The 144,179-nt window shown below is 37.0% G+C and overlaps 1 non-coding gene and 2 pseudogenes across 1 annotated transcript; all 3 read left to right on the top strand.

Annotated features, from left to right (window-relative positions):
- Positions 1–53,746: 53,746 nt before the first annotated feature.
- Positions 53,747–91,332, top strand: LOC143400386 (platelet-derived growth factor receptor beta-like; annotated as a pseudogene).
- A 7,146-nt stretch (positions 91,333–98,478) lies between these two features.
- Positions 98,479–110,515, top strand: LOC143400384 (platelet-derived growth factor receptor beta-like; annotated as a pseudogene).
- Positions 110,516–122,379: 11,864 nt separating this feature from the next.
- On the top strand, positions 122,380–122,485 carry LOC143400634 (U6 spliceosomal RNA). Its single transcript, XR_013091532.1, has one exon. It is a non-coding gene; the product is annotated as a U6 spliceosomal RNA (small nuclear RNA).
- Positions 122,486–144,179: the final 21,694 nt, after the last annotated feature.

Genomic DNA, 144,179 nt, shown 5'->3' with positions numbered 1-144,179 from the left:
ATTTTCAGAACAGATTTTCTAGAATTTGGTCTAGTATTAGAGTGTTACAACAGGTTTTCTATGTGAGGGAATGAGAAGTATTTATGGAGTTAACATTTAAATTGATAAATCTCAGAATGGTTGTATGTAGGTCTGAGGGTAAAAGGGAGTATCTATGTACTGCTAATAGAGAGTGGGAAGGATGGAGAGAGAAAGAAGAAATGATTGTATGGGAGAATAAGTAAAAGGAAGAAGAAACAGGGTCATGCTTAGTATAAAGGAATAAAACGTTTGTATATGAACTTGATTTGTGCAATCTAAAAAGGAAGCTGTGATCAAATTCTCATATACATCTTGCAGTGTTTACTCTCACCCACAGCTGCCCCAGTGTTCTCATGCAGGTTTGTCCTGAGGGACTTTGTCCTATTTTGAAGGCACACTCCCTATTTTATCTTCCCAAGAGGCCTCAGGTTTGGTTCCTCTGTCCTGAATCTCTTTTCTCTATTCAAAATAATAGTGAAGTTAGTAAGGGTTGGACTAGCAGCTCCGCTGTACCTCCTGCCCAAGCCTGGATATCCATCCTTGTATCTCCCTTACTGTGACATCAATAGGAATGTGTTTGCTAGAGATGAGACACAGGTGAAATATTGTGAGGAAGATGAATTCTTTCCTGCTATCTGAATGCAGGCCACCCTACATTGGGACCTCATTAATGCAACTAATCACCTGCAGTCATGCAGTGTCTGGTTCTTGTTATCTCACTTTACCACTATTTATTTCTTTTGCCTTTACACAGCTATTTTGCCAGCACTTTCAGATACTATCACAAATAGAATGGATGGCTTGTATTTAATTTTTGAGAGGTATAAGGACTTTACATTTCTTCATGATAAGAGAGTTGTGATAATATTCCTAATATTCCTAACAAACTTATTTTTCTTTGATATTCAAGAGATATTAATCCCCACAATATGATATTTTTTCAGCCTGATTCATAATGATATTAATAATCCAAAATTGTCAGATGGAAATTTCAGTTACCATCATTATCAATTCTAGTTATTAGTTGAAAATAAAAGATTTTGTTTTGGCTAATTTGAGTATAAAGTTACATATACTAAGGAATTTGGATAGCTTTTCCAAATTATTGGCAGAGATAAAGCAACAACTTTATTTGCACTGCAAGGAATGAGACTGTCATTCTGCCTAGTCAGGCTACTACAATATCAGCAAGCCATAGAAAATCGGCTAGAACCAAGAGCATTCTGACTCTGCTAAAATACAACCAGAAAAATACACATCCCTTTTTCACAAAACCTATTTTTGAGTTGGAGTGTTGTGTGTGCACATCTAATTAGCTGAATAGTGATCATGTACTAAGCCTTAGCTGCAAAGGAGAGTGAAACCAGTAGTTTTATTATTTCATCTTATGCACTGAGAAGTGTTCAGATGAATATTGAGTGGATCTAAAATGTAGAACACATTTGGTTAAAAATATTCTTTCTCTTAGTAACTAAATTTCTAATCTACTAAAGACCAGAGTAGAAAAATTATGAGACATCCTGCAAGGTCATGATGGTATGTATGAAATTTAGTATGTTCACAAAGGTAAATTCATAATAAGAATCTAACCAGGCAAGATAAAATTTACTCCTGGGGTTGGGGTTGTAGCTCAGTGGTAGAGCACTTGTTTAGTATGCTTGTGAGGCCCTGGGTTCAATCCTCAGCACCTCATAAAGATAAATATATAAAATAAAGGTATTGTGTTCATCTACAACTAAAAAAATACTTAAAAAATTTACTGCTTACTTCAAGATGGAAGGAATGATATTGAATTTTAATATGTGGCAAGCATTTTGCTTTACTATACATTAGCATAAAGGAGTCTCAAGGAAGGTCAAATTGCTGAAAACATGAATTCAGCTGCCAAACAGGATTCCTACAGTAATATTACAATCAGTAAAGACTACATTATTTTTTTGAAGGAAGTTTGTCATTGTGCCCATGCACAATTTACTTCTTTGACACCGTTGCTGCTTTCTTCGGAACCATTGATTGAACTATGCTATGATGATAAAGAAGGATAACTGAAACTCACAAACTAGACCATCTTACTCTTTTCAGTTGTCTTCTTTAGAGGTTCTTTAGTAAGCATTCACAGAAATATGTTCAAGCGCAGGGACAATTCTATAGGTATCTTTACAAATTTTTTCCATATTCTCATTAACTCTCCAACTTTTATCTCAAGCTCTGACCATTCAATTACACTGTTAGCCACTCTGTGGTTTATCTCTTCCTCTAGTTAAAGTGTCCTGCTTAAAAATTCTGACTTTTTCAGGCCAGAGTGATAGAAATTGTAACGCAAGATTCTATTTCTAGAAAGAGTGAACTTATTTTTAGAAACTCTCAGGACCATGAATTTTATTCCATGATACCATCAGATCAGAATTTGATAGCTGAGTTTTTTATTTTATGCTATTTAATGCCAAACATGGTTTCCTTCCAAAATGGACTTCATTCTCTGAATAATTAAAATACGATCTAATGATTCATTTTAAACACTTAGCAGATAACTTTGAAATCTTTTCACTTTGGTTTGGTAACCTTGTCTGAGACTGTCTAAAGTATACAAGGGGAATGAAGGAAGGGATTGTTCAGTTTGTAATTGGCAGGAAAGTTCTACTGCTGAATCAGATCACAAGTTATGGCCCGGATGGTTTGGTAATAGTTTTTTCCACTGTGTAAAGCCAGAAAATCTCAGCCAAGCAACTGAACAAAAATCTATCATGTTAAATGGAAAAAGTAGTAATTATGAAGCTGGGAGATTCTGGCACTGCATTTAGAGTTTCCTTCATGTGCTTTGTTGTAAGGAGGAACCTATGTCCACCAGCACAGCTTGGTCTGCAGCTGCATCACATAAAGAATATGTGACACCTACGTAAATGTCCAAGCTTCCATACTGGATTCAGAATTCTCCATTTAAAATGTTTTGAGAGCCTCTCTCAGTAAAGCCTCTGAGATTCTGGCTTGTGTCATTTCTGTAGTGTTCTTCCAACTTAAAGATAGAAACAATAGCAAACAATTTGTCAGCACTTAGGATATGCTTTAAAAGTGTTAAATATTTTTATGTATTAGCTCACTCAATTCTCTCATTAACCCTATAAAGATAGTACTGGTTTTTACTACTCTTTCTCAGTTCACATCCCATGCTGGTTCTTTGGGGCTCTTGAGGAAGGGGACCTGCTTATTCATTTTTGCCTTCATACAACGGATTCAGTACAATGCTTAATAAGTAATTAATGAATGAAGAGTGAATATTGAACAGACTGATGGCTTCAACTCTTATCCTTTTATTCATATCTAGTTTGAACAATCTGAAGTGCAGTGTTTGGGGAGCATGTTGCCAAAGGCACAAGGCAGCTACGAGAGACTGCACCTACCAGGAGGAGCCATATCTGAATGGAGTACAACTTCACAGGCCACGGGCTCCAAATGCTGTTTGGAACTTAGAATCTTTATAGTGTCACCACACAAGGGACCACTTGCTCTCTGTTTTAACACTTTATCACTCAGACTTAGTATAATCGTTGGTTTCCATGACCTCAGAGTGATGCTTAGTTTGGCTCAGCCCATTGGCACCCCAGACAATGAGCTTCAAATTTTGCACGTTGCTCTCTTGTTTGTTGAAGCTCCTCTATGCATACTTCTTGCGGTGTCTACATAAGTTGCTGTGACATGGTCAACTGCCCCTTATCTTGCTGATTACTGTCCCCACTGTCCTGATTTTGTCCATATGAGTTACTTACTAGGCAGCAATACTTAGCACAGAGTGATAACTCAGTATTCATCTGAAGAAGATTCACAGAGTTTGCTATAGTGTTCTGTTCTCAGAAAACCTGGGTGCCCAGTTGTTGAAGACTTGATTGATTGACTGATCTATGCTTATAGCTCTATTTTTTTAACTCACAATATATGTTATTTTACATATACTTCCTTCACGGACATGTTCATATGGTGATTTTTCTTTTCCCTGCATGTGTAAATAAATTTCCCTCAGGACATTGTATGCTTCATACTGATAACACACCAACCCCATTCCTGATCTGCTGTACCTTGTTCAGTATGTCTGGGAAAGACTAAAGTGAATACACTATTTGAAAATTCTCTATTATTTTTTAAACACAAGTTCCACACCTACCTCCCCATATGATGAAACAGGAAAAAGTGACAACAGGACCAGGAAATGCCTGCTTTTTATAAAACAACTGTACAGTATCGTAGAAAAAAATATTATAAAGGGAGGTCTTGTCACTATTCCCTTAAAAGATTGGAGGTAAAATTGCCACTGTGGTGCCCTCGCTGGTAAACTTAAAGTTTTCCTTTTTGGGTCAGGTCATAATTAACTACGTTGATTTGATATTACCTCAGCCAGAATCAGACCATGAACAGCTTTGTTTTGTCTTTAAATAGCTAATTTGGAATTGGTTCTCTGAGTTTGCAGCTGGGAACCAGCAGAGGGAGCAAAAGATGTTTTGATGGGTCCAATAAATTTGTTAACATTTAAAATAAGGTCAGGGGTATCATTGGAACATACACGAAATATGCTAGTAGGAGCACAGTGGTGATTAATTGTACATTTTTTCCATGTTGAACTTTTGCAATTGTCAGGTTAAGGAAAGAGAAGAAATTCATCCTCATTTTCATTCCCGAGTCTTGTGTCACACCATCATCTTACTTATGATGTTATTACAGTAGTTGTCTTGTTTTGAAGATGTGAAGTTACAAATCACTTAACTAAATTTGGGTGTGCTCCTTTAGAGTCATTCCCTCTTTTTAGCTATCTATTTAAGAGGAAATATGATGTACAATTCAAAGTTCTTTTAAAAATTTATGATTTTTTTTATTTGTGATCATTCATATGTTCAAACTTGAATTAATTTAAGATTAAAGTTTGAATTTCACATGTATATTTTTATTGTAAATTTTATTATGTTTTTACTTTTAAACTCCAAATTTTCACTGTCATCATTCATTCACTCATTCATAAAATTTTCTTTGAGTTTGATTACCCCAGGAGTGTTCGAGACAAAATAAAACACCCTGGCCTCTTGGCGCATATAGTGTCCTTAGGGAAGGGAGGATGTCACTACTATATGATGGAGAGGTTTTGTTTATAGTTTTTCTTTAGTTAAAATTCTATGAAAACAATAATTTTTTTTTAAATTTTTCAAAATCACTGTTCAGCCTACAGGGGAATGTCAGGGATTATGATCAGGGTGCTACTAACATTTCCCCAAAGAGTGAAAAACCAAGGAACATCTGATTTCTTACCAAGTTGTCCAAGATATTCCTGGGAATGAAAAGTTGTCACCAATAAGTACATAGGCTTCCTGACTTCTGAGCTGCTCTTTCATTTTTCAGGTGATCATTGATGTCAACAAATACAAGACTTATGTCTTATCCAAAGGGAGAAATTTGTTAATGTTGGGAGTCGCCCCAGCTCCAAAGTTGGCGCCAACCGCGCTTCTCTTCTGGTACTAACTTCCCCCTGCCCTGAGACAGCGGCGGGAAGAGCCGCCCAATGGTGAACCTGCTGACCCTCATGATCCTTACCCACCAATCAGAAAGTGCCCTGTGCCAATACCCTGCTCTGTTGAACCGCCCCTGGCTCTATAAATGTGCAAAGCTGTTCCTCAATAAACAGGTACTTCTCCGATGATGAGCCTTGTCCGGTTGTTCTTTCAGTTATTATTTACATTAGAATTTTTTCCTATGTCATTTGATACAATCAAATGAGTTTTTATGTATTTTTTATTTATATATGACAGCAGAATGCATTACAATTCTTATTACATATATAGAGCACAATTTTTCATATCTCTGGTTGTATACATAGTATATTCACACCAATTCATGTCTTCATACCTGCAACCCCTCTTCCCTGTAGAGTTCTTCTATTCCTTCCATGCTTCTGCTCCCTATCCCACTATGAATCAGCCTCCTTATATCAAAGAAAACATTCGATGTTTGGTTATTTGGGATTGGCTAACTTTTTTATCTTCTCTAACTTCATCTAAAATAAGTTTTTTTAAAAGATGATCCAGCAACTACAGATCACATTATCTTTTGAACTGGAAACACTAAGTACAGCTTATCAAGACTGTTGGGAAGGCATAGCAATTGAGTCCAATAACATTTACTTCAACATCCTATAGGTAGGATTTAAAAAAAAAATGTCTATTACAGCCCAAATCATCTACAGTTAGTTAGCATTAAAGAACATTTAATAAAGACCACATCATTCTCAAAGAAAGATTTAGATGGTGCATTCCATGTGCTGAAAGCAATTTCTTCTATCTTTCAAAAGATCTGTATCAATCCCAGAGTGCATGCCTCATCCATCTTAAACTTAAGGATTTTCACATAAGGTAATGCCATCATTGACCATGTGACTTAGCCGGTTGTTTTAACTGCCAGAAATCCTGATGTTTGGCCTTAAACTTTCTGAAGTCCAAGCCATTTCTCTGTGTTCTTTTCTTTACATGAGAATATGAACAGTTCAGCATCTTCCATCTAATAAAATGTGAAAACTAGATGTGGGCCTTCTAATTTGAGGATAAAATAGAAATATTTTCTTTTTAAGTATAAAAACTTATACAGTTTAAATAATAATGGCAGATAAAACATGCCATTATTTCTTCATTGTAATTTAATAATTATATTAAATATGTGAGAATTCTATTCTTTAAAATCTCATAAAAACTTCTCAAGAGTCATGTGCTGCTTCTTTCTTGGAATGAGGCATGGGTCCTGGCAGCCAAGAGAAATATATTAGAGAATATATTAATTATAGACAATTATCTGTGCTTAAATGGCAAGTTTAATTTAAGCACAGATAATTCTCTCTTTATGTTTAATATTCTCAGATAAAACAGGGTATAAAGGAGAAGCAAGTCTTTTATCCTAGTGGCAAAATTAAAAGCTAACAGTTTTGATAAATTTTTATTCCTGGGTTGGTGGGGGGAGCGGGTGTCTAGCATGAATCTCTCTTAAGATAAACTTTACGTCACTTGTCATGTGAACACAAATTTGTGAGGCAACAAATTGCTATCCTCTTTGTCTTCTCTGTATGCAACTGACCACTATTTTTGTTGTGTGGGACATTAGACATTACCACAGCATATATGAATTTAGCCACTATGACCTTCCTGATGCCAACACACAAAGGAGAGTGGCTAAAGGTCAAAAAGCAAGTTTTGATCTGAGGACACTTCCTGTGACTATGGCTACCATGTATACTTTGCATGTACTACAAATCAGGAACCCACAGGCTTTAGAGAGTAAACAAATTTGTGTAGCATTATTTTTCCTTTCACCTCTTTTTTATGAATTATTTCATTTATTTTATAAATTATTTACTCTTGTTAAGATGGAAAAGAATTGAGAAAAGGCAAGTGATAATTGATGATCTATATTATTTTAAAGTGTTACCAGCTTTACACGTGGTCCCTAATCATGAACACAGGAGATGAATGTGTATCCATGTTATTAAGTTTACACAATGAAAAGCAGAAGTTTACTCTCTGTAAATATCTTAATAGTCCATAGCATCTGCACTCATTCTATGTCCTTTCATTGATTGTAAACTGTTGAAAATATGCATCGTTGCTCCCTGTAAAGACATTATTTATTCACCTATTATGATTAAAGTAAAATAGTGATTGAGGTTAGCAACTGGAGAGAAAATCAGTTTCTTAGAAAGCACTTTAAACACTGTCTCTTTTAATGATGCAAATAAGAATGCAAGGACACATTTCTTTCTCCACACACATATATTTAAACCTACAGTATAATTGATGTCAGATGTCCTTTGGATAACGTTTGAAAATAGTGCTGAACTAAGAAGTTTGTATGTCTTATACTTGGAAAATATGTGTCAGTTGAAAACCATGTCAGTATTTCCATATGAAACACTAATATATAAAGGGATATTATACTTTTACTCCAGCCCAAATCTTGGCAAGGAGCATTGAATGTGCATAAGCCAGGACTCAAAGGGATCAGCAGCTAGCAACTTGGGAAGCAAATTTCAAGTCTGAGGCAGGAGTGTCCTAAATGTTACCATTACTTCTTTCTTTGAATTTAGACCATCATGGCAACTGGAAGGGGGAGAAGGTTAAATTAGACTTTTGTGTGTGTTCATATAGAGTACTTGTTCTTTAAGCAAAGGGAGATGCAACCTTTCCACATACTTTACTTGTGTCCATATAGAGATTTCCTTTTCATTAGTGATCTTCAAGTCCTACGGCACCTGGTATGCAGGGGACCTGGAGTTTATTCTCCCCATTTAATCTTCTACTTTGGCTGAGCCTAAGTTTCATGGATTTCAGAATTGGGCAAAAAGTATGGAAATATCTGTTGGGACAAGTTCAAAGGGAATATTAAGAGGAAGCTAAGAAGTTTGAATTTCATTGTGAAGGTCATGGGAAATCTTTGAAGTTTATAAGCAAGGGGTGGGATTTGCCTAAAGCAATGTGGTCAGTCTAGTGGGCTATGTGTATATGATTCCCATGCTGGAATTATTGTACTTATTTTCTATTAACTTAATGACATAGCATTCTAAGTTCACTGCTTCTTTTTCATGACAATAAGATATTTGAGAGCATTCTGTTGTTATGTAAAAACCACCTGATAAGTAGATATGTGCCATTAATGTATCTGTCTTTCATTTTATTCATTGAAAACTAAATATATGGAACAAGTGACTCAAAGGTCCCTTTCACTTCCAAAGTACCATGATTAGGGGCTGGGGTTGTGGCTCAGAGGAAGAGCACTTGCCTAGCATGCGTGAGATTCAATCCTCAGCACCACATGAAAATAAAATAAAGGTATTGTGTCCACCTACAACTAAAAACTAAATATTTTAATAATAAAATAAAATACCATGATTAAGTTTTCTCCTCACAGAACTTAATGTTTAGAATTTGATATTTTATGATTTGGATTTAATTGCATTCTTACTTTCTTACATGGGGATCCATGTAAGCATGTTCATACTGAAAAACTTGTTCAATTGTCCTTAGCTCAGTGTATGCCTAAAAATTCATTATTCTATATCCAAAACAATGCTGAAGAAGGACAAATGCAAGATAAAGAGGCACCATGACTCTCTTTCTTGGTAGATGTGCCATTTTGTTCCACGATGAAACAATCATTTCATCTTTATTACTCAGTGCTTCTCCGACTGGTTTCTCAGGGTTTCTGAGAATCTTTAATAAGGTAATATTTTTGGGAAATTTCCATTATAGAGATAAATTTTATTACTTTTCACAGGAGGCAGGAAAAAACAGGATTAGAATGAATGACTTGGAAATGTATATGCATGTATAGTCACAGCTTTACTTTCTGTAGTTTTAGTTCCTGTGGTCCACCATGATTTCAAAATATTAAATGAAAAATTCCAGAGGTAAACAATTCATGTGTTTTAAATTGTATACCATTATAAGTAGCATCATGAAATCTCATGCTTTACTGCTCCTTCCTGATCAGGATGTCCATCAACATTTTGTCAAGCATATCCACACTTTATATGCTACCCTCTTATTAGTCACTGAGTAATTATCTCAGTTATCAGACTATTAAATTGTCACAGTGCTTGTGTTCAGGTAACCTTTATTTTACCTGAAAAATGATCCAGAAGTACAAGAGTAGTGATATTGACAATTTGTATGTGCCAAAGAGAAATCACAAAGTGCCTCCTTTAGGAGAAAACGTGAAAGAAACATTTCTTTTGTAGCATATTGTTGTGATTGTCCTATTTTATTATTAGTCTGTTGTTAAATATCTTATTGTGCCTAAGTTATAAATTAAACTTTATCATAGATGTGTACATATAGAAAAAACAATCATACATAGGAATTGATAATATACAAGATTTTTTGGCATCCACAGGGGATCTTGGAATGTATCTTCCACAGATAAGGAGGATTTAGAGCACTTATAATTTGCTGCCAGCTATTTGTTTGCTGTTTAACTATGGGAAAGATACCAACTTATGAGAGGAAAAAAAACTAGAGCCACAAAACCAAAAACTACAATGACTAAGAATATGCTTATATCTAGGTAGAAACAGAATATTGCTGATTCCGATTTTCTTTTACATACTGAGACAAACCAATCATTCACAACACAAAGGTAAATAATAGGGACAAAAGACAAGTGTAATGACAGAGCCTGATGAGAGAAAACTCCTTTTTAAAAAATGACTCAACTGGGGACAGGAAAGATAGTAGAATGATACTGACATTATTACTGCATGTATATATGTGACTACATGACCAATACGATTCTGTAACATGTACACTCAGAAAAATGAGAAATTATATCTCATCTATGTATAATATATCAAAGTGCATAAATGCATTCTACTGTCATGTATAACCATTAAAACAAATTTTAAAATTTTAAAAAGACTCAAATATTGTTCAATCTTGATTTTACTTTTTTTTTTTACCAACTAATGCATAAATTTTGAGGCTACCAATTTGTAGACAATATAACCAATTAGTTTTTGCAAACTAGTGAGTTACACCATTGCTATATAGAAGACAGTAGAGTCAATCATTTCTTTTTTTATACTGGTGATTGCACTCAGTTGTGCTTTACCTCTGAGCTCCATCTCCAGTACTTCTGCTTTTTAATATTTTTTAGTTGTAGATGGACACAATGCCTTTATTTTGTTTATTTGTTTATTTTTTATGTGGTGCTGAGGGTCAAACCCAATGCCTCACACTAATGAGCAAGTGCTCTACCACTGAATCACAACCCCAGCCTTCCAATAGTTTTTATTTTTTATTTTAAGACAAGATTTCATCAAGTTGCTAAGGGAAATTGATGAAGCTGGTCTTGAACTTGTGATTCTCCTGCCTCAGCCTTCCAAGTCTTCCTAGTTTTTTAAGGAAATTTGTACCCTAATTTCCTTTTGGGAAAATATGTCCCCCATATGGAATTGTTGATTACAGTGTCCAACACCAAGCAATAGGTAGCTCTACTTCCTAAGCTAGATAAACTGAATGATAGTACGTCTAAAGTTTAATTATGCCCAAAGTTAAATAAAAGATTGATAATGATAGAAATGATTAATTGGCAAACATATGAGTTTCTCAAGAATTAGTAGCTAATATTAGTGCTCACTCAAGAATCCTTTATACTCTATATAGGATCCTGGTTGCAAATTTGTCAGTTCTGGGTTTGAGTACTTTGGTTGTTTTCTGGGTATTTTTTAATCTTTCTTGTTTCTCACTTTTACTCAGTTGGACATTTTTCTAACTCAGTTCATATTTATTCAAAGAACATAGATTAAACAAAAACAAAAACCTTAGCCATAAATTGCCTAACAAATTCTTATAGAGATCTTACAGAGCTATTTTTTTTCTGCTTTCAAAATGACAAATAAAACTAGATTTGTACAAAAGGGAGAAAGGGAGAGAAGGAAAGAGAGAAGTTTGAATGGAAAGTCAAACTAGAAAGGGTAGAATGGACAGAAAGAGAAAGGACAAGAACTTAACAGAGGTTCTGGAGGCAGGGTGATTTTCCCTAATTTTTTACTTGTGGATAGCCTGTTGTTCAAAAGTTCTAGTAATCTGAGTCCACCTGATTAATGGAGTAAGGCAACTTGGATAGCTTATATAAAGATGAGGGCACAAACATAATAAAGCAAAACCTTTATTCTTTGACTAAACTGAAACAATAAAATCTGTAGAAAATTCTCCTACAAATGAGACAGTAGTAGAGTTCATGTTAATTTTATTTCTTTCTTTTCAGTTAGCTGTACCTATAGTAGTTATTTTATTTCTAACTGCACTGTTTTCAATTTTCAGAACAATGCTTAGGGAAAATAGTAAGAGTCATCCTTATTATATTTTTCATTTCCAATATTCCCCCTGTTAAACATAATATGTACTATTAGATTAAGTTACCCATTTTAATGTTGAGAAATCATCCTTTTTAAAACTAGGTTTTAAATTATTTGTTTACAAGTGAAAGGATTTTAATAGACATCTCAAAATTTTAATTGAGATTAAAAATTTTATTGGCTTTACTGAAATGTATATTTAACCAAATTCACTTCCTAAAATTTAACTAACCCCAATAGGTATTGCTGGATAACTTTTAATAATGTATAGAATTTGCTTTATTGAATTAATTATCATTTTTACATCTATATTCATAAATGGGTAGTCTCCTCCTATTTCCATAGTTTTTAGGTTTTAGTTCTAGGACTATCTTAGTTTCAGGAAAATATAACTGCTATGATCTGAATGTGTATTCCCCCAAATTCATATATTGAAATCCTATCCTCTAAGGTGGTGGTATTAAGAAGTGGGAACCTTGGGAGGTGATGAGATCATGGAGCCCCATGAATATGACTAGTTCCCTTATAAAAGAGGACCAAAGGAACTTGTTTAACTCTTCTTATCATGTGAGAACTCCACAAGAAAGTACAACTATGAGGAACAGGCCATCATCAGACTTTGAATTTGCTAGTACCTTGATATTATACTACCCAGTCTCCAGTACTGTGAGAAATAAATGTTATTCATATGCTAACTTATCTATGGAATTTTGTTAATGCAGACTGAAAAGGCTAAAACAGTATAATTGTTAACAACATAGCCTGTATAAATTCACATCCTAGCTTTACCAATTACCAGCTGTGTGACCTTTTGTGGAAGTCACCTGATCCACAGAATTTAGGTGATAGAATAAAAGGTAGATGATATAAATATTTATAAGATTGAAATGCAATAATCAACAAATATGACAGAAAGGAAAAGAAAACTTAAATGTACTATTTCTTCTTATTTTTATATCTTGGTTCAAAATACATAAATTAAACATGTAATTATATCTATATGCCTATACATACATTAACCAATACAAAGATGAAAATCTAAAAAGTAATACTACCAACTAATAATCAGTCATGAAGAAAAGGGAATGGAAAAGAAGAAGAAACATGTTAATTTATTCATTACTCAGAAATGACAGTACATAAGTACTGTCTAAAAAAGACGTTGATAAATATGGACCACAAGTCAAATAAGGCCCTTTACCTCTTTCTGTAGATAAAGTTTATTGAAACACAACCACATCCACTTGTTTACATATGTACTGTAGAAAGTTAGAAAATAACACAAGAAATCTGAAGATAAAAATTAATGAAAAAAGAAACTGGTAAACATATGAGTAGATCTATATAAACATTGACTGTATCAGGCCATCATCATAATGTCTAATTGAAAGTTAAAATTAAAAGCAGAATTATAATATCTGAAACAAATGCAAATAAATACAAGATAAAAACATTAATGAATGTATTGTTTGGTAGGCTTATAGATTCACAGAGATTATTTTAGATTTTTAGAAAATATTTTAAAATTTAAAAGGCAATTATCAAATGAAATTAAAAAATAACAGAAAAGGAAAATTGGAAAACATTTGAAGTTCTACTCAAAAATGGTAAGAAAAGAAAAAAATAGCCTAGAAACAACAATGTATTGGAATACATGGGATATGTCTAAAATAGAACATAAAGACAAACTGTATCCCTCACAGCACAAAAACAACCAAATAAGAGTTCAATATATTGCAATAAACTCCTCTCATGGTCTTGTACTTGGCTTTGTTTTAATCAGAATTGATGTCCTGTTGTATGTCTGCCAAGAAGTGATACAAATTGGAAGCTGGGATCATTATGATTAACCTGAGCATGTTGAAAAACAAGGAAAGGCTGAATGTTATTATATACAGCCCATGAACTGGAGGAACCACCCCGAACTGTGCATTGTGAAATATTCAGCAAAGTTTGGGCACTATATGACTCAGCTATCCTAATCCTTGGTAGTAAATGGATAAAACTGGAGAACATCATGCTAAGTAAAATAAGCCAAACTCAAAGTCAATGGTCAAATGTTCTCTTTCTTATGTAGAAGCTAGACCAAATTAAGAAAAAAGATCTGTGGGTTGTGGGGCAGAAGAATCCCATCAAATTAGAAGGGAGATTGCTGAAGTAAAGGAAAGGGATTGAGGGCAAGGGAGGAGGGATGGAAAAAGGCAGGAACTGTGGAATGAAATCGAACAAATTATTCTAGGAACATATGTGAATATACCACAGTGAAAGAAATTCCACCTTTAGGTAGATATATAATGTACCAAATAAATAAAATACTGAGAGTAGAGGAAAGAGAATAGTGAGAGGGAGGAGGAGAGGCAAAGAGAAAGTAATGGGGGTTGAAATGGAGCAAATTATATTCCATGCTTGCATGATTATGCTATATCCAAACCATAAAATTTATGCTGTTTATTTTTCTGTCATATAGTTTATTTCTACCACTTGTTGTAGGTAGTAAACCATTTTTACAAATGGTTTGAGCACAATTAAACTATCTTTCCCTAGTACGGTTTGCTTGATGTTTATCTGATATGAGTGTTGCTACCTCACATTTTGTTGGTAGAAAATGTTTTTCAGAGAGAGAGAGAGAGAGAGAGAGAGAATTTTAATATTTATTTTTTAGTTTTCGGCGGACACAACATCTTTGTATGTGGTGCTGAGGATTGAACCCAGGCCGCAGGCATGCCAGGCGAGCGCCCTACCGCTTGAGCCACATCCCCAGCCCTAGCTGGTTTTAACTATCTTATATATTCTCTATTGTCAAAGCATACAAAAGGGAATGAAAATTTATATAAATTTACTACCAAATGCCATAATTTAATTCTTCTTCATGGCTGAATAAAACTCCATTATATATATATATATATATATATATATATATATATATATATATATATATATATATATTCATATTCCCTAACTTGGCTATCACCAATTGCACTTCGATTAATATTGATGTTCCTGTATCACTACAGTATGCTGATTTTTAGTTCTTTTGCATAAATACCAAGGATTAGGATAGCTGAGTCATATAGTGGTTCCATTTCTAGCCCTTTGAGGAATCTCCATACTGGTATCCAAAGTGGTTGTATTTACGTACAGTCTCACCAACAATGTATGAGTATACTGTTTACTCCATATCCTCACCAGCATTTTTTTATTATTTGTTTTCTTTATGATTGCCATTCTAACTGGGGGGAGATAAAATCTAAAATTATTTTTTTATTTAGTATTTTGATTTGCATTTCTCTGTTTGGGATGTTGAACATGTTTAAAATACATTTGCTGGCCATTTTTATTTCTTCTTTTGAGAAATCTTTATGTTTACTTCATCTGCTTAGTTATTGATTGGGGTATTAGGTATGGGAGTTTTTTTTTTTTTTTTTTTTTTGTGTGTGTGTGTGTGTATGTGTGTGTGTGTGTGTGTTGAGTTCTTTATATAATCTGGATACCAATCCCAGTAGAGGAGTAACTAGCAAAGATTTTTTCCAATTTTTTAGGTTCTCTCTCTCTCTAAGCTATTGTTTCCTTTGCTGTTCAGAAGCTGTTTAATTTGATGCTGTCCCATTTACTGATTCTTAAGTTTTATTTCAAGAACTTTAAGCATCTTGTTAAGGAAGTCAGTATCTATGTCAATACATTGGAGTGTTGAGCCTGTTTTCTACTAGCAGTTGCAGGGTTTGTGGTTTAATTCATGGGTCTTTGAATCACTTTAATTTGATTTTTCTCCAGGATGAGATAAAGGAATCTAGTTTCATTCTTTTACATATGGATATCTAGTTTCCCCAGCACCATTTGTTGAAATGGCTATCTTTTCACCAATATATATTTTAGGCACCTTTGTTAAGAATCAAATGGCTATGTATGTGGGTTTGTTTCTATATCTCCTATTCTATTCCATTGCTCTTTAAGTCTGTTGTGATGCCAATACTATGTTGTTTTCCTACCATACCTCTATAGTATAATTTGAGTTCAGGTGTTGTGATGCCTCCAGCATTGCATTTTGCTCAATATTGCTTTGGCTATTTGGTCTTCTGTGTTTCCAAATGAATTTTAGAACTTTTTATTTCTAGGTTTGTGAAAAAATGTCATTGATATTTTGATGGGGACTGCATAAAATATTTAAAATGCTTTTGGGAATATGGTCATTTTGATACTTTTATATCTGCCTGTCCAAGAACATGGAGGACGACTATTCATCTGTGAAGGTCTTCTTCATTATTTTCCTTCAGTATTTTATAGTTTTTACTGTAGAGTTTTCTCATCTCCTTGGTCAAATTTGTTCCCAAGATTTTTTTTTCTTTTTTGAGACTAAGTTGAATATGAAATTTTTTTAAAAAAATTAGAGCTTGGGCTGGGGTTGTGGCTCAGTGGTAGAGCGCTAGCCTTGCATATGTGAGACCCGGGTTCAATCCTCAGCACCACATAAAAATAAATAAACAAAATAAAGATATTGTGCCCACGTATAACTAAAAAAATATAAAAAATTAGAGCTTAATGGTAATAGTGGTTCATATCAACAAAGTCATATGTGCATTGAAATCAATTTCAGTTTTTGATTCCCTTTTCTCTCCTGTGCTCTGCTCACCTCTCCTTCTCCTTCCCCTTCCTCCACTCTAATAGTTTTGCTTTCCCTTGCTATTAGAATGGGACAATTTTGTTATTTCTTTTTTAGAAGATTTATTGCTGGAGTGTAGTCATTAATTTATGAATGTTGATCTTATGTTCTGTTGCTTTGCTGAATTTATCAGCTTTAAAGTCTTCTGGTAATGATTTTGGGACTTCCAGATATAAGATCATGTCACCAGAACAGAAAATTTGTCTTCTTTTTCTATTTGTAACCCTTTAATTTCCTTCTCTTTCCTGATGATTGTTTTAAATAGAATTTAAAGAACAATATTGAATAGGAGTAGTGACACTGGACATCCTTATCTTGTTTCTGAGTTTAGAGGAAATGCTTTCAGTTTTTCAGTGATCAATATGATATTGGTTTTGGGTTTTGGGTTTGTTTTACAGTGTTGAAGAAAGTTCTTTCTATTTCTAGGTACTCCAGCATTTTAAAGATGAATGGGTCTTGGATTTTGCTATATGCTCTTCCAGTTTCTATTGAGATGATCATGTTTCATATCCTTAACTCTGTTTATAAATCCAATTACTTTATTGATTTGCATATGTTGAATGAACCTTTCTAAGAAACCCGCTTGATCAAAGTATACTATCTTCTTAATGTGTTTTTTAAAATATGATTTGCTAATATTTTACTAAGGATTTTTGCTTCTATGTTCGTCATGGACATTGGTGTGTTTACTTTTATTTTTTTTCACCTTGATGTGTCTTTGTCTGGTTTTGGTATCAGGGTTATGCTGGCTTCATAGAATGCATTCATGAGTGTTCTCTTACTTTGTATTTCATATAATAATTTGAGGAAGATTGATGTTTAGTCTTTAAAAGTCTGGTAGAAATGTGCTGAGAATCCACCTGGTCCTGGCCTTTTCTACATTGGAAGGTTTTCAATTGCTGCTTTAGTCCCCCTGCTTGATATTTGTGTTGTTCTATATCCTCATAGTTCAATATCCTCATGGATCAATGACCTACTCCAAAAACAAAGGGAACACAAACTCTCTCTCCTCAGCATCCCCAGCATCCATTTCCCTTCCTGAGTATTTCATTTGCACTAAACCTCAGGGAGGCATTTGTTGGGATAGGCTGGCAATGCTTTTTATGAACTCTGAGCTTCTGCCACTGAGAGCTGTCTCTTGGCCACTTGCAAATAGCTGCCACCTCAATTCTCCACTTGCCAACTATGATAAGTTTGTCTCTGGGTCAGTTAAGATTAGCTTTACTCTCTGTTCCAGAGGTTGTACCAGGACAAATTTATTTGCAGTGTCTTTCTTTCTGCCTCTTACCCCCTCCTCTGAGCAGTGAACTGGTGGTCCTGGTGTTTCTGGGACCTGCAAAGCTGGCATGTCTCTTACTATTCTTTCTTTTTCTATGTTCAAAACTTCTGAATTTGTGTGTCTACAATTATTTTACTGTCTAGTATTGAACTTCAGTGAATTTCCTCAGTCACCCACCTCATTGAGACGCAATACTCCTGTTGCTTACATCTTGAACAACTGGAAAGTACTCCTGTCCTCTAATTCGCCATCTTCTCCCAGCCTAGGACATATTTTTAAATGAAAAAAGGCAAATTTCACAAAACATTTAGGAATTGTTAATTTTTGTGTATGAAAAAAGGGGAAAATAACAGCCATATACTTGTTCATCTGTGCAAATAAAAAAAATTAGCAGGGAAAAATGAGATTATCTATAGGGGATAGGTGGGAATGAGACGAAAAGAGCAGATAAAAATGAAAATGGGGAGCAGATACTTCTTTGAGTAAACTGTTCTGTAAAAGCTCTGATTTAACAACAATGTTAATGTTGCACATACATACAGAGAATAAATAAAATTACTAAGGATGGAAGAATAAGTTAGTACAATAAAACATGATCAGAGCCATGAACTACCTGGATTTTAAATGAAGCAAGCAAGGGAAAAAATAACATTAACCTAGGTGTCTTTAAAAATTTTTAAATTGAGATGTAATTCACAAACCATAGTATTCACATTTATGGTGACCGGGTCAATGGATTTTGTATAATTACAATGTTGGATAAAGAAGCTCTTCCTTGGTGAGTCATCTCATAAATTCTCTGCTCAGTGATCAGCAGAAATGTTATTCTAATCCTACCTCCTTCTAGAATTTGTTCCTATTAATTATAATCTATATTTGGGAAATAATGGACAAATAACTAAATGTTATACTTTCTTAACTTAATAGAAATATTTATATGATGTAAAACATAAAACCAGTTTTGGCTGTGTTGATACATTGAAACAATTTGCCTAAATAACTGAAATGCATTTAAGAAAACAAAAAAATTATTCTAGAAAATTATTTTTAAAAAGTGAAAGATACATGAAATATTATTTTATAGAAATAGAAAAAGCAATCATGAAATTCATTGGAAAAAATAAGAGGCTCAGAATAGCCAAAGCAATTCTTAGCAAGAAAAGTGAAGTAGGAAGCTTCACTATACCAGACCTTAACTTATACTAGAGAGTTACAATAACAAAAACAACATGTTATTGGTACCAAAACAGACATGAAGAACAAAGGAACAGAAGAGAAGACACAGAGACAAACCCACATAAATACAGTTATCTCATACTAGACAAACGCGCCATAAGTATACATTGGAGAAAAGATAGCCTCTTCAACAAATGGAGCTTGGAATAATGGAAAACCATATGTAGTAGAATGAAATTGAACCCCTATCTTTCACCCTGCACAAAACTCAACTCAAAGTAGATCAAGGACTTAGGCATGAGAACAAAGTCTTTTCCAACTAGAAGGAAATCTTTCTACTATGTTGGATTAGGAACTGACTTCCACAACAAGACTCCTAAAGCACAAGCAGTAAAATCAAAATCAATAACTGGGATGGGGGCTGGAGATATAGTTCAGATGGTAGTATGCTTGTCTTGCATGTACAAGGCCCTGGGCTCAATCTCCAGCAAAACATAAAAAATAAATAAAAATAAAAAATAATAAAAAAACTGGTATGGAATCAAACTAAAAGTCTTCTCACTACAAAGGAAACTATCAATAACATGAACAGAGAGCCTACAGAATGGGAGAAAATATTTGCCAACTGCATCTCAGAGAGAAAACCTCCAGGATATATTAAAAAACAAAACCAAAAATTTAATATAAAAAATCCTCAAATAACCCAATCAATAAATGGGCTAAGGGGCTGAACAGTCACTTCACAGGAAATAATATGAATGGTCAAAAAATATATAAAAAAAGTGTTCAACATCTGTAGCATTCAGAGAAATGCAAATTAAAACTACACTAAGATTCCATCCCACTCCATTCAAATGGCAATTATCAAGAATACAAGTGACAAAAAATGTTGGCAAGGATGTGGAGGAAAAGGTATACTCATACGTTGCTGGCAAGACTGCAAATTGGTGTAACCACTCTTGAAAGCAACATGGAGATTCCTCAGAAAACTTAGAATGGAACCAGTTATCCCACTGCTTGGTCTACTCCCAAAAGACTTAAAATCAGCATACTATAGTGACACAGCCACATCAATGTTTATAGCAGCTCAATTCACAAGAGCTAAGTTATGGAACCAACCTAGGTGCCCTTCAACAGATAACTGGATAAAGAAAATATGGAATATCTACACAATAGAATATTCTTAGCCATAAAAAAGAATGAAATTATGGCATTTTCTGGTAAATGGATGGAACTGGAGACTACCATGCTAAGTGAAATAAGCCAATCTCAGAAAACCAAAGGCTAAATGTTCTATCTGATATATGGATAAAGAGGAGGAAGATAAGAATAGAAGTAATAAAGGGGGAAGGTAAGAATAGAAGTTCAGTGGATAGACAAAGGGGAATGAAGAGAAGAGAGGGGTTGATGGGAATAGGAAAGACAGTAGAATGAATCAGTTATAACTTTCCTATGTTCATATATGAATACACAACCAGTGTAACTCCACATCATGTACAAGCACAAGACTGGAATCCTAATTAGAAGTTATATTCCATGTATGTAAAATATGTCAAATATACTCTAATTTCATGTATATCTAAAAAGAACAAATAAAAATTAAAGAGGAGAAAAAATTTAATTGGCCATAAAAGTATTTTTAGACCCTCAGTTTTTTTTCCATCGATTATCCTCAAACTGCTATCACACTGTCTAGTGTACTGTATTTTACATAAGTTAACATCAAGAAGAATAATTCTCCATCTTGTTTTTTTACAAATTTATTTTGATTTTTCTTATTCTTTGTCATTTCCACATGAAGTTTAGGATTAATGTGGCAAAATAAAAAAATGAATTTAACTATGTACTTGATTTGTGAAAGGTTTAAGTAAACATAACTTGAGCTCAACTGAGAAAAAACAAAAACATCCTACTAATCCTCCAAAGAGATTTATTCCAATTGAAGGTTAAGCAGCAATCTAGTAAAAATAAATAAATAAATAGCTTTTCACTAATTAAATTATCAAATATAATTACATCCCCCCTCAAAAAAATCCCAGCAGTTTTAGATTGCTATTCTTTTCACATCCTGTTTGCTTACCATGAAGGATAAAGAGACAAGTGAAATTGCTGATTTATACTTTCTTCTTTGTGCGTTCTCTTAAAATGGTTAAATCTGAAGTTCATTTCTGGAAAATATGGGAAGAGAAAGCAAAAATAATAAAAACTCATTGTATCTGAATAGCTTGCAGAAGAAATAGATTGCATCTTCTTAATCCAGTTATTAAAGGAAGAAATTATGTTTTGCTTAAAGATAATACTTCACAATTTAGAAAGGAAGTCCAATAGGAAACTATTGGAAATTGAAAATTTACTTTTGAACAGTTAGTTTTGGGGCATATGCTTAAGCAGATGTTTACTCTAAACCTCCTAATGTGCTGTGTTTTTTACAATGATATTAATAAAGAAAACACAGTCTGTTAATGGGGAAGGCCATAACAAACGAACAGGAAAGGACCAGTAAAATTAAAAATTATATTGATTATTATAAGATGTTCTATTTACACTTTTGTGGGTACATAATTCATTCAAGCTAGTAAGCAATTATAATTTTTCATCCTTATGATTTGGAAAAGCAATGCTCATTTGCAATATGGAGGTCAAGCTGTCACTAGTACTCATTTAAGGTTATGTTCTTTGAAGCTCATTCTTTACAATCCCTAAAAAAATAAACACTTTTATGATTGTTAAAAGGTAAATATATCTTTTGATTTTAAGAAGATAACAGCCAGGAATGGTGGTGCATGCCTGTAATCCCAGTGACTTGGGAGGCTGAGTCAAGAGAATTGCAAGTTTGAGGCCAGTCTTAGCAAATTAGTGAGGCTCTAAGCAACTTAGTGAGATCCTATCTTAAAATAAAATATAAAAATGGACTGAGGATGTAGCTCAGTAGTAAAGGGTCCCAATATCCACTTAATACCCAGCCCCCAGAAAAGATAACAAAATATTTGATAAAACTCATTCACAAGACTTAATATTTCCTCATTGATCAATAAAGGAACCTAAATTTTAGTTCCATCAAAGGTTTGTAAGATTCCAGTTACTATTGAGATGAATGAGAGATTTTTCCTATCCCTGCCCCTGTGGGGTCTTCTGTTCTTAAATGAAAAATATTCTATTTTGGTTATCTTGTCTGTGTTTGTATGGTGTATCTAGATAAAGAATTTCAAGGTTTTCTCACAGGGAGAATGAGACATATTTAGCAAAAATTAAGATTTATAGTTTGTGGGAACCGATAGTTATGTGTTATTTTCAAATAAGAAGAAAAAAAAAATAAAAGACTTTTGAGGCAGAATTGGGAGATGAAAGTAAATATTGTAATTGTTTCCAAGGCTCCAAAATCTTTGTGTATCTATCCATACTCTTGCTACTTCAAAAATGTTGACATCACTTCTTTCTCTTCTATTAAAAAATATCTCTGATTTGTAAATACAAAGAAAAAAGTTCACTCAAAATAATACTTACCAAAGAAAATAGCTATTACTGAAGACATTAGCTAACCATGATTGTTACTCTAAAATATGAAGATATACTCTATCAGACTAGAATTATAAATGAGCTTATTGATTTAAACCAGAGTAGCTGTGAGAAGAGATGATGACAACATCACCAAACAAAAATGGCCACTGAAGCCATTGTTGGGGCACGAAGCCCAAGGTACTGCAATGGCACTACACAGTAGAATGACTGACATTTACAAGAGTGGTCCTGGGCTATCAAGAAAGATCAACATATTCTTTTCAGAAAGTTTTGAACAGAGAGGTAAGCGAAACATTTTTGTAAGTTTTTCATTAAAAAAATAACTCAAATTTTCAAACTTTTGATAATTGAAGGAATAAAAATAAGTTAGTAGGTATATTATTTGGCTATAACATCTAATTTTAAGATGAAGCTGGACAAATGTGGCATTGCTATGTGTGTATCTACATGTTATCCCACTATAAAATTGAAGAGGACCAAGTCTAAAATCAGGATGAGTTGTAAAAACTAAAATTATGAAAGGAGATGGTCTCTTCTCTCCTATTGTTATTTCATATTTTTTTAAAGAATAGGACTAATAATTAATTTAGAATGAAAAAATAACCTTACTTTCTAGAACTTTTAGATATAGAGAGGAAAAAATGCTGGTTCCAACTTCCTGGCTTCTATATTTGGCTCGTTTTTGTCACTTCTTATGTTCCAATGTGTTTTCTTGTGTATCTTCTTTGGGTAACACTTGGAGGGACTTTTCTTCTTGAACCAAATAATGGCAACTACTTTCCTTCCTTTTCATCTGCTTGGCTTTCCCCATGAAGAAGTCATCACCACTATCACCATATCAGATATGGAAGATTGTACAACCTTTCTTTTGTGCTGTCATTAAAATATTTCTTTTCTTCATGTTCTTCACTATCCCTGTTACCACCAACCAACCAAAAAACGCTTTCTTTTTTCTGGTTTGACTTATGTTTTCACTTTTGTATCAGCAGGTGTCTGTTCAGGTTCAGAAGGAACTACAGAATCCTTTCACACGTCCACTTCTCTGAGTCCATGTTCCATCTTGTGCCATCTTGTCTACTTTTTCTTTTGAATTGTTTATTGGTTTCTTTGCCATTATTTTGGTTTCTTTCACTTTTTGCTCACTGGTAATAGTTCCTTCATCCTGTAAATTATTTGCATCACCATTTGAACACAAAATATCTTTAATATAATTTTATTCCAAAGTATTCTTTGATGTCTCAATTTTAGCAGTATTTTGTTTTATAGCTTTAAAGATTTAAACACTAGCTTCAAGACAAACGGTTTATGACTTCTTTCAGCATTTGAAACATAAAACTTCACTATTTCAGTACAGTATTTCTTAAATTGTTTGGAAACATTCAAGGGAACAATTGAAATTTGTAAGAAATAGTTAAAATGGGTCTGAATTCTCAAAGAAATCTCTTGCGTTCTTAAAAACTAAACTCATAATAAACTCAGATATATCCATTTTACATTGCCAAATTAAATGAAAATCACTCTTTCCCACTCTTAATTTGCTTCTTAGAGTAATAATGAAAAGCAATAAAAATATTACTGAATACAAATAAGTAAAGTAAAATGGAAATTTTAATTTCTGTGGTACTAATGCATTGAATATTATAAACTCTGCTTTGTAGATATGAAAATAAGCATCCTCTAACCTATGAGAAATTTATCCAATTCTGTATTTTTATATAGTATATATAAATAAAAACTATGTGAAATGGCTAACTCAGAAGTACTTTTTATCAGTACACCAACATGTTCAACTTGACTATGTATGTTACATAAAATAAATTAAATATATAATACATGTTAATATTTAAAAATTTAAGAAAAAGACTTTTTCCTCAGATATCAGACACTTTCCATATTTGAAGGCCTACCTTCCCACATTTATAAATATTTGAAAAAAAATTAAGCTTATAACATAAAATATCCTAAAGAATAAAAAACTTAAAATGAATAGCTATTTATCCCAAATCATATAAAAATGCATTAATCATTTAATTCATAAATTTTAGCACATCTATATATTTTTTTTCTTTTCAGAGGAGGGTATAACTAATCTGGCAACTACTCTTTGAGTTGCAGTAGAATCTGACTGCAAATTGAAAAAAATAAATATATAAAAATAAAAATTTCTTGGCACCACTGAATGTGACTCAATTGACATGTATCATATCAAAGTTAGTTAGAAAACAATTTGTTAATATTCTCAATAGATAAGTTATCTATGCTACAGATAAGGATCATGATGACAAAAATATTGCTACCTTTAAATAATTAAAATAATTATGCAATCAATTAATAAATACTCTTTTATTGATCATAACCAACAAATAAATATTCTTGGAATACCTATAATAGTTCAGATGAATATCTGGAAATTTAATTAATTCTAGAAACATTGTTAGGCACCATGTGTGAGATTTAAAAAAGAAACATATCTTCTGCTTTCCCAAGCTTAAACAATCTAATTAAGAGGACTTAATTATTATGACAATCAAATAACACAGTAGTGCTACACTAGTTTATATAGACAACTCATAACTTCTATAATACCTGAAGTCCCCTCTTAATGAAGATTTAGGAATTATCTAATGTTATGTATTCATAGTTTGAATGTCTACTACCAATGTTATAATATTTAAGACCTAAGAGTGCCTGGCTCAGATCCAACCTTTAATAAATATTTAATGATGATCAATTGGGAAAAGATTTTATATATGTATATATAATATATACACATATATATTATAATTTAATATAATATTTACATATATACTATATATTATATATAATATAATATGTACATATATATTATAAATGTAGACAATTCATAATATAGGCTAATTGCTTTAAATGCTTGGTATAGACTGACAGCTTTCAAATTTCTATCTCCAGCTATAACTTGAGAACAGATTCATATATTCAGCCACCTACTTGATACATCTTCTTGGCATGTCATGACATATCATGAAAGAAACTCTGGTTTCTTTCCCAACTGGCTGCTTCTACAGTTTTTCTCATCTTAATGTAATTCCCACTCTTCTGGTTGTTCATGCATAAAATTCTAAGGATTTGTCTACCCCTATTCTTTTCCCCTCACCTTTCACACAAATTGCTTGTGGCTCTATCTATCTGCAAAATACACACAGAGACAGTCAGTTCTCACCATCTCTACTCTTAGAGCCTTCAACCAAATCACAGGTCTCATGTGTTGGCATATGACTTCCTGTGGTCACTCTATACCAGAGAACACACTTTGTGTCTCTGGGTTATAATCCCAAATCCAGTTTATACTATGTGGTAGTACCCATGTTATCCACACTGGCTAAAATAACACTGTTTCATAAGTAGGAATACGATTTTGTTTAAGAACAATGTGTTGAAAATAAATAGCTTCTGAAGTTTGTATTCATTTAGCTGGGTATCTATATACATACCAGTATGTATGTGCTATATCTACTTTGCACCATAATGGTATTTTTGTATAGACCCTTTAAAAAGTACTTACTGCTTCTAGTTTTTATGAAACAAAAGTTTTGGTTCAGCTGGCTACTATATACCATAGTCAAACATCATAGAGAATGAACTACTCCTGTGACATTGACATACGAACCTTGTCAGCGTTAAGACAACTTAACAACGTATTAAAAATAAAACAATAAACCCCAGCAAAATAAATAGAGCATAAAAATATTGCCGATTGGGAGAAGGTGCATAGAACATCTAACTTTTTGGAAAAATCAATCTAAACACTGAGAAGATGAGTCTGTCATTTTTATCTGATGCAATAATGACTTTGAAGGAGGAGTAAAATGATTACCAGAATGTTTGAACAAGGACTCCTCATGACAGTAATGAGAAAAAACAAGAGCCAGTGATATCAAATAGCATATCTGAAGTCAAAGCTAATGACAAGTCAATACCACTTGAAATGCAAGCTCTTAGAAACTTAAGCCTCTTCCCTTTTCTAAACAGGAATCTTTACGGGGATTAGAATAAAACCATTAATAAGAATATTATCAATCATTTTCTGGAAGTATATCTAAGTTTCCCACCTAGAAGAAAAAGGTCAAATTATTTTCAAGTAATAATTATAATACAATTACTATAATGCTATAATATGTTATTATAAGAACTGAAACTTTCATTGAATTAAATATTATTTAATCAAGGCATTAATAATATTGAGAATTCATTCTAGAGGATTTATATTATACATGTGATATATATGTAAGGATATAGATCTATAGGATATATAAGAGAATATATATGTATGTATAGAGAAATATATGTAGGGAAAATATTTATATACATATACATACATGGTACACACAAACACATACATATACATGGTATACACTTTGGGTACATCTGGTCATTTATAATTCCTTATATTTAGCCTCTAGCTATGTTTATTTAATTCACCTTAGAAAGAAATCCTTCACTTAACTTTTTGAACTCAATTATTTTAAATTTTGTTTTTGGTACTAGGGATTGAATTCAGGGACACTCGACCACTGAGCTACATCCCCAGCCCTATTTTGTATTTTATTTAGAAACAAGGTCTCACTAAGTTGCTTAGCAACTCACTTTTACTGAGGCGAGCTTTGTACTCACTATCCTCCTGCCTCAGCCTCCTGAGCTGCTGGGATTACCGGAGTGTACAACTGCACCCAGATGTTGCACTCAAATTTTAATAAGAGCTAAATGGGATATAAGCCAAACGTTTAATCTATCAACAGATTAATAGTCCAGACATCATTTCAAGATCACTTAGGAAGTTAATAATAAGCTAGAATTCAAAATCAGGCTTCTGAATTCTAATATTCCCAATAATTTTTTCTAAACCACTTTTTATCACTTTCATTTGTAACTCAAATCCAAATTCTTTTTAACATTATAAACTGATTCTAGCACTTGATTCTAGGCAAGAGACCAAGAATTTATAACATTATAAATTGTGTGTAAAGCCCAATTCAAATCTCTCTGGAGAGAAATGAAATATCAACATTAAAAAAATAAAATTAGGACTGTGGCTGTAGCTCAGTGGTAAAGTGCTTGCCTCGTATGTGTGAGGCACTGGGTTCAATCCTCAGCACTACATGAAAATAAATAAAGATACTGTGTGTTCATCTACAACTAAATAAATATTTTTTAAAAAATAAAATAAAATAAAAAATAAATTTATTTTGAATTTTAAAGGACTATTAAGTAGTCTCTGTGAATAGCTTTTATACCTGCATTAAAAAATGCTCATAATATTGGGAGATATGAAGAAAACCATTGCTTCCTCTGTTTAAAACTTACACATGTTTGCCATGAACATTCTTAGGTAACTGTGGTTTTCATACACTTTCACAGTTTTTTCCATTTCAAATAAATAAAAAAGTAAAAAACACCTCATCATTTAATAGTAAAATTTTATTTTGACACATGGCTGTTTCTTGTGAACACAAAAATATTTGATGCTCAATTTTGAAAAGAATTTTGAAAATGTTTCTTTGAATTGTAAACAACAGTTTAAAAGAAATCTCTATGTGCAATATTAACCATTTGAAATTTTGCCTACAACAAAGTGAACTGGTAAAGGTAAAAGGTCAGTAGCAGTACTTTTAATATTTATAGGACTTTATTTCAATTCTAGGTTTTATTTATCAATATAAGTCAAGAAACTAATATGTGCATAATAATAAAAATAATTAGCAAAATAATAAAAACGTCTATTTGGATCAGAAGAAGTGTGGTAAACTATATTCATGGATATTTTGGAGATAATAAAACATTTAAGTCTCAATTATATCATCATATATAAACTCATTTTACATGGAAAAAAATAAATGAATTATTTTTCTTTTTTTATTAGTTGTTCAAAACATTACATAGCTCTTGACATATCATATTTCATACATTTGATTCAAGTGGGTTATGCACTCCCATTTTCCCCCCATATACAGATTGCAGAATCACATCGGTTACACATCCACATTTACATACTAGTGTCTGTTGTATTCTGCTGCCTTTCCTATCCTCTACTATCCCCCCTCCCCTCCCCTCCCCTCCCCTCCCCTCCCATCTTCTCTCTCTACCCCATCTACTGTACTTCATTTCTCTCCCTTGTTTTTTTCCCCCTTTCCCTTCAGCTCCTCTTATATGTAATTTTGTATAACGATGAGGGTCTCCTTCCATTTCCATGCAATTTCCCTTGATTTCACATGAGGGAAAAGGAACTATACTTTCCTGTATTCTGTCTAAGGAATTTTCCTATATGCACTGAATTTTCATATTAGATGAAATACTGAACATTTGTCATATATGAATGTAGCTTTGTGTAGAAGTTAAATAAGACTTAGAAATTTAATTTGGTACACACATAAAACATTATATGTGAACATTACTGTGAGGCAAGGTAAAAAACCATAATGATAAAACCAATGATTTCAAAGTTAACAGAAGCTATAATAATCCAAGCTAACCATTTCTCAATCAACTGGAGAAAATAACAGCTTTGGGGAATAGGTATTTTCAGCAATTATTATTTCTTTTCAACTTTACAGAAGGGAGCATCCCATCAATGCTCTATTTCACCTACGTCATCAGATCTGCTGTTAGGGAATGGTGTTACTTATCTTCAGTTAATAATTACACCTTCCTATTTCCTGGAGTGGATCATTCCCTATTTTATTTATTAGTTCCACAACATAGAATGTATATATTCCATAGTCACCTAAGGAAGACTAAATTCACCTAAAATCAAACAACAAAGGAAAAGTGGAAAATGATGCTTATCTCCATGTACTTATAATGAATTCTAGCAATTAGAGGCTAAGATGACTTTCCTCTAATAATAAAAGGAGTTAAAAAAATTGCACTTTTAATAGCCATAGGGAGACAATAATATGACAGGAAGAAATGAACACTAGAAAAAAATCAAGGATAGGATTTAAAAAATTGTGACATAAACAATTTAACTGAATAGCTTTTATGTTATGTATCACTATTTTATGAGTATTTGTATATTATAATTTGGTATTGGTGGTGGTGACAGCAGGAAGGGGAGCTGGAGAGGAGCCTGGAGTTGAATGCCAAGAGAGAACAGAGCAGCAGAAGAGGACACTATGGGGTGTCGACATTAGCCCTTAGTTTCCAGAAGAAAAATAACAGAAAAGGTGATCCAAGTGGAGAAAACAAAAGTTCCAAAGACAAATTTCGCTCCAAACATCTTCTCTTGAGAAGTTATGAGAATTTTCATTGCTGTTGTTTTATATCAATTTGACTTGCTTGAAAGAAGAGTAAATGAACAAGGAATGAGTAAGGCAATCCCATCAGGACCATGGTCATCCACATCAAACAAGGGGAGGCCCTTACACAAGCATGGTCTTTTTTAACCATTTGTGACCACCCACTCAAAGAGCTTCCCAAGAACTATGCATCAATCTATCCATCTACCATTCACCGGAAGAGAGAATGGAGTACTTCCTGTGAGTCTTAAAATACTATAACATTTTTTTTTTGGCAGAAGGAGGGATACCAGGGACTGAACTCAGGGGCCCTTGACCACTGAGCCAAATCCCCAACCCTATTTTGTATTTTATTTAGAGATAGGGTCTCACTGAGTTGCTTAGTGCTGCTTTTGCTAAGGATAGTTTTGAACTCACTAGCCTGCCTCCCAAGCTGCACTGCACCCAGCTAAAATACTATAACTTTATGAGTTCATTTTATATCTTCCAGTTTCAAAAAGAATTTAAGAGATCACAGATAAAATACAGCAATAAAACATCAAAGTAGGTATATAATATGTGAAGGAATTAGTAATAATGAAAAAAGACTAATAATTATATGGACCATATCTTAGAGCATACTATTCCATTTTAATTACACATATGGTTGCACATAAAATCAAGGCAATGAATTGGTGTAAGTTACTGATGAACAAGTGGTGTTATAAAGAATATTTAAACCATCCAAATGCATACAGATTTTTTTAGTATTAAAGTACACATTTAATTCTTAGCATTATTTATTGTACATGGTGCCTATCCAAAACAATATGGTATAGTTAATTATAACAAAACATTGGCAGGACATAAATTAGAGCAAAATAAATGAGAGTAAAACCAGAAAAGTATAGAGAAAAATCATTTAATACAAAATCTGTTCTCAAGTTCAACCATCTTTTGCAGGTATTAGCAAAACATATGTAGAAATAAAAAAGGGAAACAGGAGACCAAAGCAAAAGTTACAAATCCAAACAGCAGATGATCTGGATAAATGCACTGACTGTGCCACATAATATTGGTAGTCTGATCAGCTCTTTGAATTCATTTTGAGCTCCATTTTCCTCATTTGCAAAAAAGGGTTAAAAATAAACTTTCAGAAGGTGAATACAGAAATTACTTGAGATAGTTAAGAAAATTATTTGAAAAGAATAGCGACAGATTCTTGGTTCTAAGTAGTAAGGTCAACAAACTAATTGTTCTATAAACAAGAAATGCTATACTAAGTTTGACACACCATTAAGGACCTTGCAAGTGTGAAATCACAGGAAAGCAAAGTTTATAAATTATCATAAAATATTTTTCATTAGTGATATTGAAACTATGAGGAAAAGTCATTATACATTAAGTTGACAAGTCTTCTTTCTCTTCAATGAAAATGGTGACAAAAAAAGGTAAGCAATGCAAACAGGGAACTTTTCAAAAACCAAATGCAATTTCTGACAAATATTCCCTCTTGCAGATTTTTTTTTAAATCAATATCATCACCAAGAGCAGATTTAGTTACTACAACAAGGTTAGGATTAGGTCTATCAAAGACACAAAATGCTGGTGAGGAAGTGGAGAAACGAGAAGTCTTACACAATGTTGATGAGAATGCAAATTAGTATAGCTAATATGTAAAACAGTATGGAGGTTCCTCAAAAAACTGCAAGCAGGACTATCATATGATTCAGTAATTTTTGCAGGATCAGTGTATGGAAGAGAGAACTGCACATCCATATTTATTGCAGAACTATTCACAATGGCTAATATATGGAGTCAACCAACATGCCCATCTACAGATGAATGAATAAAGAAATGGTAAAATACAAACACAATGAAATATTATTCAGTCTTGTCATTTGTGGCAACATGGCTGGAAATAGAAGTTATTATGTGAAATAAGCCAAGTACAAAAAGACAAATGCTGCCCGTCCTTACTCCTATGTGAAAAGCTAAAATTGTTGATCTCATATTAGTATACTAGTAATAATGAGATAGTAATCCTGTTGACATTTTTAATTTCAAGAGAATCTCATTAGGGTCCAGTTTTTGACTTAATAAAATACAAAAGACTTCTGGGTTTAACAGCTGGGATGTGATGGGATGTTTTCCAAATACAGCATCTGTCTTCCTCCTACGGATATCCCTGTGTTCTCTACTACAGTCAAAGACATCTCTACCCTCTGCTACTCAAAGTCATCTGACCCTGTGAAGTCTCTGTGTTACGATTTTATAATGCTCCCATCATCTCTTCTTCTTTCTCTTCTGTATTGTTGAATTTGTTTCTTCCTTTACATAAACTTTATCAAACTCTTAAAATTTTGGACTTCATTATGGATTGTAAGGATTATAATGGCCTAACTGGTTTTTCTGTCTCCAGGACTAGTAACTCAAAAGAAATCAAAGAACTTCTGATAGACACTCAAAATTTTTCATTATTGGCATTTTTTTCTCTAATGTAATAAATTTCAATGAGTCTTGAACTCTATCCATTAATAGTTTTATACTGAATTTCTTGATTACCTTTTGCTATTCTTCTATCTCAAAATCTTTTTGCTTTTAATTTTTTTTTTGTTTTCATAATGCCTTCCATGAACTGGCCACCAACGCTTCTCACTCCCTCTCCCTTCAATCAAAATTTACCCATATTTTAACTCTTGGTTTATATATACCAATATGAATGAAGGAGTTATTTGAGAAATGGTTCATTATAAATATGAAGCAGGAAAAGCATGAACCCTGCAATTAATTTCCTATGTTAGAAAGGGAAGGGCTAATGGGGTCCAAAATGGGGTCTAAAAAGTATTAAAATTTGGCTTAAAGTGGCTTTAATTAAAAAAAAACCTGAGTGTCAAAAGTAATAATAATACCACAAAATCAACCATGACAACATAAAACTGGCTGTTCAAACCAGGACCCATATAAGAGTGAGATAAGACATTAACACTAAATACAATGGGACAAATGATGAACAACAGGACAGTCAGGGAATTTGGTCAATACCAGCTGTCTCCAAGTGCTCTTTATTTTCTCTTAAACCTATTCTTATGGCTTCACCCCAAATTATTACTCCAGGTCCCATTTTTTTTTAAGTGAACAGACATCTCTACATTGCTAGCTCTAAGGAACAAGTTCTGTTACTACATTTACAATTGCTACATTTCTCTCACTTGAAACACAGCATCTGACTGTTTCCCTTCCTGGTGTATCATTGGCTTCTCACAAGTTAATTTCTTCTTTCTCCTTGATCTACTTTCTTTATTTGACTTTCAGATACCATATACTCTGGCACACAAAGTAGAACTAAACATTTCTTGAGCTGAAACAAGGTACTTTGGTCAGGAGGATGGCTTTGAGATGATGAAAAGTATGTGAACTTTTTAAGCAAAGTACAAGATCAAATAATATAAGGTTAAACTTGTGTTTTCTGAACCCTACACTACAGACTAAAACAATAAGAACTATCTCAGTTTCTGGTCTAAAGTCACAATTACAATCTGGAGAATGAGGATGGATTGTCTGATACAATATATCTCCAACAGAACTCTGTTCTGAATCTCTGTGTCATTGAATAGTTTTGTAATAACTTTTCATAATGGCATTGAGAACAGTGGACTTTTAATGTTTCATTTAGGCTACTGCTGTTTAAATGTAATAACAGACCACAGAAATTAACACTCTTAAAAAATTTATTCAGAAAGTGTTATGCTAGGAACATGGAAGTTACATATTTTGCTTAATCACCATAGCAAATAAATCAAACAGGGATTTCCATCTTTAAAAAGAAGAAACAGACTCAAAGGCAGTGTCAGTACAACTTGTTGAAAACTTCAGAAAATATGACATAAGTCACTTTATTATTCTTTGCTTTTGTAATGATACACTTCTACATTTTCAAAGTCATCAACACAGAGCTGACTGTTACTTCAATACAACTGATATTTGAAATTCAAAATCTTAAACCTCAAATGAAAACCCAAAGTCTCAAGAATTCTAATTAGATGGAGAATAAGAAAAAGAAACTAAAAAGTTCACTAACAACATAGAATGAGATTTATCTGTATTTTGATTAAATGGTACTTTCCTATAAACCTTTTAATATCTACTTATAAATGTGCACATCAATATTTGAAACATGATATTGAGAGCTTTCTCAGTGCGTAACACATCGTTGCAGAAAACCAAAATAAAGTCGAGTGTAACTCCTGAAACAACATGCAAATAGTTGACATAGTGATATAAAGGAAAATATGTAAGTAATAGACTTAAAAGCTAATTACCAAAGTACTATCTACCTATGAACAAACAGGGTAATTTCTGTTCAGTGCACTAATTTCTCTTTAATTCGCAATGGTGGGAATGATTAAGGATGTACAGTTTACTAAGTGAGCTTTCTTAAATTGCACAGAATCCCCATCCATTATGATATATGCTCCTAAGCATGACTCCTCACACATGTATTCCCCATAGTTCAAGAGAATTGCTCTTTAGAGATTGCTAAAAACTAGGTAATGACTCAATATGGTTTTTGCAAGAGTATGTATGAGATGGTGGTAAATACTATCTTGTTCCCAGATAAAACTACAGAAACTTAAAAACAATAATCTACAAAGTATGTGTAAAGGATATAATGCTGACTGTAGTACATCAACAGAAATGAGGATGAGATACAGTTGGTCAGGATGCCAGGAGTCACTGATGAAAAAGCTGTTACTGCTCATGAAGAACTAGACCCAGTCTGGCAAATAAAATGAAGCTAATTTATGTTTTTACCTGAGAGTGATATAATGAAATAAAGTAAGTTTCCTACTAGGAAATTTTATTGGTGTCAGGTTTGTCCTGGCAGTCAGAAAAAGAATTACTAAATGTCTACAAATAGAATTGTCTCACTTTACTTCCAAGTTGAATTTCATGTCAAAAGTTAAATCTTTATATTCTAAAAACTAAAGCATTTTTCTACAATTTATTTTTCTGAATTTATAAAATGAATTAATATTTTGATAGGAGAAAGCTGAAGAAATAATCATATAGTTTATTTGCCCAAAGATATGTATTTATTAAAAATAACTTTTAATTAAGCATAAACATAACAAATAATTTAGTCAAATCAAGCTCTAAAACCTTCCTTTTACTATATAGTCTTTCATAGTAGAAATACCTTTTAAAAAATAGGGCAAAATAGTTTTCTAATCCAAATGATTAAACATAATCATATTTTAAAAGCCAAATTAAAACATCTAAACTTTTCATGGCACATAAAATTACTCATTCCTATAGAGGTAGTCAGAGAATGAGATCCAGCCCTTATATCAGCCTAAAGACTCAACATGGAACACCTGTGCATTCTAAGGAATAGTTTAAAACTCACAGATTTTTTTTCTTCATCCTGGAGCTTACCTTCTAAGAAAATGGCTGGCATTGGGGTGAACAGTTTGTTGTTTTCAAAGTGGAATCCAGACATTAGTTTTAAAAGGGCATAATTTTGTGGCAAAATTAGAGAATAAATAAAATACTTGAAACCACTTTATTTTTATGCATCTATTTAGGATAATATATTAAGAATAAAAATAATTAATGGTGGTGAGAGGTACATATGTATTATTTGTTGTTATGTATTATATCAAATGAAAGATGGTAAAATTACAGCTTGATATGAACATACTGTATTAGTCATTTTGCCCCTAAGATGTTTTACCTATAAAGTTGCAAATCAAGTTTCCTCACCCAATCTCAGAGTTAAATAAAAAACAAACAAACAAAATCCCCAGGAAACAAGTTAGTAAATAATTTAAACATAAGCCCATAGCACACTTTCCTCTCCTCAGAGAGTCACCCAGAAAATTCATCAAGAGACTATATAGTGAAATGACATTAGGTCACTGAGGTAATCTTTCCCTATAACTTTGAAATCATGGCAAGGAGGTACTAAAAAGAATATAAATTTGTATTAAAATAAAGTGGTCTATAAGTGAAAGAACTCAAGTCTATTTGTCATAAAAAGTTCTAATTTATTCAAAATATTTCTTCAGATCTTTAAGTTTCCAGAAACCTTTATCAAGGGCATTTATGATTAATTGAATCTACAGCCATTTCATAATTATATTCCTGTATATTAATAGTTAAAGGAACCTATATCAATTAGCACCTTGTTACTTTCAAGATTTTAAAAATGTACTGCCAAATTTGTCAAGGAATTGCCTTTTTGTAAAATATAATTAGTGCTACTAATTCTTGGTTCCAAAGTGAATGGATTATTTTCGTATTTAACTTTCAGATATTATTTGTAAGTGTTAAATGCACATACAAAAATCTTTGTTAATCATGTACACTACGAAGGCCTTACTATCCTAAATATGTCAAATTATAAATGAATCTTGGCAATGAAGATACATCGTTTTTCACTTTTGAATTAATAGTAATCCTTAAAAATACAAGGCAAAAGCACATCAATATATGTATAATACCCAATTGTTCTTGATAAAATTGTGTACTTAATACTTAAAGTAAGGGAGGTTGAGTTAGTAGAACTTTGAGAATATGGATTTAGAATTAAATAGATAAGGATGTAATCCTGTATATAATTTGACAGTAAAAAGAAATCTTCAACACAATAAATTTCTTTTTATTAACACAGTAGATCTTAAATTAAAATGTACTGAATCTGAGTATATAATGTAGAATTTATAACAGATGTTCTTGAAATTTCTTCTTGTTTTCATTTATACTTTTTATTTGTATTTTGCCATGCTCTAATAGTGTACTTCAGGCAAAGCAATGAACTTTTAAATATCCAGTTTCTGCATCAATAAAATGGGAAGAGGAATCCAGAAGAACTACCATGAAAATTAAGAGTTAATATATGCAGGCTCTATCAAAGAGTCTGGCACAGAGAAGAGGCTCAATAATAACTAAAATTATCATGTTATTTATGACTGATGTTTTAGGTATGAGATTGGGCCTCCTAGTATAATAAATAATATGGAAATCTGGGATGTGTAGTCTGTTTCATAAAATAGTATCCTTGCTATCAAATTGGCATTCAATTGAAGAATATCAAGGAAATTATATCAACTACATCAATCAGGAACATTAATATATGTAGTTAAACTGTCACCTTTTCCATGGAAGTCTTCCTTGATTACCAGTAAAAACAATGTCTTCCTCATTTAAAAATTTCAAAGCACCTATAATAACTTATCTTGACTTAAAACTGTCTAAATAAGTTACCTTCTATGATACTGAGAGCTTTTGCAGAGTAGGAACAATCAATTAGATGACATACAGCTATCCAAAAAGAAAGGTGTAATAAATGGCTGCTTGATGTGTGTAAAATATAAAGACAATGAGGTGAATCTATAGGCCATGGCTTCCTCTAGTTGTCTTGCTTCCAATCTTTACTACTCTTACAAATCCTCCACTCTGTTTTCAGATTTACCTTTCAAGAAAATGTCTGATTACTTAAAATTCTTGGTATTCCACATTTTCTAAAAGGCTTTTAAAATGTCTTCTCATCTACCATTTTGGCCATCACTTCAACCTCATCTGCACTCCATATGCTGGCTATGCCACTAATTCACTGAAGAAATATGTACTCATTGCTGGCTTTAGGTTACAAACAGTGCATTAAGCATGAGACAGAACCATAATACCTTATTCTGAAAGAAAAGAAGATATGCTTAAGAGAATTAAATTTAAGTGTACTACATATAATAGAAATGCAGAGTACTGAGTGTTCCACGCAAATCATGCCATGTATTTATAGATCTGTATGCTTTATTTTATGATGTGTTCTACTTAACTAAAATCCCCATTCCTAAGCAGTTTATATTTATTTCTTACATTCTAACTCAGTGTCCCCCCTCCCCGTGAAGCCTTCCCAAATCATGTAAGAAATCAAATTAAATCAACTGATCTCTTCTCTAGATTTCTACATAGTATATACCATAGAAAGGCTCATGCTTATTTCCAGAACAACAACAGTATATGCTTTGACAGAAGAAGAGAAATCTATTCATTATCACAATAGGCTGTAAATTAAAATGTACCAAAGTTGAGTACATAATATAGAATTAAAAACAGATGCTCTGAAAACTACTTATCTCTTTCATTTGTACTTTCCATTTTTCTTTTTGTAAATTTGATGACTAAAAAGAAGATATATGATCATTAATCAACTGTGAGACAATCTTACATTGTGATGAGCAGAACAACTGTTATCAAACATAACACAAACCTCCAAATTAGATTTTAGTATAGTGAGGTCCATCAGAAATCAGATAGCATCCACTATGTATTATGGGAGGCCAACCTTACTGAGTTACGCTCCCCAGCTGGGTGCTGAAGCTCTCAGTCACAGAAATGTGGCACCCTTCTTGGATGCAAGGGTCGGTGTCTCATGCATGGGTGTGTCTTGCTACAGCCCCATGAGTGAAGCTATGCTCACCTGTTCCTTTGTAATATAACCCCTTGTCCTGTTTAGGATAGAATCTTCCATGGAAGTGTCTTGTGTGTGTCCCCTTCTCTTACTGTGTGTGTCCCCTTCTCTTCCACACCTTGGGTGTGGCCTACCCAGGTGTCAGTTAGCCTGCTGACAGTGGACATCATGAAGATAGACTCAGCCCCCTAAAACTTGACCCCTTGCCTCATTTAAATAGCTTCTCCAATAAAAGGGGTCAGCATGTGCTCTCGCTCTCTCTCTCTGCGGACCCTTAAGGTCAGAGGAGCCGTCACAGTGACCCCAAAGAAAAAGGTATTTGTGTCTCTTGTGTGGTTATTTCGTGCAGCCCAGTTAGCTCAGTTTAACTGGAGTGACCCCTGAGCCTTTTAGTCGCGAGAACAGAAACCTGGCAATGTATCAGACATATACCAGGTACTGGGAAAATGAATTGAGTAAAATAGTCTGTTATCTTAAAAAGTTTTAAGTTGCAGGAATAGCATGAAAATAGACTTATAAAATCTGATAGCAGAACTATAATGGTCTATATAGAGTGTATGGCACATAGTTTTTTTGGGGTCAGAGTGGTAATTCTAGGGAAAGTTTCCTAAAACTAGTGATGTTAAGAACTAAGTCTAATGCCTAGGTCCTTTATCCACTTTGAGTTTTGTGCAGGGTGATAGATAAGCATTCAATTTCATTCTACTACATATGAATTTCCAGTTTTTCCAGCACCATTCATTGTAGAGGCTATATTTTCTCCAATGTATGTTTGTGGTGCATTTGTCTATTATATAACTATATTTATGTGGGTTTGTCTCTGTGTCTTCTGCTCCATTGCTCTTAATGTATGTTTTTGTGCCAATACCATGCTGTTTTTGTTACTATAGGTCTGTAGTATAATTTAAGGCCTGGTATTTTGATGCTTCCTGAATCGCTTTTCTTGCTGAGGATTCTTTGGATATCTGGGCCTCTTATTTTTCCAAATAAATTTCATGACTGCTTTTTCTTTTTTTCTAGGAAAAACAAAATCAGAACCTTAATAGGAATTGCATTAAATCTGTATAGTGCTTTTGATAGTTCAGCCATTTTGATGATATTAATTCTGTGTACCCAAGGACATGGGGGATCTTTCCATTTCCTGAGGTCTTCTTCACTTTCTTTGTTTATAATGTTCTGTAGTTTTCACTGGAGAGGTCTTTAATCTCTTTTGTTAGGTTGATTCCCAAGTACTTTATTATTTTTGAGGCTATTGTGAATGGGATAGTTTTTCTGATTTCTCTTTCAGCTGTTTGGTGAATAGGGATATAATTGGTTTGTGGGTGTTAATTTTATACCCTGCTACTTTGCTGAATTAAGGAGGCCCAACTCTCCATCACATCAGCTTATAAACCAATTTCCTCAATAAGACTCCTAGAGAGCAAGAAGTAAAATTAAGAATCAAGACATGGATGGTATCAAACTAAAAAAAATTCTTTATTGCAAAGGAATAAGACTATAAAAATCTTTGGTAGATAGACCAAGGGAAAACTTCCTTTGGAAAAACAAGTAGAGGTTTTTCCTAGAAATTTAAGTGAGAGTGTAAATTTACTGTTTTGTTCCTATATCTTTGATATCATATGTTGAAAAACATTTCTTCAGAAAATTATGAACTGCCTTTTGATTAATAAAAATGTTAAATGCATTCTTTTATAAGAGACTAATTTTGTTAATGTACTATAAGAATAAAAATTGACAATTAAGGTAAAGCAAACTTATAGTCTTTCCAATGCTCTTTTAGTTTTATATTTAAATTTAATTCAACCCAAATCACTCTAACCCTTGCCACAAATTCAAAGGATATGCAGACTATATATTATTATGCATTCAAGGAATATAGAGGCTATGAATTTTGGCTTTCCACAAGGCAAACAATTCCACAGTGGTCTTTCATAATAACAGGGAAAAACAGATAAACAATGATAGTTACATAGCAACCTTGTAAATATAAGAATTTTATCACTGGGTCTCATTTCCCTCTGCTGATGAGATTTAAGAATAACACAAAACAAGCTTTACATAAAGATCAAATAGGAAAATGTTCCTTTCTAATTAACTAAATCAAATTAAGAACTCAGAGTTATAAAAGGGAAGTATTCTAATGATTAGTGAATATCTTTTGTTATTAAGCTCTTCATACCCTGAAAATAAACTGATTACATGTAATGTATTCTTTTTATATATATTTTTTTACCCAAATGGAGCACAGCTTTTCATTTCTCTGGTTGTACATGATGCAGAGTCTCATCATCTTGCAATCATACATGTACATAGGGTAACATTCCACCATCTTTCCCAGTTTCACTTTCCTCTCTCCAGTCCAAAGTTCCTCTATTCTTCCCTTGCCCCCCATCCCCATTATGGGTCAACATCCACTTAACAGAGAAAATATTTGGCCTTTGGTTTTTTAGGATTGGCTTACTTTAGTTAGCATGATATTCTTCAACTCCATCCATTTACCTGCAAATGCCCTAATTTCATTCTTCTTTAAGGCTGAGAATATTCTATTTTGAATATATACCACAGTTTCTTTATCCATTTATCTATTGAAGGGCAACAAGTTTGGTTCCACAGTTTAGCTATTTTGAATTAAGCTGCTATAAACATTGCTGTTGCTGTGTCACTGTAGTATTTTGATTTTAAGTCTTTGGGGTATAGACTGAGGAATGGGATAGCTGGGTCAAATGGTGGTTCCATTCCAAGTTTTCTGAGGTATCTCTATACTGCTTTCCATAGTGGTTGCACCAATTTGCAGTCCCACCAGCAATGAATGAATGTAACTTTTCCCCCACATATTCACCAACACTCACTGTTGCTTGAATTCTTAAGGTCTCCATACCCTGCACATAAACTGATTCAATGGCAAAATATATATGAAAAAATATATATTAGCTCACAACTTGTGAATAATTTGAGACTATTAAAATGACTATTCAGAAAATATCAGCAAAAAAAATTAGGTAGGGAATGTTAATTTAGTAGAACTTTGGTTAAGAAAAAATGAAGAAGAGATAATTCATCACTTCCTATCTTAACAGTATTCTCAAAATAAAAATCTCTATTTTTTTCAATAGAAATATCATAAAAACAAAAAGTAGGCAAAGCATAAGGACACAAATTATAATCGTGAGTCAAATACACATTTTCTTTACTTATTTATTTTTCCCGAATGACTGAACAAAAATGTGATTATTAGCCCAGTGCAGTGGCACATGCCTATAATCCCAGGCTGACCCAGAAGAATACCAAGTTCAAAGCCAGCCTCAGCAACTTAGTGAGGCTGTAAGTAACTTGGTGAGAACTTGTTTTAAAATAAAAAATAAAATAAAAAGTGTTGGGGATGTGGCTCAGTGATGAAGCACCCTGGGTTCAATCCCCAGTACATTTTTAAAAAAGGATTATATATCTTGAGAAAGAAAAGATATATCAAATGGATTCTATAAACTTTCCATGGGGGAGGAAAGGCCAAATAAAAGAAATAAGTGTAACTCATACTGAAGAATCCTTTCCTATACCAATATTCACTCAAATTAACTGAAATAACATTATCCTATTCAATTCTTTATAAACTTTTCTAAAGGAAGAAGAAAGGCTTTGATAACTATTTTAATTAAAATAATGTTATGGAATTTTCTTGCTTTTATCTAACTCAAATTTAACAGTGAAACACACATGCAAAATTACCCTGCAATTAAGATAATTATTGGTACCAAATGTTTTAAGTTCAATAATATAACAGTCTCTCAGACATTTAGTGGTATGTCCTTTGGTAAATGGAAGTTTCTATAAGAGCAGTGAGAAGATCCTAAAATTTTGCCAGTGAAAAGTTAGGCTTAAAAAAAATCAAAATATGAATCATGTTATACAAATTTTATTTTAAGATACTAATTTTATGTTACTATAAAACTGAATAAAATATTGACACCATCACATTAAAATGTATTGTGTTGGCAGTAGGCAAAGGATGATGTCAACCATGAATATCATCATCCACATTCCCAAATAACATGAACATTTTAATTCTAGAATTTAATTTAGACTATATGCCTAAAGTTATAGTAAAAATAAAGAACATGCTCAAAAGGAATTATTAAACACATATGAGTTATTTTGGTAATTTTGACTCAAATTAGTCTAGCACTTTTAACAAATTCATTAAAAAACATGAGAAATGCAAGCTTAGACATATTACAATTTATTAATGTGCTATGTTCTTCACAAACAAACCCTAAAAATTAGCCTTGAGCAACTCTCAGGAATATTCAAATAAGTAATACCACTCATGCACAAAATGTGGGCTGAGAGGAGACATAACAACATACCCACATAAGTCCTGACCTTCACAACATGAATTTTTCAAGCAACTATTGTGTGCCCATGTTTGGTATTTTTAACAGCATATCTTCAGTAACCCTGAAAAATATAGCATATAATGAGGGAAACAATTAATTTTAGAGTTGTGGCATAATGAAAAGTATTTTCATTTTTTTAAACACAGTAAGTTTTTAATTGACAAATATTTCATCTTCTACTGTCCCTTTTCCCAAACCTCAATATACACCCCAATTTTATTATCAAATCCAAGTTTTGAAACTTAAAATAATTATTGTCCTGTTGTTATTTTAATGATTGATAACTTGTTTCCCTACTCCTTTAATGGTTAAGATCATTAATACTTGTTAATTAATAAATAGCATGTTTTATTTCCTGTAATATAAGCTTCATAAGCTACAATTAAAGACTAGGTATAGTTTTGTTAAATGAAGATTTGTTCTTTATAATTAAAGAACAACAAACATGTCAAATATCTGATTATATCAGCAAGCAGGGCTATCTTCTGGAACATTTATGAAAGAACAGAAAACTAATCAGAAACAAAACAGATTTGAGCTTTCTAAATATATATCCTTAAACCATGAGAACCATAAAATACTATTCCACCAACCCCATTGATACTGAAAATAAAAATATTCTCTTCTTTCAAAAAATTATATGGTACACAAAAAACTGATAAACAGATCCACAAGGGATAAAGATTTCAAATTACTTAACAATATTCCAGAAAAAAGTGATAAAGTTATTACTAGATCTTAAAATTGTTTTCAACATCTAAAAATAACTTCTAATAACACATAAAATACATAAAAGTCCCTAAGATAATTTTATTCTGAAAAGACAAAAAGGAGAGTTTTAAAAAAAAGAAAATTCAGAGGAATTAATCTAGTATTTTAAGCAAATATGGTCGAAACTATAAATGGACATGCTGACACAGCACATTTTTTTCAGATCATCTCTAAGTATAAAACAATGATTGATAAGATTTTTAAGTATTTCTCTAGATCCTACTATCAAATTTTATAAATATTAAATAAAAACAATTTTTGACATTTTATTACGCGTAGGATCACCACTTCAAATAACAAACCTTTTGACTTCAGTCAACCAACACGCCTTACAAATTTTCATATAATCAAAACTCAGATTTTCTTCTCCTTTTCTCATTTTTACAACCTATGAGGAATAAAGCAAAATTTAAAAAGATGCTTAACTCCAGAACAAATATACTTCATTTTGAGTTTAATATTAATCAACTAAGTTAACTACTTTGAATAAAATTTTGCTTGATATTCATAATCTGATTAAATCATATTTCTTCCATAACCATGAAGGAATAAATCAATAGTCTCCAAATGAGTCTGAGGGCTTAAGGGAAACAAGTTATGATTTTTTTAAACTCACAGCATTCCCAGAAGGTGCTATTTTAGTATTACACTTATATATTCTTGGGTTTAGAAGATAATAAAATAAAACTTGGGTTCTCTGAAATCAGAGAATCAAAATGATCTCTGAGATCAGAGAAATCTTATCAAATCATATTCATCACCTTTGCATTCTTGTGTTTAAAACAAAACTGGAGATTATTATGCTAAGTCAGACTCAGAAAGTCAAGAGTTGAATGTTTTCTCTCATATGTGGAAGCTGGTGTGGGGGGGGAATTACATGAAAAAGGGGGATCTTAGGAAAATAGAAGGGAGCCTAATAGAGTAGAGAAAGGAATCAAGAGGGAGGGAAGAGAGGAGAGCTTGAGGAAGTACTATGGAACAAAATCTACTAAATTATGCTTTGTACAAGTATGAATGCACCACAATGAACTGTGCTTAAATATAACATTGTAACACACCAATCATCATCATCATCATCATCATCATCATCATCATCATCGAAGGGAGATCAGCAGAGTAGAATGAATGTATCAAATTTATATATATATATATATATATATATATATATATATATATATATATTTGGGGGGTTGCTGAGGATTGAACCCATGGATACATAATCACTAAACTCCATCCTCAGCCCTGCACCCCCTTTTTAAATTTTGAGAGAGTCTCACTAAGTTGTGGAGGCTAACTTTGAACTTGTGATCTTCCTGCATCAGTCTTATGAATCCTTGAAATTAAAGGCATATGCCACCATGTCTGGCCTATCATGTATAATTCTAATGCACCAATAAAAATAAATTTTAAAAAGCAACACATACAAAAGAAAGCATTATAGGAATTTATTTGATAACTGAATTAACAAAAGCAAATGTTTGTAAGTGATTTTATTTGACTTATTTATAAAGCACCCCTTGCTTTTATTTTTACAAGCATAATTTGAAAAGAAACTCCATGAACAGAAAGGCAAAATTTGTTAGCACATTCATGCACACACAGATACATACTTTAGATCATCCCATTAAAGCACAATGCTGAACTGTTAAGAACAAAATATAAAAATGACAATTCAAGACATGGAAATATTCTAGTCATAAGAATCGCATTTTATAATAGCAATACAATGGCATGTTATTATTGTGTTTAAGAATGATACTCTTATATAAGTTGTCTTGGAATTGCCTCCATCTTTTCCATTTTAGAACTATGTAAAATTCAGTCCCAGTAGAGTCTTTCCTATGAAACCTTCAATGACTTCTTCAGTGAGAGATAACCACAAGTTGTCACTTAGATCACCAATGACTTCCAAAAGTTCTAAAATCTAATGGAAATTCTTTAGAGTTCAATTCATTTGAAATCTCAGCAGTATTTGATATTGTTGACTACTTTCTACTTCTTTGAACATTCTCCTCCTTTTGGTTTTTGTGAGAAAAATTGCTTCTGGTTTTCTCTCTAGCCCTGTCTCTAGCTCTCTACCCAGCTATGAAATGTTACTATGAAATGTTAATGAGTTCAAGGGGCAGTCTTAGTCCAATTTTTACTGTACTTCGTAGTTTCTGTTACTAAAGCATCTGTCTCACTGTACTTTCAATAATTGCTCAGATGGATATCTTTTTCTCTCTATTTTTTTTTTTTTTTGGTGTGGAGGAGATTTTTAGTAGTCATTTAAACTTTTTAATAGTTTAAAAATATACAGAATACTAGTAATAAAAAAGGTGCACTGAACCCATATGTACCCATTAGCAACTTTACCAATGATCAATATTAGGCTTTTTTTATTTCACCTAATCCTCACTCCTTCAACTTTTTTGTAATAATGTAAAGTAAGCCCTAGATATCACTTTATTTCACCCATAAACATGATTTCTTAACAAGCAGGGTACATTTAAATAAATATTACCACAAACACATTAACTCACCAAAAAAAATGAAAGTCATTTTTTATATCATGCAATAACCAGGATAGAAATCCCCTACACATACAAGAGGTTAATCTTTTGACAGTGCTTTTGGAGCCCATCCTCTTCTTCCTTCCAGGAACCTTTACTGGAGAATACTCTGGGCTCTGTCAATGCCATTCTCCTTCTCTTCAGTGTATTTGTTTTGTACTGATTTTTTAACAAGCCTGCAACATTTTCATTATAGGTGAATTAATGTAGGACTGCCCCCTGGATAAACAAAACATCCTCCGTGCCTAGTTCACTAGGAGCACCTCTCTTCAACCACCTCTACAGAACATATTTGAAGACATATCCAAACTCACCATCTCCATTTCTGCATACCACACAATTTGTTTATTCTCTTCAGTGCACTACAAGTTGTCACTTAGGTCACCAATGACTTCCAAAAGTTCTAAAATCTAATGGAAATTCTTTAGAGTTCAATTCATTTGAAATCTCACCAGTATGTGACAATATTGACCACTTTCTACTTCTTTGAACATTCTCCTTTTGGTTTTTGTGAGAAAAAATGTTTCTGGTTTTCTCTCTAGCCCTGCCTCTAGCCCTCACTAGCCCTCTACCCAGCTATGAAATGTTAATGAGTTCAAGGGGCAGTCTTAGTCCAATTCTTTTTTTCATGCTATATCTTTTACTCTGAAATGATTTTATATGTGGATATCAGTTTAATCTGCCACATAATGATGACTTCAAAATTTTTGTTTTCTACTGAAAGCCTCCTTTTAGCTCAACCCTAACTGTACAAGTAACCTGCTTCAAATTTCTTTCTGAGTGTCCTCAAAATCACCTCAAATTTATAATGGAACCCATGTTCTTTACCCATAACTAGATCCTTTTAGATGTTTCACATTTTGAAGATGAAAAAAACTTTTAATGATAAAACTAGTGTTTATTATAGGTATCTTTCCTAAATCCCTCACAATGAATCTACAGATAAGTTCTGTTAGTTTCATTTCCTAGCTATCTTTCAAATTGTACCACTTTTTTTTTTTTCATATTTGGCTTCTTAGCAATCTTAACTGGGTCACTGTTAACTGGATCTCACATACCCATTCTTTTTTTATTTTTAAATTTGTTCTAATTAGTTACATATGACAGTAGAATGCATTTTGACACATCATGCATACATGGAGTACAGCTTCTCATTCTTCTGGTTATACATAATGTAGAATCACACTGGTCATGTAATCATATGTATATATACATAGGTTAATAATGTCTGACTAATTTTACTATCCTTCCTACCCCCAAACCCTCTCCCCTTCCTTCACTTCACTCTGCCCAAACCAAAGTACCTCTATTCTTCCCTAGGACCCCGCCTTTATTGTGAATTAGCATCCGCATATCTTGCCCCCTTTCCAATCATTTATACACACAGAATTTTCTAACATGGATATGATATCACTCCTTTATCTCCTCAGTAGGTTCTAATTGCTCTTGGGATATTTCCTAATTGCCATCAGGATATTATTTTAATTCCCTGTCTTTATCATGCTCACATAACCACAAAACCTTTAAATTTGCCCTTACCTCAGAGAGATGAAAGATTTGCCTTTCATATTGGCTTGTTAATGTTTATTCATGCTGATTTTTGTTAAAATCTTATTTCTGAGGACATTTTTCTGGCTTCCCTGAGAAAGTTGTAAATTCCCCACTATAAGAACTTAAGAGTACCCAGACCTCTAAAACATCTCATGACTATTAATGCTTTACTTTTAATCTTATTATATTTAATATCTTCCCTCTATAGGTTTTAAATTTCATGAAAGTCAAGTCTCTGGTTTAATTCAGTTTGCATATTAACATATAAAATAGCACATGGCCCACAATATGTGTTCAATAAAGTATTTTGTTAAATGACCAGAAATGTAGTTATGCTCATTTTTTTTCATTTACTATTTCAAATGCATCATACATTTAAAAAAGAGAGAGTTAATCAAGATTTTTTTATCACTAGATATATTAACTAGCATTTTGGAATTTCTTTGATAGTTAGATCTATCTAGTATAAATTTTTCTACTTTGTATACATGAAAAATCTTGAGACAAGGTTTAAGTGAAAAAAAGAATTGGTCCATTTCACAAGCAGAATCATGATGGGGTTTATGAATTTTTTTTTGAAAATTTGGACATTCATCAAATAAATTAATAATATGTGTGATAATTATTGGCATTAAATCAGAGTAGAAAATGTTTCTAGCTACTGAATTTTGCAGGTGGTCAAGACTATAATATGCCATTTAATGCCAACTGTTAACCAAACATAGTTAACAAATTGTAGTTATGAAATTGGTCCTTGGTTCCACTTTAATCATAAAAAAGCTGGTCTCTAATTTTAAAATTCCAACTTAAGAAGTGCTGTTTGTCATTACTAGATAAGAAAATTCTAAACGCAATGGGAATGCTTAATTTGTGTATTTTCATGCCAATACCAAAAAATGCTTTTCTAACTTAACTTCCTCAATATTTGTGTAAGAACAGTAGAAAATTGAAAATATTTGAGTACATAAAAAATAAACATTTGCATAAAAATGAAATAATTTTATTTTTCTCTCAACTACCCACTCCAAATGCAGCTTTATTTTTCCAAATAAATGATATAACTATTGAGTAGTAGTCATTTGGTTAGGTTTTTAAAGCTTGCCAACTCATTTGTCACCCAAGAATTAAACGTTGGTTGATAGACAACCCAGAAATCAACAAAGAGGCCTAAAACACCCCAAACTGCCCAGAGGCCAACATATGGCTTAGTGGCAACACACTGGGAAACTATCTAATCAGTATTAGAATTATGGAAACATTCTATTAACAGTAAAATTGTGAAGGGTATAGTGCTATTTGAGAGGGAAAGAAAAGAGGAATAAAGTGAGCAAGGAGAAATAATAGAGGCATAAAAAAGAAAATGAAATATATTGCAGAGAAAAAACACAATGAAGAGAGAGTTTGCAGTGTTTGAAGAGAGACAATGAAGGAAAAATTTGCATGCTATCAAGACTGATGATCTCCACTGAAGAATTCCAATTAACAAGAGAATGTATTTTAGATAATCTATAATATCAGAAGAAAAAGACTTAACTCACACCACAGAATGTTCATGTGCTAATGGTGACACATCACCTGAGACTTAGGCATACAGATGACCTCAGAGTTAATCTGGTAAAATCTGAACTCAGTCAAGACAACCTGGATCACTTCTTGGTGAGAGTACAAAACATATGATCGTAAACAAAGCAGAAGCCTAATATACCTGTTGGGAAATAACAATGTCAGCAGATAGAAAATAGTTAACTCAAAGATAGGAAAAGGAAGTACAAAGAGACAAAAGCAAGTAGGCACCTCTAGGAAATTCCAGTCTGTCTTCTAGTAACTCAGTTAGGAGGACAGATCAACACTGGATCAACACCTAATCGTGGACCAAAATCCCCTTCAGTAGTTCTAAATTCCAAACAGCTGATGATGACCCAAAGACATTTACTATGCATTACTACCTACATTCGATATATTTCTTAATAAAATAGCTTTCTCAGTTACAGAATCTTTTATACTTTTGGGGTGACAAGTATAGAATTTTTCTAATATACAAAGATGCATATTACTTTGGTGCATAGGCAAAATAATTGGTTTTAGTGGCTGGCTACCTATTAGTGAGTCAACTAGCAAGTTTCTGCTGGTGAAGCTCTGCTTCTGGTTCCTCATTACTTGTTGGCAAATACAAAAAATAAAATTTAAAAAGATAATGCATACTGTTTATGAGTCTGTGAGGAAACAGGCGCTGTCGTGTGGTTGATGGTAGAAAGGCAAACCGTATTCACCTTCTAAAGGAAAATTTGGCAATACCTAAAAAAATCCTACTTCTGGGAACTTATCTAGAAGATACACTTCCAACAATTGAAAAGGATATGCAATTTTTCATTGTACATCTTAAAAATGTTGCATAAGAAGTAAAATATATACAAAGCATACAGCAATATAATATTTTAAGTAAAATGTGTTATCCTGGATAAACCTAAAAAATAAGGTTTGTTTTGTGAAAAAATGTAACTTATAGAACAATACATATACCATGAAGGCAAAAGGAAAATCATTTTGAGTTTTGTTATTTTAGTTTCTACCTTTGCCGTCCCCCTATTCAAGGAATGTATGCTTTAAGACATGCAGATAGTGCTAAACTATATTTTTTATACATACTTATGGTAAATGTGCATTTATTTGGATTTATAAATTAGACACAGTAAGAGATTAACAAAGTAATAGTAAAAAATTATAACTTTCCATAATAAAAAGTTTTACTTTATGGCCAATAGTATCTAAAATACAGGCTATTTGAATACAAGCAAGTTGAGCTAATAACCAAGAGGGTATGTGACTAATGAGTGGTAATGTAAAAGTGATCCACTTCACTTTTGAATATAGCCCTAGCTGCTTGTTTTAGAAGGGACATGTTTTTCTTTCCCTCTTCTCTTTCTCCCCGTCCCTAACCTGGGGCTGGGAAACAAGATTACCTTGATTACCAAGATTATCTGTCCTAGAGCTCACAGCACCCCCACCACAGGAAGATGTCACCCAGAAAGTCTCCCAAATTAATAAAATGAATTTCAACACACTATCACCTGTCAGGGCACTGGGTAATTCCAGTTATTACCACTGGAATGTAGCTTTGGAATAGATTTTTTAAAAGCCCTATTTTCCCATATGGACAGAACCACAGCTTCTGGGATTGGAGCCTCCTGGGTTTCCCCTTTGCTATTAAAGCAATAAACATCTTTTTCCTTTCTCTCAAAACCATGTGCTACTTATTAAGTTGGCATGGGAACAAGTAAGGACTGAATTTTCAGTAACAGTAACACGCTTAATGTGAATATCCTTGACAAAGGGATAATTTACCACCCAAACAAGACAACACAAGATTTCATCATTCTACTCTTAACAACACCCGACCAGTGGTGATAGAAAAATAGTGAGATTATTTAAACAGTGAATGTGAACTCTTTTTGGAGAAGTTTGCCCATTTTCTATAAAAGTTTCTCTAAATTTCCATGAGTTATTTTATAGAAATGGTATTAGCACTTTATCATATTTACTCTATTTTTTCTAGGGGTCTTTTTCCTTTTTCGTGGTATGTTTTCCAAATTTTTATATTAATAAATACAAAAATCATGTTCTGCATAATGATGCTTTGATGACATGTATATATGTATATATAACCTAATAATGACATCATAGCTGTCTTAGTGTGTGACTCCATGATGTTCATGTACAGAATAAATGCCTAATGACATTTTTAGAACTGTTCCCATCATTAAGTGATACATTTCCCTTTGCAGTTTTTTTCTCATTAATCTTAAATGATAAAACCATTATTTCTACCTTTTTCAGCCCTTTGTAACCCCTTCATATCAGAGATATTCAATTTTAGTGTGGAACATATATATTTTCTGAATTGATAAATTCATTCATTCATCCAGTAAATATTTATATAACATACATGTCTTAGAGGAAAGATACATTAAACAAAGAAAAATGGAAACGTGTAGAGATAGAAAACATTATGATTGCACAAGGAATACACACCTCATTTCAGATTAAGATGAGGTATTGAAGCTTACTAAAGATCGAATTTTAACTTTTTTGAAGATAACTGGAAGTTAGCTAAGTGGAGAAATGGCTGAGATGACTGATTTCCTGTTATTACCACTATCACAGTAAAAATTGGACTTGAAGTCAACTAGTGTTTACCGTGAATTTCCAAGGACATCTTTGGAATTTAAATTTTTATATATCATGGGGGAACCTAAATAGCCCACTATTTTCTGACACAAAACACAAGGTTAATATATGTTTATCAACAAACTGTAAATGCCTTCAGTTTTTCTCTTCAAAATATTTTACCTATTGATTATTCAGACTCAATCTGGCAATAAAGCCATAATAGTTTTATTTTCCACTTCATCCCACAAGTTTTTGGTGAACACTTTTTTGTCCCAAGGATTTCCTACTACCACACTTTCCCAGCTTATCCCGTTCCTCTGCATAGAATTCTTTCCCTGCTTTACTAAATCACTGCCTGCAAATTCTGTAAAAGATCCTCAAACATTAAGGACAAATATATAGGACTTCCTTCTTTGCAAACTTTCCTGCACTAATTTTTTGGGAGAACTGATTATTTAAGTTCTGTGTAATACTTGAATATTTCTTCTTTTTTTAAAATTTTTTTTAGTTGAAGATGGACCAAATACCTTTATTTTAATTAATTAATTTAACGTGGTGTTGAGGATTGAACCCAGTGCTTCACATGTGCTAGGCAAATGCTCTACCACTGAACCACAACTGCAGCCGGACTTGAGTGTGTAAGTGTTTCTGCCTGGCCATAGGTTACTACAAAACATAAAGTATGTCTCACAAAACTCTGCAATCTGAACAGCGACCTACTCATAAGAGACACATCCACAGAATAAACGGGATAACTTCTTGTGCTGTATGCAGCTGTGAGATCCTCATTTGTTCCCTGCTTTTCAAGCTTACTTGAAGACTTCAGATAATTTACTACCTCCTTGAATAGAAGCACGTATTGGGAAGGGGTAAGTGGCAGAACATGATAGCCCTGTGACATTAACACATTACAGTGGAGGTGGTAGTGAGGGCAAATGTTAGATGAGATTGGACTGAAGAATGAACCGAAGAATGAACCAGGGAAGGGTGATTGGGAATATCAAATATAAGCAGTTCTTTCTTGAGGTCTAGCAGTAAATGGAACCAGAGGAATGGGACAGTAAATGGAAGAAGAAATGAGGTACTCAGTATACACGATCTCATTAAATATCAACACTTTCTTACGACAAGCTATTGTTTTTAATCCCTCTCCTCCATGTTCAACAAACAATAAAAAGCAGGTAATGGGTACTGAGAGTTCATTAAGATTAGGCACTGTACAAAAACAAACAAACAAACAAAAAACTTATAGGAACTGTGAAAGGGAGTTACCGGTGGCCACAGAGTTCCTGGAAACCCGCAAGGACCCATAGGGATGCTCCTGGAGCAGCATCCTTCACCCTTGCCCCGTCCCCATTTCTCGGCCTTTGGAAAGATGCAGAGTAGCTGGTTTTCTGAGCACTAATATCGGCCACTGGTCCTCAGACCTGGGGGTTCATCTCCTTGTTGAGGTTCAGAGATTCAGGCTGGCCACTGTAGGTACAGGTGGAGGATCTGCAGCCACCTGCACCTGAACTCTGTCCTCCACCCGCGGCTTCGTTGCCACGCCCTCAACCTCAGCCTCTGACGCGGGGATAAAAGCCACCAGAGGGGAAGCGGGATTGAAGTGCCAAGAGAGCGAACTGAGGGGGTGCGACCTTCGCCGCTGAGGGTGGCCGGGGGAATTGCTCTTTCCTATGGAAGCAGGGTTCTGACTGTTAGCTTGAGGGAGGGAGTCGACGTTGTTCCTGGAAATCTTTAACGTTTTCATGACTTTTATTGGTTATGTTCCGTTGTAGACTAAGCCTGGAGTTGCAATGGCTTTTTTGTTTCCTAACAGGGGTAAAAACTTTTATGAAAGGTTCAAATACTTGTATGACCGATTTTTTGCTCCGCATTTTTTATCTAGCATTTGTGAAGACGTCTGAGCTATTAACAATCACCGTCTTATGAAAACTTCACAACTTTTTGTTTTCTTATACTTGAAGCGTGCGTATTTTGTCTCACACATTCTAGAAAGATTTAAATAGAAGCAAATGAACATTTGAAGCAAAATCAAAATTCACATTTGTACAGCCTGTGAGAATGGCTGCTTTGAAGTATTGTTCTGCAGGCAGAGGAAATGTAATTGAGATTTAAGTCTGAATTAGATAATGTTCTTTATTAATTAAGATATTTTAGTACTGATAGTTTAAATGAGCCAAGTGCTGAGTCAAACTCTTTATGTGAATTAGCTTCAAAATCTTTAGAGAAAGCCAGTGAGATAGGAACCAGTGTTCATATTTTACAGATATGGAAACTGATTTCAAAGGAGCCAAATGTCTTGTTCAGAGTCACCTACTGGGACAATCTGTTACTTAGTGCGTGTTGCCAACTCATGCTAATTTAATAATGAGGACAGGTTTTGAGAAAAAGGAAAAAGAAGTTTTATTGCTTTGCTAGCAAAGAAGAAACACTAGGGCTTGCGATACCAGAGGCCTGTGATTTTTCTGCCCACCAGGAAAACTGGGCTTTTAGGGAAGCTCTTCAAAGGCTATATTACAGGCATGCCCTGAAGGGGGGTCCCAGGTATGTCCTGAAGGCATGTTGAAATTCACTTGTTAATTTGGGAGATAGTGACTTTCTAGATCTTCTAGTTACATCCCCTTGCTGTGAAGCACAGATACTCCAGGTAATCTTATTTGCTACCCCAAGGTTATGGAGGGGAAGAGGGAGAAGAGGAAAAGAAAAAAAAATGTTCCTTTTAATATAAGCAGCAAGGGCTATATTCAAAAGGTAAAGTGAACCACTGTTCCATATCCACTGCTTCAAGACTTAAGATTCTGCTACATAATTTGTGGAGTCTAATGAAAAATGAAAATTTTATATTTTATTCCTTATTTTTTTTTAAAGAAAGAGTGAGAGAGAGTGAGAAAGAGGGAGAGAGAGAAAGAGAATTTTAATATTTATTTTTTAGTATTTGGCAGACACAACATCTTTGTCTGTATGTGGTGCTGAGGATTGAACCCGGGCCGCAAGCATGCCAGGTGAGCGCGCCACCGCCTGAGCCACATCCCCAGCCCTTTTATTCCTTATTTGAAAGGAATAAAATATAAAATTTAGAAGAACATTTTTACCAAGATGGTGTTCTTCAAACTAAAGTTTGAAGTAAATATTTGGATTTTAGGATTATAAAACTTATATTTCTTGATTTATAGCTATTATTCAAACACAATATGTTTTTACTCTAGTTAAATTTCGTTTTGTATTTTCCTTGTAAACTTTATAACTGTTATCTTTTAGTGCCTCACAGAGTTACAAAAAGCCTCTCCCTTCAGTCTTTGGGCAGTTTTAGTTAAAGGACACATAATTCATCCATACAACTTACAAATCAGAACTAATGCTTTCCGTACTCTCAATGATTTTCAAAAGTTACTGGGAGATATTAACTGGTTATGGCCTCATCTACAATTGTTCACTATAAATTTAAGCCCTTTATTTGACATCTTATGTGGAGATCCCTCTCTGGCCTCTCCTTAAGAACTCATTTCAAAAGCAAGGGCTGTATTAGTAGAAGTTGAAAACTTCCCGTAAGACTTCACAGCCTCGTAAAATTACAGGAGCCTATACGTGTATTAATATTTACTACTTCTCATACCCCTACAGGGGCCATATTGTAGTCTTCAGGGGTTACTAGATGGCTCCACCTTGATCACTGTCCTCCAAAATCTTTTTAATTATTTATTTGTTTATTTTTTTTATCATCATCATCACCATTATCACTATCATCTGGGCCCAAATACACTTACTTAAATGTAAATGAGTTTCCCAGGCATTTGGCAGCATTTTACAGGAGCCCTAGATTCTTTTTTTTTAATTTATGTATTTTTTATAATTTGTTATACATGACAGCAGAATGCATTTCAATTCATATTACACATATAGAGCACAACTTTTCATGTCTCTGGTTGTTCTCCAAGATCTTTAACTCCATTTCATGATCTCATTGCTCAGTTCATTATTACAGACAAAAGTTGACTTTTCCAGAGGTACAGCACATCCTATCTAGGTACCTGAGCAAGGCTGTCCCTCCAGGGAGAGCAGCAGTGTATCAGCACTCACTTGGTAGGAGCTTAGGCTTTCTTTTACTGCATTATCCTTTTCAGTTCAACAATAACATTGCTTTTAACAATCCTGACATACTTGATAGGTGGCTTTTACTAATTTTCCTAGACAAATAAAAAATACTCATCAAGTCATTTCCCCCTGTTTGGCTGCTTTTACAGGGCTGGGCTGCCTCTTCAAATTAAAACTGATAATGCTCCTGCTTATACCAGTTCTTCTTTTCAATAGTTTTGTGATCAATATCATATTGATCACTGAACTGATATCCTTTATAATCCCCAAGGCCAGGCAGGCCATTGTAGAATGGCCTTCCTTGTCCCTGAAGTTAACCATTACAAAAACAAGAGGCAGACAGAACCCCACAGAATTTTGTTTAAATCATGCTCTTTTTGTTTTAAACTTTTTGAATTGTGATGCTGAGGGTCCCACTGTTACTGAATGACACTTGTCTCCCACTACAGTAGGCCCCCATCAGGCTTAGTCTGGTGGAGACACTTACAAACAGGACAATGGAATGGATCAGATCTGGTGATAATGTGCAGTAGAGGCCATGCTTGTGTCTTTCCAGAGGTACAGCACATCCTATCTGGGTACCTGAGCATGCTGTTCTCATCACCACAGAGGAGCTCCAGCTGCAGTTCAAACAACTGAAGAACTTGATACATCAGGCTGAACAGATGGTCAAACAGCAGGGAGATACCAAGTCTCCAGCCACCATGTTTGTGGCTATGCTGGCTTTATTGAGCAGTCAGGTAAGTAGGGCTTGAAAGGACACTAACAGAGTCCCCAAAAAGTCCAAAAACCATGCCACACACTCGATCTCACACAAGAGATTTATTGTCAGTAAAGGAGAACAGCAGTATGTCAGCACTCATAGAGCAGCTTTATAGCCTGCAAGAGGAAGTTCATAAGCTGCTTAGGAGTTGCGTCTTAAATTGGGGTGGAGTTGATCATAAACTGCTTAGAAGTTTAAGCTAGGGTAGGGTTGACCTTTTAATAGGCACAAGTTCTTACAGAAAGTTAACCAGCATTGCCTCAGAATCGAAACTTTGGAGCCTTTAGATAAGATGGCTCCTGACCTAAAATGGCAAATCTGATACCAATATCCATCTGATGCCAATAGTGCTCCTAGGGAAACTTATTGGACTTGTTTCCCAGAACCACTTTTAGTACAACTGACTCTGTAGACTGGAAATTGCTTACAGAATTTACTAACGATATGCACATTCTGGGAGGTTTTTCAGATAAACATATTACCCCTATCCATACAATTGAATTTAATCATACTATATATGGTGGGAGTTCCATCTCCAAATGCCCTTTTCCCAGGAGGGCAGAGTAACTTCCTGTTCAAGGGCTTTGGGATAGAACATTCATTCATTGACTCATTCATTCCTCATACTTCTAAATTTGGTGGGCCAGAAAGGTCAAGTACACAACAGGCTAGGAGGCGAACCAATCCTCATTGGCTGTGTGATCTTGGGAAAATGACTGATCTTCTTAAATCTCAGTTTCCTCTTCAATAAAACAGTCATAATAACTGCACCCACCTCTAGAGTTGAGGATTCAAAGAGAAGATTCCACTGCCTGGCCCAGATTCAAAGAGATTCAAAGAGATCAAAGAGAAGATTCACACTGCCTGACCCAGAGTGAGGGCCTGATAAGCCTTTAGGGCCTCCACACTGGCAAAATGCTGGATAGGAGGTGAGGGCAGGAGGCCTGGGGGGCAAGGGAAGGACACCTGCCCAGCTGGCAGGGACAGGGAGGCTTCCTGGAGGGAGAGTCTGTAGGAGCCATAAGAGTTAACTGGCATGAGCAGCATCCACTGATCTTGGGAAAGACACAGGTCCTACAGAAATGACTTTCACTACCCTAGCCAGCCACAGCCCTCCTTCACCCAAACACACTCCACCAGAAAAAAGTCTCTGCCATCTTGGGTCAAGATCTTTGTGAAAATTGTATCAAAGTTGGGCAGCCTAACCCAAGATCAGACTCAAATTGTACACAAGTCAGGGAGCCTCATGTTTTCTCAAAGCCACTCAAAGGCTTTTGGGTGCAATGACCTCAGGCATGAGTGAGCATCACAGTTCTGCAGAAAGCTTGTTACTATGTAGCTGTCTACCTCATAATTCAGCAAACCTGGATGGCCTTGAAATCTTCCTTTTAACAGGCACTCCTACAATTATGCAGCTGGGTCCCTGGGCTATTTCTGGAGACACACACTTCTAGATATCTCAGGTCACTAAGAACCTGTGGCCTACAACATGAAGCCTGACAATTACCAAGAACACAAGTAACAGTATATGTTGGTGAGAATATGGGGGGGAAAGGTACACTGGAGAAACTGCAAATTGGTACAACCACTCTGGAAAGCAGCATGGAGTTTCCTCAGAAAACTTGAAACGGAATCACCATTTAACCCAGTTATCTCACACCTCAGCATACTACATGATTCAACCACATCAAAGTTTATAGCAGCTCAATTCACAAAAGCCAAGCTATGGAGCAACCCAGGTGCCCTTCAGCAGATAAATGGATAAAGAAAATGTGGTACATATATACAATAAAATATGACTCACCCATAAAGAAGAATGAAATTATGGCATTTGCCAGTAAATGGATAGAACTGATAAATATCATGCCAAGTGAAATAAACCAATCCCCAAACACCAAAGGCTGAATGTTCTAATATGAGGATGCTAACTAACAATAAGGGAAGGGAGATAAAAGTTCACTGGATTAGACAAAGGGGAATGAAGGGAAGAAAGGAGGGTGGGAATAGGAAAGACAGTAGAATAAATTGGACATAACTTATGTTCTTAGATGAATACATAACCACTACAACTCCATATCATGTACAACCACAAAAATAGGAAGTTATACTCCATGTATGTATGATATGTCAAAATACATTCTACTGTCCTATATAACTAAAAAAGAACAAATAATTTAAAAACAAATAAAAACATGGAGCCTGATTATCCAGCCAGTTGGTCAGGCATCTTTGCAGGGACTTCGCCCCCTTCCTATTCGCATCTTTTTCCCCATTCCTTTGCACTGGCCACAGGGAGGACTGTTTTTCATCCTCTCTGCCCTGCTGCTTCTTCAAGGCCGGCTCCAAAACTACTGCTCTGGAAGCCTTCACAGACTCACCACCTGTGTCATCCACCACACTTAGGGGCTCTCACCCAAATGGGCTAGACTATAAGAAGTTCTGCTGCCTGGAGGAGCCTGTATATTGTTGGAGATCTAATGAGGGTGAAGGGGAGCAGATGTGCTTAGAGACCATTTCCAAGGAGGATGGCTAAAGTACCTAAGTGTGTGGTCTGAAGAAGTGGTGCCACCAGGGACCACAGGGCTGCCTTTACCTTGCTGCATGCCTAATGGGATAAGGAACAGGGCTACTGGAGGTCCACTGTGTGGCAGTGGGAGGATGGGCAATGCCACAGAGGGGTCGATCCTACTCCTGATGAGGAAACATGTATCGAGGGCTTTCTAGCAACAGGAGGCATGCAGGGGATGTCAGGATACCTGAGGGGTACAGGGCATGTTATTGACCAGATCACCTGAGTGGTAGGGACTGGAAACCCCCTACCTGGGCCTGAGGCCCTGACAACGTGCTTCTGGCTCTAAGTCTTCCCCTAAGTAGCAGTGTGACTCCAGATAAATCACTGGCATTCCGTGACATTCCTTTCCTTATCTCAATGATGGAGATTCTGTGCACTTCTTCTAATCCCTATGGCCCAGGCCTATATTAGAAAAGGGAAATGAAAGTGCAATGTAAACAATAAACAGCTCCATGGAACCCAGAAGCCAGAAATGAAAAGACCACAGATTGGACTACACACAAAGTAGAACCTTCTGTGGGAATAAAGACACCAGAAGAACATTAGAAGAGAAGTGGCAGGCTGACGTCGATGTGCGAAACAGTTTCACATTCACGACAATAAGGTTAACAGATGAAGTGCATATTTGCCCTGACAAATCAACAAAGAAAAAAATAAGTGGACAAAGGATATTAGTAAAAGGAATACCAATAGACAATAAACATGAAAAAAAATCTTCATTTTACTACATATCAAGGAAACTCACATTTAAAACATCAGGGAACTTAATATCTGTTTCTAGCAGAATAGGAAATTTGTTGCTGCATTTGGTGCACTGAGGTGATCCCAGGGTCTCATGTATGCATGAAGGGCAAGTGATCTAACACTGGGCTATACCCACAGACCTGGGAAAAGATTCTACAGAAATATTCAATGTCAACAAGAACATAGTGATGCTAGGTTCTCCACACACCTTTTGGGAGTGCATGTCCACATGGGCTTTTTCAGAGCACAATTGAATAATATCTCCATGTTTTTCAGCATCTACCCTTTGACCCCACCATCTCTATTCAAGGAATGGATTCTGCTCCACTGATTGCCCATGTTCCCTAATGTTCATCTGCAGCAAGGTTTACAATTAGAGAAAAGTCAGAAGGAAATAAAGTGCTCATTGCTTAAAGGAACCATGAGGTAAATCACGGTACCTTTCTATGGGATACAAATGCAGCAAGTTAAAAAAACAAATTAGATCTCTGGGTACTGATTTGGAAAGATTTCTAAGATGTGTTGTTAAGTGATAAAACTCAAATCCCAATATAATAAATAGCTTATGATATTATTTTTTTAAAACCATAAAGGATGGAAGGAGAAATGGATGCGCTAGTAGACACAGGCAATTGTCAGGAAGGGTGTACACATAACTTGTATTTGTGGCTGAGAATGAGCTGTGCTTGGGAGAAGGGTTGGGGAGAACTTCCTTTGGGGGTCTGTATCCCTCTTTATGGATGAATATCTTACAGTGAGCTCTAATGTTACAAAAAAGAAGAAAAGGAGGAGGAGGAAGAGGAAGAGGAGGAGGAGGAGGAGGAGGAGGAGGAGGAGGAGGAGGAGGAGGAGGAGGAGGAGGAAACACGGTGGGAAGGGATGGCATGTTCCACTACCCCCAAGGGGCCACATGACTGCTGCTGGCCCCCTCGTGAGATTACTGGTTGCTTTTGTTGTTTCTTTCCAGAAGCCCTTCTTCTTCTTCTTGGTCTCTGCTTGGCACAATCCAGCCTTCCCTGGATATCGTCCTTGCCCCAGTTCACAGCTTTTGTTGCATAGCAAATATACAACCCCACAAAATCCTAGTGGCAAATACCAATGACATGTATTTCTCACATGTCTGATATTTAGCTCTTCAGCTGATGTGGTGGGATTAGTAGGGCTCACTCATGCATCCATGAGGCAATTCGAGACTCTGCTCTGGGTGGTTGGGGCACCTTAGCCATACTGGGCACCTGGGCATGTCTTTCCCAAGTGATGTTAGAAACATAAGAAGCCAAAGGGTGAATGTGGGGAGAACGAAAGGAAAAAATTGCAATGCCTCTTGAGGCCTATAGGCAGAACTGGCAAGTTTCATTTCCATCTTATTCTATTGGCCAAAGAAAAATCACACAGCCAAGCTCAGATTCAAGAGGCAGAGAAATTGATTCTACCTTTTATTCTAAGGGGAACTGCCAAGTCACATGGCCAATAGATTGAGTGCTGAAAAGAGTGAAAAATTTGGGCCATTAATGGAATTTTCTTCAGACACCATAAAAAGGGAAAAGATAAACCAGAGAATGAGACAGGTAACCATGTAACCAAAGCACCCATTTTATATTTTACTCATACCATTGTTTTATGTTACACTGTTGTAGAAAATACTATGTTTTACTTATGCATTGCATTATTTAAAAAAATTTAGTTATAAATGGACATAATACCTTTATTTTACTTATTTATTTTGATGTGGTGCTGAGGATGGAACCAGTGTCTCACATGCACCAGGCAAGAGCTCTACCACTGAGCCAAACCACAGTCCTATCCATTCCAATATTAATGAATATTTTAGGTCATTTCTAGTTAGGGCTACAATGACAAGCGCTCCTAGGTGTCTTGGTACATGTTGGCACACATTTCTGTTGCATGTGTGACTGCCAGGGAGTGGAATTGGTTGGATCATGGGATATGCACATTTTCAATTTAAACAATGTTATGGTTTCCCCAAATGCTTGTACCAATTTGTACCCTCACCAGCACTGTTGGAGGCCAAGTATGAATTATGGGCTTGTTTGAATCATCACAAGGCAAGGGCGGTGCTTTTCTGAGAACTCCTGGTATGAATCCACTAGTTGCAGATTGCTGAAATTAAAGCTGACACTCTACCTTAGTTCACAGTGCTAGGTTCAAACACAGCCCTGCAGGTGAGAATAAACAACCTAGCCCCTAACAACTCGTTTTCCCCATCTTTATCCTGTTTTCCTCAAGAAGCTGTCATACAAACCTTTTGATGTATTTCCCCTTAAAAATTGTGAGCCTTTTTCCTTGTTCAGCTCCAGTCCTTGCCAGGGCTTTAAAACCATCAGGCCCCCCACTTTGAAAACCATTTTCTGCCTCTTGTTTTTTGTTCCTTCTTGATTATTTTCAGACTTTTAAATTTTCCTAGCTAGTTCACACCTCCAAGCAGGAATATGCTGTCTCAGGCTACAGGTACCCTGACATTTTTGGCACTCCTGTCTCTGTACCTCCAGACCCTGGCAAACAATGGTCTGTTTTCTGACTCTTTTCATCAATGCCATATGAATGGAATCATGTACCATGAAACCCTTTGAATCTGGTTTCTTTCCTTTAGCATGAAGCATGCAAGGAATTTGGTTAAAGATATTACAGAGGAGCTGGGCCCCCTCAAAAAGAGTGAGTGCTACTAATATTGAGAGAGAGAAGAAAGGAGAAGAATGAATTTAAAATTAACCTGGTGTTAAAATGAGGCATAGCAACTCTAAAGAGAGCAAGGAGTTGAATTGATTGGATCATGGGATATGCACATTTTGAATTTTGGTAAATAATCTAATCCCTTCCCCCAAATGCTTGTATTAATTTATACCCACACCAGAAGTGTATGAGATTTCCCATTCTTCCACATTCTAGACAATGTTTGGTGAGGGAGTTGATTTCTGTATATATTGTTAGGCAGAAATAAATTTTACTTTAAAAAATAACATGGTGAACCAATGATCTCATATCCTCTTATTGGAAAGAAAGATCAGACCAACTTCCTTCTATCATTTATCATTCCTATAAACATAGATATGTTTCTAAGGTCTTTATTTTTTATCCACAGTCTATTTTTCTGTGAACCAATATAGATTATTTTAACCATACTAATTGTTTAAATATTCCTTGATATCTAGTAAACAAATACTTCTCATTTTTTCATTATCTTCAAAATTGTCTTATTCTTGGCTCTCTACAGTTTTTAATTGGTTGTATTAACGTTTAAGTTATACACTACAAAATTAATCCTTTTGAATCTATAGTTCTGCAATTTTTTTTTTTGTACTGATAATTGAACCAAGAGTTGCTTTACCGCTGACCTACATCACACACCTTTTTGTTTTTCACTGTGAGAGAGGGCTTCACTAAGCTGCTGAGACTGGCTTTGATTTAGTATTCCTTCTGCCTCAGCCTCCCAAGTTTCTGGGATTACACTTCGTGTGCACGTCGGCACCTTGCTATCAGTTCTGCTACTTGTGACAAACATACATAGTCACATTCTTGATATCACAACCAAGATACAGTTCCCTAAGTAAAACAGTTCACTTGTTGAGCTGGGGCTGTAGCTTAGTAGTGGTAGAGAGCCTGCCTAGCATGCATAAGCTCCTGGGTTCAATGTGCCAGCACTGCAAAGAAACTATTCCCCCATGATTCTCCATATCCACCCCTGTCTCTCTATTTCCAGCAGTTTTCTGACTCTTTTCATCATTGCTGTATGAATGGAATCATGTACTATGAAACATTTTGAAACTGTTTCCTTTCCTTTAGTATAAAGTATTTAATTTTCATTCATGTTTTTGTGTATATCACAGGTTTGTTTCGTCTTATTGCTGAGAAGCATTTTGCAGTTTAGATATACCATGCTTTGCTTATCCATTTGACTGCTAAGGGACATATGAATTGTTCCAGTTCAAGGTGACTACAAATAAAACAGCTATAAACATTGATGTAGAGGGTCATGAATTTCTATTTCCTGTGGGATAACTGGAAAAGAAATACTGGATTATATTGGTTTTCTAGCTTTATTAGAAACTGCCAAACTGATTCCAAATTTGTTGCTTCATTATACATCTCCACTAGCCATATGTAAAGAGAGTTCTAGAAATTGAAATTTCTAGAAACTTGAAATTGTCAGAAATTTTCTTTTTGTTTTCTAAGTATATACTGGTATTCCATTGTGATTTTAATTTTATTTTCTTAAAAATCATTAAGATTGAACATATTTTGATATATATCTGTCCCACCTGTATGCCATCTTCATTCAAAAGTTTTCCCAGTTTTATTGAATTTTCATTAAATTCTGGAAGTTCTTTACATACTCTGGCTATATGTCCTTTAAGAGACACATGATATATATATTGTACTTCTCTGTGGTTTGACTTCTAATCATCTCTTTCCAAGACTAGAAATATTATATTCTAATTAAGTCTAATTTATAAAAATCTATTCATGATTTTATAACTCATAAGGATCTGTTTTTGAACAATAATTTTACAATTTTTGGAAATAAATTTATTAAGAAACATCTCAGAAGAATGGGAGAAAGCACAGAGGAGCAGGGCAGGGGAAGGGTCCCATAGAGAAGAATCTCTGATGTCCTCTGCAGGTGGGGGCAGAGGAGACTCCTGATGTCCAGGTGGATGCAGAAGTGCTCTCAGCTGGAAGCCATGCAGAGGAACCTGTGGTGGTTGGAACATCTTACTACTGGGGCTGTTCAGAGTCCACATGACCAATATCCAAGCAAGGTGTCAGGATCCACAGAGCATAGGGTCCTCTGGCTGTGTACTGGTTTGTCTGTGTCAGCTGTCCCCTTCATTGGAGCCAGACTGTTTAGGAATCTGGCACATTTCTGCCCTCTTACATTGGAGCCACCTTACTGTTGACACCTGGTATGCATCAGCACAGTTGTCTGACACAGGTAGAAATCCTCCTACTTACCCACTAGTTTCCAGAGCTTTCTGCTGGCATGAAGTTTCCCAGGATCAGGCTGGAAGGCTAAATCAGGTGTGGGGTCCTTGAAGGTGAGAAGTGGAAATGAATGGGAGGCTGGCTGACTCTTCTGATGCCCTTCTGCTCTTTCTGTTTGGTCTCCTCAGTTAGAGGAGGCTCATAGGGCAAGGGGAAGGTGCAAAGAGAAGGCTCACTGGGGCTCCACTTTGGGAAGCCAGGAGAATGGAAAAGATCTATGGGATGTGGTCAAGGCTTAACCCTCAGAGGCACATGTTTCCCCTGGAACATGTGGCCTGCCAACTGGCTTTTATGTTGCTCAAGGATGAAGTAGGTAGCCACGACTGCATGGAACTTTCTCTTGGCCAGGGACACCAGGTCTTGTATAGATCATAACCCATATCAAACATGATAGCCAGTACTTTGGGTTCTGGGTGTTTGGGGGAGTGCCTCACTATAATTGTAGGGTAGATATTGCTCACCCTGCATCATCCATGGGTGCTAAAAGATCTGCTTGGCTGTAGGACGCTTCCTGGGGTTCAGGGTTGGCATTTGGTGGACATGCCTTTGTGCTGCCAGAGAAACATGGGAGGGTCACAGTACATTTTAAGTCACTCTGTCTCACCATCTCCTTAGAGGTGGGCCCCATAAATGGGTGTAACCCTGCCAACATAAAATACAGAATGACACCCAGGCTCTAGATGTCCACTGGGGGACCCTCATACAGTTGCCTCAGGATAATTTTGAGAGCAAAGAGTGAGATAGTGCCCCAGAACTCCTGCAGTTTCTGCCCAGACATGACGCTAGTGCTGAAGCCAAAGTCTTTGAGTTTGACCTGGCCTCTGGCATCCAGAATTATGTTCTCTGGCCTCAGGTCTCAGTGCATGATGCCCTTGTCTTGGCATTAGGCCACAGTACACACTACCTGATGTAAAGTCTGCAGGCCTCTTCCCCCTGCCTACCATCATGCAGGACGTGGTCTGATATCTGGCCCCCACCTGCGTGCTCCATCACCATGTAGATATTTCTGTGGGTTTCAAGGACCTGAAGTAACAATCACATTGGGATGCCCCAGGCTCCTAAACACATCCAGTTTGGAGATGACCGGGAGGGTCTGCCCTATCTTTGGCAAGACTTCCACTGCCACCTGTGCCCCAATGAGGCAATGGTGGGCTAGTTTGATCTGGCCAAACCTACCATGCCCAATGCCTCCCAGGACCTCATTCTGGTCCCTCAAGACTTGTCTTCTTTTAAGAGCTGGGTTCTTGCCACACTATTCTCACTGCTCTGGCTATATATCCTAATTAGGAACACCAACTAATGATGCTAGAAAAAACACAACAGACTAAAATAACAAATCAAAATCAAAAAAGCAAAAACAAGGCAAAACAAAATCTCAATCAAAGAACCAATATCCAAAGACCACCACCACCACCACCGCTGACTGCCAACCACCAATCACCAATCACCAACCACCAAGCACGTTAATTATCTAGGAGTGTGACAGGTCTCCACCAAGAGATTCCTGTACTTGTGAACAAAAACTCACCCGTAGCCACTCTCTTATATACCTACTCTTAGATGCTTGCTTACAATGGCTCCTTGTGACATTGAGAGCAAGTAATCACCCAGTCTTGCCTGGCCATAACCCACAGTGGTCATCTCCCTTTTGCACTTCTAGAACTTCTTCCACTTCAGAATAGGAATAAAGAAGTATTCCAGTCTTTTTTTTTTTTTTGCTTTAGTGGGTTTTGGAGACGGATATTTACTAGTTTAGAAATTAATATTTGTTCAGAACTTCAATGTACTTTTCACTTTCAGTATAAATATCTGTAATAACTTTTGGTTTGGAAAGACCACAACATATGTGCACTCAAGGTATTCAATTCCTTCTTCTTCCAACTTTCAATAATGGTGTCAAAAAGATAGTAGCACTTAACTCCCAGGGTGATACTATAACAAAATTTTCTGTTCCCTAAGATACCATAGAGCACAATATTAATAACTGTGGGAGTAAGAGGGAGGATAAGTTCATCATTATTTCCCCATAACCTATATAAGATGCATGTATGTTACATTGTGACACCAATAACTGAAGGGATGGGTACATATGTATTAAAACAGCATTTTCTGGTACTGAAGCTATGTTACTATAATTTCATACCAGAGTTGTTTTTCCATCTCACGTTAAAAGGAATGCTCAGGGCATTGCACAGAAATACCTGTAGGACATACTTAAAAGGAAAGGGTTGGAAATTCAAATATTTCACATAAAAAGTAGTTATATAGGAGAGAAGGTAATCACTAATGCAAACAAGACACAGTGAATCAGGAGCTTGTCCTGCTCTCCTTGTACCCACACAAGGCCCACTGAATGAGCAGCCCACCCTCCCTTCCTTATAAGGGCAAAACTGCTACTGAGTCAGCAGCCCCCCTTGCTCTCCTTATAAGGTGACAACTCACTCTGAACCAGCTGCCTGCCCTCCTCTCCTTATAAGGATGCAAGCCATGCTGAAACAACAGCTTGCCCTGTTCCGTTATGACCCTATTTGAGGTAATTATATCATAATATTGCCATTTCTGAAAAAAATTCTTATTCCAAGGTTCAGGATTAGAACCTACATAAATGCTCTTGAGAGATACAATTTAAAACATAGAATGCTCTATCCTCATTTTTCTAAGAGTTTTTGACCCTAGGTGTTGAATTTTTTCATGTAATGTTTCGTCATCAATCCATACAATTATCTGATTTCCTAGGCTTATCAACAAAGTACATATCTTTAGTGGGTATGGTCTTGCAAATTCCTGATGCCAAGTGACCCAATAACTTTTCACTTGGTCCACCTTTTAAATATTCTACTGGCCAACATCACCACATTGAGGACCAAGCTGCCAGTAGATGAACCCTTTGGAAGGGGGAAACACCATTTCCTTATTAAACTATGTCTTCAGGGTCTGTCATAATTTATAATCCATTTGATACTTGATATTGAAAAGTTATCTATTCTCCCCTTCTTCAATATTATTACAAATTTGTGAATCTTATTAATCATTTCAAATAAGCAGCTCTTTCTCTCACTGATTTCTTTCATTGTCTGTATTTTCAATATAACTAATCTCTGCTATGATCTTTATTAATTTTTTCTTTGCTTTATTTTAATTTATTTGCTCCTCAACCACCCTTCCTCAACACTTAAGATTTCCCACATGGTAAAAATGATTATTAAATTGTGAGTACTCCTTATTTCTAATGTGTTTTTAATGATATCAATTTCCAAGTACTGCTTTGGCTATATTCTATAAAATTTTTAATGTTGTTTTTCACTAGGTTCAGTGTCTATTTCATTTCGCTTTTGGACTTAACCTGAGAAGGACCTTAGCCTAAATAACTCCATTTTAAAATAAAACTGCAGTCCCCACCAGGCAAGCCTTAGGAGCCATCAAGCGTAGCCTGATAAAATAAGTCACTTTCCACAACCCTGATAAAACTCAAAGTAAAGTCACTGTCATTTGCCTTCGCCCTAGTAAGGTCAGAGGTGAGGGATCAGGGTGGAAACCACCAGACCAAATGTCCTGACCCTAGAATGAAAGATCACTGAGAAATCCAGTAATGGCTGATAGGGATTGAAAGGGCGAGTAGAAGCCCCCAGATTTAGCATAAATGATGGAGCAAATGAATAGATATTCAGCCAGCTGACACTGGACATGCCAGAGAGCCTGATGAGGACCCGAACAAACATCCAAACTCTTCTCATTATCTGTCTGATCCTCTGCATCATCCTCACCTCTCTCAAATTCTACAGCCACATCTTGACCGTGAAGAGAACAGGGACTTCTCCTTACAACCCTCTCCTCAGCCGGCCCTCAGCTCTGCCCCAGGAGAAGCCTCCATCAGTTCCTGACCTGATCACTGCGGTCTGAGTGAGTGTGCATCTGCTGGACTTAAGGCCTAAGACTCGAGACTTTAGATCTGGCACTTGAGTTTAGCATGCAGAGGGAATGTCTGTAATGAGTCTGTCATGATTAGGTGTGTTTGCAGTGCTTAGAATTAACTTAGAACTGTTTGCTTTGAATTGATTTTGTCTGTTGCAGTGCCCAACATTAAGGATTGTCGTTTTTCTTAATTAAGAACCTATAGAGTGAAATTGCATTGAGTAATTTGAGTGAATAAAGCACTGAAAAGGGCATTAGCACACAGACATTCTTTTTTTTTTGTATGAAAAATGATACTTTATTTTTTTTTTATTTTTTTTTTATTAATTTTTACTGTAGGTTGTTCAAAACATTACATAGTTCTTGATATATCATATTTCACACTTTGATTCAAGTGGGATATGCGCTCCCATTTTTACCCCATATACAGATTGCAGAATCACATCATTTGCACAACAATTGATTTACATATTGCCATTCTGGTGTCTGTTGTATTCTGCTGCCTTTCCTATCCTCTACTATCCCCCCTCCCCCCTCCCCTCCCCTCTTCTCTCTCTACCCCCTCTACTGTAATTCATTTCTCCCCCTTATATTTTTCCTCCTTTCCCCTCACTTCCTCTTGTATGTAATTTTGTATACCCCTGAGGGTCTCCTTCCATTTACATGCAATTTCCCTTCTCTCTCCCTTTCCCTCCTACCTCTCATCCCTGTTTAATGTTAATCTTCTTCTCATGCTCTTCGTCCCTACTCTGTTCTTAGCTACTCTCCTTATATCAAAGAAGACATTTGGCATTTGTTTTTAAGGGATTGGCTGGCTTCACTTAGCATAATCTGCTCTAATGCCATCCATTTCCCTCCAAATTCTATGATTTTGTCATTTCTTAATGCAGAGTAATACTCCATTGTGTATAAATGCCACATTTTTTTTATCCATTCGTCTATTGAAGGGCATCTAGGTTGGTTCCACAGTCTTGCTATTGTGAATTGTGCTGCTATGAACATGGATGTAGCAGTGTCCCTATAGTGTGCTCTTTTTAGGTCTTTAGGGAATAGACCGAGTAGGGGAATAGCTGGATCAAATGGTGGTTCCATTCCGAGCTTTCCAAGAAATCTCCATACTGCTTTCCAAATTGGCTGCACCAATTTGCAGTCCCACCAGCAATGTACAAGAGTACCCTTTTCCCCACATCCTTGCCAGCACTTGTTGCTGTTTGACTTCCTAATGGCTGCCAATCTTACTGGAGTGAGATGGTATCTTAGGGTGGTTTTGATTTGTATTTCTCTGACTGCTAGAGATGGTGAGCATTTTTTCATATACTTGTTGATTGATTGTATGTCCTCCTCTGAGAAATTTCTGTTCAGGTCCTTGGCCCATTTGTTGATTGGGTTATTCGTTATCTCATTGTCTAATTTTTTTAGTTCTTTGTATATTCTGGATATTAGGGCTCTGTCTGAAGTGTGAGGAGTAAAGATTTGTTCCCAGGACGTAGGCTCCCTATTTACCTCTCTTATTGTTTCTTTTGCTGAGAAAAAACTTTTTAGTTTGAGTAAGTCCCATTTGTTGATTCTAGTTATTAACTGTTGTGCTATGGGTGTCCTATTGAGGAATTTGGAGCCCGACCCCACAGTATGTAGATCATAGCCAACTTTTTCTTCTATCAGACGCCATGTCTCTGATTTGATATCAAGTTCCTTGATCCACTTTGAGTTAACTTTTGTGCATGGTGAGAGAAAGGGATTCAGTTTCATTTTGTTGCAAATGGATTTCCAGTTTTCCAAACACCATTTGTTGAAGATGCTATCCTTCTTCCATTGCATGCTTTTAGCCCCTTTATCGAATATAAGATAGTTGTAGTTTTGTGGGTTGGTTTCTGTGTCCTCTATTCTGTACCATTGGTCCACCCGCCTGTTTTGGTACCAGTACCATGCTGTTTTTGTTACTATTGCTCTGTAGTATAGTTTGAAGTCTGGTATAGCTATACTGCCTGATTCACACTTCCTGCTTAGCATTGTTTTTGCTATTCTGGGTCTTTTATTTTTCCATATGAATTTCATGATTGCTTTCTCTATTTCTACAGGAAATGCCGTTGGGATTTTGATTGGCATTGCATTAAACCTATAGAGAACTTTTGGTAATATCGCCATTTTGATGATGTTACTTCTACCTATCCATGAACAGGGTATATTTTTCCATCTTCTAAGATCTTCTTCTATTTCTCTCTTTAGGGTTCTGTAGTTTTCATTGTATAAGTCTTTCACCTCTTTTGTTAGGTTGATTCCCAAGTATTTTATTTTTTTTTGAGGATATTGTGAATGGGGTGGTTGTCCTCATTTCCATTTCAGAGGATTTGTTGCTGATATACAGGAATGCCTTTGATTTATGCGTGTTGATTTTATAGCCTGCCACTTTGCTGAATTCATTTATTAGCTCTAATAGTTTCTTTGTAGACCCTTTTGGGTCTGCTAGGTATAGAATCATGTCATCTGCAAATAGTGATAATTTGAGTTCTTCTTTTCCTATTTTTATGCCTTTAATTTCTTTCGTCTGTCTAATTGCTCTGGCCAGTGATTCGAGAACTATGTTGAACAGAAGTGGTGAGAGAGGGCATCCCTGTCTTGTTCCAGATTTTAGAGGGAATGCCTTCAGTTTTTCTCCATTCAGAATGATGCTAGCCTGAGGCTTGGCATAGATTGCTTTTACAATATTGAGGTATGTTCCTGTTATCCCTATTTTTTCTAGAGTTTTGAACATAAAGGGATGCTGTACTTTGTCGAATGCTTTTTCCGCATCTATCGAGATGATCATATGGTTCTTATTTTTAAGCCTATTGATGTGGTGAATAACATTTATTGATTTCCGTATATTGAACCAGCCTTGCATCCCAGGGATAAATCCTACCTGATCATTGTGCACAATTTTTTTGATATGTTTTTGTATCCGGTTCGCCAGAAGTTTATTGAGGATTTTTGCATCTAGGTTCATTAGAGATATTGGTCTGTAGTTTTCTTTCTTTGAAGTGTCTTTGTCTGGTTTAGGAATCAGGGTGATGTTGGCCTCATAGAATGAATTTGGTAGTTCTCCCTCTTTTTCTATTTCCTGAAATAGCTTGAAAAGTATTGGTATTAGTTCCTCTTTAAAGGTTTTGTAAAACTCTGCTGTATACCCATCCGGTCCTGGGCTTTTCTTAGTTGGTAGTCTTTTGATGGTATCTTCTATTTCCTCAATTGATATTGGTCTGTTTAGGTTGTCAATATCCTCCTGACTCAATCTGGGCAAATCATATGACTTAAGAAATTTATCGATGCCTTCACTATCTTCTATTTTATTGGAGTATAAGGATTCAAAATAGTTTCTGATAATCTTCTGTATTTCTGAAGTGTCTGTTGTGATATTGCCTTTTTCATCCCGTATGCTGGTAATTTGAGTTCTCTCTCTTCTTCTCTTCGTTAGCGTGGCTAAGGGTCTGTCGATTTTATTTATTTTTTCAAAGAACCAACTTTTAGTTTTGTCAATTTTTTCAATTGTTTCTTTCATTTCGATTTCATTAATTTCAGCTCTGATTTTAATTATTTCTTGTCTTCTACTTCTTTTGCTGTTGTTTTGCTCTTCTTTTTCTAGGATTTTGAGTTGAAGTATTAGATCATTTATTTGTTGGTTTTTTCTTTTTCTAAGGAATGAACTCCAAGCAATAAATTTTCCCCTTAGAACTGCTTTCAATGTGTCCCATAGATTCCGATATGTTGTGTCTGTGTTTTCATTTATCTCTAAGAATTTTTTAATTTCCTCCTTGATGTCTTCTATAACCCATTGATCATTCAGTAACCTATTGTTCATTCTCCAAGTGATGCATGATTTTTCCTTACTTCTTTTATCGTTAATTTTCAATTTCATTCCATTATGGTCAGATAAGATGCATGGTATTATCTCTACTCCTTTATATTGTCTAAGAGTTGCCCTGTGACATAATATATGATCTATTTTTGAGAAGGATCCATGTGCTGCTGAGAAAAAAGTGTAACTGCTTGATGTTGGGTGGTATATTCTATATATGTCAATTAAGTCTAGGTTATTAATTGTGTTATTGAGCTCTATAGTTTCCTTATTCAACTTTTGTTTGGAAGATCTGTCCAGTGGTGAGAGAGGTGTGTTGAAGTCTCCCATGATTATTGTATGGTGGTCTATTAGACTCTTGAACTTGAGAAGAGTTTGTTTGATGAACATAGCTGCACCATTGTTTGGGGCATATATATTTATGATTGTTATGTCTTGTTGGTGTATGGTTCCCTTAAGAAGTATGTAGTGTCCCTCTTCATCCCTTTTGATTAACTTTGGCTTGAAATCTATTTTATTTGATATGAGTATGGACACTCCTGCTTGTTTCCGAAGTCCATATGAGTGATATGATTTTTCCCAACCTTTCACCTTCAGTCTATGTATGTCTTTTCCTATCAAATGCATCTCCTGAAGGCAGCATATTGTTGGGTCTTGTTTTGTGATCCATTCTACTAGCCTGTGTCTCTTAATTGGTGAGTTTAAGCCATTAACATTTAGGGTTATTATTGAGATATGGGTTGTTCTTCCAGCCATATTTGTTTATTTATGTTACTAAACATGGTTTGTTTTCCTCTTTGATTATTCCCCCCACCTTTACTGTACTACCTCCCGCTGTTGGTTTTCATTGATATTTTCCATTTCCTCTTCCTGTAATATTTTGCCGAGGATGTTTTGAAGAGATGGTTTTCTAGCTGCAAATTCTTTTAACTTTTGTTCATCATGGAAGGTTTTAATTTCATCTTCCATCCTGAAGCTTAATTTCGCGGGATACACAATTCTTGGTTGGAACCCATTTTCTTTCAGTGTTTGAAATATGTTATTCCAGGATCTTCTAGCTTTCAGAGTCTGTGTTGAAAGATCAGCTGTTATCCTGATTGGTTTACCCCTAAATGTAATCTGCTTCCTTTCTCTTGTAGCTTTTAAAATTCTCTCCTTATTCTGTATGTTGGGCATCTTCATTATAATGTGTCTAGGTGTGGATCTCTTATGATTTTGCACATTTGGCGTCCTGTAGGCTTCTAGGATTTGGGATTCTGTCTCATTCTTCAAGTCTGGGAAGTTTTTTCGTATTATTTTGTTGAATAGATTGCTCATTCCTTTGGTTTGGACCTCAGTACCTTCCTGTATCCCAATGACTCTTAAGTTTGGTCTCTTTATGTTATCCCATATTTCTTGAATGTTCTGCTCATGGTTTCTTAACAGCTTTGCTGAGCTGTCTATGTTCTTCTCCAGTTGAAATACTTTGTCTTCGTTGTCTGATGTTCTATCTTCTAAGTGTTCTACTCTGCTGGTAGTATTCTCAATTGAGTTTTTAAGTTGGTTTATTGTTTCCTGCATTTCCAGGATTTCTGTTTGTTTGTTTTTTATAACCTCTATCTCCCTGTATAATTGATCTTTTGCTTCTTGGATTTGTTTATGTAATTGATTGTCAAAGTGGTCGAAGTGGTCTTTCATTGACTGATTTTGCTGTCTAATGTCTTCCTTGAGACTCCAGATCATCTGAAGCATGTATATCCTGAATTCTTTATCTGACATTCCATCTGCTGCAGAAATTACCTCTTCTAAAGTTGAGTTGACCTGCATTGCTTGTGGTCCTTTCTTTCCTTGTCTTTTCATATTGATCGCGTTTCTTTCTGCTTGGTAAAACTGTTGTGTTATTGATTTTTCCCCCTATATATTTATATTGCTCTTGTATAGCTGCAAAGTCTCCCTCGCAGGCTTTGGCAGTGGTTCTTCCCCTCCTCCAATTGAGGCAATGTGTCTACCACGCCGGGAGGCCGCTGTGCCTGTACTTTCGATGGGCCTGTTCTTTCGGTGGTCACAGGTCCGCCTACCTTGCAGGCGTGAGCAGCGGCTTTGCCCCTCCGCTGGCCACTAGGCCTGTTCTGTCTGTTGGTTGTAGGTCTGTCTACCTAAAAGGCGCTGGTGGCGGCTCTGCCCCTCCCCCAACCGGGGTGATGTATCTGGCCGGCCACTGGGCCTGTTTTGTCAGTGGTCACGGTTCCGCCTACCTTGCACGTGCGTGGAGCAGCTGTGTCCCTCCGAGAGTTGCTGGGCCTAACCTGCCAATGGGTGGCAAGTGCGCCTACCTTGCAGGCCCGGGGGTAGCTCTGCCGCTCCGCGGGTTGCTGGGCCTGATATGCTGGTGAGACGCAGGTTTGCCTACCTTGCAGGCGCCTGGCGGCTCTGCCCCTCCCCCAACCGGGGCGGGGCGATGTGTCTGGCCGTCCTCTGAGCCTGTTCTGTTGGTGGTCAGGGTACTGCCTACCTAGCAGGCTCGTGGGGCAGCTGTGCCCCTCCGCAGTTTGTTGGGCCTGACCTGCTGGTGTGTGGCAAGTGCGCCTTCCTTGCAGGCCCGGGGGTGGCTCTGCCGCTCCGCGGTTGCTGGGCCTGATCTGTTGGTGAGTCGCAGGTCTGTGTAACTTGCAGGTGCCCGGCGGCTCTGCCCCTCCCCCAACTGGGGCGGGGCGATGTGTCTGGCCGGCCTCTGGGCCTGTTCTGTCGGTAGTCAGGGTTCTGCCTACCTAGCAGGCTCGTGGGGCAGCTGTGCCCCTCCGCAGTTTGTTGGGCCTGACCTGCCGGTGGGTGGCAAGTGCCCCTACCTTGCAGGCCCGGGGGTGGCTCTGCCGCTCTGCGGTTGCTGGGTCTGATCAGCTGGTGATTCGCAGGTCTGCGTAACTTGCAGGCGCCCGGTGGCTCTGCCCCTCCCCCAACCTGAGCGATGTGTCTGGCAGTCCACTGGGCCTGTTTTGTCGGTGGTCACAGTTCTGCCTACCTTGCACACGCGTGGAGCAGCTGTTTCATTAGTGCCTGGGCACACTCTCCTTGTTTGCCTCCCTCAGGCCCTTAGTTTGTAGAGCTTGGGGCTGAGCACCCCCAGCAAACTTGCTTACCTTCTGGTAGCCACGCCCCCGTATCTGATGCAAGAGACCTCAGTTGTCAGCACCGGTGGGAGCTGTAGCCGTGAGTCCCATGCCAAGGCGAGTTGGTGCAAGAGACCTCAGTTGTCAGCACTGGTGGGAGCGGTAGCTGGGAGTCCCGCGCCGCGCGGTTCCCGCCGGCTCCTGTGCCAGCACCGCCGCGGCTCCCACCGGCTCCCGCGCCGCTGCTGCGGCTCCCGCCGGTTCCGGCCGGCTCCCGTGCCGCTGCCCCGGCTGCCGCCGGCTTCCTCGCCGCAGCCCCGGCTCCCGCCGGCTCCCTCGCCGCAGCCGCCGCTGCCGCCGGCTCCCTCGCCGAAGCCGCGGCTCCCGCCGGCTCCGTGCCGCCCTCGGTCTGGCTATTGCGCTCACAGGAGAGCTGGGAGGGGCCCTTAAGTTTTCCCCGCTGATCTATAGCTGAAAGAGCTGTGATCAGTCAAAAAAAAAAAAAAAAAAAAAAAAAAAAAACAGAGATGATGACGTCAGCTCTCCAAGATGGTGGCCGCTGGCTTCCTCTGTGGTCTGACCGATGTGGAGAACCGAATTGGATGGCTTCCTTCCCCGTCTCAAGCCCAGAATTCAGCTCTGAGTACAGTATTTGCACAGCTGGCGGGAGCCTGCAGAATCCGTAGCACTGTATCTTTGCATTGTTATCTTACCGTCGTTTCCCAGCGAGCGCCGCAGACTCTGGCCGCAGGGCGATTTGCTGCATACGCAGCGTGACCCTCCGTGCGGACAAATCTCTCGCGTTTGAGCTCCAGTAGCAGGTCCTTATGCAATGGAAATCCTTCCTCTAGGTTTCGGAGCACCCCAATTTTGCTGGAAATTCCTAACAAGCTAGCTTTTATCCATTCTACCTTGTCTTTTTCCTGCTCAGTGACGCAGTACACGGGAGTGCTGCACTCCTTTCGCAGCCATCTTTGAAAATCACACACAGACATTCTTTATTTCTCCACTGGACTTATATGTCGCACCCTTGCCCATTGCGACAGCTTTGAACTTTCTTGAACCATAGATTATTTAGAATTGTGCTTATTTCCCAAGGTTTTGGAGGTTTTCTTTTATCTTACTGTTTTCTAGTTTGAGTCCTTTGTGGTAAAAGAATACACTGAGTTTTATTTTGTTTCTTTTAAATTTGGCTCAAGACATGAGATATGGTTATACTGTCTTTTTTTCTTCTTTGCCTCAGTGGGTTATGGAGAGTGATATTCACTTGTTTAAAAATTAAAATTTATATACTAATTCAATGGGATTGTCATTTAAAGTCTGAAATTTTTTTTAAACTTTGCACTTTGGAAAACCTCATCATATCTATACTTAAGGTATTCAATTCCTTTTTCTTCCAAATAATTGGTGTCCAAAAGGATTGGAGCACTTCAATCACATAGTAATCCTATACAAAAATGTTCTGTTCCCTAAGACATTGTAGAGAATATTCTTACCACTTATGGTGTAGAGAGGAAGGAAGGGTTTATCATAATTTCTTCTTATTTTTTATTCTGAAAGAATCTGTGTGGAATTCTTATTTTCTGATCCCTGCTTGTTGGTAGAATTTGCCAGCAAAGCTATCTGGTTCTGGAAGTTTCTTTTTGTGTGTTTGTTTGTTGTGCTACTGGTGATTGAACCTGGGGGTATTCTACCACTGAGCTACTCTCACAGCAATTTTTGCTTTTTATTTTGAGACAGGGTCTTGCTAAGTTGCCTAGGCTGGTCTCAAACTTGTACTCAGCTTCTCCAGTCACTGACATTACAGCAATGTACCACCATGCCTGGCTTGTGTGTTTCTTTATTAAAAAGGTTTTAACTACAAGTTAAATTGTTTAAAAAAATATACAGAACTGTTCTTGTTATCTTAATTCTTTTTGAATATGCTTTAGTAGTTGGTTTCTTTTTTCAGATGATTTGTTCATTTTGTCTAACTTATTGAATTTATGGTCATAGACTAGTTCAAAATTGTCCCTTATTATCCTTTCATAACCACTGTTTCATTCCTGATATTTGTTTTTTTGCAGTACTGGGGACTGAACACAGGACCTTGAGCATGGTAAGGAAGCACAACACCACTGAGCTACATCTCCAGCTCATTCCTGACATTTGTAATTTATGTCTTTCCTGTTTCATTTTTGTGGTCAATTTTATTGCTTTTTTCAATTAGTAGATTCTGATATTGTTGAATTTTCCCTCTCATTTTTTTTGTTCTGGGCTTCATTGATTTCTGTTTTTATCTTTTCCCCCCTTCTTTATTTTATTTTTTATTTTTTAATGCTGGCCTACTGGCATTGAATGATCTGTTTTTATTTATCAAATTCTTTATCCTTTTTTGTTCATATGTTTTTTTTAAATAAAGTCCACATAAATAAAATGTAGTGTCATTTAGTACATTTACAATGTTGTATGATTATCAACTCTATCTAGTTCCAAGATATTTTCATCACCCCTACTAAAACCCTCATACCCATTAAGAAGTCTTCTTCTATTGTATCTCCCTATAACCCTTAGAAACCTCTATTCTACTATCTGACTCTGTGTATTTACATCTTCTGGGGTTCAATATAAATGGAATCATAGATATCTAATATCATGTGTCTGGCTTCTTCCACAGAGCACAATATTTTCAATGTTCATTCATATGCAGCAGATGTGACTACTTAAATTTTTATGGTTAAGTAATATTCCATTGTATAGATATAACACATTTTATTTATCCATTTGTCAACTGTTTTCACCTCTTTCCTACTGTGTATAGTGCTTGTTATGGTTTGTAAGGTGTTCCCTCAAAAGGTATGCAGGACAATGCAGGAATGTTCAAAGGTGAAATGATCAGATTGTGAGTGCTATACCCTAATGGGTGGATTAATCCATTTGATGGATTAACAATTTGAATGGATTACTGGGTGGTAACTGTAGGCAGATGGATCATGGCTGGAGGAGATCAATTGGGATATGCCCTTAAAGATTGTGTTTGTCCCTGGCTTATTGCTTTCTCTTTCTCTCTGCTTTCTGGCTCCTGTGAGCTGAGAGGCCTCCTTCTACCACACCATTCTACCATGATATTCTGTCTTACCAAAGCAATGAAATTTGGCCAACTATAGACTGAGAACTCTGAAAGTATGAGCCCCAAATAAACATTTTTCTCCTCTAAGTTGTTCTTGTCAGGTATTTTGGTTATAGTAAAGAAACATTGACTAACACATGCTGTATTGAACTTTGACCTGCAGACATCTATTTGAGTCCCTTTTGGTTATTCCTAAGAGCAGAATTGGGTCATATAGTAGTTCTAACTTTGGAGAACCATCCAACCAATTACCATAGCAGCTGCATCATTTTACATTTCTACCAGCAAAGTACAAATGTTCCATCTTTTTTTTTTCCATATCTTCACCAATACTTGCTATTTTCTGATTTTTTTTAAAAAATTATGGTCAACCTAGTAAATATGATGTTATATCTCATTGTGCTTTTGGTTTGCAGTCCCTAGTGACTAATATGTTTAGTATGTTTCCATGTAATGTTGATCATTTCTATGTCTTCTGTGTAGAAATGTCTATTCAGTTTTTTTTCCATTTTTAAATTAAATAGTTTGTCTCTTTGTTCTTCAGTTGCACAAGATGCTATCAGTTTCAATTCATTCAACATGTATATATAGAGATATATAATATAGATGTATATAGAGATGTAGGTAGACGCAGATGTAGATACACATATTCTGGATACTTAGCCTTTATTAGATATATGATTTCCAAATATTTTATTCTGCCCTGTGTAACCTTTTTATTCTCTCAACTTTGTCAGTTGATGCATAAAAATATTTAATTTTGATAAAGTCTAATGTATTCTTTTTTTTACCTGTATTTTTGGTAATACAGCTAAAAAATCATCTATAATTTATTTTAAGAGTTTTATAGTTTTAGCTTTTATATTCATTTCTTTGATTCACTTTGAGTTAATTTTTGCATATGGTGAAAATAAAGGGTTCAACTTCACTCTTTTGCATTTGGATACCCAGTGCACTTACTACCATTTATTGAAAGAAACATTCTTTTACCATTGAGTGATCTTGTCACCCTTGTGCATGATTTGACCATAGTAGTGAGGTTTTATTTTTTGACTCTCAATTTTATACTCTGTTGATTTATATATTTATTTTTATATCCATATTGCACTATCTTGATTTCTGTGGGCTTTTTAGTACTTTTTGAAATTTGGAACTATGACTCTTCCAGTGTTTTCTTCTTTTTCAAGATTATTCACCATCACTTAAAATTTCATATGAACTTGAAAATCAGCTTTTCCATTTCAGCAAATAAATGACTGGTGAGATTTTGATAGGGATTACATTGGATCTGTAGATCACTTTGGAAGTATTGCTATCTTAATAATATTAAATCTTCCAATCCAGGAAAACAAAATGTCTTCATGAATTAAGATCTTAATTTCTTTCAGTCATGTTTTGTGCTTTTTCAGTGTATAAGTCTTGTACCACCTTAATTAAATTTATTCCAAGTATTTTATCCTTATTGATTTTATTATCAATAAAAATTACTTTCTTAATTTTGTTTTGGGGGAGGATTCAAGATGGAAGATTAGAGGAAGGCTGCATTCCTACTGGCTCCAGATTCAAACAGTGGGAGTACTATTTTTCAAGGAGGGGAGTGAAAGATGTATTTCACTAAAATCCACTATTGGACAGTCAGAGTGTCATACAGATTCAGGAATTTGGGTACATTAAACAAAGAAGAAAGGCACATGAGAGCCAAGGCAGTTGTGGCAGGGATAGCAGTAGTATGGCTGGTTCACCACAGAGGTAGGGAGAACACAGAGAAAAACATAACAGACAGATTCTGGGTGGAAAAAAATGAGATCAGAAAAGCAGCTGGAACTGAACTGGAAAATGCACTCTCTCAACTGGTGGTGGAAATCTGAGGCAGGAGCCATCTTGAGAGAGCCACAGCTATAGTTGTTGCCAGACCTGGGAGATCAGAGCAAACACTGCCACATTGTCCAGGCAAGCCTGTACTGTGTGACCCAGGTACAAGTGAAACAGGTACAGAGATTATACCCAGGGGTACTCAATCTGTAAAAGTGCAGGGGATCCCAAATCCTTTCTCCACTGAGAGTGTTTGATTCACATGACCAACTAAAGTTCCTAGGGAATCTGACCAGGAGGGTGCAAATACACTCAGGACTCAGGGCATAAGCTTGGGAAGGGTGTGTTCATGGCAGTAGAGTATGGGGAGGATTATCTTCTCTGTCCCATGAGTAGAATTTTTGAGAGGCTTCTGAGATCCAGACTTTTGACAGAGATCAGCAACTATGAGGCCCTAGGGTGTTTATTCTAATCTCTCCAGAGCAGACACAACCCAACAAAACCCTTGAGGCCTGATTAGACCTAAGCTCCACTTACTTCACTAAGAACTCTGCAGTGGCCCCCACTGGGAGTGCATCCATGTGGTCTGTGCAGACCAGGCTCTGACTTACAGTATGTTCCACTCCATCCCACCTCATACTGGTAAGCAAAGAAGCTGAGAATTTTTTCAACCAGTTTTAGTCTTGGGCCATTCCAACAGGGAGCTCAGAGAGCATCACAGAAAGAGGAAGGGATTAACAACCGCCAGCCCTTGTTTTGCTCTCATTACATTGCTCAAAAAGAAACACAAAGAAAGATAGTCAGGCATTGACAGTGACCATTCATTCATTCTAGCTGACTATTTTGTTTGCCTCAGTGGAAATTATTCCTTCATTTTTTTCATTAAGAATCGTTTTTGTGTGTGTGTTTGTGTGTGAATGTGTGTGTTATTGTTGTGTTGATTGGTTCATGGATATATGTATGTGCTTCCTTTTTAAAAATTATTTATTTTTATGTGATGCCAAGGATTGAACCCAGTGCTTCATATGTACTAAAACAAGCACTCTACCACTGAGCCACAACCCCAGCCCTTTGCCTCCTTTGTGTGTGTGTGTGTGTGTGTGTGTGTGTGTGTGTTATTAAATGTAGTTATTTTTCCTTGCCTTGACTTTTGAGGGCTCAGGTTAAGAATTCGTGTATTTTTGTTTTGATTTGTATTGTTTACCTTTGTTTCTTTCTCTCTCCTCCTGTTAACAACTTTCTAAAAATAAATATATTTTGAAAGGCAAAATTGAACCTCTCAATCATAGATCAAAAATCAGCAACACATGTCATAAATATCAAGCAACCACTACAATCAACTCCAAGAAAACAAGACAAATGCCGTTCAATTCCAGTTTCATGAATTGGGCTGCCCAGGGCTCTGAGCTTGAGGCCTGTTCTCTCTTTGTTAAAAGGGAAGGTGAGCAAGTCTCAGAGAGGTGTTAGGGACAGACTAGACCCCTACTGAGACTTTCCCTTTGAAATAGCCCAGGGGAAAATCCATCAGCTTCCCCAATGGATCCTGGTATTGAGTGTTCTCCTGAGGTCTGCAGCCCTCACACAAAGGGAGGCTCTGGGCCAGGATTCCCTGAGGGCCTCTTCTGTTGAGGGTCTGTTTTTATCTCCCCACCTTCCTCCTGATCTACCCCATGCAGTTCCTGTTCCTGTGCTGGAGCTGAGGGAGAGTTACCAGACAGTCCACTATTGTAGCCAGGACATGTCCCAGCCAAAGTTCACCTGGTCTACCTGAAGAGACCTCAAAAGGTGAGCAGATCCTGGACTCTTCAGGTACCACAACAGGCTAGAAGGACCCAGTGGAACTCACCTAGTCTGCCCTTTCCTCTTGCACATTGCTCCAGACTAGAGACACATCCTAGAAGCCCAATAATGTGATATACTGGGCAGAGGAACAGGAGTATGAGGTGATGACCACGCTGTGCCTGTGCCATGTGGATCAGCTACTGTAAGTAGATTGCATGCAGCAGAGCCCATTGGGCCAGGAGGTGCAGGAGGTGACTATGGTGCTGCGTAGTGAGTCCCCCCAGCTCACCCTGACCCTTGACCCTGCTATATTTGGAGACTTAGTCTATGCAATTCACAGCAAGCCAAGTCAGCATACCCATAGGTACACAGGAGCATTGTGAAATCCATCAGAGTATGTTCCTGTGCACCATACACAATACATAATGGGCACATGTGTCCAAACACAAGTTTATAAACCATGTTTTTTGAGAAGCACTGTCTGCTTCTACATAAAGAATGAAAACTATATGTTGTAAATCCTGACCTTGAGCAATTGATCCCAGGACATAGGTGCAAACTCTCTGTGTGTAGATTTGTAAACTTTGTGCTAAAGAATGCCCAATCCTCAGATATACAAATAAAGCTAGAGTGTATGTCTCCATACATATATTTAAGCACACATGATGCTTGTCTGTGTACATAAACCCACAAAATATATGATTATAAGCCATACACATAAGCATGCCTAATTCCCAGGCTTGTGTATAAATCCCCATACATGGTTACAAATAATACATGTGCATTTCTGTGCATATGTGTCAAGTGCATGTCTGTAAGCATGTCATTGCAGTACACCTTTCTGGAATAATGTGTGAACACAATACCTGAATACATATGCCTGCTGTATAGTGCATATATCCTAGAAAGGACACATACATGCACAAATCTATGCATATGAACAGTCCTAGGGGTGCACAAATGTATTTGCATGTCTAGCTGCCCGTTTTTGTATATGTATGATCTTGTATGCATGTAGTTCATTCATTCACCTGTTTTCTTATTCAGTGAATAGTTATGTGGACCCACCTTCTGCTAGCCTTGCCTGCTCTCTTAGTTCCCATAGTCCAAAGGTGGTGGTGGTGGGGAAAGTAAGCCTACTTGGGATCACCACTTTGGGACAAAAGCCTGGTGGGAGAAGGAGCCAGCTACAGGATTGAGGAAAGTGACCTTGAAAAAACGTCCTTAGGTGAAAACATTAAAGATGACTGGGAGTTAGCCTGGTGAGCAAGAGTGTTCCAGTGAGAGGGAATGGCCTGTGCGAAAGCCTCTCAAGGCAGGGTGGGTTCTAGGAAAGTAAGGAATTCAAGCTGCCTGGAGCCTAGAGTGTGTGGATTTGGGGTTTTAGGGTGGGTGTGAAAAAGAGGAAGGCAGTGGGAAAGAGTGGGGCTATGGGGGCAGGGAGAAGCCAGAGCAAGCAGGACTCTGAAGGCCAAGTGAAGCTCCATGCACACTCGTGAACTCCAGAAGGCTGCCTCCTGTCCCCTGCCCTGTGATTGTGGGTGGTTTTTTACAAATATCCGTACCTCATCCACCCTTCCACCCATGCACACATATCCCTGAGCAAGTGGGCACCTGGGCAGACAGTGTGATTACCCTGACCTGCAGACCAGCTCTGAGTGAAGGCGGAAGTACACCTGTGAAGATGGACTCCAGACATCATGACCTGGGGGGCTGAGATGGCTGTATGACAGCTCCTCTTTACTCAGAGGACACCCTAGAGGATGTAGGCTTTTCCCCCAGGTCCTGGATTTGTGAGGTTGCTGGCAAGAGAGAACAGAAGAGAGGTCTGAGATAGGACAAAGCTCCCTGGGATCAAAAAAGGACAGAAAGGGGACAGAGGAGGTAAAACCATGTTCCCAAGGAACACTTGGATAGCCAGTGGGGCAGGGCAGGAGAGATGTAGCCTGGCTTGGGTGGCTGGGGAGGGAAGAGACTGAGGTCTTGGGCTAATGGAGACTCAGGGACATGGTGACCTCTACAGCCCAATTAACTGCCATCTCTGTTCACTCTTAGCTGAGGTGGAACCAGAGAGTCTGGATTAACTGGGCCATGGTCACTCAGCCTCTGTGGTAGATCTCTCAGTGCATTGGCCACTTTGTCAGGCATGGGACTTAGAGCTCTGACCCATTTGTTAGAGCCCAACAAGGGCATGGCCCTCAGAGACTCATGGTCTCATAGGAGACCCAGGCAATGGAAAGGAACCCAGGAAAGGGTTTGCACACAGCCTAGAGCTGGAGCAGAAAAGCAATACTGATCTTGTCAGGACTGAAAGCACATGGAGGCCACAGGCATCTGAACTGGGGGTGGTGACTGAGGGGATGGGGTTTATAAGAGAGGCTGAAGGTGTGGCCCAAAGCAAGAGGTTGAGCGTCTGATATCACAGGCCATTGAGGACTTGGGGGCTTCTGTCTGGGCAGAATGGATAGGAAGGAATTTTGATCTCTTAGCGGAAGAGGGGAGAGCCGCTGCTCGGTTGCGTGGTTGCTCATGGCCTGCTCTGGTCTCTGTCCCCAACCCTCCCCTTCAAGATGGTGGTGATCTCAGCCATCCCAGCCTTAGTGGTTCCCATGGTCATCTCCCTCATCAACCTTATCATGCTCTGGCAGAGGTGAGTCCCATTTTTGCCTAGTGTTTAGGGTTTGGTATCCTTGGTTTGCATGGCCCCCATCCCATGCTGCAGGATCTGGCCATAGGTGGGCCCAGCATGGAACTCAGGATCTCTGAGCTGCCTCCATGCCTAGAAGACTGGGCTGACACAGGCTGATCCAAGCTATCCAGGATTCCCTGGCCCTGCTGCACTCCAAATCCAGGTACTTCTTGTCCCAATCACCCATGAAGATGCCTATGGATACATTCAGAGGCTATGAACTAATCTATAATTGCAATGTTATGTCCTGAGATTTTATAACTCCACAATTCCAAAATGTTTAGATCCCCAAATTAGGATTACTATCCCCCATGATTCTATCATTCTGAATCCAGTCCTGTGATTTCAACATCCTAGATTTCAACATTTAAAAGTTCCATCCTTCTGAGATTCCCTCAGGACCACCTCATGTCGGGAGGGACATGTCCAGGCTGCCTGCTCCTCCACTTCCACCTGTGGAGCAGCAGAGGCTCCAAGAGAAGTTGGTGAGGTTGTTCTGATGATCCAGGCTCCTACCTGTCCGTTGCTTCTCAGCCTGATACTCTGATGGCTCCTCTGGTACCCCATCCTCCCACTGGAGCCCCTGGGTATCTATTCCCTGAGCCCATGAAGGCCTTGACTTACTGTGTGACTTCAGTTTTTCCCTGTCCCTTTTGGGTCTTAGTGTCTTCTGCCCCATCTGCCCTCGTGAGTCTGTACCTACTGAGTTCAAGTCCAAAGTGCCTGTCTGATGCTCTATTCCTTGTCCTGGTCCTGCAGAATCGAAACTATGAGATTTGATGGAAGGTGATTGAGTCTTTGAGCTCTGATGGCCATGAGTACATCTATGTGGACCCCATGCAGCTGCCTTACAACTCCACGTGGGAACTGCCATGGGATCAGCTTGTGCTTGGTCAATCCTGTGAGGCCTCATCTGATAGATAGTTTGGGGACTTGAAGTGGAGGCAAGACTATCTTGGGTCTGGTCTTAGCCTGGCCATGACAAGCTATGGGATCTGGGGCTTCTCCACCCCTCAGTCTCCTCCTCTATAAAATGAGGTCAAGAGAAGCCCCAGCAACCTCCTAGCATTGAAGTCCTATGAGCCTGAGACTTTGAGATAGGACTCTCTATGGCAGGAGAGAAAGTACTGAAGACTGGCCTGGTGTCAGCCTGTGCTTCATCTAGTTAGGGAGGCTGAAGAGGTATGGGGAGCTGTGTTCCCATGGGAAGGAGGAAGGCTCCTAGGTACTCAAAATGAGGCAGAGAGTAGGCAGGACTTTGAGGAGACACCAGGAAAGACTGTGAATCAGAATGGTTGTAGGAGCCTTTTGAGGGGGAGCACATTAAGTCCAGAAGGATTTGCGGGATGTGTAGGTGAACCTCAGAGAGTGGCTCTTCCCCAGCCCTGGGTGGGAAATAGAAGTATAGGTTCCTGGTGGTCTAGGAACTGAGAGATCCTCTCACCTTCCGCTCTGGGGCCTTCGGGCAGGAGGAGACCACGGCTCAAGGCCTGAGCCATTCCCAGGCCACCATGAAAGTGGCTGTCAAGATGCTGAAATGTGAGTCCTGGGTGCCTTCTCCTTCTTCACACGGGGCCCCACCTCCTCTGACCCTCTTCCTGAGCATTCAGCCTCTACTAGAGACACTGGTTTTGATGTGCTGGACCCAAGCACTGGGGGTCACACCAGGAGAGAGTCCTGAGTCTGGCCTCCTGGCCCCTGCTCCCTCCCTCTTTCCCTGCCCAGGATGGGGCACACTCCCCTGCAAGGGGTCTGTGGTCTTGCAGCACGGTGGGGCAGAGGAGCCTGAGTAGCTCCCATGGGGCCTCTAAGAAGCCTCAGTGACCAGCTGAGTCCCTTCCCTGCAGCCACAGCCTGCAGCAGTGATCTTCAGCTCCTCAGGTCAGAGCTGAAGATCATGAGCCACCTGGGGCCCCACCTAAATGTGGTCAACCTGCTGGGGGCCTGCACCCAGGGAGGTAGGAAAGCCACTCCAGGATTCTGGGGAAATGCCCATTGGCTGCCCCAGGCTGCCCCCATTCCTGCCTCACCTGAGGGCACCAGGACAGTGCAGTGGGGAGGGTCCACACCCTCCCACCCATCACTCTCCCTTCACAGTCCCAGATGGGTGTAGGACTTAGGAGCTCATATAGTCACATCTTCATGGCCAAAGGACTCCTCAGGCTTCCAGTCCTGGCAGTTTTCCATTCTTGTATTTTCATAGTATGTTTTGAAAACTGGTGATAAATAACAGCTCATGGGACTCTCAGAAAAGTCATGCTAAGCCTACTCCCCTGTTGAAGACCACCAGTGAGCTAAGTGGGAGCAGTTTTCTTTTAGATCATAGAAGAAAGTTCCTCTGCCCAACTGTGTTTATTTGACACTCTGATTGCAAGTTGAGTTGCAAAATGTGAGAAAACAAATATATCACCATTTGTAGCTGCTGTTGTGAAATTTGGTATTTTCCTCAGTATTGTTAAGTCAAATCAAAATAGAGAAGTATGTTGCATTCATAGACCAATTCACATCTGCAATGGTCACTCATTTCAAAAGTTGTGTTTTGTTTTTCTTTCTTTTTTGGTTTTAGGGATTGCAACCAGGGGTGCTTTGCCACTGAGATTCATCCCAAGCCCTTTTTATTTTGTATTTTTTGGGTACTGGGGATTGAATTCAGGGACAATGGATCACTGAGACACATTCCCAGCACTATTTTGGATTTTATTTAGAGACAGGGTCTCACTTAGTTGCTTAGCACCTTGCTTTTGCTGAGGCTGGCTCTGAACTTGACTCCTGCCTCAGCGTCCCAAGCTCCAGGGAATACAGGTGTGTACCACTGTTTTTATTTTTTATTTTGAGACTTTTGCTAAGTTGCTGAAGGTTTCACTAAGTTGCCAAGGCAGGTCTTGAATTTGTGATCCTCATCCCTCAGCCTTCTGTGTAGCTGAAGTGCCACTGTGCCCGACACTCATTTCAAAAGTTTGTTTTTATCAATATCTTCATTTTCCCCTAGTTGAATTTAAGTAAACGCATTAAATCTGAATGCAACCAGTAGACTGAGAATAATAAGCAGTTTTCTTTGCTGGCTTTATGTTTACTAGCCTCAAAAATAAGCTTTAGTTTGAAATCACAGCAGTTGTGAGCTTGTCAAATGCCATGCTGACAGAGGTTTGGTCTCATTAGTCAGCGTGACAGTTCTTTGAGGTGGGTGTTACTTCACAGATGGAGAAGGGGAGGCCAGGGAGACTAAGAACCTTGCCTGCACTCGGAGGCAGGAAGAGGATCCAGGTTTGCAAGGCGCTGACCCTCAGCTGTCATGCCCATGACTTTGCTCACATTCAGCTTGTTTATTGACCCCATGGCCCTCATGGGAAACCTGAGGACTCCTAGGGCCTGTACCTCCCCAACAGGCCCCATCTACATCATCACAGAGTACTGCTGCTATGGTGACCTGGTGGACTACCTGCACCAACAATCCCCGCACACCCAGCTCGGGGCTCTACAGCAACACCCTATGGCGGGCAATGTAAGCATCTTTTCACTCAATCTGTCTATGATCCCCTCAGAACACATGAGATGAGCGTGGCCTTCCTAGATGTTAGTCAACCTGCTGACAGCTAGACAGCATGAAGCTAGACTCAATCTCCTGAAACCTGACACCTTGCTTCATTTGAATGGTTTCTCCCCAATAAAGGGGTTTAGCAAGTGCTCCTTGCTCTCTTTCTTGCCTGCCTTGCCCCCCTTGTGGGAGCTGCGACGGAGGAGCAGTCACTGAACCCAAAGGAAAGGTACTTTTTGTGTCTGTACTATTTAGTCCCCAAATTCACTAAACCCTGATCGGTTTAGTCACATGAGGCGACACCAGGGGGGGTCCACCTGCCCAGATAGGAGAAGACAGGCGCCTGCAGAGCCCCCTTGCTCCTTGCTCCTGCAGGACAGGGAGTTGGAGCCGTGGAGTGGGGGCAGAGTCACTCCGGAGTCAGGGCTGTTTCTCAAGTCAGCTGCCCTAGACCAGGGAAGGACAGTAGTGATGGTGATAGTGGTAAGATCCACTGTCCCAGCTAACTGCCCAAATGTGCCAGGTCCTCTGCTTGAGACCTCTGCAGATGGGACCCCTTAACCCACACACCATCCCTGTATCAAGGGTGTCTGCCCCAGGGACACTGTGGGCAGAGGCAGTGGTGTGCTTAGGGCTGGGCCTTCTGAGGTGCACTGTGGACCCTGCTCCCACTGCCGTCTCTCCATTCCCTCCACACATGCCCCCCAATACCCCTTGGCCGCTCAACTCCTGGTTTCAATGTTTGTAAAAGAAGAGGTTTTAGTTCTTTTGCTGATTACAAAAGCAAAGACAAGAGTAACTCAGATCAGTCTAAGACATAGGCATTCACCCCTCCACCAGCATTGACCTATTTCCTTCTCGTCTTTACAGACACATGTGTGTACAGCCCCCAGCTCTTTGGGGAGCTAGGTCAAAGGCAGAGGTATCAAGGTGATGCCATGCTGCCCACCATGGGTCATCTGACATCCTCCATTTATGCCCCTCCCTTGTTCCCCGCCCCACAGAGCAGAAGTACCAGCAGGTGGATGAGGAGTTTCTGAGAAGTGACCACCCAGCCATCCTGAGGTCCCAAGCCCACTTACCTGGATTTTACAGCCTCCGATCTCTCCCCACTTACCTGGATTCCACAGCCACCAGCTCTGTCCTCTACACTGCCATGCAGCCCAGCGAGGGTGACAATGACTATATCATCCCCCTGCCTGACCCCAAACCTGAGGCTGCTGATGAGAGTCTCCTGGACGGTTCCCCCAGCCTCACCAGGTAACCACCCTGGGTGGGACCTGGGGAGATAGTGTACACAGGGTATCTGAGTCAGGCTTGACCCCACAGTCAGTTCCCTAGGATGAGGACTTATTCCTGCACATGAACAGAGGACAGAATGGAGCTCTCTTGACCTTTGTGCCCTCAGGTAGAAACAATAGCCTGCATAGAAAAAAAGACAGGCTAAGACTATATGAAAGGGAGCTCTCTAGGCTGTCCTAGCCACAAGGAGAAGAAGGGAAACTACTCAGCGTCCCCAGCAAGCTGGTTGTTCTTGGGGGTCTCAACCAGCCTTAGGCTCTGCTCTGTGCTTAGTACTATCCCAAGGGCCCTAGAGTCTGGTTGCAGGAGGCAGAGATGCCTCAAGTTCAATCCAGAATGCAAACTGGGAAGGACTCAAGGTGCTCTTCTGTCTTGGGTGGGGTGGAGCTTCAGCATGGGGAAGGCTTTGGAGGGAGGTCCAGCTGGAGCCTGGACTTGGTGTTCAGACAGAACCTGACTCAGCTAGAGAGAGGGCTCCCAGGAGGCCAGACCCACCCACCCCAAGCAAGATCCAGCCCCAGGGGAGGTGGCAGGAGTCCCCCGGTGGGTTCTAGCTCCAGCTCTGCCACTATGAGCCCTGGGCAGACTTTGTTACCCTCAGTTTCTGAGACTAACATTCCAAGACCTGGGTAGACAGTACACAGGATTTAGCTTAGAGTTCCAACAGCTTGGGGTGTGAATGCTGACCCCAACAGCTGCTTCGCCTCTCTAACCTTCAATTTTTCCTTCAATGACGTAAAAACAGTGAAAGTCCTTCTATTAGGGGCTTGCCATGAGGATTAAGTGAGATAATGTCTCAGAACATAGAGGATGGAGTTGCTGGAGAATGAGAATTGAAGTGTGGGGCCAGCTGGGCCTGCTCCAACATCCCAGCTCCTGCACACACCCATGGTGTGAAGTAGGGCAATGACATAACCTCTCTGAGCTGCACTTGTCTCCTGGCTCAGGCCTTATGTGTTGTTCACAAAGATTCAATGAGCAGAAGTATGTAAAGTTGGATTCACAGAAATCTCTTAAAGCCTTTACTATCTTATTGTGACCTCCACTCCCTGCCCCTCATTTGCCTTCTTCCTTTAGCTCCACCCTAAGTGAAGTCAACACCTCCTCTGCCATCTCTGTGACAGTCCTCTTGACCCCCAAGAAGAACCAGAGTCAGAGTTCCTGCCTCAGCCCCAGGTGGAGTCCCAGCAGGAACTAGAGCCACCTCCAGATGCAGGCTGCCCTGGGCCAAAGCAGAGGACAGATTTCTCTAGAGGCTGGCCCTCACCTCGCCCCATCCAAAGCTCTCCTTCTGCCTCCCCGTACCCAGCCCCTCCTGGCCTGGCATCCTGTCAGCCATGCTGCTCCTGCCAGCTGTCCCATGTGGAAGGCTTCTGTCCCTGCCACACTGCTTCCCAAGCCCTGAGGCTGCCTTAGGATGTGAGAGAACTGCAGGACCATGCCCAGCCTCTGCCTCAGAGAGGCCATGTGACTGAGCCATGATCCCTCCCAGGGGACCCAGTTTCCCAATGCACAAAATGAGACGTTGAACTTGGTAGTTCACAGTCTATCTGGGAGTCTCTCTGGCTGACAACTGGGGTGGCTGGAATCTGGGGGAGCTTCCTGGGGGAATGGGGTAGTTAGTAACCTCTCTCTGTTCGGCCAGCTACCCCTCAAGAAGTCGCAGGCTTGTCCCCACACTTTCATCTGCCCAGGAGCTGGGGAAGAAACCCTGGCACCCCTGGCTTCTGGCTGAGCTGGGGCCTGCCTTGGCCAGTGTTGCTTTGTTCTGAAGCCACGTCCCCTGACACCAGTCTGCTTTCCTAGGCCTGAGCAGGTCTGGGCCAGCCATGCTTAATTAATTCTGTAATTATTGCTGGGACTGAACCAAGTACAGAACTCCCCAGCCTGTAGACCCAGCCCAGGGTACTCGGGGAACACTGGCTGTGGACAGGGCCCATGTCTCCCAGGCCCCTTTTGTTCTGAGGTTTTTCCTCTTCATCCTCAGTTTGCAGGCCCAGCGGATCCTGCATCTGTGACAAATGTGTTGATGTGCCAGCATTATGTCCACATGTGCGCACCAGTGGGTGGCCCTGACCCTGCATTGGACGTGCTGTGATCTTGGAGGAATCCCTCACTCATTCTGAGTGCCCTGTCAACACTAATATTCTAGAATATTCCTGGGGTTTGCATGCTTGTTCGGATGAAGCATGGCCAAGTACCCTAAATCATCTTCTTGGAGGTCTGCTGAGTTCTGGGGAGATTCCCGATGACACATGGCACTCTAAGCATTCAGGTTTGTGACCCTTCCTCAGCCCCCAAATGCAGCTATATGGATTTGACTTGGAGTGGCAGTCAGTGCCCAGGAAAGCCCCCAGCAACTGCTCCAGGGACCATGAGACCCCTTTCCCACCCACAATAAACTCTGGAGGTATCCTGGGCAAGGGGGCAGGGAGGGAGGTCATTAGTTCATGCAGCCCAACACTGCCCCTGAGGTATGTGCCACGGACAGAATGGAGAGTAAGGATGATTGTGTCCCATGAAAGACAAGAGCCTTATGATGGGCACCCCAGTAAATGGGCACAAGAGGTGAGCACTTTGGGGGTTGCTTCCTTAACTGCCAGCTGTCCCATCCTGGAAGGCAGTACCTGTTGGGGGATGGTCTTGTCACTGCCCAGGTCTGGTAGTGACACCTCACTGCCCCAAACCAGTAGGCATTGGAGATGCCAGGGGAGTGAGGAGTGTGGCCAAGATGCCCAGGAAGGGGAAGGTTGGCAAGGGGATGAGGTACGTTCAGCCCTCCTGGGCACATTCCCCATGCTGGTGGCATCTCACAACCCCAGACTCCCAGAGCCTCCCCCAAAGAGGGGGAGTCAGTTCTCACTGTGGTACCAAAGATATAATCACCTAGGTTTACAAGTATTTTTAGAACTCACATTAATTCACATTTATACATCGAAAGTACTATTTTATATGCTGTTCAGTTTTCATATCTGTGTATTTTTCTTCTTTTTTTCAATTTTAAGTTTTAATTTGTTTTAATTAGCTATACATGACAGTGGGATGCATTCATGCACTTTGATATATCATACATAGATGGATATAATTTCTCATTTTTCTGAGTGTACATGATGTAGAATCATATTGGTTATGTGGTCACATATATACATAAAGTAACAATGTCTGTTTAATTCTACTATCTTTCCTATCCCCATACCCTCACCCTCCTCTCCCTTCACTTCCCTCTACCTAATATAAGGTGACTCTATTCTTCTCTAGTGCCCATCTTTATTGTCAATTAGCACCCACATATTAGAGAAAGCATTCAGCCTTTGTTTTTTTGGGATTGGCTTATTTCTCTTACCATGATACTCTGCAACTCCAAACATTTACCAGCAAATGCCTTAATTCCGTTCTTCTTTAAAGCTGAGTAATAGTCCATTGAATATACATACCACCTTTTCTTTATTCATTCATCTGTTGAAGAGCACCTAGGTTTGTTCCATAGTCTAGCAATTGTGAATTAAGCTGCTATAAACATTGATATGGCTGTGTCCCTGTAGTATGCTAATTTTAAGTCCTTTGGGTATAAACCTAGGAGTAGGATAGCTGGGTCAAATGGTGGATCCATTCCAAGTTTTCTGAGGTATCTTCACACTGCTTTCCATAGTAGTTGTACTAATTTGCAATCCCACCAGCAGTATATGAATGTACCTTTTCCCCATATCCTCACCAACATTTGTTGTTGCCTGTATTCTTGATGATTGGCATTCTGACTGGAGTGAGATGAAATCTTAGTGTAGTATTGTGTACTTTTTTTTAAAGGGAGATATTTTTGTATTAAACCTGGTGCTTCCACTCATAGACTCTGTGGTCTTTCATGGATTTGAACCCTGTGCCTGGGGTGTTGGGTATGGAGTGTGGGGCAGTCAGAGCTCTTCCCCTGACTTATTCCTTCAGATCTGGCATCATTTCCTTCTCCTGCAAAAGGAATTTTCATTTCCCCCACCGCTTGGTAGTGGCTGGATGACCTTGACCTTACACTTGATTTCCCAGGTGTGAGGTGAGGAGGCTTCTCTTCCTCTGTGGTGCCTGAGCAGGGCTGGGCAGGAGAGCTTGGACCCTAAAGGCTTGCTTAGAGGCTCCAGCAATGAGGAGCCCAAGCCCTCCTGCTCCTCTCTTCCCCAACCATGTACTAAGCTGGGTCACCCTCCTGCCCACCTTCACTCTGCATGTGGGCTTGACAAGACTCCTGTGGCTGATGATAAGCATCAGCAGATCCCGGATTCAAGGTTGGGGTGAAACATGGTTGGGACCTAGAGAGAAGCAGGGCAGACAGAGCATTCAAGGGCCCCAGACAGAAATAGGAAGAAGGTAAGAGAGAGAGAAGATGAAAGGAGAGAAGAAGGAAGGTTAATGTGGCTAGGGAGAGGACAGAGGAGGGCATGGGGCACCAGGCTGTGGCTCTGAGGCAGAGTCTAGCCAGGTGGGACAGTGGGGCACAGACAACAGGCCCTCACTGCTGTAGAAGCTTAGTGGCGGTGAAGCTGTCACAAAATGGGTATCCTGGTCCCTTCTGGCCAGCTCTGTATTGGCCATCAGCCTCCCTGTGAAGCCCAGGCCTGTTAGTCATTGGTTGCATGGTACCAGGAGCAATAAAGCCACTGGAGCAGGGGGCAAATGCAAAGGTCCAAGGGCAGGTTAGAGGTGCCTGGCCTTCCACCTGGGCTGTTTGGGATGATCCTAGAAGTGGACCAAGGTTTCAGCCTGAGGCCAATCATTTACTTGCTGTGTGTCCTTTGGCCATCACTTGCTCTGTCTGAGCAGAGGAATGGGCATCTCCACTTGGACCAGGGGGAAGGGTGCCTTGTCTTGGAGCTGCAGGTCTTCTTGGACTGTCTTTATTAGTCTGTGGCCGTGGCTACAAGTGGGCAGAGGAGAGGACTGTGCTCAGCTCTGACTCATGGCCCTGCAGCCAACTCAGGGCAGCTGAGTCCTGTCAGGGAAACCCCACCAGCTGGAGGGCCTGGCCACTCAAAGCCCCCACTCCTGGGGGTTCTGGCTCTACAGCACACCCAGAGCTCATGACCACTTCTCTCCTGGCTGTAGAGGTAGTCGTATAAGAAAAACCTGGCTCCGGACTGGAAAGAGAATAGCCAACCCACATTCCAGACGGGATTGTCTCTGCTCAGGGGAAAGCCTGTTTGCAGGTCAGGAGACTCCAGGCCCCATCTCAGCCTGCTCCTTCTGGGACCTTGGGTGAATCACACTACATCAGACCCCAGTGGTTAATGGAAAAAAAAAAAAAAAAAAAAAAAAAAAGGCCACAGAGATGAGGCAGGATAAAAGTCTGGCTGCCATTAGCCAGTAGATGGTGCTCCAGGGCTGTCTGGCTGCTTCATTCATTTTTCTTATTTCTCCCTCATCAATCCTAGTACAGGTTACAGATGAGAGAGGGGTGTCAAAACTACTTGCCCAGGATCATTTGGACAATGTGTCAAGAGTAGGATGGGAGCCTGGGCCTGGCTGACTTCCAGTTTGGATCTCAGGGAGGTAAAACACCCACCCAAGGTTGCAGAACCAGGGATCCAAGAAGCCTTGGCTCCAAATCCCGTCTCCCAACTTCTGACCTCTCAGGTGCCATGTGCCCCAAAAGAAAGGATAGAAAAGTTTGCTTGAGAGGAACAATCTAAGTAAACCTGAGGGCTAGAAGAAAATAATAAAAATAATAATAGTTTGGGAAAGGGCTTGGACCTCCAGGCCCCTGTGCAAAGCAGGTGCAGGGGGTGCGTTGAACTGGGTCAGCCCCAGCCTGGTCCTGCCCATGGGAGACGGGCGAACTGGAATTTTCCTCCCAGACAGATGAGCCACTCGGACTACACATTTCATCCACCACCCTACTCTCCACCAGGGTTCCTTGTTCCTGGAAAAAGTGGGGAAAACAGAAAGAGTTTGTTCTTGTTGGGTTCTGAGCTGCAGCCCAGGAGGGGCCTCCAGCCCCCTTAACATCCTTTCTGTGAATTAGAACCCTGTCTCTCCAAGGCCTCTGTTATCTGAGTTTATTGTCTAGTTTTACTAATTAATTTACTAATTAATTTATAAAAGTGTGTAAGAGGGCTGGGGGTGTGGCTTAGTGGTAGTGCTCTTGCCTAGTATGTGTGATGCATTAAGTTTGATTCTCAGCACCACATATAAATTAATAAAATGAAGATCTATTGACAACCAAAAAACAAAAAATTAGAAAAATAAGTGTTTAAAGAACATATGCCCCAATATTACTACCAGAAGATGTAATACCGAGAGAGAAAAACTTCCCTTTGTATGGTTTTGTATTTTAGACTCTGGTAACATTTAAAGTGCTTTTGTTTTTTAGTCAGCAACTCTGTTTGTAGGAATTTACCTTATGGAAATTCTGTTTCAACTGTTAGTAGTTCAGTTTTATTTTTCTAGGGTTCCCCACTCTGATGCATACTAATATTTGTATTTTGCGTCTAATTAAATTATAGTTGTTTTTAAAATGACTACTATTATTTTACAACTTTTTTTTTTTTTTTTACTTAACAGTACATTAAGAACATACTCACAGGACAGGGATATTAATTTTTCCATTTGGAGAGCTGCACCCATTTAAAAGCAATGCTAGTGCCATAAATTAGCTAAACAATCCCCTATTGATATATATTTCCATTGTTTTCAAATTCTTAGGGTTATGTATTATGCTACAATGATCCTGGCCTGAGAATTGTTTGTATTTCACATTTATGTGTTTGCACCCATAAAATAAATTTCTAGACACAGAGTTGCTGAGTAGAGAGAATAAACATTTAAAGTGTTAGTGAAGTCTAAAAGTTTTCTTTAAAGTACAAAAAAGTCATAATGATTCTCAGTGGCTAAGAAAATCAAACATGAAAACAGCATTGTTTAACTCTAGTGAGCTGCTTTGCTCTTCTGAAGGGATTCTGAAACTTCTCAGGTATGTTTTTAAAGCCCATAAACGAATGAGAGAAAGAAATAAAAAGAGATGTGCAGCCAGGGATGGTGATGCACACCTGTCATCCCAGGAACTCAGAAGGCTGATGTAGGAGGATCACATGTTCAAGGCCAGCCTCAGCAATTTAGGAAGGCTCTAAGCAACTCAGCGAGACCCTGTCTCAAAATCTAAAAAAAAAAAAAAAAAAAAAAAAAAAAGGATGGGGTGGGGGAGTAGCTCAGTGGTAAAGTTCCCTTGGTACAATTCCCAATACCAAAAAAGTAATAAGGAAGAAAAAAGAGGAGAGAGAGAGAGAGAGAGAGAGAGAGAGAGAGAGAGAGAGAGAGAGAGAGAAATACAGCAAGCTGAGACTTCCTTGGCATGACCAAAGGCCCAGAATGCTTGACCAGGGTGAACCTCCCATTGTGTAATCAGTGCTCTCTGGGCCATGTCCCAGTTCCACTGAACCATTTCCCAGGTCCAAAGGGAACATTCCACCCCACAGTGTGGAGAGCACATCCCTGTTTGTGGTCCCATCTCATCCTCACAACATACCTGGGAGAGGAGCAAGGTTACTCCCATCTCCAGGCCTTGTTTGACCTTAACTGTGACCTAGATCAGGATGCCAGCGTGAGTTGGGCATTCTTGAACCAGGGGATTCCGCCTGGGAATTCCCAAAACAGCGACTTCCCTGCCTTATGGCTTGAACATTGCTCAGTTCAACACATGGCTCATAGATAACTCTGCAGTTTGCTTATCCATTTGACAGCTAAGGGACATTTGAATTGTTTCCAGATTGAGGTGATTACAAATAAAGCAACTGTAAATATTTTTATAGAGGGTTTTGAGTGAATATAAATTTCCATTTCGTATTCATGGGATACCTAGGAATAGGATTACTGGATTATATGTTTTTTCTAAATTTATAAGAAACTGCCCAACAGATTCTAAATTGGTTGTTCCATTGTACATCTATACTAGCTATGTATAGAATTCTATAAATTAAAATTTCTAGAAGCATGAAATTGCCAGTTTTTTTTCTAACTATGTAGGGATATATAGTGGTATTCAACTATGATGTTAATTTTATTTGCCTAAAAAGTATTGATGATGAGCATCCTTTGATGCACATATATGTCATTAGTATGTCATCTTCATTCAAAAGTTTTCCCCATTTTAATTGAATTTTTTAATTGAATTTTGAAATTCATTCTGACTATAAGTCCTTTATAACATATTTTGAACTTCTCTGTGGTTTGATTTTTAATTATTTCTTTCCAAAAGTAGAAATATTAAATTTTAATTAAGTCTAATTTATAAAAATTTATTCATGTTTTTTATATCTCATAAGGACTCTTTTTTGAATAATAATTTTACTACACAATTTGTCTGAAATAAATTTATTAAGAAACATCTCAGAAGAATGGGAGAAAGCACAGAGGAGCAGGGCAGGGGGAGTGTCCCATGGAGAAGAGTCTCTGATGTCCTCTGCAGGTGGGGGCAGAGGAGACTCCTGATGTCCAGGTGGATGCAGAAGTGCTCTCAGCTGGAAGCCATGCAGAGGAACCTGTGGTGGTTGGAACATCTTACTACTGGGGCTGTTCAGAGTCCACATGACCAATATCCAAGCAAGGTGTCAGGATCCACAGAGCACAGGGTCCTCTGGCTGTGTACTGGTTTGTCTGTGTCAGCTGTCCCCTTCATTGGAGCCAGACTGTTTAGGAATCTGGCACATTTCTGCCCTCTTACATTGGAGCCACCTTACTGTTGACACCTGGTATGCATCAGCACAGTTGTCTGACACAGGTAACAATCCTCCTAGTTACCCATTTCCAGAACTTTCTGTTGGCATAGAATTGCCCAGAATCAGGCTAGGAGGCTGAATCAGGTGTGGGGGTCATTGCAGGCAGGAAAGAAATGGGAGGCTGGCTGGCTCTCCTGATCCCCTTCTGTCCTGATTGGCCTCTTCAGGCAGAGGATGTTCACAGGGCAAGGGCAAGGTGCAAAGGGAAGGCTTACTGGGGCTTCTGTTTTGGAAGTCAGAGGAATGAGAAAGATCCATGAGACATGGGCAAGACTTAACCCTCAGAGGCACCCGCTTTCCCTGGAACATGTGGCCTACCAACTGGCTTATCTGGTGCTCAAGGATGAGGTAGGTAGCCATGAGTGCATCAAACTTTTGTGTAGATCATAACCCATATCAAACATTATAGCCAGTATTTTGGGGTCTGGGTGTTTGGGGAATGCCTAACTATAAACATGGGGTAGATACTGCTCACCCTGAATCATCCATGGGTGCTAAAAGATCTGCTTGGCTGTGGGACGCTTCCTGAGGTTCAGGGTCAGCATTTGGTGGACATGCCTTTGTACTGCCAGAGAAACATGGGGAGGGTTGCAGAGCATTCTAACATGATATGCCTCAGCATCTCCTTAGAGGTGGGTCCCATAAATGGGTGTCTCCCTGTCAACATAAAATACAGAATGACACCTAGGCTCCAGATGTTCACTAGGGGACCCTCATATGCTTGCCTCAGGATAATTTGGGGGGCAAAGTGTGAGACAGTGCCCCAGAATTCCTTCAGTTTCTGCCCAGATATGATTCAGGTGCTACAGCCAAAGTCCACGAATTTGACCTAGCCTCTGGCATCCAGCATTATGTTCTCTGCCTTCAGGTCTCAGTGCGTGATGCCCTTGTCTTGGCAGTAGGCTACAGCACACACTACCTGACGTAAAGTCTGCAGGCTTCTTCCTCCTGCATGCCACCCTGCAGGACGAGGTCTGATACCTGGCTCCCACCTGCATGCTCCATCACCATGTAGATAATTTCTGTGGGTCTCAAGGACCTGTAATAATTGAATCACATTGGGATGCTTCAGGTTCCTCATCACATCCAGTTTGGAGAGGACCGGAGGTTCTGCCGTATCTTTGGCAGGACTTCCACTGCTACCTCTGCCCCCATGAGGCGATGGTGGGCTAGTTTGAAATGGCCTAACCTGCCATGCCCAATGCCCCTCAGGACCTTATACTGGTCCCTCAGGATTGCCTTCTTGTAGAAGCTGGGCCCCTGCTACACTCCACTGCTCTCACTCTCCCGCTATACATCCTAAGCAGAAACACCAATGCTAGCAAAAAACAAACAAACAAACAAACAAACAAAAAACAGAGTGAAACAACAAATCAAAATAAAAAAACTAAAAACAAGACAACAATCCCAAATCAAAGAACCAACATCTAAAGACCAACAACAACTACCACTAACCACCAACCACCAAGTGCTCTAACTATCTAGGAGTCTGACAGGTCTCCACCAAGAGCTTCCTGTACTTATGGACAAAAACCCACCCACAGCCACTCTCTTATGTACCAGCGCTTTGACACTTGCTTGTGACATCGGAGCAAGTATTTTCCCAATCATGCCTGGCCATAACTCCCAGTGGTCATCTCCCTTTGGGCTCCAGAACTTCTTCCATTTTCAGAACAGGAACAAGGAAGAGCTCCAGACACTTTTTGGTTTAGTGGGTTTTGGAGACTGATATTTACTAGTTTAGAAATTAATTGTTGTTCAGAACTTCAATGTACTTTTCATTTTCAGTCTAAAAATCTGTAATAACTTTTGACTTTGAAAGACCACAACATATGTGCACTCGAGGTATTCAATTCGTTTTTCCTATAATTTCGAATAACTGGTATCAAAAGGATGGTTGCACCCCACTCACATGCTGATACTGGTAGGAATTTCTCTGTTCCCTAAGATACCGTAGAGCAATGGTATTAACATCTGTGGTTATAGAGGGAGGGATGGTTCATTATAATTTCCCTATATAGTCCTACACAGGATACATACGTGTTACATTATGACACCAGTAACTGAGGGGGATGGGTAGAAATGTATAAGACCAGCATTTTCTGGTTCTGAAGCTATGCTGCTATAGGTTCACTAGAGTTGTTCCTTCATCTCATGTTAAAGAGAATGCCCAGGGGAACTGCACAGAAATACCTGCAGGACATACCTAAAATGAACAGAATAGAAATTCAAATATTCCACATAAAAAACCAAGTAGGTAGGACAGAAGATTACCATTAACGGATACAAGGCACTGTGAATCAGGAGCTTGTCCTGCTCTCCTTGAAATGATAGAAAGCTCACTGAATGAGCACCCCACCCTGATATCCTTAAAAGGGCAAAACTGCTACTGAGTCAGCAGCCCATCCTACTCTCCTTATAAGGACACAAGTCTCACTGAACCAGTAGCCTGCCCTCCTGTCCTTGTAAAGAACAGAAGTCACACTGAAACAACAGCTTGCCCTGTTCCCTTATGACCCCATCTTAGGTAATTACATCATAATATTGCCTTTCTGAAAAACAAAAAGGCCTATTCCCCTATTTCAAGTGTGGAGTTAGAACCTATACAAATGCTCTTGAGAATTATAATTTAAACCATAACATTCTCTATTCTCATTTTCTAAGAGTTTTTATTCATGGGTGTTGAATTTTGTCATATGACGTTTTTCCATCAATTCATACAATCATCTGGCTTCCAATGAAGTGCTATCTTTAGTGGGTATGGTCTTGCAAATTCCTGATGCCTAGTGACCCAATAACTTTTCACTTGGTCCACCTCTTAAGAGTCAACCTGCCAACATCACCTCACTGAGGACCAAGCTGCCAATACATGAATACCTTTGGGAGGAGGAAGCACCATTTTTTTTTTTTTTTTTACTAAACTATTGATGTCTTTAGGGTCTGTCATAATTAATATTTCATTTAGGACTCGATATTGAAAATGTATCCATTCTTAAATGTTATTACAAATTTGTGAGTTTTATTAATCTTTTAAAGCAAGCAGCTCTTTTTCTCACTAATTTCTTCCATTTTCTCTATTTTCAATATAATTGATCTCTGCTCTGATCTTCATTAATTTTTTCTTCTGCTTGATTTTGGTTTATTTGCTTCCAAACCACCCCCCTGCCAACACCCAAGATTTCCCAGGTGGTATAAATGATTATTAAATTATGCCTACTCCTCATTTCTAATGTGTTTTTAATGATATCCATTTCTAAGTACTGCTTTGGATGTATTCTACAAATCTTTAAATGTTGTTTTTCACTAGGTTCAGTGTCTATTTTATTTCCTTTTTAACTTTCTCAACCCATAGATTATTTAGAATTGTGCTTATGTTCCAGGGTTTTGGAGATTTTTCTTTTATCTTATTTTTTTTCTGGCTTGAGTCCTTTGTGGTAACAGAACACACTGAGTATAATTTCAATTCTTTTAAATTTGGTTCATGGCATGGGTCATAGTTTATATTGACTTTTTTTTTTCCTTCAGTGTGTTATGGAAAGTGATATTTACTTGTTTAAAAATTAGGATTTGTACAGTAAATCAATTAAACTTTCCATTTAAAGTATAACATTTTTTAAATAACTTTGGGCTTTGGAAGACATCATCATATCTATACTTGAGGTGTTCAATTCTTTTTCTTCCAAATAATTGGTTTCAAAAGAATGGTAGCACCTCAGCCACATAGTGATACACACCAAAATACTCTGGTCCCTAAGACATTATAGAACACATTCTTAATACCTATGGTGTTGGGAGGGAGGAAAAGTTTATCATATCAGGATCCTCATCTGATTTCTCATTAGAAGCTGGTTTCAGAGGTCTCAATTCATTGTCATCTGGCTCCTTTCCTTGAGGCTAGAGGTGAGACAGGACATTTGGTGGAAGAGTGTGGCACAGGGAAGCAGCTCACATGATGATCAGAAGGCAGAGCCATAAGGATCTTCTTTAGTGTGTGTTTAAAAACTCTTACCCTAACTCTCAAGGTCACAGGTAATAATTGTAATTATTCTTGAAAGAGTTGTATAATTCTTGTAATAATTGTATAATTTTACGTTTTAGGTCATGAATCGACTTAGAGATGATTTTTGAATAAGGCTTAATGCACAGATCAAAGATTTTCATGCTTGTTGGAATATTATTTATTTTTTTGTCTATAGATATTCAATTGTTGCCACACTCCTTTTTTTGGAAAGACTCCTTGGATTATCTTTACATCTTTAGCAAGAATCAATTGACCACATGCATGTGGGTCTATTCTTGGGCTCTATTCTCCACAAGCCATACATGATAATCCTTTCTCTAGTACCATATAGCAGCTTTCTGTAACCCAATACTATCAGTCTTTCAATTTTGTTCTTCCCTTCCAAAATTGTTTTGGCTATTCTTATTCCTTCATGCTTCTAAACAAACAAACAAAAATTAAGCAACTTGTTATTTACAATTACACAATATTTTTATTGTTTTGCAGAACTTTTTACTTGAAGTTTGTTGAAACTATATAGATCAATGTGCAGATAATTGACATATTTAACAATATTAAGCCTTCTAATCCATGTGCATGGTGTGTATCTTATCATTATTCATTTAGTTCTTCAATGTTTTTTCTCAATGTTTTGTATATTATATGCAGATCTTTCACATATTTAGTAAGATTTATGTCTAAGGGTTTCATGGATTTTTTCAGTGTTATTATACAAAATACATTTTGGGGGTGGGTAGTGGGGATTGAACCCAGTAGTGCTCCACCACTGAGCTACATCCAAAACCTTTTTTAATTTTTTATTTTGAGACAAGGTTTTGCTAAGTTGTCAAGGCAGGCCTTGAAATTGCTATCCTGCCTCCTGAGTAACTGGAATTACATGCATGGGTCACCATGCCTATATTTAAAATAATACTCTAAAATGATGAATTTCAACTTTAACTTATTTTTACATATTGTTCTTGTAGCCTATAATCTTGCTGAACTTCTTTGTAAGTTCAAATATTTTTTGTGATTTTTTTGTAATGACAATGATTTTTATCTCCAAATAGGGTTAGTTTTTTCCCTTCTCATAAATTTATATGTATTCTATTAATTTTCGTTCCTTACTATAGTTTATAGGGTCCCCAGTACCTACCTCAACATAATAAAGGCAGTCCAAAGCCAACCTCAGAGTAAATTTGGAAAAATTAAAATCATTTCCCTTAAAATCTGGAACAAGACAAGGATGTCTATTAATATAGTGCTAGAAAGTCTAACCAGGGCAATTTGGCAAAGAAGGAATTAAAGGGGATAAAAACAGGAAAGGTGGAAGTGAAATTATCACTCTTTGCTGGTGATGTGATTCTATACCAAGAAAATCCAAAAAACTTTAACCAAAAGACTGTAAGAGCTAATAAAAATTGTGGCAAAGTAGCAGATTACAAAATAAATATACAAAAATCACTAGCTTTCCTATATACTAACAATAAATCTACCGAGAAAAAAAATCAGGAAAACAACTCCGTTCATAATAGCCTCAACAAACAAAAAAACCCTAGGAATAAGACTAACCAAACATGTAAAAAGTTCTCTCTACAATGTAAACTATACAACACTGAAGAAAGAAATGGAAGATTCAGAAGATGAAAAGCCTCCCCTGTTCATGAATAGGCATAATTGATATTGTTAAAATGGGCATAGTATCAAAAGCAATATACATATTCAGTGAAATCCCCATCAAAATACCAGTGACATTCTTCACAGAACTAGAAAAAATAGTCATAAAATTTATTTAGAAGAATAAAAAACCCCAAACAGCCAAAGCAATTCTAAGCCCAAAAAGCAATGCCAGAAACATCACAATACCTGATTTCATTTATATTACAGAGCCATAGAAACAAAAACTGAATAATACTGGCATTAAAATTGACACATAGGGGCTGGGGATGTGGCTCAAGCGGTAGCGTGCTTGCCTGGCATGCGTGCGGCCCAGGTTCGATCCTCAGCACCACATACAAAGATGTTGTGTCCACCGAGAACTAAAAAATAAATATTAAAAAAAATTCTCTCTCTCTCTCTCTCTCTCTCTCTCTCTCTCTCTCTCTCTCTCTCTCTCTCCCCCACTCTCTCTTTTAAAAAAAAATTGACACATAGACCAATGGTATAGAAATAAACACAGAGACAAACCCACACATCTACAGCTATCTGATCCTTGACAAAGGTACTGAAAACATGCATTGGAGAAAAGAGACTTTTTAACCACTAATGCTGGGACAACTGGTTATACATATGTATAAGAATAAACCTAGACCCTTATCTCCCACCCTGCATAAACATAAATTCAAAATGGATCAAATATCTAGGAATTAGAACAGAAACTATGTAAATCCTAGAAAAAACATAGGGTCAACATTACAGCATATAGGACAGGCCATGACTTTGTTTGTTAGAACCCCTAAAACTCAGCAAATAATGCCAGTAGATAATAATTGGGATGATATCCAATTAAAAAGCTATGCATAGCAAAGGAAGCAATTAGAAATGTGAAGAAAGAAACTACAGAATGGGAGAAAATCTTTGCTAGTTATTCTGGCAGAGGATTAATATCTAGAATATATAAAGAACAAAAAGCACTTTATACCAGAATCTCAAATAATCCAATTAATAAGTGGACAAATGAATCACACAGACACTTAAAAAAACAAAAAGAAATACAAATAATCAACAAATATATGAAAATACAAATAACCAAATAATATATGAAAAAGTGTTCAACATCATTAGAAATTAGGGAAATGTAAATCAAAACTATACTGAGATTTCATCTCCTACCAGTCTGAATGGCAGGATTAAAAATACAAATAATAATAATAATACTAGAGATAATGTTGAGAAAAAGGAACAATTTTACACTGTTGGTGGAATTGTAAGTTAATACAATCACTATGTAAATAAAGATGGAGTTTCCTCAAAAGACTAAGCATGGAACCATCATGTGACCCAGCTATACTACTCCTTGGTATTTATTCTAAAGAATTAAAGTGATCATACTACAGTGATACATACATACTCATGTTTATAGCAGCACAATTCATAACAGCTAAGCTATGAAACCAGCCTAGATGTCCATCAGTGGATAAATGGATAAAGTAAATGTGGCATGCATATATAAAGGAGTTTTATTCAGCCATAAAAAAATGAAATTATGTAATTTACAGGAAAATGGATGGAACTAGACACCATTATGTTAAGTGAAATAGGTTAAACCTAGAAAGTCAAGGATCATATGTTTTACCTTATATGCAAAGCTAGAGAGGAAAACAGAAAAGAAATGTGGGGGCAGATCTCATGAAAATCAAAGGGATATCAGTAGAAGAAAGAGATCAAGGGATGGCAGGGGGAAGTCCCGGGTAGTAAATTGGCCAAATTATATTGTTCTATTGTGTGCATGTAGGAATAAGTAACAACAAATCCTATAAATATGTATGACTATAATGCACCAATAAAAAATGTGGGAGAACAAAATAATTTTTAAAATTCCTTTTTGGATTATTGCTAGTATATAGACATATGATTGAGTTTTCAATGTTGATCTTGTATTCTGCAGCCTTGCTGAATTCACTTATTTGCTCTAAGTTTATTTTTGTAGATCCTTATGGTTTTTGTATATATAAGATCAGGTCACCTATGAATAGAGATCATTTTACTTCTTTTTTAAAAAAATTTGGCTATCTTTTCTTTCTTATTCTTCCTGATTGCTCTGGCTAGAAATTCCAGTACAATATTGAATAAATGTGGTGAGAATTGGCATACATGAAATAAGCAGGAAAGCTTTTAGTCTTTGATCATTGAGGTAGGTGTGCTTTTTCAAATGTGTCCCTAATAATGTTTACAGTGTGCTGCTTATTATTAGATGTATGTATATATATTATATATATTATATATGTATATATATTATATATATTATATATGTATATAATATATATATATACTATACACACACACACACATACGCACAATATATACACATATTTCGGGGATACTGAGGATTGAACCCAGGGGCGTTTAACCACTGAGCCACATCCTCAGCCCTTTTTATATTTTATTTAGATCCAGAGTCTCGCTGAGATGCTTAGGACCTCAATAATTTGCTGAGGCTGGCTTTGAATTCACAATCTTCCTGCCTTATCAGCCCCTACCCCTACCCTCCAGCTGTTGGGATTACAGTCATGTGCCACTGTGCCCAGCTATTTTTTAATCATGAACACATATTGGGTTTTGACAAAGATTTTCTCTCCATCAATTGAGATAATCATGTAGCATTTTTCACTCTATTAATGTGATATATCACATTGATTTTCACATGTTTAACCATCTTTGCCTTCTGGCACAAATTCCACGTGGTCATGGTGTATGCTCTGTGTAAACCTTTTATTATGCTCTTGAATTTGGCTTGACAGTATTTTGCTGGATTTTTTTTCATCTATATCCATCTATTTATATTGGATTTTGGTTTTATTTTCTTGAAATGAATTGCTCCACCCCCAGCATTGGTCCCTGACTGCTGTACCTTGCAGACAGCGGTTATGTGCAGCTTTTGGGAGAGATGGGTGCCATACAAATTGTTGAGCTGCACAGGAGCTGGACACTACAAGTGATGTTTGAAGCTTACCTGCTGTCCACTGTGCTGTGGTTCAAGGACAACCGCACCCTGGGCGATTCCAGCACTGGCGAGATTGCACTGTTCACATACAATATGCCTGAGATCTGGTAAGCAGGGCTACTCACTCCATTTTTTGAAACTTTGTAGCTATCAAAGCAGCTGACAGAGCCCCGAAAAACCTAGGTCCACCTTTCCCAAGAGTTTACCACACACCAGGATCTATGCCAGGCACTGGGATACTTCAGGGACCTGAGCAGAATTTCAGTGTGCCAAGGGTCTCTGAGTCAGTGGGGGGAAACAGACATTGGTTAGATGATTCCCAGATGTTCTCCTTGTGATATGTGGAGCCAGTAGGTGGCAGCGAAAAGAAAAAAAGGTAGGATTATTGCGAAGAGAATGCCAGGAGGGCCACTCACTGCCATCTGTGATGTCCCTCAGGCTGGAGAGTTGCAGACTGACAGAGAAGTGATAAATTAGAATAAAACATGTAAGGCCCCTTCTGTGGAGGAGAAAGGAATCACACCCCACCCTGCTCAGACATCTTCCCAATCCCTCCCCACCCTTCTTGGCTTAGTGGAACTGCTTTTAAGTCATGACTCAGGTGACAAGGTTTGAGTCCTGGCTCTGCTACTGACACTGTGTGACCTTGGCAAGCCCCTTACCCTCCCTGGGCCTTGTTTTCCCTGTCTGTACAAAGAAGGTGAAAGATGGGGGAGTTCTTCCAGTTCTGACAGCTGGGTTTCCTGGCCAGTGTGATTTCCTAGGTATGTATTGAAACTGACGCTGGTGCGGGTGAAGGTGGCAGAGGCTGGCTACTATACCATGCGGGCCTTCCATGAGGATGCTGAGGCCCAGCTTTCCTTCAAGCTGCAGGTCAATGGTGAGGATAACCTCTCCCCTCTTCCCTTCTTCCCTGCCCCCACTCCCTCTTCCTGCACTGTCCTCTCACCCATCGGAGGAGATGGAGGGGCATCTGAAACTAAGGAGCCTGTTTTCTTGGCCATTGACCTGCCATGTTCCTTCTTGGGCCTCAGTTTCCCCAGCTGTAAAGGGAGGTCATCAAGCTAGACTGGTGTTTCCCAAAACCTTGGGCATTCATGTTCCAATGGCATGAGTTTTCCTTCTCATGGGACAACTATATGGTACAACTATTTCAGTAGATATTTATTGAGCAACTACAATATGCCACTGTGTTTGAAGTTCTTAAGATCTTGCTTTTGGGGGAAGACAAACATTTAAAATAAGTGGAGGAAACCCTAGCAAATGACATAGGTTAGAAAGTAATAAGCACTGTGGGAAAGGAAAAAACAACAACAAAAAAGGCAGGGTAGGGAAGATTGAGGAGGGTGTTAGGCACAGATGGCTGGTGAGGTACACTTAAATATGGTGATCAGGGTTGACCTTGTTTGCTTTGGCCAGATTGAGGAAGTGACATTTGTGTGAAGACTTGAAGAAGAACAAAAAATAAAAAACTAACAATGAATATAAAAAGAGAAGATAAGGACATTATCCAAGTGAATATTTGGGGAGACGGCACCCTTGGCAGTGCAAAAGCCAGAACAATGGCAGAAAGCCCTGTGACCAGAAAAGGGAGGGAGGAAGAGTGGCAGGGGATGGGATCAGAGCAGAGATGGGGCTGGGGCGAGGAGAGGATATGTCAGTGGTGCTGGTGGGTCTGGTACAACTTTGACTTCTACTGTGACTTTAACAAATCGCCAATGCAGGGACTTGAGCCTAAGAGTGCCACGGGAATGACTTCATGATTTGTCAATTAGCTTTCTAAAAATAAACATATTTTGAAAGACAAAAATTGACCCTCTCAGCATCACATGCCACAAATATTAGGCAACCACTAAAATCAACTCCACGAACAAGACAAATGCTATTCAATTCTAATTTCATGAATTGGGCTGCCCAGGGCTCTGAGTTTAAGGCCTGTTCTCTCTTTGTTAAAAGGGAAGATGAGCAAGTCTCAGAGAGGTGTTGAGGACAGACTAGTCCCCTACTGAGACTTTCTCTTTGAAGTAGCCCAGAGGGAAATCCATCAGCTTCCCCAAGGGATTCCTGGTATTTAGTGTTCACCTGAGGTCTGCAGCCCTCACCCTGAGGGAGGCTCTGGGCCAGGTCTCCCTGAGGGCCTCTCCTGTTAAGAGTCTATTTTCATCTCCCCACCTTCTTCCTGATCCTGGACCTTACACCATGCAGTCCCTGTTCCTGTGCTGTAGCTGAGGGAGAGTCACTCTGCCAACAGGGAGCAGTCAGTTGTGACCAGGGCAGGCCCCAGCCAAAGTTCACCTGGTCTTCCTGAAGAGACATCAAGAGGTAAGCAGATCCTGGACCCTAAGGACCCAGTGGAACTTACCTATTATGCCCTTTCCTCATGCACATTGCTCCAGACCATAGCCACATCCTAGAAGCCCAATCCATCACTTCCATGTGTTTGGAAATGTTCTGCATGATCTAAATCTTCCCTTTTCCTTACCTTGACCCTTGGGCTATTCTCTGCCCAACACAGTGGGGGTCTGTGCCCAGAGAGACTTCACCCACCCAGTAGATTGTCTGTTCCTCTGACTAGTGCTGGTTGTGATGTAGTGGATAGAGGCAGGGTTAAGTCTAGATTCTGACTCTTATCTCAACACACTATGTGTGTGAAAATGAGGAGTGTTTTTTGAGATGTGGTGTTCTTGGTTCTGGAATGTGAGCGCCACCTGCTGATTAGTCTGGGGAATCACAGGAGGAACATGCTTAGACCCCTTCCCAGCTGGTCAGAGGATCAGGACATACACAGCACCTGCTGCCACCTTTGCGCAGTGCTGTCTGCTTTTGCTCTCAGTTTCCTGGTATGTAGAAGAGTGAGGCTACAAGCCAGTCCCTGTCTATTTTGATAGGTGTCCATCAGAGCTGCTGCCCACACCTCTGGGGAACAGGTCCGAGGAGTAAAGTCAGCTGGAGACTAGTGTGACTTACTGGGCGGAGGAGCAGGTGTTGAGCACGCTGCGCCTGCACCTCATGAATGAGTCACTGTCAGTACATTGCATATTGCACAACCTGCTGGGCCAGGATGTGCAAGAGGTTACCATGGTGCTGCATTGTGAGTTTCCAAAACTCCCCTCGACCTTGACCCTGACATACTTGGAGACTGAGCCCCATGCTCCACAGCAGGCCATTGCATCATACCCATAGGTACATAACAGCATTGTTAAATCCATCAGAGTATGTTCCTCTGCACCATACACAATATGGGCGCATTTGTATAAACACAAGTGTGTAAACCATGGTTTTTGAGTAGCACTGTCTGCTTCTACATAGAGAATGGAAACTGTAAGGTCCTTGCTTAGCATCTGTATGTCCAGCTTAAGTGACAGCTGCCATTTTAAGAAAAAATTCACTTTCCTGCCCACAGGTGGTTGGAGAAAGGCTTACCACTCCCTCCACCAATCCCACCCTTAACCACCTGCATTAGGACCCAACAGGCTCTAATCTCTGAGCCTGCTCCTTAAAGTCCTGGACCCCAAGCTTATTTTGCCTTTCTCCTACTATGGAGATAGATAGCTTTATTTGTCTCATGTGTATCTCTGCCTGGTCTCCATCTATCATTTCTTGCTCCCCTGTCTCCCAGTTCCTTGCTTTCCTTTCAGATACTGTATGTTGTAAGCCCTGACCATAAGCAATACTGATCCCAGGACACGATGTAAACTCTCTGTGTGTAGATTTGTAAACTTTGTGCTAAAGAATACCTAATCCACAGATACATAAATAATGCTAGAGGATGGGTCTGTAAACTTGTACTCAAGCACCCATGATGCTTGTCTGTATGTGTAAACCCACAGACTATATGTTTATAAGTCATCTGCATAAGTATGTCCAATTCCCAGGCTTGCATATAAATCCCCATACATGGGTACCCATAATAGGTGTGCAATTTCTGTACATTTGTGTCAAGTGTCATAGTGCATATCTGTAAGAATGTCATTGCAGCACACCTTTCTGGAATAATGTGTGATCATAATACCTGAACACATATGCCTGCTATACAGTGCATGTGTCTTAGAAGGGACACATACATGCACAAATCTATGCATATGAATAGTCCTAGAGGTGCACAAATGATTTGCATGTCTATCTGCCTGTTCTTGTGTAAGTATACTCTTGTATGCATGTATTTCATTCATTCACCTGTTTTCTTACTCAGTGAATAGTTACATGGACCCACCGTCTTAACAACAGTGGACTAGCCTTGCCTACCCTTTTAGTCCCTGTCCAAAGGTGGAGTTGTAGGGAAAAGTAATCCCACGTGGGATTACCTATTTGGGATGGAAGCTTGTGCGAGAAGGGGCCACCTATGGGATTGAGAAAAGTATCCTTGGGAAAAAGTCCTTTAGGTCAAAACCTGACAGATGACTGGGAGTTAGCCTAGTGAGCAAGAGTGGTCTAGTGAGAGAGAAAAGCCTGTGCGAAAAGCCTTGAGGCAGAGTGGGTTCGGAAAGTAAGGAATTCAAGCTGCCTGGATTTGGTGGTTTAGGCTGGGTGAGAAAAAGAGGAAGGCAATGGGAAGGAGTGGGGCTAGGGGGATAGGCAGAAGGCAGAGCAAACAGGGCTCTGAGGGCCATGAGCGACTCCGTGCACACTTGTGTACTCCAGCAGGTTTAGTGGCCTTTTCTGTGTGCATGCCTGTTGTACACACCTGCCTCCTGTCCCCTGCCCTGTGAGTGTGGGTGGGTTTTTACAAATATCCGTACCTCATCCACCCTCCCACCAATTCACACAAATCCCTGAGCAAGTGGACCCCTGGGCAGACAATGTGATCACCATGACCTTCAGATCAGTTCTGAGTGAAGGTAGAAGTACACCTGTGGAGGTGGATGCCAGGCATCAGGACTGGGGACTGAGATGGCTGTGTGACAACTCCTCTTTACTCAGAGGACTCCCTAGAGGAGCAGGCCCTGGATATGTGAGACTGCTGGAGAAAGAGAGCAGAAGAGTGGTGTGGCTCTGTGAGTCTGAGATAGGACAACGCTCCCTGGGATCAAAAAAGGGCAGAAAGGGGACAGAGAAGGAAAAACCAAGTTCCCAAGAGATACTCGGGTAGCCAGTGGAGTAGGACAGGGGAGATGAAGGTCTGACTTGGGTGGTTGGGGAGGAAAGAGGCTGAGGAGACTCAGGGATTGAGAGGCCCAGTTAACCCTATTAACTGCCATCACTGTCCACTCCACAGGACTGTGAGGTGGAACTGGACAGTAGTGGGGAGCAGGCTCCTTGCTGAGCCGGATTCATCTGGCCATGGTCACTCAGCATGTGTCTCCCTCAGTGGTAGATCAGTCAGTCCATTGGCCACTTGTTCAGGCATGGAACTTAGAGCTCTGACTCAGCTGTGACAGTCCCAATAGGGCATGGCCCTCAGAGGCTCATGGTTGTAGAAAGTGATGACTTAAACCATGGTCTCTGATTGCCTCATGGCTGCGTTTGCACTGGGAACTTCTTGTGCAAAGATGCAGGTCAAGATGGCACAGTTGCTATGGTGACACTTGGCCTGAGGAAGTTCTGTGAAAAGGCACACAGCTATATCAGTCTGGACCTTGAGCTCAGGCACCAACTCCCATAGATAGAGAATTCTGGGCATAACAAGATAACCTCAGTGTTTTGCAGGTTTCACTTGAGATCTTCAAGTCTGTCTGCTTTGGTGAAATTTTTTCACAAATAACCTTTTAATGATAAAACCTATATAATAAACATTCTGAGCTAGCTCTGGGTCACTGCTCCTCCATGAGGCCAATCTCCCATGTGGCCCCAGCCTTTTCTCTCTATGTGTGTCTGTTTATCTTTTCTCAATCCCGCATGCCTCTCTGTTATCTGAATTAATGACTGTGCTGGATGTAGCATGAAAGGATAATCTGTATTGATTAAATTTTATCTATTCTATGAAATTATAAAGTTCTTATTATGAAAAGCAAATCGTTTGAGACTTTTTTAAATTTAGTATAGTGCTCCAGTTAATGGAGCTAAAGGTCCACAGCACATTCACTAGGGACTCAGGTTTGACCATTTTAGGTTTTTAAGAGTTTCTCAAATCCCTCTGTATTAGTCTGATTGGGTTTATGAAACAATATCATAGACTGGAGATTTTATACTGCAGAGGTTTTCTTATAGTTTTGAAAGCTTCGTCTAAGACAAAGTTACTGTCAAGTTTGGTTTGCTGTTACATCTATTTTTTTGTTTGTTTTTTGTTTTGCACTTGGCTGCATTCTTATTGTGGTTATATTCTCTCTTATTGTGATTGCATTTTCAAGTTTCTTCATCTGTGCACACATGGGAGGGATATCTCTAGTGTTTCTTTCTCTTCTAATAAAGACACAAATTCTGTTGGATTAAGGTCTGACAATCATGACCTGATTTAAACTTAGTTATTTTCCTAAAGAATTTATCTCTAACTTGCATCAAATTGGGAGTTAGGGCTTTAGCATATGATTTTGGAGGGGGGAATAACTCAAGTCTACTTTTTTTGAAAATCTTTATAAATTGCCCGAAATAAAGTAATTATTTTCTCACTTAATGGCCTTATAACTGCCATTTCTATAATTTTGTGCTATCAGAAATAGTGGTAATACATTTCTGGATCACAATTCAACATGGTTGTTTAGCAATCAATCAGAATAGAATTGAAAAGTAGAGTCTCATGTGTATGGACAAATGATATTTGAAAAAACTGTTAGGGCAATTCAGTGGGGGAAAACAGTCTTTTCAACAAATTGGGCCTGAACAATTGAATATCTATATGAATATCTATCTTTGACTTATCGCTCTCTCACACACAAACAATGCCTGGTTCATACATGTAAGTGTAAAATTTAAAACTTCTAGAAGATAATATAGGCCAAAAAGCTTGTGACCTTGGTTAGACAAAGATTTCAAACAAAAAGCAGAATTGATATAAAATACATTGAATAATAACATAGAATCAGTAATAAAACTTCTAACTCTCAAAAAAAAAAAAAACTAGGAGAGAAAAATAGAAACCACACGTGGAGAAAAACATTACAAATTACATATTTTATACAGGATTTTATATAGAATATATTAAGAAGAATTCACACTGAAAGTAAGCAACCCAATAAAAATAGGTAACATTCATTTCTGAGCAGACATTTAAAGTGAATATCAAGAAAGCACATGAAAATTGTGTAAAATTACTCATCATTAGAGAAATGAAAATTAAAACCAAGTGTCATAACACTACACATCTATTAGAGTGCCTGCCTAGAATTAAGTCTCATCTTAAAGTGCTAGCTTGGATGAGCAGCTGAAATCCTCAAAACTCACTGGTGATAATGTAGAATGATGAAACAACTTTTAAAACAGTCTTGCGGGGCTGGGGATGTGGCTCAAGCGGTAGCGCGCTCGCCTGGCATGTGTGCGGCCCGGGTTCGATCCTCAGCACCACATACATACAAAGATGTTGTGACCGCCAAATACTAAAAAATAAATATTAAAATTCTCTCTCTCTCTCCCTCTCTCTCACTCTCTCTTTAAAAAAAAAAAAAAAAAACAGTCTTGCAATTTCTTAAGAAGTTATACATCCACCAGCCATAGTTCTTTTCCTCAATAAATATAGAAATAGAAGCATGTATTCATACAAAGAATTGTATATGAATGTTCAGAGAAGATTTACTTGTAATAGACAAAATATAAATATACTCTAAAATTCCATTTAACAGAAATACATTGTGGCATGCATGCATACACACACATAACAAATGAAACACCATTCAGCAATAATAAAGAATGAGACCTACTACAATACAGGTGAGTTTCAAAATAATTATATCAAGGGAGAGATTACAGACAAAAATACCTACCTTTCCTATTTGTATAAAATTCCATTTATTGGATCTGGACAGAGGCCCACCCTCCTGCCCTGCTACAGTGATCTGCACAGAGGCTTACCCCATGCCTACACAGGGAGCCATCCCACTCTGGGGTTCCTTATTCACCACAGCATGGCTCAACAGCCCAACATCTGGGGTACATATAGGCTTGGGGCTGCCACCACCACAAAACTGGGATATTGGCACTTCTATCAAGGGACAACAATAAGGATCTGGTAAGAAGTCACCAAGGCCCCTGTGAGCCTGGCTGCATCAGAGGTTTCTCTACTAGGGATGCTAACAGTTATCCTGTTGTTGAGGTAACAGGAAGTCTTGCATGGAATTGCCTATCTCTTGTTTCTCCTACTAACAGCCAACTTCTTATGATTACCCTCTCACTAGTCATATAATCCAATACCTCCATATCTGACATCTTACCTCATAAACATCTCAGCCAACCCCCAGCCTCCCTTTTACCATTAGAAATTATAAACCATTACACAAACTAGTAACTATATGGTAGAAGATAACCGAACTCATCATTTCTGATTATAGTGACAAAACTGTAAATGTAAAAATAGAAACTAACTGATATATGGTTGCATGTTTGGTACATTGAGTGCTGTAATATTGATCTCTCCCTTAAAAGTGAGGTATTGGTAACCTTTCCCTATATCACTATAAGAAAATAGGGCAGAAGCTGTAATACCTCAGATCTACACTGCAAGAGAGAAAGACACATAGACATCATGAAAATACAAGGGAGGAAAGTGCCCCAAATAAACCAAGACTACAACAATACAATCCATAGACAGCACAGAAGGGGAAGTATCAGAGAAGGAGTTCAAGATATACATAACTAAAGTGATTTGGGAATTAAAGAATGACCTAAATGAGCAGATACAGGCAAAAATTAATCACTCTAACAAAGAGATAAGAGAGAAAACACAGGTTACAAGAGATTACTTCAAGAAAGAGATAGAGATACTGAAAAAAAAACCCAGAAATCTTTGAAATGAAAGAAACAATAAGGAAATTTAAAAAACTCAATAGATAGCACCACCAACAGACTATATCTCTTGGAAGACAGGACCTTAGACAATGAAGACAAAATATACAATCTTTAAAATAAAGTTAACCTCACAGTGAAGACAGTAGGAAACAATGAACAGACCATCCATTAATTATGGGATACCATCAAAGGACCAAGATTAAGATTTATTGGGATAGAAGAAGGTTCAGAGATTCAAACTAAAGGAATGCAGCATAATCTCTTCAATGAAATAATATCAGAAAATTTCCCAAACATGAAGAATGAACTGGAAAATCAAATACAAGAGGCCTATAGGACACCAAATGTACACAATTACAAAAGAGCTACACCAAGACACATTATAATAAAAATACCTAGCATACAGAATAAGGATAGAATTTTAAAATCCACAAGAGAGAAAAATCAGATTACCTATAAGGGAAGACAAATTTGGATCTCAGCAGATTTTTCAATCCAAACTCTCAAAACCTGGAGATCCTGGAACAACATATACCAAGTTCTAAAAGATAATGGATGCCAACAAAGAATCTTATATACAGAAAGTTAAACTTCAAATTTGATGATGAAATAAAAACCTTCCATGATAAACAAAAGTTAAAGTAATTTAAGCCAGAAAGCCTGCACTATAGAACATTCTTGGCAAAATATTACAGGAAGAGGAAATGAAAAACAACAATGAAAATCTACAAAGGGAAGAACTACAATAAAAGAAAAGCCAATCAACGGAGAAACCACGTCAAGCTAAATTCCAAAAATAAACAAAAATGGCCAGTAATACAAATCATATCTCAATAATAACCCTAAATGTTAATGGTGTAAACTCACCAATCACAAGACATAGACTGATAGATCGGATTAAAAAAAAAAAGACCCAACAATACTCTGCCTCCAACAGACTCATCTCACAGGAAAAGACACCCACAGACTGAAGGTGAAAGGTTGGGATAAAATATATCATTCACATGGTTTCCAAAAACAAGCAGGGGTTTTGATCCTCATGTCAAATAAAGCAGACTTCAAGTCAAAGTTAATCAAAAGGGATAAAGATGGACATTTTATACTGCTTAAGGGAACCCTACATCAACAAGACATAACAGTTATAAATATGTATGCCCCAAACAATGGAGCACCTATGTTCATTAATTAAACTCTTCTCAAGATCAAGAGTCAAATAGACTACAACACAGTAATTCTGGGTGACTTTAACACAACTCTTTCACAACTGGATAGATCTTCTGAACAAAAGCTAAAAAACAAAAACAAAACAAAAAAAAAACAATAGAATAATCAATAACTGAGACTCAACTGACATATATAGAGTATATTATCCATCAATGAGTGAATACATTTTCTTCTCAGCAGTACATGGATCCTTCTCTAAAATAGGACATATATTATGCCACAAAGCAAATCTTAGTAAATACAAAAATGTAGAGATACTACCTTGCATTCTATCAGATCACAATGAAATGAAATTAGAAATCAATGATAAAATAAAAATAAAAAACCTGTAATATTGTGCTGTAATATTGATCTCTCCCTTAAAAGTGAGGTATTGGTAACCTTTCCCTATATCACTAACAACTGGAGACTAAATAAAATACTAGTGAATGAACAATGAGTTGCCAAAGATATCAAGAAGGAGATTAAAAAATTCTTAGAGGTAAATGAGAACCACTGATACAACATATCAAAATATCTGGGACACTATGGAGGCAAGTTTGTTGCATGGAGTTCATTCATAAAAGGAAGTTTGTTGCATGGAGTTCATTCCTTCAAAGAAAAAAAAAGTGAACAAACAAATGACCTAATATTACATCTCAAAGACCTAGAAAAAGAAGAATAAATCAACCCAAAAAGCAGTAGAAGACAGGAAATAATTAAGATCAGAACTGAAATCAATGAAGTTAAAAGAAACAATTGAGAACACTGACAAAACAAAAAGTTGATTCTTTGAAAAAATAGATAAAATTGATAACCATTAGCCATGCAAACAAAGAGAAAGATATAGAAAACTTGAATTACATCTGTGATGAAAAGGAAATAGCACAACAGACATTACAGAAACACAGAAGATAATTAAAAATTATTTTGAAAACTTGTGCACCAATAAAATAAAAAATACCAAAGTCATCAACAAATTTCTAGAGGCATATGATATGCCCAAATTAAATCAGGATGTTATACATGATTTAAACAGATTAATTTCCAGCAAGGAAATAGAGGATGCCATCATAAGTTACCAACCAAGAAAAGTACAGGACCAGATGGACACACAACTGAGTTCTACAAGACCTTTAAAGAAGAACTAACACCAATACTTCTCAAACTACTTTATGAAATAGAAAAAGAGGGAACAGTTCCAAACACATTCTATAAGGCTGATATCACCTGGATTCCAAAACCAGACAAAGACACATCAACAAAAAGAAAACTTCAGACCAATAACTCTAATGACATTATAGATGCAAAAATATTCAATAAAATTCTGGTAAATCAAATACAAAAACATATAAAAAATATAGTGCACCATGGTCAAGTAGGGTTCATTCCAGGGATGCAAGGTTGGTTCAACATACAGAAATCAATAAATACAATTCATCACATCAATAGATTCAAAGATAAAAATCATATGATCATCTCAATAGATGCAGAGAAAGCACTTGATAAAATATAGCATTCCTTCATGTTCAAAACCCTAGAAAACCTAGGGATGTCAGGAAAATACCTCAACATTGTAAAGGCTATCTATGCTAAGCACAGGCCAACATCATTCTACATGGAGTAAAAATTCAAAAACTGAAACAAGACAGGGATGCCCTCTTTCACCACTTCTATTTAACATAGCTTTTAAAATTCTAGCCAGAGCAACCAGACAGACAAAAAAAAAAATTAAAGAGATATGTATAGGAAAAGAACTCAAATTATCACTATTTGTAGACGATATGATTCTATATCTAGAAGACCCAAAAATATTTCACCAGAAATCTCCTAGAATGAATAAATAAATTCAGCAAAGTAGCAGGATATAAAACCAACAAGTACAAATCAAAGACAAAACTAGGAAAACCACTCCATTTACAATAGCCTCAAAACACACACACACACACACACACACACGGGAATAAACTTAACGAAATAGGTGAAAGAACTTTACAATGAAAAATACATCGCACTACAAAAATAAATTCAAAAAGACTTTAAAAGATGGAAAGATCTACCTTGCTCTTGGAGAGGCAGAATTAATATGGTCAAAATGACCATACTACAAAAGCACTATACAGATTCAATGCAATCCCAATCAAAATCCCAATGACATTCCTCATAGAAATAGAAAAAGCAATTATGAAATTCATCTGGAAAGATAAGAGACCCATAATGGCTAAAGCAATCCTTAGCAAAAAAGAGTAAAGCTGGTGGCATTACTATTATAGACCTTATACTACTGAGTAATATAAGAAAAATAGCATGGTATTGGCACCAAAATAGACCTATAGACAAATGGTACAGAATAGAGGACACAGAGACTAACCCACATAACTACAGTTATCTTATAGAAGGCACCAAAAACATACATTGAAGATTAGATAGCCTCTTCAACAAATGGTGCTGGGAAAACTGGAAATACATATGTAACAAAGTGAAATTAAAACTCTATCTCTCACAATGCACAAAACTCAACTCACAGTGGATCAAGGACCTAGGAATTAAACCAGAGACCTTGTGCCTAATGGAAGAAAAAGTAGTCCCAAATCTCCATCATTCTGAATTAGGACCCAACTTCCTTAATAAGACTCTTATAGCTCATGAATTAAAACCAAGATCAATAAATGAGATGGATTCAAATTAAAAAGCTATTTCTTAGCAAAAGGAACAATCAATGAGGTAAATAGACAGCCTACAAAATGGGAACACTAATCTCTAGGATATATAAAAGCATTCAAAAATCTTAACACCAAAAACCAAACCAAACAAAACAACAACAACAACAAAATAACCCAATCAATAAATGGGCCGAGGAACTGAACAAACACTTCTCAGAAGAAGATATACAATCAATCAACAAACATGAAAAACTGTTCAACATTTCTTGCAATTAGAAAATTGCAAATTAAAACTACTCTAAGATTTCATCTCACTCCAGTCAGAATGGCAGCTATGAAGAATAAAGGATACAAAAAAACAAGTGTTGGCAAGGATGTGGGGAAAAAGGCACACTCATACATTGCTGGTGGGACTGAAAACTGATGCAGCCAATATGTAAAGCAGTATGGAGATTTTTTCTTCCTTGGAAAACTGGGAATGGAACCACCATTTGACCCAGCTATCCCTCTCCTCAGTCTATACCCAAAGGACTTAAAAACAGCATACTACAGAAACACACCACGTCGATGTTTATAGCGGCACAATTCACAATAGCTAAATTGTGGAACCAACCCAGATGCCCTTCAGTAGATGAATGGATAAAGAAACTGTGGTATATATACACAATGGAACATTACTCAGCATTAAAAGAGAATAAAATCATGGCATTTGCAGTTAAATGGATGGAGTTGGAGAATATAATGCTAAGTGAGTAAGTAAATCCCCAAAAAACAAAGGCTGAATGTTTTCTTGGATATGAGGATGCTGACTCATAATGGCGATGGGGTGGGAGATGAATGGGAGGAATGGAGGAACTTTAGATAGGGCAAAGGGGAGGGAGGGAAAGGGAGTGGACAAGGGGGTAGGAAAGATGGTGGAATGAGATGGGCATCATTACCCTAAGTACATGTATGAAGACACGAATGGTGTGAAAATACTTTGTGTGCAGTGACTTGAAAAACTGTGCTCTATGTGTGTAATATGAAATGAATTGCATTCTGCCATTATGTATAACAAATTAGAATAAATAAATAATAATTTTAAAATTCCATTTACCTAAAACTCTAGGAAATGAAATGTAAACAATATATAGTGGCAAAAACAGATCAATGGCTGCTTGAGAAACTAGTAGTGAAGGGGTAGAAGGATGGAAGGTAACATGTCAAAGTATCATGAGAAAATTTGGGGGAGGATTAATTTTTTTCTTTCTTTTGGTCCAGTGCATATATATGTCAAAACATCAGTTTTTTGTAGTTATCACTCATTAAAACTGTTAAATAAATATTCTTATTATTAAATTAGCATTTATATTTCTAGAAAAATGCTACAGTTATACTGTACAAAGCATGTATATATAATAAAATTTATTACTTGTATGTAACAATAAAAGTTTAGATGGAATCCACCCATCATTAATAAATGATTAAGTTAAGAACTTAGTAAGAAGAATAATCAATTAAGTATTTACTGGAATGGGAGATTTTGATGATATATTATATAATGAATAAATCAAATGGATCTATACTATAATATGCTATTATTGATGTGTACTTGGTGAAAGAATGTGTGTACACACCATATTTACTATTCTTTGTAGCATCTTTGTTCTTTAAAGGAGAAATAAGCAGCTGAGACACATGTGTAATGTCTTCATTGTTTTCTTGTGTACTTTTGAGTTTTGATTAATGTGCTAATATTAACTTTTAAATTAAAATTGAAAACATAATCTCATGGTGTTTGTTTCCACTGTGAATGGAATATGTTCTATTTTAGTTATTTATTGCCAGTATAGACAAAACTATGATTTGGGGGAACATTTGTTATCCATTACTTTTTTCAAGTATTTTCCTTTGAGAGGAAGGAATTTTTTAACTATGCAGAAAGAAGTTGTATAAGAAAAATAATTGCCCCTCTGAAACTGATGTTTCAGACTGAAACATCTTATTTTATTGTACTAGTTTTGCTAGAACTTTAACTAATAACAGAGTTAGCATGTATCTCTAGCTCATATCATTTTCCCATAGATGTTCTAATTCCAATAGAATTGTTAAAAAGTTATGGAACCAAGTAGGTGATTGTACCTACACAACTTTCTCTTTTACTTAAATGAGTTGAGTACAAGAGAAGTTATTATTGAGAATCCTGTCATTTCTCATAAGCATGTTCTTTAGAACGTTTAGTAATTGAACAATTACTACTAATTCAACCAACAGAACACTGCAACATAACAGAGTGTTTCATTCACAATCCAGAACCAATGCAGTGATGTGCTGGCTTGCCAGCACATATACTAAAATTGTATCGATACCGAGTAGATTAGCATAGCCCCTGCATAAAGATGACATGCAAATTCATGAAGTGTTCTATGTTTTGGGACTACAAACTCTGAGAATAGGACATAGCCAAGTTTATATTCTAACTCTGCTACATACTGGCTGCTCTTTCTTTAAGCCTTAGTTTTCCCCTCTGTAAAATGGAAATTATAAAAGTACGTACCCAAGAGGGATGTCATAAAAGATTAAATGAGACATACATCATCAGTATAGTACCTGGCATCATGGTGTAAACATGCAGCATGTGCTACCTGTTTTTATTAACAGATCTAGTAAAACACAGCTGCCTGCTAATTCTATACTTCAATGCTGCCATGCCATGATCTATCCCATGAAGTCATCCAGCACCTGATTAGTCTGAATTGAGATGTACTGTAAGTGTAAAATGTGAACTGGATTTTAAAGGAAAAAAAAAACAGAATGTGGCATATTTCTTGATAATTTTCATATTGGACACCCATTGAAATGATATTTTGGATAGAATGAGTTAAAATTGTCTGCTAAAATTTTTTAAATGCAGTGAATTTTTCAGGCATTCTGTCTGTGAACTTTCAATTCTCTATCCCCTGGGTGGCAGTGTTCTTTTCTGAATTGCACATTTCCACAGAAATTGCAGAGTTGAAGAAAGCAATCCAAATGATGGCATGTGAGTGATATCACTTTATTATATAGAAGGCAAGTAGATGGATCTTCCAGGTCTTACAAGTCTTTAATGCTTAAACTTTCAAGTTTTGACTTTACATGAGTTACAGAATGATAATAAGCCCTCTAGGTGAACCACTACTGGATTAATTTAAGATTCATCATTTTAATACATACAATAAACTAGAGAATACAACTAGCTACTGTATAGGGGAGAGGTAATTAGCAAGTCACTAACCCAATAACTTTACTTCTTCATTAATCTTTTAGCAATTTTCCCCTAAATTTTATTTGAAATTTTATGGAGTGTTTTATTATATTTATTGATGAATACCATTAGGAATTTTTAAAAAATTCTCTTAAGTTCTATTCTAGGAATTTGAGATCTTAGTATTTCAGAATAGATAATGTAATATTCAAGTTTTATAAAATTTAAAATGAGGGGGTTAACACTTCAGCAATTTACCATTTTGCCTAAGAACTTTGGCTCAGAGTATTTGATACCAAATCCCATTTCTACCTCTTAATAGCTCTATGACCTTAAGACAATTATATAGACTCCCTGTGACAAGATTTTTTTATTTAAAAGATAAGAATATTAATCCATCATTTTGTGATGATTAAATGAAAACATAGCACAACTTATTAATTTATCTCTCAGTAGTTTTAAACTATTTTTATTCTCATTGTATTTAATCTTAATAGTAACCTTATGAGTTAGGTATGGTACACAGGAGGGATTTATGTATTATGAAGAACAAATATGGTTAAGTTCATAAAGTGAACATGAGGGTAGCCCTGGTCTCATGACATAAAATCATCGGTGGCAGTGTTATAACAACTCTATGATATGAATATACAAATCACATTGATAATTTATCAACACCACACCATTATTTCCCATTCAACAAATTATTTATTGATTGTTCAGCAATTAATGAGCTAATTCACTGTATAAACCACAATTACCTTCAGATATGATTTATTTCTTTTAATTATTTGTCAATTAGCTAAGATGGGCTCAAAATTATTGCAACAAAGCCTATGATAATGTGAAACTAAGTTCAGGAAATATTTAAACTTGGTTCAGGTCCATTTTTGGCATTGTGATCAACTTTGATTCATTTCAGTATATATATTTTAGCTCTATTTTGTAAAACATTGTGTAATTTCAGTAGGAGATTCAACAGTGATAAGGGCATTGTTCAGTAATTCTAATACCAAGACAAATTGCACTGAATTCTGGAGTAGCATGAAGTATTAATGGAGTATTATGGGGGAGTGAGAGGACTAGAAGCTTTCCTAGAGGAGGTTTGATTTGAGTTCATTTTAAAGGAAGGTTAATACTTCTCTAGCAAGATAGAATAAGATAAATTACCAGCAGAGGAAATTAATTAAATAAAAATAAGTAGTAAAAGACACTCTATGTCATAAACAGAATAACGATTCTAAAAGACTTTTTATATGCTCCCAAAATTTCTCAAAGCACCAGAGGCATACAAATTAATTTTTTAAAGTCTTCTGAATATATTTCTCTCACACACTCCTACTGAAAATAATAATTCTAAGTTATTTTTTTCAAAAGTGAAACAAGTCTTGAGGCTAAAAAAATTATAAATTTTTAGTGCTAAGAAATGTGTTCAAAAATATCTGGGAATAGATGGATTTGTAAATGGCTGAGTAATCTTTAATGGAAAATTCGCTGCATTGTATTTAATCATTAAAAATAGAAATTTGGAGGAGACTATAGTGAATGGCATAAAAACCTGCTCATAGAAAACATTTCTAATTTATATTTGACTATCAAGGAGTAAGGATTTTGTAGCAAATCTGTTTGGGCCAGTTGTCCATCAAAACCAAGAGAGAGGGGCTGGGGTTGTGGCTCAGTGGTAGAGTGCTTGCCTGGCTCACATGAGGCACTGGGTTCGATCCTCAGTACCACATACAAATAAATAAATAAATAAATAAATAAATAAATAAATAAATGGTATTGTGTCCATCTAAAACTAAACAAACAGAGAGAGAGAGAGAGAGAGAGAGAGAGAGAGAGAGAGAGAGAGAGAGAGAGCGCTAGGGGGAATAGCCTAGGAAGTTAAAGTTAGCAGATCACTGAGCTGCTCTTTGAGAGAATTCAACACTGTTTCTCTGGTAAGGGGTAGAGTTAGAGAAAGAATCTGTGCTACTTTGTCCAATTCCTAGTCAAACACTATCTGCTTTGTCACTTTTCAGCTCTTCATCAATGCCCTATTTTGGGATAACTTTCCCTATAAATTCTACTGAAACTTGACTCATCAAGCTCACCAGTGACTGTGTAGGTACTAAGCTGTTTTTTAGGATGTTCTAGGTACAAAATCATCATGCCAGTCATTTGCCAAGATTGATTAATATGAAAGTGTTAGCTAAGCCAGTGAATCCCTTCTTATCTGTCTGTTCATGCATATCATTGTCTAATCTAGAAGGTTACACTGGGATGCCTCATACTATACCTTTTCATACTCAGTATAGATTCCACAAAGAATTATCTAGCCCTACTCTCAGTAATGTTGAAATTTAAAACCTCTGCTTTATGATCATGTATATAATAGCCAAATGTAGAGTGTAGTGAAGAACCAAGGACTGGATTGTTGAAGATGATATTTTCACATGTGGGAAATAAGGAAGGAGAAAAGTTCCTGTAGAGAATTTAAAATCGGTAGTAATCCTGACTAAAAATTAATGCTTTTATTATTACCTATTACAAATTTCAAAAATTTATTGAATAAAATTCTCCTTCTCCAAAGATGTCTTTGCAATTTATTTTCTAATCCATTATCACAATTTTATTGTTAATTTTTAATAATACAAATGTAAGCTTTAAATACAGCACTTTTATCTTCAGTAAACATTCTATTCCATATAAAATAGATTTTGAGAACTTCCAGTTATACAGAAAGTCATCAACTTGTATGCACTCAACCATCTGTATTCAATAGCAAGTTTGTGGTTGTTTGCAATTAAATGAGCTCACTTTGACTCAGTTCATTACAAGCCCCTGTGAAAAGACAAATTTCTGCATTCCCAGATTCTTGGATTTAAAAAACAAAAACAAAAAACAAAAACAAACAAACAAAAAAGCAATGAAAGTTATGTGCAGTTTCTTTTATTTACATTGTTTCCCCTAGTGCAAGTTTTTCAATGAAGTTTATAAGACCCCCAAATATTTGAAAACATGAAATCATCCTTGTATATTGTGTTATGAGACATTAAGCCATAGAAATCACTTGTTGAAGACAGATATATAGAGGTCTATCCACCATGCATATAAGCAGCCAAAAATATAAGAAAATATATATTCACATTGACAGAAGGATCAAATTTCAAAGCAGAATCCCAGGAGAAAGAAGAAGAGATATTAATAGTTCATTGCCATAAAAAATTTAAAGAGCAACATTTGAATACCTCAGTTGCTATCACTAAGAATTGATACATACTTTAAGAAATGAATTGAGTAATGTTCATGAATACAATCATTCAGCCATTTTTTTCTCTCTTATTGCCAAACTAAAAAAAAAAAAATCTCATGTATAATTGATTTTGTAGAAACTTATGATAAATTTTCTGGTGAAAATATCTTAGTGGAAATTATTTTTGACTACCGTATTCAAAACCACTATTATACATTTTGAAGAGACAAAGCAATTTTAGGATTATAGTAAGTATTTGCAAAATTTATTCTTACATTTATACTTTTTGTCCCTAGTTGAAAATACATTACTTTCTGTGAAAAAAAAAAAAATCAACATTTAAATTAATGAAAAGTGTTCTTCAATGAATTGTAAGTTAAGAGAAATTGGAAAAACTGGCTATATTGTCTAATAAACATGCATACAGAAAGATAATCAATTGTTTCAAATTTCCAGAAATTTGAAGAACACAAAAATAGCAATGTTATTATTATGCACTGTGATGCAACAATACGTAGAAATAAGTCCCTACCTTTTTTCTATCTGAACAGTAATTTATAAGATGTATGGAGCCTTTAAAATGATCTAAAAATGAGAGTATATTTACATTTATGGAAAGCAGACAATTTTGTAAAACAAGAAATTAGAGGTTCATTAAACTCACATAATACTTACATTTCAACATTTTAAAAGTAGATCATATTTTCCAAGTAATTTTCAATACATACTTATGAAAATACAAAAAACCTAATGTTCACACATTTAAAAACTTTAATTTAAACAAATCAAAAATTTTTTTCTACAGAAGATATACCTCTTTCCAAAAAGTTTCACTTTCTGTAAAATTATGTTTCTTTGTCCTACCTTATTTCCCCTTTAAAATGGTATATTTTATAGTATGTAAATATAAACTGATGTTTTTATCCCTTTTATCTAATTTAGTCTTTCACAAGGCTGCTTTCTTTTTTGATACATTGAATTTATCAAAAGATATAAAGATTAGATTTCTAGTTTCAGATTTTCGTGTCCCATTACGATTTCCTCTCTGTTTCTTCAGAAAAAGGCAACTTGAAGAACTTAAGGATCAGAAGACAATGAGTGACACAACATAGCAACCTAACACTTGTAGGATTCAAAAGATACACAGATTTTTTTTCTCTCTTTTTTCTTATATTGGTACTGGGAATTGAACCCAAGGGTGCTTTACCATTAACTTACATTACCAGGCTTTTTATTTTTATTTTTTATAGCAAAGACCTCTTTGACATAGGGTCTTCCTAACTGTTGAGGCTGACCTTGAACTTAGGATCCTCCTGTCTTAGCCTCCTGAGAAGCTAAATTTATAGGTGTGTGCCACCGTGTCTAAACATAGTAATAGGTTCTTTGAACTTTTAATTTAGAATAAGAATTCAATAACTTCTTGATCAGAAACTATTGCCCACATCCCGGGCAGGTGATGGAATCAGGGTCATTCCGTGTGAATTGGTATGGCAATGAAAAGACCACAAGAACACAGGAGTACCTTTTGTGTGGGTCAGAGAAGCTCCATGACCTCAAGGGTCAAGCTCCCATGCTGTACAGTACTGGAAAAGGACACAAGGAGCAAGCAAGGCAAGAGGAGCAAGACAGCGAGCACATCCTGAACCCCACTATTTATTAGGGAGAAGACATTGGATAGAATATCCCACTCAAATAAGGCAAAGGATACAATTACAAAAACAAAAAGGGTGGGAGTGGGGTTAACCCAATGCCATTGGGTGCCACCCAGGCCCAGAGCTGCACTTTCTTGCTGAGCAAAGGCAAGGCTCACGTGCTTTGCTCAGCGTGCAATGCTAGTTCAATACCCTCATTACTCAAGGTTGAGGGGGTGTGCTCAGCTTGTGTGCAGGGCGGTCCCTGACACAAAACATAAAAATAGAGCCAGCTTATTTTTTTTAATTTTTTAATTTGTTTTAATTAGTTATACATGACAGTAGAACACTTTTATGCAGTTTAATATATCATACATAGATGGGATATAATGTCTCATTTTTCTGAGTGTACATGTTGCAGAATCATATTGGTCATGTAGTCACATATATACATACAGTAATAATGTCTGTTTCATTCTACTATCTTTCCTATCCCCATATTCCCTCTCCTCCCCTCCCATCATTCCCTCTATGTAATCAAAGGTAATAGTATTCTTCTTGAGTATCCCCTCTCTTAGTGTGAATTAGCAACCGCATATTAGAGAAAACATTCAGCCTTTGGTTTTGTGGGATTGGCTTATTTTGCTTAGCATGATGTTCTCCAACTCCTACCATTTACTGGCAAATGCCATAATTTTACTCTTTAAAGCTGAGTAATATTCCATTGTGTATATATGTCACATTTTTTTTACCCATTCATATTGAGGGACATCTAGGTTGGTCCCATAGTCTAGCTATTATGAATTGAGCTGCTATAAACATTGATGTAGCTGCATCACTATAGTATGCTGATTTTAAGTCCTTTGGGTATAAACCAAGGAGTGGGATAGCTGGGTCAAATGGTGGTTCCATTCCTAGTTTTCTGAGGAATCTCCATACTGCTTTCCATAGTGGTTGCACCAATTTGCAGTCCTACCAGCAATGTATGGGAGTATTTTTTTTTTACCACATCCTTGCCAACATTTATTGTTGCCTGTATTCTAATATTAATATTAATTTTTTTCAAAGAGAGAGTGAGGAAAGAGAGAGAGAGAGAGAGAGAGAGAGAGAGAGAGAAAGAGAGAGAGAGAGAGAGAGAGAGAGAGAGAGAGAGAATTTTTTTTGATATTTATTTTTTAGTTTTCGGCAGACACAACATCTTTGTTTGTATGTGGTGCTGAGGATCGAACCTGGGCCGCTCGCATGCCAGGCGAGCGCGCTACTGCCCGAGCCACATCCCCAGCCCTGTTGCCTGTATTCTTGATGATTGCTATTCTGACAGGAGTGAGATGAAATCCTAGAGTAGTTTTGATTTGCATTTCTCTAATTGCTAGAAATGTTGAACACTTTTTCATATATTTGTTGATCAATTGTACTTCTTCTTCGGTGAAGTGTCTGTTCAGTTCCTTAGCCCATTTATTGTGTTATTACTTTTTTTTGTTAAGTTTTTTGAGTTTTTTAATATATCCTAGAGATCATTGCTTTATCGAGGTGCGTGTGTGGTAAAGATTTTCTCCCATTCTGTAGGCTCTCTCCTCATTTTATTGTTTCCTTTGTTGAAAATAAGCTTTTTAATTTGAATCCATCCCATTTATTGATTCTTGATTTTACTTCTTGCACTTTAAGAGTCTTGTTAAGGAAGTCAGATTCTAGGCTGACATAGTGAAGATTTGGGCCCATTTTTTTCTTCTATTAGGCACAGGGTCTCTATCTAGTGCCTAAGTCTTTTATCCACTTTGAGTTGATATTTGTGCAGGGTGAGAGACAGATGTTTAGAAGGAAATACCACAACAGACATGTCTGAAATACAGAAGATAATTAGAAACTATTTTGAAAATTTATAGTCTAATAAAATAGAAAATGTCAAAGACATTGACAAATTTCTAGAAGCATATGACCTACCCTAACTGAATGAGGAGGTCATTCATAATTTAAACAGATCAATTTCAAGTAATAAAATAGATAACACCATCAAAAGCCTACCAATCAAGAAAAGCCCAGGACCAGGCAAATTCTCAGCCAAGATCTACAAGGCCTTCAAAGAAGAACTAACACCAATACTTCTCAAAGTATTCCATGAAGTAGAAAAGGAGGGAATCCTTCCAAACTCATTCTATGAAGCTAATACCACCCTGATACCCAAATCAGACAAAGACACATAAAGGAAAGAAAACTTCAGACTAATATCTCTGATGAACATAGATGAAAAAATTCTTAATAAAATTCTGACAAATTATAAACAAAAACATATTTAAAAGATCAATAAATGTAATTCATCATATTAATAGACTTAAAAACAAGATCATATTATCATCTCAATAGATGTAGAAAAAGCATTTGCCAAAATACAGCACACCTTTATGTTCAAAACACTAGAAAAACTAGGGATAGTAGGAACATACCTCAACATTATAAAAACTATACATGCCAAACCCAAGTCCAGCATCATTCTAAATGGAGAAAAATTTAAAGCATTCCTGCTAAAAACTGGAACAAGACAGGGATGTCCTCTTTCACCAGTTCTATTCATCATCATCCTTGAACTTAGCCAGAGCAATTAGACAAAAGAAAAAAAATTAAAGGAATAGAAATAGGTAAAGAAGAACTCAAAGTATCACTATTTGCTGCTGACATTCTGTATCTAAAAGAGCCTGCTTATTAACACTAAGAAAATTCTTAAACTTATGGTAGCAACATATAAAATCTTACATAATACACAGTCAAAAGAATTTTATATTCTGGTGCATTATCCTGAAAACATGTATGATGCAGAGTATTAACTTATACCAAAATATGATGTTTATTTCATTGTGAGAAAATATAAGTTTTGTGACAAATATGACTTTACCTGATTTCAGCATTAAGTCCTAGAAATATTGGTGTATGTGTGTGTGTGTGTGTGTGTATGTGGTGTTGGGGGGATAGAACCAGGGGCTCTGTATCACTGAGTTACATACCCAGACCTTTCCATTTTTTATTTTGAGACAAAGTCTCACTAAGTTCCTGAGGTTGCCCTCAAACTTGGAATCCTTTTGACTGAGCCTCCCAAGTAGCTGGGAGTGATTATAGGCATGAACCACCACAGCTGGCAAGAAACAAATTTTAATAATAATAAAATAAGATTTAACCTCAAAAAAAATATATATATATATATAAAACTTCCCTCTTGTTCTTAAAATATAAAACATTTAGAAACTTTGATCTGTAGGAATTTTGACCAGTTAACATTCTACTTCTTTTTCTTCTTTGTTGGCTCATCCTCAGAACTCCTATGTGTGCTAGTACTGCTGCCATTGGAAAAGTGGGAGTCTGAGTCTGAATCAGGGGAGGAAGAAGAGTTTGTGGAGGAGACCAAGATGATGAATTGAAGGAGTTTTCATCCATGTCACTGTCTGCAGAGGAGGGTGAAGTAGGCGTTTCATCACCATGATGAGGAATCTCTAGCTGAACTCTCATGCCGTTAGTACTAGAACTGGTTACACTTAAAGCTTTTATCCTTCACCTTTCTTTCCACATTATTTTTCTCCCATAGTTTGTTGCTACAATCTGGTTTTTCTCTTCCTTTTAAAGCTTTTCTTAGTACTGCTTTTCTTGAAGGCTTATGTTAGCATTTTCTTGGTCTGTGCATTCATAAGTTCCATGTCCAAATTCCAAGCATTTTAGCCATCCTACATGTTGCTAATTTGCTTCAACTTATCTCCAGGGTATGAGCTCATACGAAGGATGTTTTTCTTCCCCCATCTTTAAGGGATCTATTAATATAATTAAAGGTTTTGGTCCAATCCTTTTCCAATTTTTTTTGTAGTGCATCATTTAGTGAAACTTTTTCAGTTTTAAATCATTTTACTACATGACTTCATAGATGACATTAAATAAAAATAATTTCATTGTTTGCTGGCCATTTCTAGGAAACAAATATTTATTTCTTTGTACATTTATTTTTAACTCATAAGGAGAGGGTGGTATTAAAAGTATTTTTGCCAAATATACAATAGATCAGGTTGGGATATAGCCTAGTTGGTAGAGTGCTTACCTTGCAAGCACAAGGCCCTGGGTTCAATCTCCAGCACCACAAATATATATATATATTTGTGTTTGTGTGTGTATATATATATGTATACACACACAATAGATCATGGCACTATTATGTTAATATTCCAGAGATATTTTAAATTGATATATCTGCAATTAAACTTTCCATTTAACCTTCATACACCCCCATGAAAAGAGCTAACAAATGAGAATTTATAATCTCAGTGAAATTTATTATTAAGTTTACCATCACCTTTGACTTCTTTTTTCATTCAACCACCACTCCTAAATATATCCCACTTCCATGAAAATCAAGTTACTTACATCCATTTCTTTCATCTCCTCTCTGACTAACTTCATTTCTATTCAGTTCTTAACAATTCTGTGAATCTTAAAATGACCATCCCACTTCATACCAATTCCATAAATCCCTATATATGATCTACACCAAATAATTCATTCAAAAATATTTGTTGAAATATGGTACACTTTCATTAAGCCATGCCATTTCTTTAAAGTTTAAAAATTATATGACATTAGTCTACTTATTAAATATCTGTCTCTCACTAAACTCTAAGTTCAATGTTAGCAGGAACCATTTCTACTTCTTCTCCCCACTTTATGCCCAGGATATATCAGAATATCCAGGCTATTAACATAGATTACTATGTGAATTTTGTTCTTTAGAGGCATGTGATGAGTGCAGTGTGGAACTGAGTACCTGTTAAACTGAGAATATTATGAATAGGAAATGGTAAATTCAGACTTTTTTAATAGTCAAGACCATTACCGGTAGTCATAAGATGAATGTAAACTCAGATACTTGTGAGCATAAAGGCAGGTTGAGCAATAGTTTAATTGAATTCATCATAAAAATTCATAATTTAGATCATTATAAAGTATCTATGTTAAACCAGATTTTTGACTGAAAGTCATATAGATCTGAAAATAAGAATCTTAAATTGATGTGCCAACACCTTTCTAAAATTAAGAAAGTTGAAGTTTGATGAATAGCTACATTCTGTGGAGAGACATTTTAAGAAAAATAAAGAGTCATGAACTACAAATCTGAATGTTTCTGTATTAAACACAAATATTAAAAATTATTAGTCTGGTATTCATGGTAATGTCACTTCATCTTCTTAAACCTCAAAATTGTCATCTGTAAAACTGAGGTAGCAGGTGGATTCTCTACATGGACCATTTAATTCTATGAGATAAATGTATGGCAGCCCCTTACCACCCCAAGCACATTAGAAGTGTACTTTAGATTTATCTTTGATAAATTGAAGGTGGCTTCTCAGCCTATCACCTTACAAGAAGTGACAGGTTCCCACTTATCATTATTATGTTTTACTTAATCTAAAACAAAAATCGGTCAAGGATAGTTCAAGGTGTTCCTTCTATTTCTGCTTCTCCTGATTTAAAGACCAAAATGGCTCAAAGAAACATCAGTACAGGTCCTTGAGGGTTCAGCATGCATTGATTAGCTCCTGAGCCACCAAATTTTTAAAGTTACTATTGCATTCTTTCATATATGACTTCTAGTTGGTTCTGTTTTATTTTTTTTATCCTCTGATGTAGTGGTTACATAACTTTCCTCACTGAGACTTCCCTTCAGCGTACAATACCCTAGATTGATAATTCTATAATAACAAGGACAACAGTTGATAGTTTCTTCCAATCTTCCATTACTTCTTATTCAGTTGCCCAGAATGAAAGCCTGCTACACAAGATTATAGATTGCTTTCCTTACTAATTTCAGAGTCTTTCAAAAGGTGTGACTAAAGTGGTGGGTACAATTTAGGTTGAAGCCGAAATGCTTGCTGTACTTCCTCCTTGATGATGAAAGAAATGATACAGTGGCAGTAACTGTATTATCCCTGATTGATTCTTTTGGCTGTGATATCAGGATGTCTGGGCTTTTCCTTGTGCAGAAAAATAACAATCCCCCTCCCCAGCCTGCACCAAAACATCCTGGTGAATCTAATTTTTTAATATAATGATAATGGAGGCCATACCTATCTATCCATCAATCAATCTATCTACCTACCTGTCTTTTCAAATTTTTTATTCTTTTTGGTAACCGGGATTAAACTCTGGGGCACATGACCACTGGGCCACAGACCCAGCCTATTTTTAATTTTATTTAGAAACAGGGTCTCACTGAGTTAACTTAGCACTTTACTGAGTTTCTTAGCACCTCGATGTTGCTGAGGCTGCTTTTGAATTCATGATTCTCCTGTCTCAGCCTCCCAATCAGCTGGGATTATAGATATGTGCCATTGCATCCAGTGCCTCTTTTAAAATTTCTATAGACTTGACTATTCAAAAATATCTAAATGAAATTGGGTGGGATAATATAGAAAAACATCCAACTGCTATATATAAAAAGGAAATAATATCTTCTTCCCTTTTCCATCCCACCTAATACTTTTCATCTGGACTCTAAGGGGCTCTTCCTTTCCCCAGAAACAAAGAAAAAAAAATCACTCAGAGATAGATAAAGGCTTCAGAAAGTTCTATACACACAGCAGAGGAAGAAAACAAAATAGCCCCTGGAAAAGCAGAATTCAGACATCTTAGAACACACACAGAAATGTTAAAATATCTTGCTAGGATTAACTTGATAAAGATAGTGCATTGGTTGAGGAAAGGAGTTCAGAGTACAATGGACCAAAGAAAGTGTGCTACAGAAACTAAGCACCTCTGCTAAATCTTCAGAAAACTCTTCCTTGATTGCCAGAAGTCAGGTCTTAATTTTACAGTTTTATCAATTAGAGCTTGATTGTGCCAGTAATACCTTCATCAAATGCATCCTCTTAAAGTTTCTCTGATGATGCAAAACGACTGTAAGCCTCCACAAAGGAATAGTGAGACCTGGCAAAGGACAGGTAGCTGATTATCAAAGAAAAGGAAATGAGTGGATAGCACTCCCCATTGCCTGGTTGCTAACAACCTCTGAGGGAGGGGAAGGATCACACTTTCCAACACAAGCAATCACTCCTTAGACAGATCTCTTCCTGCCCTTTTGGTCACTTTGGTCACATTGGCAAGATAAGAGGAGGAGAGAAAATGGAAAGAAAAGAAACCTGAACTCTATAAAGGGGCAAGGTACGCCCCTTCCTTCAGCACCAGCTCTGGACTCCCTCCTCTCTGGGGGAGTCTCTCTTTCTCCGTTCTATCCTTTAAATAAAACTTGTTTTCTTGCTTGGTGTTTCTCAGGTGATTAATCATAAACATGGGGGAAGGAGGACCTAATCCTGATTTTGAAGACTAGTAGGGAGGGACTTGAACACTGAGATTTGTTTTTTTAATGTGAAGGAAAACCTTGCATCTATTCAATGTAGGACAAACAAAAACACTTTGAAATCACAAATTGGATGGAACCATTTTGTAGTTTACAAAATAGGAACAATGAATTGTAAGATAAATTTAGAAAGTAAATGAGACAAAAGGGAAAAGAAGGCAGAAAAAGTAAATGAAGCCAGAAGAAATGTTAATAATAAAAAATGAGTGGCATGAGTTCTTACCGCATTTTTAGGAAGGAGTTATGGGTTAAGCTCTAAGATTTAAGTGCTAAAATATAGGGAGAAACACAGTATTTTTGAAGCTCAGAGTGTTCATAACACAAATCAGGCCTGGTTATTTGGAATATAGTTAATATTAAAGTAAAAAATACCTCAAATGGGAGCTTCTCCCCTATCATCTCATGGAAGATAGTCTTAAAATCTTTGGAGTAAACATGAATATTTTTATTTTCCCTTATCTGTTCTTAAAATAATGCATACATTTTTGTGTTATGCAGCCAGAGAACATCCTAGATTGTATTTTTTTTAAAGAAACACTGTATTAAAATTATATGTTTCACAGACAAAAAGCCATACATAAATGTATATAACATGATGATTTGGGGAGATAGGTTTACAACTGTGAATCTATACTGTGATCTATGATGTATCCACATACCTATTCATCACTTCTAGAAGTTTCCCTCCTAATTTCTTTTTTTTCCCTCCTAATTTCTTACTCATCATAATCATCATAATTATTTTTGTCATAATAACACTTAAAAGATCTACCCTCTTCCAGCAGCTCGGGAGGCTGAGGCAGGAGGATCTCAAGTTCAAACCAGCCTCAGCAATTGCAAGGCACTAAGCAACTCAGTGAGACCCTGTCTCTAAATAAAATATAAAATAGGGCTGGGGATGTGGCTCAGTGGTTGAATGCTCCTGAATTCAATCCCAAGTACCAAAAAAAAAAAAAAAAAAAAAAAAGAAACCCAAAACAAACAAACAAAAAAACCTACCTTCAATGTATTTTAAGTATGCAATATACTATTGTTAATTATACTCATTATATTGTGCAGTATGTCTCCAGGATGTACGCATCTTGTATAAACCAAACTTTACATTCTTTGACTAACACCTTTCTATTTTTACCTCCCCTCAGTCCCAGGAAGCCACCATTTCATCCTTGGCTTCTATGAGTTTGACTATTTTAAATTTATTGGAAGTGTTCGCATAATATTTGTCCGGTGTGCAGATTATTTCAGTTAACATAATGTCTTACAGGTTCTTTATCTATCTTATTTCATTTGAGAGGATTTCCTTCCTTTTAGAGCAGAATAGTATTCCAGTGCCATACATGTGCCATGTTCTCTTTGTCCATTGATGGACAATTAGGTTGATACTGTATCTTGAATATTGTGAATAATGCTATTATAAACTGGGGAAAGTGGTCACTTCTTCATGAAATGATTTCAGTTACTTTGGTTTATACTCAGAACTGGAATTGCTGGATCATATGGTACTTTTATTTTTAATTTTCTGAGGAAACTCTGTGCTGTTTTCTTAAGATCTGCACCATTTTCTACTCCACCTTCATGCTCAATTTCATTCCCTAAACTCTCTGGATTTGTGATTTGTACTTAATTTATATATTGAACCTTTAAAAAAATTCCATTACTTTTATGTTCTAATCCAAAATTGGATGAACCGGTATCCTACTATTTTTTATGTTACTTTTTCAGAAAGTCATTATTTTTTTCTCCCATAGCCCTTAATGTTCCTGAGCCTAAAAATAAAGTAAGTGCCCTTTTGTTTCTCTGTTGGTTAACATCTCCCTCTCTCCTTCTAAAAGCCTCCAGCATTGAATCCTCTGACACCAGACTCTGTTACTTCCTGTCACTGTTTCTTTCCGTTGTACCCTGGTCATTCCCTCAACTCTTGAATATTTAAATGCCACTCACTATTACTATTTCTTGTTCAATAAACATAAAATTTGGTGGTTTTAATATTCATGTGAATTTAAATAAATGAGCCTTATAGTTTCTTGCCTTGTTTTCTCAATTCCTAACTATTCTCAAGCACCATATGTTTTTTTTCTTTCCATTTAATTTTATAATATTTTCCAACTTACAAGTAAAGTTTAAAAAATTTTAGAGGTAAGTATATATATATATATATATATATATATATATATATATATACCCACTCTGTGTATTCTATCACTGACATCTCTTTACTACAATATATACCTACTTAATTACTATTTATCTATTTATCAATCTATTATCCATCTGTCCCTCTCTTTCTGATCAATCCATTTTATTTTGGGTGTGTTTCAAAGTAAATTGCAGGTACTAGGAAACTTCCTCCTTTATATTTCACAATGAATATTATAAACTACATCTTAATATTTATTTATAATAATTGTAATTCTCTCATATATATTCGTCTGTATAATTATATCTTATATTATTATATCAAGCTTTTAATTATTATGCATAATATTTATATAATTATATGCATACTAAAGATGTAATATGAATTCTTTTTGAAATATTTACATATGCATATAAACACATATACATATAGTATTATCTGCATAACTATTTTACCACTGGACTATAATCATCTTGAAGACAATAATCCACTTATATTTGTATTCCAAGTGGCTAGCCAAGGAGCATTTAGTGGGTGGTAAATAAATTGAATTAATGAGAGGATCTTCTCACAGTCACAGTGATCTAGTCAATTCAGATTATAGAATCATTCTCACTGAATCACTCAAATCCAAAATTAAATTTCTTCTACAATTCAGGCAGGTAATAGTGCCAGGATGTCAACACATTAGGCTAGATTTATAAACATGGAAGGCTTCTCCTCAGCACATTTCTTATATTTCATTATATCCTAAAGAGGTGAAAAAAATTGAAATTTTCTATGTGAACAAAAGGCATAATACTTAATTGTTTCTTTAGAAGAACAAAACTTATTTTGTAGTCACATTTATTTTCTGTTACGGTTAAATACATAATATCATTATTATGTTATGTATTGTTATTATTAATTTAGCATACTGAGAATAATTTGGTTATAGTCTCAATACAGATTTACTTGTAAATATTGTTGTACCTTTGAACTCAATTAAAGAAAACATATTATATGTTGCAGAAAGAAGCCACTAGAAATAAAATGTCCATATCAAATCCTGCTAGGTTATAGGTTACATGGGTCAGATATTTAATAAACTGATGTGACTCAAATTGGTTTTTAGATGTCTGTGTTAATTTTCCCATGGTTGCCTATAAGTGGTATTGACATCATAATGTTAATAAGAAAATTAGGACTATGTTATACACCATTCTTCCAACAATGTAATTGGATGACTTATCTCTCCTGCTGAGATAATCAGTCAGTGCACTTGCTGAACAGATGCAATGAAAGAAAATTGTGTGAGATGCTTTGAGGGGATGGCATCATTCTAAACAAGAGGCATGTGTCATAAATAGGAAACTTATATAATAGAATAACACCTCTTACAACACAAATGTGATCATAAAACCATCTGTTTCATAATCAGCTTGCAAAGTACATCTGGTATTGCTACATTGGCTCTCCACGTTGTTCTACATGCATTTTAAAAACTTAAAGTGAATACAAATAGTCTATGAATCTAGAAACTAAATATCCAGATGGCTTCCTTTAATACCTTTACTAATTTCATCACTACATTTCTTAATTAAGCTTTCTCAGTAAGCATGTAACTGTTACCATTAAAAAAACATACTAATTAAATAAGGGTTTGAAGGACCAAGGTAAGTGGTGGTTTTCAATTTAGTTTTTATAAGTTTACTGTAATTTTATTGCTACCAAATCATTCCTTTCTATTAAAATGAAAAAAAATACAACATCAGTAGATCCTTGCATCATTTGTGAAATATACAATGTTACTGTTCTTGGAGGGAAAATTGCAACACCTGAACTGGTGAATTACTGTACAGTAGACACTGGTTTCAGACAGATTAAAATTTAGTGGACGTTTAAAAGACATCCTTAATTCTTATTATCATGGACATGTCTTGACAGCATTTTTACTTCTTTTACAGTTTTGCTTTTTTTTTTTTTTTTTTCCTGTTCTGGGAAGAGACTGAGACTTCTATTGAAATGTTTATCAAAATTTAAAACCAGCATTTACACAATATTTATTGTCTTTTTCATTCAGATATGTCAAGATAATCCATTGTATTTTTTTCAAATTCTCAAAAACAGGACAAATTTTTACCCAGTAAGGGACAAGTTTAGCAAAAATCATGTCTCATTTATGCTCATCCTTTTGTTAAAAGGAGCACAAACTATACAATGCTTACAAATGTAATATTATTTAATCATAACAGAAAATTCTGATAAGCCATCCCTCAGATAGGATGGATTAAATTAATTAATATTATAGTTTAAATACTAGATTCTAATAGAATTGCATAAATTTTTGTATTCCCCCAACATAGAGTATGCAAAAACACACAAAAGATAACTCTCAAGATTGTTTGGAAGTCTTAACAAATATCAGAAATTGTTTACCTGGAGGAAAACATATTTTCTGTTCACAATGTGAAATGTCAATAGTTTAAAAATTATACAACTAGAAAAAATGCATCACTAGGTCCTTTGTGTTCAAAAGGAAATTAAAATGGTAGATATAAACTATTCATAATTTGGCCGAACAGTATTCCCATCATTTATCAAAACTTCTAGTTGTGGCTAAAGCAGAATGCCGAAAACATTTATAGCAAACACATTATAAAACAAGAAATATTAAAAACAAATGAAATGAACATCATTACCCTAGGTACATGTATGATTGCATGAATGGTGTGACCAACCAGAAAAGTGAAAAATTGTGCTCCATTTGTGTACAATGAATTGAAGTGAATTCTGCTGTCATATAATAAATAGCATACATAAATTTTAAAAATGTTACAGCTTCTAAGATCTGGGGATGTGGCTCAGTGATACAGCACTTGCCTGGCATACACAAGGCCCTGGATTCAATCCCCAGCACCAAAAACCTTACACCTTCTCAGTAAAAAAGAAACATGAATTAAGACAATAATATCCTTTTTTGGCATTGAACTGCAGAGATTTTTTTTTTTTAAAGTTCTTTCGTTTTTGCTGAAAAAGTTCTGGAGATGGGTAGGGACCACATAATGATCTGAATGCACCTAACGTCCTGGTGTGAATACTTACAAATGGCTAAAATGGTAATTTTAATGGTAGGTACATTTTACAACAATTTAAAAAAATGATTGCAGTAACCTCTCTTCTATACTATGATGGAGTGTTACTTGAGAATTCTCTTGGAGTCAGCTTATTATTGCATATCAAAAGCCCTAGAAGTGCATCCTCCTGAACCCAGCAATTCAATTTCTAGAAATCTGTTCAAAGGCAATAAATAAGGATACTGCAGAGATCTTAGGCTAAAATAACATCATTGAAGAGCTGCTTGTTTAAAATAAATACATAAATAAATAAAAGCAAAACAAAGCTATAAAGAAACTATATGCTCCAAAGTAGGGGAATGATCAAAGCATATATTCATACAAGAAATTCCAGTCTTTCAAAATAAATTAAAATGAATACTTACATTAAAAATTCAATTTTTCACTTTTGTGAGTAAAGTCTGTGATCCATAATTTCCTGTTTTAAAAAAATTACTTGAAGATGTCCAATATAGAACTGAATGAATGATTCTCATAATTAATTTTTCTTTCTCAAGATTTTTAAAAGCTATTCTAGGGCCCATGCCTTCTATACAACTTTAGAATTAGCTTGTCTGTGTCTAGAAATAATAGTGTTGGAATTTTGTAGGAATTGTATTAAATCTATGAATCAAACAAAAATGAAATGAATTTTATCTCAGGAGATTAAAAATTAGAGCAAACAATATACTTCTACTCTAAAAAACAATTGTTTCTTGACCAGAATCCTACAAGTAGGGAGAATAGATATATGCTAATAAATATAGTTGAATGATAGTAACTGCCATCTGGAGATATTGTGCCAGACTAAGGAAAAGAGAACACTGTGCTAAATCATATGTTTGTGAGTATTACCTGGATGTTTTGGAACTCTTCCAAAAGCCATTTTGTTATTTTAAAAGAGGAAATGCTATGTAGTATCCATTTTCCACAAGTTGTATTTCCATTCAGACAGATGTAGACAAAGAAAACTTTCAATGTTTTTTCCTTATTTGTTCAATAATAAATGTTCTAGGAAAGTGTATCTATCATTGATTATTTAGTATTTCTACAAAGGTGGCAGGTTTGCTGATTGTAGGAACCCTAACCTGAGAATGGCAGAATTTCTTCTTACAAATAATGACTAATTTCTGAGTCTCAGCATTACTTAAACTGCCAATTCATCAACTCTGCCCCCACTGAGATTTCCATCTATCCTTCACTTGACTTTATATTTTAGGTTTGTATAGTTTCTTATAAGTCAATCAAATAATAGTTAAATTCAAGGACATAAAGGGATAGGGATATAGCTCAGTTGGTAGAGTGCTTGCCTCATATACACAACACACTGGGTTCAACCCTCAGTACCACAAAGAGAAAAAAAAAAGGGAGACAGAAAGAGAGAAAAGAAGGACACAAAGACTGTATATTTTGAGGCTAGTAAAAGTTGGTGGCAAAACTACATATAGTTTTAGTAAATTATAGGACAATTCCATTTATCAACAGATAAAAAGTCTTTGATAATATATTAGCTAATTGAGCCAAAGAATGTATTAAATTAAAATATGATTTTCCACTAATATTTATCTGAATAATGGAAGATAAGGAGAAGGAAGGGTGCAAGGGGTATAAAAAAGATGGTGGAATGAGATAGACATCATTATTCTAAGTACATGTATGAAGACATGAATGGTGTGAATATACTTTGTATACAACCAGAGATATGAAAAATTGTGCTCAATATGTGTAATATGAATTGTAATGCATTCTACTGTTACATATAACAAATTAGAAAAAATTAAATTTTAAAATTTTTTTAAAAATTTAAACTTAAAAAAAGAAAATAACGGAGTACTAACCAATCTGGAAGACTCTCCATATTAAGATAATTAAAAATGCTACATTTAATATTAAAAATGTGTCAAATTCACCAAAGGCTGGTACAAAAAAATAATTTATGTTGGGCAAAATAAAGGTAAGAAAAGATCAAAGATGTTAAAAAATGAATAGGTATTCAAATCATCAATGGTCTTAAAAAGTAACATGATGATGTCTATTTTGTGTGGTTTTTTTAATTTGTTGCTCAAAACATTACAATGATCTTGACATATCATATATCATACATTTGATTCAAATGGGGTATGAATTCTTATTTTTCCCACATGTACAGATTGCAGGATCACATTGGTTATACAGCTATGTTTATACATACTGCTATACTAGTGTCTGATGTATTCTGCTGCCTGAGCAAAACTGACATAAAATGGCAAAGAATTTACAAAGTTAAATCATTCAAGGTACATCCATATGTTTTTTGAAAGACAAAGACGAATAAATTTAGGTGTTGTTAAACATGCAGGTTAAGATACCTTAGGCAATCACAAGAAAAAATTTAGAGAGTGTACTTTATTAACTTGCAGAAGGAAAGTGGAATGAAATGCAAAGCAAAATCTCTCTAACTGAACATAAGCAGAAACACAGGATAACAAATTATAAAACTAAGGCTGATGCTGTGGTGTAAATGTAGTAATAAATGAAAACAAATCATTACCTACAGTAAATGTAAAACAATAAAGTAAAAAAACATAATAAAACATGATTAAATAAATTTTTATGTTTTACATAAGAGATGTATCTAAAATTCTGTGTTTAGCTAGCTAGCTAGATACATGGATAGATGGATAAAGATCATATATATGTAGTTATATGTGATGAAAATTATTAGATAATGATAATAACTTGAGACAATCCTAAACTTGTACGCACTGAAAAACTTGGTCTAAAAAGACACAAACGAAATATTTATAAAATCAAAAGAAATTATGGATGTTTGTATTATAATAGTATTTTCAAACATTTTAATAATTGATCAAACTGTTGTACAATACAATTAGATAATTTTAGATAAAAAAATTAGATAATGAGAAGAATATATTTATAAAACTTGATTTTAAATCCAAGAACTAGAGAATGTATGCTCTAAGTATATGAAGAAAATTTACTAAAATATTTCATGATTCATATAGAACATAAAAAAACTAATTAAATGTCCAACCTTCTAAGGTACCTAGCCTCTAACCTAAACTAAAATATTTTTAGTAAGACTACTAAAACTTGCCAGGTATGGTGGTATATGCCTACAACCTCAGAGGCTCAGGAGGCTGAAGCAGGAGGATCTCAAGTTTAAGACTAACCTCAGTAACTTAGTAAGACCCTCAGAAACTTATTAAGACCCTCATCTCAAAGTGAAAAATAAAAAGGACTAGAGATGTAGTTCATTGGTAATGTGCTCCTAATTTAATCCCGATTGTGTGTGTGTGTGTGTGTGTGTGTGTGTGTGTATCTACAGACAGTCAAAAGTTAAGTTTTGAAGTTGATATGAAAGGAAGAACCAATTAATTTTTTCATATTAATGGGGTACCATGT

Source organism: Callospermophilus lateralis, chromosome 5, assembly GCF_048772815.1.
Source record: "Callospermophilus lateralis isolate mCalLat2 chromosome 5, mCalLat2.hap1, whole genome shotgun sequence".
Lineage (NCBI taxonomy): Eukaryota > Metazoa > Chordata > Mammalia > Rodentia > Sciuridae > Callospermophilus > Callospermophilus lateralis.
Note: the sequence above shows the minus strand (reverse complement) of the source record. Positions and strands in the feature narration are given on the sequence as shown.